The sequence below is a fragment of the Salmo salar genome, chromosome ssa19, assembly GCF_905237065.1.
Source record: "Salmo salar chromosome ssa19, Ssal_v3.1, whole genome shotgun sequence".
Taxonomy (NCBI): Eukaryota; Metazoa; Chordata; class Actinopteri; order Salmoniformes; family Salmonidae; genus Salmo; species Salmo salar.
In genome coordinates, this window is record NC_059460.1 from 41,429,231 (window position 1) to 41,573,409 (window position 144,179).

The window sequence follows — 144,179 nt, forward strand, 5'->3', positions numbered from 1 at the left end:
GTGATGGTTTGTTGTGTAGTGATGGTTTGTTGTGTAGTGTAGTGATGGTTTGTTGCGTAGTGATTTAGTGATGGTTTGTAGTGTAGTGATGGTAGTGATGGTTTGTTGCGTAGTGATGGTTTGTTGCGTAGTGATGGTTTGTTGTGTAGTGTAGTGCTGGTTTGTTGTGTAGTGATGGTTTGTTGTGTAATGTTGGTAGGGATGGTTTATTGTGTAGTGAAGATAGTGATGGTTTGTAGTGTAGTGATGGTAGTGATGGTTTGTTATGTAGTGTAGTGATGGTTTGTTGTGTAGTGTAGTCGTGGTTTGTAGTGATGGTTTGTTGTGTAGTGTAATGTTGGTAGTGATAGTTTGTTATGTAGTGTAGTGATGGATGTGAACTAGGCCTCTCATACATGTTTACAACAAGTCCTTGACCCGTTCCTCCGGTTCTCTCTGACCCCCAGTTCTTCCTGTATCCTACTCAGATAGTCCTGACATCTCCCTGTCTGCCTCCTGGAAAAGACCATTTACACTCCCAGTAACCCATTTTGGGATTGATCCCTCTGTTGACCTTTGTATGTGTCAATGAAAGTTGTGTGCCTCTGTAGAATACTGTATTATGATGGCAGTCTGGGTTCCACACCTATTGTAATGGGGGTTTCATTGACCACTCCAGAGAGAGCAGGATAGAGAGGAGATAGAAAGAGAGAAGGATACAGTAGAGAGAAAGATAGATGGAGGACGGAGGTGTGTCCATCCAGAAAAAGTAATGACATCAGAAGGCTGACAGACACATTTTATAACGTTCAATTTAATTTCTCCTAACAGCTCATTGATTAAAGAACCCAGTAATTTAATTAGAGAAAAAGCAGACTCTTCCTGAGTCAGGACAGCTTGGACCACCTTCTCCTCTGACACTGCAAAGACCATTAGGTTTTATAGGTGAGTGCAGTCAGAGATTTGTGCCCAAACATAGATTCAGAGGAAGACATGCTCACTTTAGTTAACACCCTGTAACCTGGGGTCTTATTCTCCACCCTCTGTATCGCTTCTACACTCATGGATTTAAGGGAATGGACTGGGGTAAGGACAATGGACTGGGGTAAGGACAATGGACTGGGGTAAGGACAATGGACTGGGGTAAGGACAACGGACTGGGGTAAAGGACAACGGACTGGGGGTAAAGGACAACGGACTGGGGTAAAGGACAACGGACTGGGGGTAAAGGACAACGGACTGGGGGTAAAGGACAACGGACTGGGGGTAAAGGACAACGGACTGGAGGTAAAGGACAACGGACTGGAGGTAAAGGACAACGGACTGGGGGTAAAGGACAACGGACTGGGGGTAAAGGACAACGGACTGGGGGTAAAGGACAACGGACTGGGGGTAAAGGACAACGGACTGGGGGTAAAGGACAACGGACTGGGGGTAAAGGACAACGGACTGGGGGTAAAGGACAACGGACTGGGGGTAAAGGACAACGGACTGGGGGTAAAGTACAACGGACTGGGGGTAAAGTACAACGGACTGGGGTAAAGTACAACGGACTGGGGTAAAGTACAACGGACTGGGGGTAAAGTACAACGGACTGGGGGTAAAGTACAACGGACTGGGGGTAAAGTACAACGGACTGGGGGTAAAGTACAACGGACTGGGGGTAAAGTACAACGGACTGGGGGTAAAGTACAACGGACTGGGGGTAAAGTACAACGGACTGGGGGTAAAGTACATTGGATTGGGGGTAAAGTACAACGGACTGGGGGTAAAGTACATTGGATTGGGGGTAAAGTACAATGGACTGGAGGTAAGGACAATGGACTGGAGGTAAGGACAATGGACTGGAGGTAAGGACAATGGACTGGAGGTAAGGACAATGGACTGGAGGTAAGGACAATGGACTGGAGGTAAGGACAATGGACTGGGCGTAAAGGACAGTGGACTGGTCGTAAAAGGACAGTGGACTGGTCGTAAAGGACAGTGGACTGGTCGTAAAGGACAGTGGACTGGTCGTAAAGGACAGTGGACTGGTCGTAAAGGACAGTGGACTGGAGGTAAGGACAATGGACTGGTCGTAAAAGGACAATGGACTGGTCGTAAAGGACAATGGACTGGGCGTAAAGGACAATGGACTGGTCGTAAAGGACAATGGACTGGTCGTAAAGGACAATGGACTGGGCGTAAAGGACAACGGACTGGGGTAAGGACAACGGACTGGGGGTAAGGACAACGGACTGGGGGTAAAGGACAACGGACTGGGGGTAAAGGACAACGGACTGGGGGTAAAGGACAACGGACTGGGGTAAAGGACAACGGACTGGGGGTAAAGGACAACGGACTGGGGGTAAAGGACAACGGACTGGAGGTAAAGGACAACGGACTGGAGGTAAAGGACAACGGACTGGAGGTAAAGGACAACGGACTGGAGGTAAAGGACAACGGACTGGGGTAAAGCACATTGGACTGGGGGTAAAGTACATTGGATTGGGGGTAAAGCACATTGGATTGGGGTAAGGACAATGGACTGGAGGTAAGGACAATGGACTGGGCGTAAAGGACAATGGACTGGGCGTAAAGGACAATGGACTGGGGGTAAAGGACAATGGACTGGGCGTAAAGGACATTGGAATGGGCGTAAAGGACAATGGACTGGGCGTAAAGGACAATGGACTGGGGGTAGAGGTACTCCCTACCTTTTTCCCTCAAGTGTGCCCTTGCTCTCTCCCCATGTTTCTTACACCTGTCCATTCCATGCGAGGGAGTCAAATGCACACTTCTAGGGTAGTAGGGTAGAGGATTGGGACCCTTTAATAGGCCTACTGTAATATGTAGGATCAGCCTGCTCTGGTCTGTCTGTCTGTTTGTCCAATGGGAAGAGAAAGACATGGTTCAGAGACAGATACATCACACTGTCTCACGTATTGCTGTTACTGATTACGTCATTGTTCTGTCTTTCCGGACTTTTCTAAAAATGGAAGGATAAGAATGGAAGGACTTCAAGGAAAATAAATGATTGCTAGGAGAATGATAGGGATGAGAGAGAGTATAATCATTGATAATTCCACATTATGAAGGCAGGTAGACAGTAAATTGGTCAGCCAGAACCTAATCAGGCAATGTTCTGTCATCAGAGATAGACAGAGTATTCTGGTTCCATTTCAACAGCACATGAACTGTATTTCTTGTGGAGAGAGAGAAGAAATGAAGGAGCGAGGACAAGAAGAAGTCCTGACGAGAGAGAGCGAGAGAATGAAGAAGGGTTGAGAGGTGAGATGGAGGGAGGATGAGTGATGGAAAAGAGGGTGTGTGTGTGTGTGTGTGTGTGTGTGTAATCTAGGGCTGGGCTGGTTCTGTGGATAAGATGAGCCTGTGGAACAATGGGAGGATGGTGCTGTCACTGAACCCATCAGGTCAAGGTGAGAGTAATGTACTCTGACACACACCAAACTCGTACCCCCTGGCCAAGCCCCCATTTATGTACGTAGATACACAGATAAGCTGTCTATTAAAGGCCCTGTTTTGTTTTTCAAGAAACCTCACACACTCAGAGACCGATACACAGACGGACACACAGAGGCAGACATACACAGACTGAGCTTGGATTCCTATTATCTGAGGCATAGTCTCGTTTAACAGTCTGATTCTAGGTGCTGAGATTACCTGAGGAGTTGGTAACTGGGGAAAGTGTTCGTCGTAATGATAGTGTTACTGTTGACCGTGCTACTACAGCACACAGCCACTGCAGAAGCCATCGGTGAGTACCACCACATATACCGTCTCGAGGTTTCCTTTACGCGGCCATAACACAGACAGCGGGGAATCAACGTGTCACTGTTACAGCATACTATGGTGACATTGTAAAATACTTCTGTTACTTCCCGTTCTTTCAGTAGAATAATTGCAGGACAACAGTGGACAGGCAGTTCTATATGGCTCGGAACCTAGTCGGTCCTCCATCGGTCTTCCTCTGTAACATAGATGTTGTGTGTACTGTATAGTAAGACTGATGAAGTGTAGACTGTGTGTGTTTTTTGCTTTAGAAACGTGTGCATGACTCACACTAGAAAACTTTTGCATATCAAGACTTGTTGTTAAACATAACACTAATTTGTCTTGACAGTCATTTTATTATTTTTCTGCTGACGATGGATCTTAGGTCTAAAACACTTTCTCCCTGTCTCTCTCTGTGAGCATGTTTGGATGAGTGCGCATAACCTGGGTAATCAAGGCTATGTCACAAATGGCACCCTATTCCCTATATAGTGCACTACTTTAGACCATGAACCTTAGTCCACAGACCATTAGGCTGTGAGAGATTGGTACTGCTCAGATTTAGTACGCTTCTGTTCTGCAGCCAGGACCCACGGTTCTTTAATGACCATAGTCATTAACTCAGCTCTGTTCTGGAGCCAGGACCCACAGTCATTTAAGAGTCTTTCACTCTAAAGCTGCTATTAGAATACGCACTTTGAAAAAAGGGTTCCAAAAGGGTTTTTTGCGGAGGGGGATAGGGTTCTACCAAGAACCGTTTTCATCAAAATAATATTATGGGGAAAACAAGGGTTCTTTGAAAGGCAAACGGTTCTACCCAGCACCAAAAATGGTTCTCCTATGGAGACAAACCCAAAACACCCTGTATGGATCTACTTTGCACATTTTCTTGTACAGCCACCTGAGCCAGCCACCTGAGCCCTTGGCTCTTCTCTGGTCACTGTCTGGCGCTCAGTAGTGTTGGATCTTAAACTATCCATTCACACCTCCTCCAGCTTGCTGTACAACATTAAAACCCATTCAGTCTGTCTACAAACAGGCTCTCAAAGTGCTTGATAGGAAGCCCAATAGCCATCATCACTGTTACATAATAATCCCTAGCTGTGTATTGCCGCTTTCCATGTTGTCTGTTATCTGTAGCTTTTTGTCCTATGTTTCTCTGTCTGCATGCTACGTCTTGCTAGTCCCATGTTTCTCTGTCTGCATGCTACGTCTTGCTAGTCCCATGTTTCTCTGTCTGCATGCTACGTCTTGCTAGTCCCATGTTTCTCTGTCTGCATGCTATGTCTTGCTAGTCCCATATTTCTCTGTCTGCATGCTATGTCTTGCTAGTCCCATGTTCTCTGTCTGCATGCTATGTCTTGCTAGTCCTATGTTTCTCTGCGTGTGCTCACTGCTCATTGATTGTCTGTATTGTAATTGTTTTTAATAACCTGCCCAAGGACTGCGGTTGAAAATTAGTCGGCTGGCTAAAACTGGCACTTCTACTGAAAGGTTGATTAATGTGCACTGTCCCTGTAAAAATAAAAATAAACTATAACCCCTCACATCTCCTCCTATAACCATCACACCTCCTCCTACTATAACCATCACACCTCCTACTATAACCATCACACCTCCTCCTCCTATAACCATCACACCTCCTACTATAACCATCACACCTCCTACTATAACCATCACACCTCCTCCTATAACCATCACACCTCCTCCTACTATAACCATCACACCTCCTACTATAACCATCACACCTCCTCCTACTATAACCCATCACTCCTCCTCCTACTATAACCATCACACCTCCTCCTACTATAACCCATCACTCCTCCTCCTACTATAACCATCACACCTCCTCATATAACCATCACTCCCCCTCCTACTATAACCATCACACCTCCTACTATAACCATCACACCTCCTACTATAACCTTCACACCTCCTCCTATAACCATCACACCTCCTCCTATAACCATCACACCTCCTCCTACTATAACCATCACACCTCCTCCTACTATAACCCATCACTCCTCCTACTATAACCATCACACCTCCTCCTACTATAACCCATCACTCCTCCTCCTATAACCATCACACCTCCTACTACTATAACCCATCACTCCTCCTCCTACTATAACCATCACACCTCCTCCTATAACCATCACACCTCCTCCTACAATAACCATCACACCTCCTACTACTATAACCCATCACTCCTCCTCCTACTATAACCATCACACCTCCTACTATAACCATCACACCTCCTACTATAACCATCACACCACCTCCTACTATAACCATCACACCTCCTACTATAACCATCACACCTCCTCCTATAACCATCACACCTCCTCCTACTATAACCATCACACCTCCTCCTACTATAACCATCACACCTCCTCCTATAACCATCACCCCTCCTACTATAACCATCACACCTCCTCCTACTATAACCATCACACCTCCTCCTATAACCATCACTCCTCCTACTATAACCATCACACCTCCTCCTACTATAACCATCACACCTCCTACTATAACCATCACACCTCCTCCTACTATAACCATCACACCTCCTCCTACTATAACCATCACTCCTCCTACTATAACCATCACACCTCCTCCTACTATAACCATCACTCCTCCTCCTACTATAACCATCACTCCTCCTACTATAACCATCACACCTCCTCCTATAACCATCACGCCACCTCCTCCTATAACCATCACGCCTCCTCCTCCTATAACCATCACACCTCCTCCTATAACTATCACACCTCCTCCTATAACCATCACACCTCATCCTATAACCATCACACCTCCTCCTATAACCATCACACCTCCTACTATAACCATCACACCTCCTCCTATAACATCACACCTCCTCCTATAAGCATCACACCTCCTCCTACAATAACCATCACACCTCCTCCTACAATAACCATCACACCTCCTCCTACTATAACCATCACACCTCCTCCTACTATAACCATCACACCTCCTCCTATAACCCTTCACACCTCCTCCTATAACCCATCACACCTCCTACTACAACCCATCACACCTCCTGTAACCATCACACCTCCTACTATAACCATCACACCTCCTCTAACCAGTTCAATTTAAGGGCTTTTTTGGCATAGGAAACATATGTTAACATTGCCAAAGCAGGTGAAGTAGACAATATACAAAAGTGAAATAGACAGTAAAAATGAACAGTTAACATTACACTCATAGAAGCTCCAAAATAATAAAAACGTAACAGATGTCTTTATGTATATTTACAGTGTTGTAACGATGTGCAAATGGTTAAAGTACAACAGGGAAAATAAATAAACATAAATATGGGTTGTATTTACAATGGTGTTTGTTCTTCACTGGTTGACCTTTTCTTGCGGCAACAGGTCACAAATCTTGTTGCTGTGATGGCACACTGTGGTATTTTACCCAGTAGATTTGGGAGTTTATAAAAATTGGGTTTGTTTTCTAATTCTTTGTGGGTCTGTGTAATCTGAGGGAAATATGTGTCTCTAATATGGTCATACATTTGGCAGGAGGTTAGGAAGTGCAGCTCCGTTTCCACCTCATTTTGTGGGCAGTGTGCACATAGCCTGTCTTCTCTTGAGAGCCAGGTCTGCCTACAGTGGACTTTCTCAATAGCAAGGCTATGCTCTCTGAGTCTGTGCATAGTCAAAGCTTTCCTTAAGTTTGGGTCAGTCACAGTGGTCAGGTATTCTGCCACTGTGTACTCTCTGTTTAGGGCCAAATAGCATTCTAGTTTGCTCTGTTTTTTTTTGGTAATTCCTTCCAATGTGTCAAGTAATTATCTTTTTGTTTTCTCATGATTTGGTTGGGTCTAATTGTGTTGCTGTCCTGGGGCTCTGTGGGGTCTGTTTGTGTTTGTGAACAAAGCCCCTGGACCAGCTTGCTTAGGGGACTCTTTTCCAGGTTCATCTCTCTGTAGGCGATGGCTTTGTTATGGAAGGTTTGGGAATTTCTTACTTTTAGGTGGTTGTAGAATTTAACGGCTCTTTTCTGGACTTTGATAATTAGTGGGTATCGGCCTAATTCTGCTCTGCATGCATTATTTGGAGTTTTACATTGAGGATATTTTTGCAGAGTTCTGCATGCAGTCTCAATTTGGTGTTTGTCCCATTTTGTGAATTCTTTGTTGGTGAGCGGACCCCAGACCTCACAACTACAAAGGGCAATGGGTTCTATAACTGATTCAAGTATCTTTAGCCAGATCCTAATTGGTATGTCAAATTTTATGTTCCTTTTGATGGCACAGAAGGCCCTTCTTGCCTCGTCTCTAAGATCGTTCACAGCTTTGTGGAAGTTAACTGTGGCGCTGATGTTTAGACCGAGGTATGTGTCGTTTTTTTGTGTGATCTAGGGCAACAGTGTCTAGATGGAATTTGTATTTGTGGTCCTGGCGACTGGACCTTTTTTGGAACACCATTATTTTGGTCTTACTGAGATTTACTGTCAGGGACCAGGTCTGGCAGAATCTGTGCAGAAGATCTAGGTGCTGCTGTAGGCCCTCCTTGGTTGGTGACAGAAGCACCAGATCATCAGCAAACAGTAGACATTTGACTTCAGATTCTAGTAAGGTGAGGCCGGGTGCTGCAGACTGTTCTAGTGCCCTCGCCAATTCGATTATATATATGTTGAAGAGGGTGGGGCTTAAGCTCCATCCCTGTCTCACCCCACGGCCCTGTGGGAGAAATTTGTGGGTGTTTTTGCCAATTTTAACCGCACACTTGTTGTTTGTGTACATGGATTTCATAATGTTGTTTGTTTTCCCCCAACACCACTTTCCATCAATTTGTATAGCAAACCCTCATGCCAAATTGAGTCGAAGGCTTTTTTGAAATCAACAAAGCATGAGAAGACTTTGCCTTTGTTTTGGTTTGTTTGTTTATCAATTAGGGTGTGCAGGGTGAATACGTGGTCTGTCGTACGATAATTTGGTAAAAAGCCGATTTGACATTTGCTCAGTACATTGTTATCACTGAGGAAATGTACAAGTCTGCTGTTAATGATAATGCAGAGGATTTTCCCAAGGTTGCTGTTGACGCATATCCCACGGTAGTTATTGGGGTCAAATTTGTCTCCACTTTTGTGGATTGGGGTGATCAGTCCTTTTGTTCCAAATAATGGGGAAGATGCCAGAGCTAAGGATGATGTTAAAGAGTTTAAGTATAGCCAATTGGAATTTGTTGCCTGTATATTTTATCATTTCATTGAGGATACCATCAACACCACAGGCCTTTTTGGGTTGGAGAGTTTTTATTTTGTCCTGTAGTTCATTCAATGTAATTGGAGAATCCAGTGGGTTCTGGTAGTCTTTAATAGTTGATTCTAAGATATGTATTTGATCATGTATATGCTTTTGCTATTTGTTTTTTTTGTTACAGGGCCAAAAAGATTGGAGAAATGGTTTATCCATACATCTCCATTTTGGATAGATAGTTCTTTGTGTTGTTGTTTGTTTAGTGTTTTCCAATTTTCCCATAAGTGGTTAGATTCTATGGATTTTTCAATTACATTGAGCTGATTTCTGACGTGCTGTTCCTTCTTTTTCCGTAGTGTATTTCTGTATTGTTTTAGTGATTCACCACTGTGAAGGCGTAGACTCAGGTTTTCTGGGTCTCTATGTTTTTGGTTGGACAGGTTTCTCAATTTCTTTCTTAGGTTTTTGCATTCTTCATCAAATCATTTGTCATTGTTGTTCATTTTCTTTGGTTTTCTGTTTGACATTTTTAGATTTGATAGGGAAGCTGAGAGGTCAAATATACTGTTAAGATTTTCTCCTGCCAAGTTTACACCTTCGCTATTACAGTGGAACATTTTGTCCAGGAAGTTGTCTAAAAGGGATTTAATTTGTTGTTGCCTATTAGTTTTTTGGTTGGTTTCCACACTACTTTCCTTCCATCTATAGCATTTCTTAATATTATTCAGTTCCTTTGGCTATGATGCCTCATGATTGAGTATTGCTCTGTTCAAGTAGACTGTGATTTTGCTGTGATCTGATAGGGGTGTCAGTGGGCTGACTGTGAATGCTCTGAGAGACTCTGGGTTGAGGTCAGTGATAAAGTAGTCTATAGTACTACTGCCAAGAGATGAGCTATAGGTGTACCTACCATAGGAGTCCCCTCAAAGCCTAACATTGACTATGTACATACCCAGCGTGCGACAGAGCTGCAGCAGTTGTGACCCGTTTCTGTTGGTTATGTTGTCGTAGCTGTGCCTAGGGGGCATATGGGGGAGGGAATGCTGTCACCTCCAGGTAGGTGTTTGCCCCACTGTGTGCTGAGGATGTCAGGTTCTTGTCCGGTTCTGGCATTTAGGTCGCCACAGACTAGTACATATCCCTGGGCCTGGAAATGATTGATTTCCCCCTCCAGGATGGAGAAGCTGTATTCATGAAAATATGAGGATTCTAGTTGGGGGTTTAGGTAGCACACAGGAGGACATTTTTCTCTGTTAAGATCATTTCCTTATGAATTTCTAGTCAAATGTAAAATGTTTGTGTTTTGATTAATTTAATAGAGTTAGGTCTACTCTTTACCAAGATAGCATACCCCCTGAGTCCCTTCCCTGTAGTTTGGTGGATGGGACCAGCTCTCTGTAACCTAGAGGGCAACCAGTGCAACCTGTCTCCTCTATACCAGGTTTCTTATAGGATGACAGTTTCTGTATTTCCAGGTTCCTGCTCTTTCGGCCAAAGGCAGATGACCTCAGGCCTTGGATATTCCAGGATGAGATAGTGAATGCTTTGTGTTCCGTAAAGTGTCCAATGTTGTTGGTCGTGTGGTTTGGCCTCAGGCCAGTAAGTGTGAGCAGAGCCTGCTGAGCATCTGGTACCTGCCATTGGCTTGGGCTAGTGTAAGCGTGGGAGTTGGGCCTGTTTGCCCGCTCACGACCTGGGCTTATGTGTGACTTCCATGCTGAGGCCCTCTTTGCAGGAGTGGGGGGCATGGGGTGGGCAGGAGGGGCATAGGTCTAATCTGAGGGGGGCCTAAATGGGGTGTGGGCATGGTTGACTTGGGGGGATGTTGATTGGTTTGGGTGGGGGTGTGGATGTGGATGGCGGTGTTGCGGTCTGGATGTAGGTCCTCTATGTGTCGGTCCGTGGGGGGGGGGGGGGGGGTCTGTTGATCTGTTGCTCCTGGGTGAAGTGTTGGGGCTACGTTTGAGAGCGATGTCATTTAGAGTCCGGGCGAAGGTGGGCACTGCTGCCTTGTAGAGGTGGACCTGGTCATAGAAGATGTTCAAGTCCAGGGTGGAGTGGTGGGCCAGGAAAACATTTGGTTTTGAGGCACAGTTACGGGAAATAATTGCGTTTACCCGCTGTATGGTAGCAGGGTGGACGTCTTTTCGTGGTAGCAGGGTGGAGATCACCACTTGTGCGTTGGGGAAAGTGGAACTAGCTTTTTCAATCACTCCCTTGAGTGCTGTAGTCACCCTTTCCTGCTGTGTTCTCAGGTCGTTTGTGCCTGTGTGTATTATTATGTGGCTGGGTGAACCTAGTTGGTCCTCAGACAGCAGGTCTAGTGCATGCTGGGTGTTTTGACACCAGAGTTTAGACACTATGTCTTTGGGAACATGTTTTTCTTCTTGTATATATTCCCGTTTGAGTCCATAAGGAGTACAATCTGTGTCTTGTGTATGTACTCAGTGGGTGGGTGGGTGGGTGGGTGGGTGTGTGTGTGTGTGTGTGTGTGTGTGGGGGGGGGGGGGGTCAGGAGGGCTATCAGGTTGGCTGATAGGGGGGGGCTCAGAGTGTGTGGGATCCTCTGCTTGGGATTCTTCATTTGTCTGTCCCGCTGTGATTTTGACGCTACGGTCTGGGGTGGACTGCTCTGCTGTGGTGTTGAGACTTTTGTCGGGAGCTGAGGTGGGCTGTTCTGCTGGCTTCTCTGCAGGGGTGGCCACCTCTCTAGTAGGTTGTTCTCTGTCACACGCCATCCCCCTCACCCTCCTCCAGGAGTCTGAACCTCTCCTTCCATCCCCCTCACCCTCCTCCAGGAGTCTGAACCTCTCCTTCCATCCCCCTCACCCTCCTCCAGGAGTCTGAACCTCTCCTTCCATCCCCCTCACCCTCTCCTCCAGCAGTCTGATCCTCTCCTCCATCCCCCTCACCCTCTCCTCCAGCAGTCTGATCCTCTCCTCCATCCCCCTCACCCTCTCCTCCAGCAGTCTGATCCTCTCCTCCATCCCCCTCAACCTCTCCTCCAGCAGTCTGATCCTCTCTTCCATCCCCCTCACCCTCTCCTCCAGCAGTCTGATCCTCTCCTCCATCCCCTCACCCTCTCCTCCAGCAGTCTGATCCTCTCCTCCATCCCCCTCACCCTCTCCTCCAGCAGTCTGATCCTCTCCTCCATCCCCCTCACCCTCTCCTCCAGCAGTCTGATCCTCTCCTCCATCCCCTCACCCTCTCCTCCAGCAGTCTGATCCTCTCCTCCATCCCCCTCACCCTCTCCTCCAGCAGTCTGATCCTCTCCTCCATCCCCCTCACCCTCTCCTCCAGCAGTCTGATCCTCTCCTCTAGTGCTCTGTTTTTCTCTTGCTCTTTCTCCTGTTGATGTTGTCTCACTACAGTCCAGAGTGCAGATATGTCTCTCTCCACCTCCAGCTCTCTGGGTCTGGTTAAGGGGGTGTTGTTGTGCTGGACTGTTGTCTGGGTCTGTGCTGACTGGAGTGTAATCTCCTGCTGTTCCAGCTCCCCCTGCCTTACCTCCAGCTGGGTAAAAGTATCCTTCATTTCAATGAGAGGGTAGTACTCTGTGCTGGGAGGTTGACTTTCCGCTGGGGGTTGCTCGTCTGTGGGGTTATATAATGAAGAGGTCTGGTCTGACCCACTCGGGGTGGGGGTATCTTTCTCACAGGAGAGCTTCTCCTGCAGGGCTAATTCTTTGATTAGGTGAAAGTCCAGCTGAAACTGTTTGGGTTTGCCCTGTACCAATACTGTTCCAGACTTATAGAGATTTATATTAGCTGACTCGGAGTCCTCGTTGTCTAGTATCCTGAGTTTCCACCCCTCGTGAACGCCTCCTATAACCATCACACCTCCTCCTCCACCATGGAGCAAGGTGATCCCAGGATGTGGTCCAGTTCAGTAAAGACGGACGAGAAAGAGTGATGGACGTGTGTCTGTATATACTCTGTATACAGCAGGGCTGGAGTCAAATTGAATTGAGGGCAGTTAATTCAGGAAGTTAACTTAAATAAGTGTGGAGTGGGGGGCTGTGTGTGTGTGTGTGTGTGTGTGTGTGTGTGTGTGTGTGTGTGTGTGTGTGTGTGTGTGTGTGTGTGTGAGTGGGGGGCTGTGTGTGTGGAATGGAGGGCTGTGTGTGTGTGGAGTGGGGGGCTGTGTGTGTGTGGAGTGGGGGGCTGTGTGTGTGTGTGTGGAGTGGGGGGCTGTGTGTGTGGAATGGGGGGCTGTGTGTGTGGAATGGGGGCTGTGTGTGGAGTGGGGGCTGTGTGTGTGTGTGTGTGTGTGTGTGTGGAGTGGGGGGCTGTGTGTGTGTGGAGTGGGGGGTTGTGTGTGTGTGTGAAGTGGGGGCTGTGTGTGTGTGTGTGTGTGTGTGTGTGTGTGTGTGTGTGTGTGTGTGTGTGTGTGTGTGTGTGTGTGTGTGTACTTTCATGTTGGTATCCTTGACTTGGTCCTCTACTTCCAGCCAGCTGTGGCCTCCAGTTCTTCCTGTTTGTCTGTTTTGACATCAATCATTCCTGTGTGAAGGAGTTAACTGTTCTTCTATCTCCTAGCCCTTAGCTCCTAGATCCTATCTCCTCGTTGCTTCCATCCCTGTCTCTCACTGGGTTCGAACCAGGGACCTGACCCTACGAGGTCTGGAGTCTGCTGGTTTTCTGTTCTACCTGATCATTCATTTCACCCACTTGGTGTCCCAGTTCTAAATCAGTCCCTGATCAGAGGAGAACTATGGGGGAAAGCAGTGGAACTGGCATCTAGGTCCAGAGTTGAGTTTGTCTAGCTCCTGTCCCCTAGCTCCCATACATTATAGTTCCTAGATCCTAGCTCCTATCCACTTGCTCCTAGCTCCTATATCCTATTCTCTAGCTCCTTGTTCCTATCCCCTATCTCCTATCTCCTTCATATCCTGTATCCTATCCCCTAGCTCCTATCCCCTTGCTCATAGTTTCTAGCTCCTATCCCCTAGCTCCTTTATATCCTGTCTCCTATCCCCTAGCTCCTATTTGCTAGCTCCTATTTTCTAGCTCCTAGTTCCTATCTCCTTTATATCCTATATCCTATCGCCTAGCTCTTATTCCCTAGCTCATAGTTCCTAGCTCCTATTCCCTAGCTCATAGTTCCTAGCTCCTATTCCCTAGTTCATAGTTCCTAGCTCCTATCCCCTTGCTCATAGTTCCTAGCTCCTGTCCCCTTGCTCATAGTTCCTAGCTCCTGTCCCCTTGCTCATAGTTCCTAGCTCCTGTCCCCTTGCTCATAGTTCCTAGCTCCTATCCCCTAGTTCCTAGCTCCTATCCCTTAGCTCCTATCTCCTTTATATCCTATATCCTATCCCCTAGCTCTTATTCCCTAGCTCATAGTTCCTTGCTCCTATCCACTTGCTCATAGTTTCTAGCTCCTAGATCCTATTTTCTAGCTCCTAGTTCTTAGCTCCTATCCCCTAGCTCCTGTCACCTTTATATCGGATCTCCTGTCCCCTAGCTCCTATTCTCTAGCTCATAGTTCCTAGCGCCTATCCCCTTGTTCATAGTTTCTAGTTCCTAGCTCCCATCTCCTTTATATCCTATATCCTATCCCCTACCTCCTATTCCCTAGCTCATAGTTCCTAGCTCCTATCCCCTAGTTCCTAGCTCCTAACTCCTATACATCCTCGCTCCTACAGTGGTTCTTCCTTTAAAAGTTGCGACGTACTGCAGCAGAGCTTGTAGGGCGCTGCAGAATTCTATGGCACGTTATTTAAGTGTCAACCATTGTTGCCAGAGCTCAACACTTTTAAAGTAAGAACCACTGTAGTCCCTAACTCTTATACAAAAGTTTTGAGAATGACACAAATATACATTTTCACAAAGTCTGCTGCCTCAGTGTCTTTAGATATTTTTGTTAGATGTTACTATGGAATACTGAAGTATAATTACAAGCATTTCATAAGTGTCAAAGGCTTTTATTGACAATTACATGAAGTTGATGCAGAGTCAATATTTGCAGTGTTGAGCCTTCTTTTTCAAGACCTCTGCAATCCGCCCTGGCATGCTGTCAATTAACTTCTGGGCCACATCCTGACTGATGGCAGCCCATTCTTGCATAATCAATGCTTGGAGTTTGTCAGAATTTGTGGGTTTGTCCACACGCCTCTTGAGGATTGACCACAGGTTCTCAATGGGATTAAGGTCTGGGGAGTTTCCTGGCCATGGACCCAAAATATCAATGTTTTGTTCCTGAGCCACTTAGTTATCACTTATGCCTTATGGCAAGGTTCTCCATCATGCTGGAAAAGGCATTGTTCGTCACCAAACTGTTCCTGGATGGTTGGGAAAGTTGCTCTCGGAGGATGTGTTGGTACCATTCTTTATTCATGGCTGTGTTCTTAGGCAAAATTGTGAGTGAGCCCACTCCCTTGGCTGAGAAGCAACCCCACACATGAATGGTCTCAGGATGCTTTACTGTTGGCATGATTCAGGACTGATGGTAGCGCTCACCTTGTCTTCTCCGGACAAGCTTTTTTTCCAGATGCCCCAAATAATCGGAAAGGGGATTCATCAGAGAAAAGGACTTTACCCCAGTCCTCAGCAGTCCAATCCCTGTAACTTTTGCAGAATATCAGTCTGTCCCTGATGTTTTTCCTGGAGAGAAGTGGCTTCTTTGCTGCCCTTCTTGACACCAGGTCATCCTCCAAAGGTCTTCGCCTCACTGTGCATGCAGATGCACTCACACCTGCCTGCTGCCATTCCTGAGCAAGCTCTGTACTGGTGGTGCCCCGATCCCGCAGCTGAATCAACTTTAGGAGACGGCCCTGGCGCTTGCTGGACTTTCTTGGGAGCCCTGAAGCCTTCTTCACAACAATTGAACCGCTCTCCTTGATGTTCTTGATGATCCAATAAATTATTGATTTAGGTGCAATCTTACAGGCACCAATATCCTTGCCTGTGAAGCCCTTTTTGTGCAAAGCAATGATGATGGCACGTGTTTCCTTGCAGGTAACCATGGTTGACAGAGGAAGAACAATGATTCCAAGCACCACCCACCTTTTGAAGCTTCCAGTCTGTTATCCGAACTCAATCAGCATGACAGAGTGATCTCCAGCCTTGTCCTCGTTAACACTCACACCTGTGTTAACGAGATAATCACTGACATGATGTCAGCTGGTCCTTTTGTGGCAGGGCTGAAATGCAGTGGAAGTGTTTTTTGGGGATTCAGTTCATTTGCATGGCAAAGAGGGACTTTGCAATTAATTACAATTCATCTGATCACTCTTCATAACATTCTGGAGTATATGCAAATTGCCATCATACAAACTGAGGCAGCAGACTTTGTGAAAATGAATATTTGTGTCATTCTCAAAACTTTTGGCCATGACTGTACATCCTAACTCCTAGCTCTTATACATCCCAGCTGGCTCCTGGTCGTGTTGTTTCTCTCTGTCTCTCTATGCTGCCAATAGAGGTGGTTTACAGCTGAAGGGAATTACTCTACAGTCGTTTGTTCCCCTGTGGACAGCCATTGATTAACTTGTTCTCTCTCTCTCTCGCTCTTAATCTATCTATCTATCTATCTATCTATCTATCTATCTATCTATCTATCTATCTATCTATCTATCTATCTATCTATCTATCTATCTATCTATCTATCTATCTATCTATCTATCTATCTATCTATCTATCTATCTATCTATCTATCTATCTATCTATCTATCTATCTATCTATCTATCTATCTATCTATCTATCTATCTATCTATCTATCTATCTATCTATCTATCTATCTATCTATCTATCTATCTATCTATCTATATGGTGACTACTCTTGACCAGAGCCCTTTGGCCTGTCCCCATAGAGATAAGCTGACATGTGGGACTCATGTTGTTTCTCCTGATTCTGCACAACATGCCGAAGTGAAAAGGTCCAACATTGACCGATCGTGTTGTTAACAGACAGACCCTTCTCCCTCTCACTCCCCCCTCCCCAGCTCTGGACCCGTGCTCAACCTACATCTCTCTGAATGAACCCTGGTGTAATACAGAGTACCATCTGAAACACTCCTCTGTCTAAACCACTCTCCTCTTCTCTCCTCTCTTCTCTCCCCTTCTCCCCTCCTTCTCCCCTCTTCCTCTCTCTTCTTCTCCCCCCCCTCTTCTTCTCGCCTCTCTTCCCCCCTCCTCTCTATGCCCTCTCCTCTTCTCTCCTCTCGCCCCCTCTTCTCTCCTCTCTCCGTCCCTCTCCTGTTCTCTCCTCTATCCCCCTCTCCTCTTCTCTCCTCTATTCCCCCTCTCCTCCTCTCTCCTCTTCTCTCCTCCTCCTTCTCCTGTTCTCTCCTCTATCCCCCTCTCCCCTTCTCTCCTCTCCTCTTCTCTCCTCCCCCGCTCCTCTCCTCTTCTCTCTCCCCCCTCCTCTTCTCTCCTCTCTCCCTCCCTCTCCTCTATCCCCCTCTCCTCTTCTCTCCTCTCTCCCCCTCCTCTTCTCTCCTCTCTCCCCCTCCTCTTCTCTCCTCTCTCCCCACTCCTCTTCTCTCCTCTCTCCCCCCTCTCCTCTTTTCGCCCCCTCTCCTCTTCTCTCCCCATCTCCTCTTCTCTCCTCTCTCCCCCTCTCCTCTTCTCTCCTCTTTTGCCCCCTCTCCTCTTCTCTCCCCTCTCTCCTCTCCTCTCTCCCCATCTCCTCTCCTCTCTCCCCTCTCCTCTCTCCCCTCTCCTCTCTCCCCTCTCCTCTTCTCTCCTCTCCCCTTCTCTCCTCTCCCCCCTTTCTCCTCCAGCTCTGGACCCGTGTTCTGCCTACATCTCTCTGAATGAGCCTTGGCGTAATACAGAGTACCATGTAAACCACTCATCTGGCAGTGTGCCCCTGTGTGACAGCCGTGTGTCAGGGGAGTGGTACCGCTTCACAGGGATGGCTGGAGACGCCATGCCTACTTTCTGCATCGAAGAGAACCACTGTGGAACCCACGCCCCCATCTGGCTCAATGGGAGCCACCCACAGGTTAGTAGACTAGAGGTTAGAGAGGCGGACCAGCAGCCAGAAGGTTGCTGGTTCAAACCCTGTGTGCCGGACGATACAGAAAAATGGGAAACTAAACTGCCAGCCTACCTGCCGTTGTGGCACTTTATGTTCTCTTGATCTAGTTGCTCCACGTGCAAGGAAGTTCCAACCAAATGAACAGTAACGTATTCCCCTCTCCCCTAGCCCCAGGATGGTATCATGACCCTTCCTGTGTGTGCCAGCTTCAATAATAACTGTTGCCAGTGGAATGCCAGTGTTGATGTGAAGGCCTGTACAGGAGGATACTACGTCTACCGTCTGCCCAGACCTTCTGTCTGCTTCCATGTCTACTGCGGACGTACGTCTGTCTGTCTGGTCTGGTCTGGTCTGGTCTGGTCTGGTCTGGTCTGGTCTGTCTGGTCTGTCTGTCTGTCTGTCTGTCTGTCTGTCTGTCTGTCTGTCTGTCTGTCTGTCTGTCTGTCTGTCTGTCTGTCTGTCTGTCTGTCTGTCTGTCTGTCTGTCTGTCTGTCTGTCTGTCTGTCTGTCTGTGTGATTAATTATGAATGTGGTATGAAATGTATGGTTTATAAATGTGGTATGAAATGTATGGTTTATGAATGTGGTATGAAATGTATGGTTTATGAATGTGGTATGAAATGTATGGTTTATGAATGTGGTATGAAATGTATGGTTTATGAATGTGGTATGAAATGTATGGTTTATGAATGTGGTATGAAATGTATGGTTTATGAATGTGGTATAAAGTTCCCATGAAGGGAATGGAAGTAGCCAACCATGTTTACTTGTTTCTCTGTGTAGATGTGGTAGACCTTACCTACCTTTACATGTTCTGTATGTCCTGTAGATTTCTATGACATATGTGATGAGGTGGAGTGCAGTGGACCTCAGTGTCCAGAGTCGGACTGTCGCTGTGCTACTGGAACGACCCTGGGACCAGATAGACAGACATGTCTCGGTGAGAGCGGGAGAGAGGGGGAAGAGAGAGAGCGGGGTAGGTGGGTGGGGGGAGAGAGGGGTAGGTGGGTGGGTGGGTGGGGGGGAGAGAGGGGGGTAGGTGGGTGGGGGGAGAGGGGGAAGAGTGAGAGAGAGAGAGAGGGGTGGTGGGTGGGGAGAGAGAGGGGTAGATGGGTGGGAGGGAGAGAGAGGGGTAGGTGGGTGGGGGGAGTGGGGAGAGAGGTGTGGTGGGGGAGAGAGAGAGGGGGATGGGGAGAGAGAGAGGGGTAGATGGGTGGGGGGAGGGGGGAGGGGGAGAGAGAGAGGTGTGGTGGGGGGAGAGAGAGTGGGGTGGTGGGGGGAGAGAAAGAGGGGTAGATGGGTGGGGGAAGGGGGGAGAGAGAGAGGTGTGGTGGGGGAGAGAGAGAGGGGTAGATGGGTGGGGGAGAGAGATTGACTGAATGTGTTGAGTCATTAATTCACGAGGAGAGGAGGAGACGTGTGCCAGCCAGCCAGAGATGGGTGGGTGGAGGGAGGGAGGGAGGGAGGGAAGGAGCCTTCACTACAACCTAGTCTAATGGTGGGTGACAAGCGTGCTATGAAAACCCTGAAAGCTTGAGAACTGTTATTATCATTCGATCCACCTATCAACCAAATCACTCTCTCTACTACACTGAGAAATGATCTCTCTCCTCTCGCTCCTCTTCTCAATTGATCTTTCCACCTCCCCTATCAAATCTCCTCCTTTATTTTATGTGACCTCTCCTCACTGCTGTGTCTGTCTGTGTGTGTCTGCTCACTGACTCCTCTCCAGATGTGAATGAGTGTGAGCAGGGGAACGGGGGTTGTAAGGAGGTATGTGTGAACACCAAGGGGTCCAGACAGTGTGAGTGTGGACCAGGCAGGGTACTGGAGGAGGATGGACGCAACTGCAAAGGTAGAGTCAGACCACCGTGGGGGTGTAAAGTTACAGTAGCATAATGTACTACAGTACCCATAATGCTCTGTGTGTAATATCTGGAACACAGTAACTGGGTGTCAGACTTGGGTTCAAATAGCATTTGTTATCTTTCACTATATTGAGATTGCCTGACACAATGGAACCAATGGAATAGTTCCAAAAGTGCAAACTCCGTCCAAAGTGTTATCCCCCCTCCCCCCTTCCTATCCTTTATACCTCCTTCTCCCCTCCTCTTCCCCCACTTCCTCTCCCTCTTCTTCCCCCTCCTTTCTCCTCTTTCTCCCCTCCCCTTATTCTTCCCTCTCCTCCTCCTCTCCCTTTCCTCCTCTCCCTCCTCTGCCTCCTCTCCTCTCCTCTTTCTGTAGAGATAGCAGGGTGCTATAACAACAACGGAGGCTGTAGCCATGGCTGCTCTGTACTACAGGACTCCTATCACTGTCACTGTCCCCGAGGACTGGAGCTGGGGGACGACAAACGCACATGCCAGGGTGAGACCAGAGAGTGTGTGTGTGTGATGTGGCAGGGTGTGTGTGTGTTTGGTCGTATCCTCCAGTCCCTGTGCAGTTAACTGTATCATGAAACTCTTCACCTAGGACCTAGTAAGGGACCTGGAACTCATCCTGTCCAACCCATGTTTAACCCCTTCCACTGTGTGTGTGTGTGTGTGTGTGTGTGTGTGTGTGTGTGTGTGTGTGTGTGTGTGTGTGTGTGTGTGTGTGTGTGTGTGTGTGTGTGTGTGTGTGTGTGTGTGTGTGTGTGTGTGTGTGTGTGTGTGTGTGTGTGTCCAGTCCCGGTGCAGTGTAGCAGCAGCTCCATTAGGGTGTCGGTTCTAAGGGACCTGGTGGGGGGCCTGGAACTCTCCCTGTCCAACTCATCATGTCGCGGCGTCTCCAATGGAACACACATCAATCTCAGCTTCAGCCTCAAGACCTGTGGAACAGTAGTGGAGGTAGGACTAGACCCTAGAATCTAGCCCTTACCCTAGCCTTGACACTAGCCCCTAGACCCTACACCATAGCCCCTAGACCCTACACCATAGACCCTAGACCCTACACCCTAGACCCTACACCGTAGCCCCTAGCCCATACACCCTAGCCCATATTTATTTATTTCACCTTTATTTAACCAGGTAGGCTAGTTGAGAACAAGTTCTCATTTACAACTGCGACCTGGCCAAGATAAAGCAAAGCAGTGAGACAGAAACAACAACACAGAGCTACACATGGAAAACAAGCGTACAGTCAATAATACAATAGAAAAAAAATAAAGTCTATATACAGTGTGTGCAAATGGAATGAGGAGGTATGGCAATAAATAGGCCATAGTAGCAAAGTAATTACAATTTAGCAGATTAACACTGGAGTGATAGATGAGCAGATGATGATGAATAGATGATGGTGTGTAAGTAGTGATACTGGTGTGCAAAAGAGCAGCAAAGTAAATAAGAACAATATGGGGATGAGGTAGGTAGATTGGGTGGGCTATTTACAGATGGACTATGTACAGCTGCAGCGATCGGTTAGCTGCTCAGATAGCTGATGTTTAAAGTTAGTGAGGGAAATGTAAGTCTCCAGCTTCAGCGATTTTTGCAATTCGTTCCAGTCACTGGCAGCAAAGAACTGGAAGGAAAGGCGGCCAAAGGAGGTGTTGGCTTTGGGGATGACCAGTGAGATATACCTGCTGGAGCGCGTGCTACGGGTGGGTGTTGTTATCGTGACCAGTGAGCTGAGATAAGGCGGAGCTTTACCTAGCATAGACTTATAGATGACCTGGAGCCAGTGGGTCTGGCGACGAATATATAGCGAGGGCCAGTCAACGAGAGCATACAGGTCGCAGTGGTGGGTGATATAAGGCGCTTTGGTAACAAAACGGATGGCACTGTGATAGACTACATCCAATTTGCTGAGTAGAGTATTGGAAGCTATTTTGTAGATGTAACGGCTGTCGTCGGAAGAAGACCAAGGTGCAGCGGAGTTAGTGTTCATCATTGAAATATTTAATAATAGAAAGAACACTATACAAAACAAAACAAGAAAACCGACAGCCAAACAGTCCTGTCAGGTGCAAACACTAAACAGAAACAATTACCCACAAAACCCAAAGGAAAAACATGCTCCTTATGTGTGACTCCCAATCAGAAACAACGAGCTTCAGCTGTGCCTGATTGGGAGCCACACACGGCCCAAAACAAAGAAATACAAAAACATAGAGAAAGGAACATAGAATGCCCACCCAATGTAACACCCTGGCCTAACCAAAATAAAGAACAAAAAACCCCTCTCTATGGCCAGGGCGTTACAGTAGATGACATTGCCGAAGTCGAGGATTGGTAGGATAGTCAGTTTTACTAGGGTAGTTTGGCGGCATGATTGAAGGAGGCTTTGTTGCGAAATAGAAAGTCGATTCTAGATTTGATTTTGGATTGGAGATGTTTGATATGAGTCTGGAAGGAGAGTTTACAGTCTAGCCAGACACCTAGGTATTTGTAGTTATCCACGTATTCTAGGTCAGAACCGTCCAGAGTAGTGATGCTAGTCGGGCGGGCGGGTGCGGGCAGTGAACGGTTGAAAAGCATGCATTTGGTTTTGCTAGCGTTTAAGAGCAGTTGGAGGTCACAGAAGGAGTGTTGTATGCCATTGAAGCTTGTTTGGAGATTAGTTAACAGACGTTCCGCTAGCGGAACACCACTCCAATATCCACTGATTGGGCATAGCGCAAAATACAAACTCCTCGAAAATCCGAAAACTTCAATTTTTCAAACATATGACTATTTTACACCATTTTAAAGACAAGACTCTCCTTTATCTAACCACACTGTCCGATTTCAAAAAGGCTTTACAATGAAAGCAAAACATTAGATTATGTCAGCAGAGTACCCAGCCAGAAATAATCAGACACCCATTTTTCAAGCTAGCATATAATGTCACAAAAACCAAAACCACAGCTAAATGCAGCACTAACCTTTGATGATCTTCATCAGATGACACTCCTAGGACATTATGTTATACAATACATGCATGTTTTGTTCAATCAAGTTCATATTTATATCAAAAACCAGCTTTTTACATTAGCATGTGACGTTCAGAACTAGCATTCCCACCGAACACTTCCGGTGAATTTACTAAATTACTCACGATAAACGTTCACAAAAAACATAACAATTATTTTAAGAATTATAGATACAGAACTCCTTTATGCAATCGCGGTGTCCGATTTTAAAATAGCTTTTCGGTGAAAGCACATTTTGCAATATTCTGAGTAGATAGCTCGCCATCACGGGCTAGCTATTTTGACACCCACCAAGTTTGGTACTCACCAAACTCAGATTTACTATAAGAAAAATTGGATTACCTTTGCTGTTCTTCGTCAGAATGCACTCCCAGGACTTCTACTTCAACAACAAATGTTGGTTTGGTTCCAAATAATCCATAGTTATATCCAAATAGCGGCGTTTTGTTCGTGCGTTCAAGACACTATCCGAAGGGCAACGAAGGGTGACGCGCGGACGCGTATCGTGACAAAAAAGTTCAAAATATTCCATTACCGTACTTCGAAGCATGTCAAACGCTGTTTAAAATCAATTTTTATGCAATTTTTCTCGTAAAATAGCGATAATATTCCGACCGGGAGAAGTTGTTTTCGTTCAAAGACTCAAAATCTAAAATGGACTCTTCACGTGCACGCGTGCGCCCGTCTCATTGTTCTCAGATCGACCACTTACCAAATGCGCTACTGTTTTTCAGCCACGGGCTGCAAAGACATCATTCAACGTTCTGGCGCCTTCTGAGAGCCTATGGGAGCCTTAGAAAATGTCAAGTTACAGCAGAGATCCTTTGTTTTGGATAGAGATGACAAAGAAGGCCAAGAAATGGTCAGACAGGGTACTTCCTGTACAGAATCTTCTCAGGTTTTGGCCTGCCATTTGAGTTCTGTTAAACTCACAGACACCATTCAAACAGTTTTAGAAACTTTGGAGTGTTTTCTATCCAAAGCTACTAATTATATGCATATTCTAGTTTCTGGGCAGGAGTAATAACCAGATTAAATCGGGTACGTTTTTTATCCGGCCGTGAAAATACTGCCCCCTATCCATAACAAGTTAACACAGTGTCCAAAGAAGGGCCAGATGTATACAGAATGGTGTCATCTGCGTAGAGGTGGATCAGGGAATCACCCGCAGCAAAAGCGACATCGTTGATATATTCAAAGAAAAGAGTCGGCCCGAGAATTGAACCCTGTGGTACCCCCATAGAGACTGCCAGAGATCCAGACAACAGGCCCTCCGATTTTACACACTGAACTCTGAGATGTAGTTGGTGAACCAGGCGAGGCAGTCATTTGAGAAACCAAGGCTACTGAGTCTGCCGCTAAGAATACGGTGATTGACAGAGTCGAAAACCTTGGCCAGGTCGATGAATACGGCTGCACAGTACTGTCTTTTATCGATGGCGGTTATGATATCGTTTAGTACCTTGAGCGTGGCTGAGGTGCAACCATGACCAGCTCGGAAACCAGAGTGCACAGTGGAGAAGGTACGGTGGGATTCGAAATGGTCAGTGATCTGTTTAACTTGGCTTTCAAAGACTTTAGAAAGGCAGGGCAGGATGGATATAGGTCTGTAACAGTTTGGGTCTAGAGTGTCACCCCCTTTGAAGAGGGGCATGACCGCGGCAGCTTTCCAATCTTTAGGGATCTCGGATGAAATGAGAGAGAGGTTGAACAGACTGGTAATAGGGGTTGCAACAATGGCGGTGGATAATTTTAGAAAGAGAGGGTCCAGATTTTCTAGCCCAGCTGATTTGTACGGGTCCAGGTTTTGCAGCTCTTTCAGAACATAGACCCTAGCCTTGACCCTAGTCCCTACACCCTATCCCTTACACCCTATCCCTTACACCCGATCCCTTACACCCTAGCCCCTACACCCTTTCCTAGACCCTGGTCCCTAGCCCCTAATCCTTACACCCTAGTCCCTAAACCCTAGCCTAGACCCTAGCCCCTACACACTAGCCTCTATACACTAAACTAGACCCTAGCCCCTACACCCTAGCCTCTAGCCCCTAGCCTTTACACCCTAGCCCCTACACAATAGCCTAGCCCCTATCCCTTACACCCTAGCCCCTAAACCCTAGCCTAGATACTAGCACTACACCGTAGCCTAGACCCTACCCCCTAGGCATTACACCCTAGCCCCTACAGCCTAATCTACACCATTGCCTAGACCCTACACCTTAGTCCCTACAGCCTAGTCTACACCCTAGCCTAGACCCTAGCCCCTACACCCTAGCCCTTATACCCTATCCTACAGCCTAGTCTACACCCTAGCCCTTACACCTTAGCCTCAATACCCTAGCCCCTACACCCTATCCTATATCCTAGCCCCTACAGCCTTGTCTACACCCTAACCCCTATCTTAGAACCTAGCACTTACACCTTAGCCTCAATACCCTAGCCCTTAGACCCTAACCGCTACACCCTAGCTCAGACCCTAGCCCATACACCCTAGCCTAGCCCCTAGTCCTTACACCCTAGCCCCTAGCCTTTACACCCTAGCTTAGACCCTAACCGCTACACCCTAGCCCTTACACCCTAGCTCAGACCCTAGCCCTTACACCCTAGCTTAGACCCTAGCCAATACACCCTAGCCTAGACCCTAGCCTAGCCCCTAGTCCTTACACCCTAGCCCCTAGCCTTTACACCCAACTTAGACCCTAGACCTTACACCCTAGCTTAGACCCTAGTCTTTACACCCTTGCCTAGACCCTAGTCCTTACACCCTAGCCCCTAGCCTATACACCCTAGCCCATACACCTTAGCCTAGACCCTAGCCCTTACACCCTAGCCTTGACCCTAGTCCCTACACCCTATCCCTTACACCCTAGCCCCTACACCCTAGCCTAGCCCCTATCCCTTACACCTTAGCCCCTACAGCCTAGTCTAGACCCTAGCCCTTATACCCTAGCCCTTACACCACTAGCTTACACCCTAGTCCTTACACCCTTGCCTAGACCCTAGCCCTTACATCCTAGCCTTGACCCTAGCCCCTACACCCTAACCTAGACCTTATACCCTAGCCCCTTCACCCTAGCTTAGACACTAGCCCTAGCCCCTACACCCTAGCCCCATGCCTAGGCCCTAGCCCCTAGACCTTACATCCTACACCCTAGCCCTTACACACCAGACCAGACCCTAGCCCTTACACACCAGACCAGACCCTAGCCCTTACACACTAGACCAGACCCTAGCCCTTACACACTAGACCAGACCCTAGCCCTTACACACTAGACCAGACCCTAGCCCTTACACACTAGACCAGACCCTAGCCCTTACACACTAGACCAGACCCTAGCCCTTACACACTAGACCAGACCCTAGCCCTTACACACTAGACCAGACCCTAGCCCTTACACACTAGACCAGACCCTAGCCCTTACACACTAGACCAGACCCTATCCCTTACACAGGTTCAGCTTCAGCCTCAGGACCTGCGGCACTCTAGTGGAGAACCTACCTTCTTTGTGTCACCTTCGACTCTGGATGAATTAGTCTTGACTGATTCCACAGGCCAGTACCCGGAGGTTGGCAGTCGAATTTCAGGGCTGACAGGGGACTGGAACCAATGGACCACAGACAGAGTTACTTTTATTGTTTTCATGACATCATGTAGTGTAATTGGGAAACAACACTACTGAAGTGAAATACAAGCAGTAAGAGGGGTAAATCCGGAATTGATTTACGGCCTTAAAATGTTGGATGTTGATTCCATCCCATTGATTCCATCACATGTATTTTATAAAGCCCTTTTTACATCAACAGTTGTCACAAAGTGCTTTACAGAAACCCAGCCTAAAACACCAGGGAGCAAGCAATGCAGATGTAGAAGCACGGTGGCTAGGAAAAACTCCCTAGAAAGGCAGGGAACCTAGGAAGAAACTTGGAGAGGAGCCAGGCTCTGAGGGATGGCCAGTCCTCTTCTGGCTGTGCCGGTGGAAATTAAGAGTACAGGCATTTAGGCCAGATCGTTCTTCAAAATGTTCAAATGTTCATAGATGACCAGCACTTGGCCATCTAAGGCCAGATCATTCTTCAAGACTTTCAAACGTTCATAGATGAATAGCAGGGTCAAATTAGTAATCACATTGGTTATACATGTATAGGGTGCAATAGTTCACCTCCTCAGGAGTAAATGATTGGTTGATTGATTGATTCCCATCCCAGGTGACAGATGACAAGATAGTGGGTACCAATTTAGTGACAGGTCTTCCTAAGTCCAGCCCAGGACCATGGTCCGGTAGTAACTGGGATATGATTGTCAGAACCTCCAAACTGCTGTTACCTGTCACCTGTGAATTCCCACGACACTACGAGGTCTCCGACGGTTACCAGGTAAGAGGGTGATTGAATGCTTCTTTTTAGCACTTCCTCTTTTACTCATTTATTTCAAAATAAAAGTCCAACATTCAAAATAAAAGTCCAACATACAAAATGCTATGGAATAAAACAATTGGTTTTCCTTCAGCCCAAAATGTAAATAATGTTTGGAAACCCACCTTTTAGCTTGCTATTTTAATCAGCGATTTTATTATCATTATCCCTTTTTGATTATACGTTTTATTTCTTTTATTTGTTTGATTTTATCTATTTCGTTCTGTTTTTTTTTTATAAAGGTTGCTTGAGCGACTTTAAATTGCATTTTTAAAATAAGTTGGTGTAATTTAATTTCTCTCTCTCTCTCATCCCAGGCCAGTCTCCGTAGCTCCGCCCTAGAGCTAGCAGGCCACTCCCAGGGCCTGTTCCCCTTCTCTCTGGAGCTGTTTAAGAGTGCTGAATTCTCTGAGCCCTACCGAGCTCCACCCCAACTACGCCTACATGACTCACTGTTCTTCGGGGTGGAACCCAGGGAGAAGGTACTGTACTGAATCCCAAATGGCACCCTATTCCCTATATAGTGCCCTACTGTTAACCAAAGCATACACTCTTAGAAAAATAGGTTCTATCTAGAACCTAAAAGGGTTCATCGGATGTCCCCATTTTTGATTCCAGATAGAACCCTTTTGGGTTCCATGTTGGAGCCTTTAGGACCCCTTTTGGAAATTGTTTTTTTTCTTCTAAGAGTGTATATAGTGCACTATACAGGGAATAGGGTACCATAGTGCCCTGGTTTAAAGTAGTGCACTATGTAGGGAATAGGGTGCCATTTGGGACACAACCAGTGTGACCACATCTCTGTTGTCTCCATATCACGGATCAATAAAGATCTTCTGTTTTTGTTAGTCTAGTTAACTTGTGGATCATACTTTATTGACTGATACTTTTATTTGACAATTTAAGATTTCCATTCGGGTGAGGCTTTTGATAAGCTATTTTATGTGTCACATTTGTGCGTTGTACTTTACTTTAAGTTTACTCACTTTACAAATTTGTACGTTGTACTCTACTTTAAGTTTACTCACTTTACAAATTTGTATGTTGTACTTTACTTTACGTTTACTCACTTTACAAATTTGTATGTTGTACTTTACTTTAAGTTTACTCACTTTACAAATTTGTATGTTGTACTTTACTTTAGGTTGCTCACTTTACAAATTTGTATGTTGTACTTTACTTTAAGTTTACTCACTTTACAAATTTGTATGTAGTACTTTACTTTAAGTTTACTCACTACAAATTTGACTTGTACTTTACTTTAAGTTTACTCACTTTACACATTTGACTTGTACTTGACTTGCTATAGGTGGAGGGTTTGTCAGCTCTGGTGGAGAGCTGCTTTGCTACCCCCAGCGCCAAGGCAGACCAGGCTCTCAAATACTACCTCATCAAAGATGGGTGGGTACTAGACCTCCATTTACATTATATACTCTATCAGTATGACGGGAGGATGAGAGTGGGGACAGTGGTGTTTACTCCAAAGACAGACAGACAGACAGACAGACAGACAGACAGACAGACAGACAGACAGACAGACAGACAGACAGACAGACAGACAGACAGACAGACAGACAGACAGACAGACAGACAGACAGACAGACAGACAGACAGACAGACAGACAGACACCCTGCTCTATCAGGACTATCTATAAAATGTTTCCAACAAAACACTTCTCCTCCATACTTTACAGAGACAAGTCTGCATCCCAAATGGCACCCTATTCCCTATATAGTGCACTACTTTAGACTAGGGCCCATAGGGAATAGGGTGCCATTTGGGCTGTTAAGAGAAGATCATGATTGGCTGACAAAGTGAGGTCACTCACTAGCATCCCAAATGGCTTCCTATTCCTTCTATAGTGCACTACTATTGACCAGGGCCCATAGGGAATAGGGTGCCATTTGGGAGCCTAAAGCCTAAAGGCAGCTATAGCTAACAGTGATGGAGTAGCTTGTTAAAACAGTGTATGGATCAGTGGGTATTGTGTTAAGATGGAGTAGCTTGTTAAAACAGTGTATGGATCAGTGGGTATTGTGTTAAGATGGAGTAGCTTGTTAAAACAGTGTATGGATCAGTGGGTATTGTGTTAAGATGGAGTAGCTTGTTAAAACAGTGTATGGATCAGTGGGTATTGTGTTAAGATGGAGTAGCTTGTTAAAACAGTGTATGGGTTGTCAGCATAACTATCATCTCCTCCTATAATATCCTGCCCTCATTGTGCCCCTCTCCTCCTCTCTCCCTCCTCCCCTTCTCCTATTCTCTCCCCACTTCCCCTCCTTCTTCCTCCTCCCCTCCTCTCCCTCATCCCCTCCTCCTCCTCTTCTCCCCTCTCCTATCCCTCCTCCCCTTCTCCCCTCCTCTCTCCCTCCTCCCCTTCCCCTCTTCTCTCACCTCCTCTCCCCCTCCTCCCCTTACCCTCCTCTCCCCCTCCTCCCCTTCTCCTCTCCCTCCTCCTCTTCTCCCCTCCCTCCTCCCCTTCCCCTCCTCTCTCCCTCCTCTCTTCTCCTCTCCCTCCTCTCTTCTCCTCTCCCTCCTCCCCTCCTCTCTCCCTCCTCACCACCTCCTCTTCTCACCTCCCCTCCTCATCCCCTCCTCCTCTTCTCCCCCCTCCTATCCCTCCTCCCCTTCTCTTCTCCTCTTCTCTCCCTCCTCCCCTCCCCTTCCCCTCCTCCTCCCCTTCCCCTCCTCCTCCCCTTCCCCTCCTCTCTCCCTCCTCCCTCCTCTCTCCCTCCTCCCTTCTCCTCTCCCTCCTCCCCTTCCCCTTCTCCTCTTCTCTCTCCCTCCTCCCCTTCTCCCCTTCCCCTCCTCTCTCCCTCCTCCCCTTCTCCTCTCCCTCCTCCCCTTCCCCTCCTCTCTCCCTCCTCCCCTTCTCCTCTCCCTCCTCCCCTTCCCCTTCTCCTCTCCCTCCTCCCCTTCTCCTCTCCTCTCTCCCTCCTCCCCTCCTCTCTCCCTCCTCCCCTTCTCCTCCCCTTCTCCTTTCCCTCCTCCCATCCTCCCCTTCTCCTCCCCTCCCCTTCCTCTCTCCCTCCTCCCCTTCTCCTCCTCTTTCCCTCCTCCCCTTCCCCTGCTCTCTCCCTCCTCCCCTTCTCCTCTCCCTCCCCCCTTCTCCTATTCTCTCCCCACTTCCCCTCCTCTCTCCCTCCTCCCCTCTCTCCCCTATTTCCTCCTCTCTCCTCCTATAATGTGTGTTTAGGTGTATCTCAGATGAAATGGTGCGTCAGTACTCTGCTAAGGACCAGCTATCCAAACACTTCCAGGTTCCTGTCTTCAAGTTTGTAGGCAAGGACAACAAGGTCAGTTAGAACAGACACCCTGGGAGCCAGCTGGCCAGTTCAGTATGTGTGTGTGTCTGATGTGTGTGCGTATCTATGTTCGCATCTACGTGTGTATCCATGTGTCTATCTGTGTGTGTGTCAACAGGAGGTGTTCCTGCACTGTCGTGTGTTGGTGTGTGGGGCAGGAGACTCCCGTTGTTCTCAGGGCTGTAGAGGGCGTCTGCGTCGGGAACTGTGGAGGACTGAGGAGGAACAGGAGGACTGGGACCAGCATCACGTGCTGAGTGGAGGACCCATACGCATCATGCCAGACTGAGACATTAGACCACCATGGCACCCCCATACCACCTTCAGGCCATCTCACCGCTGCACCACTGCAAACATAGAAATAGATACAATAGATATAGATACAATAGATATAGAGATGGATACAATAGATATAGAGATAGATACAATAGATATTGTAGGAGCATGACCAGCATTGTCTCCTGAGTGGAGGACCCATACACATTCTGCCAGACTGAGACATCAGACCACCACCACCACCAGGCCACCACCAGAACACCACCACCAGGCCACCACCAGAACACCACCACCAGGCCACCACCACCACCACCACCACCACCACCACCAGGCCACCACCAGACCACCACCACCAGGCCACCACCACCACCACCACCAGGCCACCACCACCACCAGGCCACCACCAGACCACCACCACCACCACCAGACCACCACCACCACCAGACCACCACCACCACCAGGCCACCACCACCACCAGACCACCACCACCACCAGACCACCACCACCACCAGGCCACCACCACCACCAGACCACCACCACCACCAGACCACCACCACCACCAGACCACCACCACCACCAGACCACCACCACCACCACCACCACCACCGCCAGGCCACCACCACCACCGCCAGGCCACCACCACCACCACCACCAGGCCACCACCAGGCCACCACCACCACCAGACCATAGCGTGAAGGACTGCAGAATCAATAATGCTATGTGTGAGGACCCATTCAGCCCCCGAGTCTGCTGGTTTTCTGTTCTACCTGATCATTCATCTCACCCACTTGGTGTCCCAGGTCTAAATCAGTCCCTGATTAGAGGGGAACTATGGGGGAAAGCAGTGGAACTGGCATCTAGGTCCAGAGTTGAGTTTGAGGGGCCTAGTGGTTCAGTCTGAAAGGACATGATGACATCCACCACAGTCTTTCTCTCTGTCACTAATTTACCATGACCACTCACACAACTCAAAAGGTCAAGAGAACTTTCAGAGATTCTCCTGGTTAAACCAAATCAAATAGTCAAATCAAGTATAGACTTTCAAGTCATTGATGTAGGCCAGGCCACACATCCCTCAGTAATACACTGTATCCTCTAACTCTCTTATGTCAGTCTCCCTGTCACACTGCAGTCTGGTAAATACAGTACACCCATGTTTATGTATGCTTACGTTCCAAATCGTACCCTATTTCCTATATAGTGCACTACATTTGATCAGGGCCCATAGGGGAATAGGTGCCATTTGAAACGCATTCCTATATCTTAGCCACTTGGCCCTCTAGCACAATCTCCTCACATTAAAGTGATTGGCAGTTCTATAAGACATCGTTTGAAGGGCTTGAGGAGCTGGGGTATTGCAATGTGTCAGTCGTGCTACAAGATGACAGATCCTTAACTAGGTCAGTGAGTTTTGCAAGATGCCTTTCTCAAGCCTGATGACTTGTTTACAGGCCATGCCTGTATGTAGATGCCTGACTTGCCTAGTTAAATATAAAGGTTAGAAAATGTAGATTTATTTCATGCCAATATACTGGTTTATCCAGTGTCTTTGACTTTTTCCACATTTTGTTTACGTTACAGCCTTATTCTAAAATGTATTAAATTCCCCTTTTTTTCATCAATCTACCCTATAATGACAAAACAAAAACAGGTTTTTAGACATTTTTGCTAATGTATTAATAATGAAAACAGAAATACCTTATTTTCATAAATACCTTATTTACATAAATAACTAATTTACATCAATATTCAGACCCTTTGCTATGAGACTGGACATTGAGGTCAGGTGAATTCTGTTTCCATTGATCATCCTTAAGATTTTTCTACAACTTGGAGTCCACCTGTGGTAAATGATTTGGAAAGGCACACACCTGTCTATATAAGGTCCCACAGTTGGAGAAAGGTACCAAAACATTTCTGCAGAATTGAAGGTCCCCAAGAACACAGTGGCCTCCATTATTATTAAATGTAAAAAGTTTGGAACCACCAAGACTCTTCCTAGAGCTGGCCACCCGGCCAAACTGAGCAATCGGGGGAGAAGGGCTTTGGTCAGGGAGGTGACCAAGAACCTGATGGTCACTCTGACAGAGCTCCAGAGTTCCTCTGTGGAGATGGGAGAATCTTCCACTGCAGTACTCCACCAATCAGACCTTTATGATAGCGGCCAGATGGAAGCCCCTCCTCAGTAAAAGGCACATGACAGCCCACTTGAAGTTTGCCAAAAGGCACCTAAAGACTCTCAGAAGAAGAGAAACAAGGTTCTCTGGTCTGATGAAACCAAGATTGAACTCTTTGGCCTGAATGCCAAGCGTCACATCTGGAGGAAACCTGGCACCATCCCTACGTTGAAGCATGGTGATGGCAGCATCATACTGTGGGGATGTTTTTCAGTGGCAGGGACTGGGAGACTAGTCAGGATCGAGGGAAAGATGAACGGAGCAAAGTACAGAGAGATCCTTGACGAAAACCTGCTCCAGAGGACTCAGAACCTCAGACTGGGGTGAAGGTTCACCTTCCAACAGAAAAACGAACCTAAGCACACAGCCAAGACAACGCAGGAGTGGCTTCGGAACAAGTCTCTGAATGTCCTTGATTAGCCCAGCCAGAGCCTGGACTTGAACCCGATCGAACATCTCTGGAGAGATCTGAAAATAGCTGTGCAGCGACGCTCCCCATCCAACCTGACAGAGCTTGAGAGGATCTGTGGAGAAGAATGGTAGAAACTCCCCAAATAAAGGTGTGCCAAGCTTGTAGCGTCATACCCAAGAAGACTCGAATCTGTAATCACTGCCAAAGGTGCTTCAACAAAGTGCTGAGTAAAGGGTCTGAATACTTATGTAAATCTGATATTTCTGTGTACAAAAATAAAATTAAAATACATTCTAAACCTGTTTTTGCTTTTTTTATGGGGTATTGTGTATAAATTGATGAGGGGGAAAAAACAATTGAATCCATTTTAGAATAAGGCTGTAACATGGAAAAAGTCAAGGGGTCTGAATACCTTACGAATGCACTGTAAGTGTAGTAAAAACATATGTAATATCCATAGATAAACATAGTCTAATTTACAGTATATAACCGATGTATGGAGAGCTAGCCTGACTGCCAGTCTGTTTATGCTCTCTTGCCAACTTCTTATAGAGTTGTCTTGTTTGGCTTGACAAGACAGCAGAACAACTGGCACCCAGGTTAATAAAGAGAGCAGAACGACTGGCACCCAGGTTAATAAAGAGAGCAGAACAACTGGCACCCAGGTTAATAAAGAGAGCAGAACGACTGGCACCCAGGTTAATAAAGAGAGCAGAACTGGCACCCAGGTTAATAAAGAGAGCAGAACTGGCACCCAGGTTAATAAAGAGAGCAGAACAACTGGCACCCAGGTTAATAAAGAGAGCAGAACGACTGGCACCCAGGTTAATAAAGAGAGCAGAACTGGCACCCAGGTTAATAAAGAGAGCAGAACGACTGGCACCCAGGTTAATAAAGAGAGCAGAACTGGCACCCAGGTTAATAAAGAGAGCAGAACAACTGGCACCCAGGTTAATAAAGAGAGCAGAACAACTGGCACCCAGGTTAATAAAGAGAGCAGAACTGGCACCCAGGTTAATAAAGAGAGCAGAACTGGCACCCAGGTTAATAAAGAGAGCAGAACGACTGGCACCCAGGTTAATAAAGAGAGCAGAACGACTGGCACCCAGGTTAATAAAGAGAGCAGAACTGGCACCCAGGTTAATAAAGAGAGCAGAACTGGCACCCAGGTTAATAAAGACAGCAGAACGACTGGCACCCAGGTTAATAAAGAGAGCAGAACTGGCACCCAGGTTAATAAAGAGAGCAGAACGACTGGCACCCAGGTTAATAAAGAGAGCAGAACTGGCACCCAGGTTAATAAAGAGAGCAGAACGACTGGCACCCAGGTTAATAAAGAGAGCAGAACTGGCACCCAGGTTAATAAAGAGAGCAGAACGACTGGCACCCAGGTTAATAAAGAGAGCAGAACTGGCACCCAGGTTAATAAAGAGAGCAGAACTGGCACCCAGGTTAATAAAGAGAGCAGAATGACTGGCACCCAGGTTAATAAAGAGAGCAGAAAGACTGGCACCCAGGTTAATAAAGAACATGGAGCTAAATGAAAAACCCTGAAGAGTATTAACTGAAAACATGTGTAGTGTATCGTGACTAGAAATCACCACTCTATACCACTACAGTATACCACCACTCTATACCACTACTGTATATCACCACTGTATACCACCACTCTATACCACTACTGTATACTACCACTATATATCACTACAGTATACCACTACTGTATATCACCACTGTATACCACCACTGTATACCACTACAGTATACCACCACTCTATACCACTACTGTATACCACCACTCTATACCACTACTGTATACTACCACTATATATCACTACAGTATACCACTACTGTATATCACCACTGTATACCACTACTGTATACCACTACTCTATACCACTACTGTATACCACTACTGTATATCACCACTGTATACCACCACTCTATACCACTACAGTATACCACATACTGTATACCACCACTCTATACCACTACTGTATAACACCACTGTATACCACCACTTTATACCACTACAGTATATCACCACTCTATACCACTACTGTATACCACTACTGTATACTACCACTATATATCACTACAGTATACCACTACTGTATACCACTACTGTATATCACTACAGTATACCACCACTGTATATCACCACTGTATACCACCACTCTATACCACTACAGTATACCACTACTCTATACCACTACAGTATACCACCACTCTATACCACTACTGTATACCACCACTCTATACCACTATTGAACCTACAGTACCTTAAGTGAACTTAACACATCAAAATTGTATAATTAGTTATTCATTTATTCATAGAAAAGTAACAAAAAAGCCTGATAACCCCAACAGTCAATGGACAGCAACACACATAATAACATACATCAAAACATAACACACTTATTTCAGCGCTGTAGAAGTAGCCTGTCAGTAACAGCACAGGTCCAACTAACTGATGTTTGTGTTGTGTTAGACTAGGTTATTTTGGGTGTGTGACACCCTATTCCCCACATAGTGCACTATTTTCGACCAGAGCCTCATGGGCCGTGGTCAAAAGTAGTGCACTTTGTAGGGAATAGGTTGCCGTTTGTGGACATCAGCTTGTTTTCGTGCAACGTGCGCATCAAATTGCCCCATTAGCAGGTACATTTGTATTCTTATGTGGGATATGATACTGACTGAAAGGTCTTCTCTCTATCAGGATTTTTTGGTTTGAGGTATGTTAATAAAATAATAACACAGTAATATGCTAACGGAGTCATAGTCTTTTCCTGAAAATATATTTGAAATATAAATATGAGTATTTATCCGCTGTCAGTTTGAGAAAAAGAAATAGGTAGAAGTGGAGATACATAATGTTCATATTTTATTCTACATACAGTAATAACCACTATTAACTGGTTGGTAAAGTCTGGTTAGGGATTTCCTCATCAAGCGTAAAGCCTCTGTCTGTTTTCATGTTGTCATAGAAAAGTGTTATATTTTCTATGTTAATAATAAAGTCATATTTTCATTTGTGCGGTGTGAAGTCCCACTGTATGAATCCATGTTGAGTTCCAAGCACCCTTTCCAATGATGATCCATGCAAGAGGATATTGTCCTGTATGTTCTCTACAGCTCGTCCCTCTCCTCCCAGCTTTCTCTCGTGTTGAGTAGTGTTGTGTCCCAGCTGGGCTTCTCTACAGCTCGTCCCTCTCCTCACCCTCACAGTAGCATGCTTCCCTCTGGCTGTTCATGAAGGATCTGCAGCCCAGCGTCCACACTGTGTTGTACAGAGCATCTGCTACAGTCTCACAGGCTGGGCGGGGGAGAGATACAGAAGGTTAGGATTGAGAGAGATTATTTTCCCTTTTGTACTTTAACTATTTGCACATTGTTACAACACTGTATATAGACATAATATGACATTTGAAATGTCTTTATTCTTTTGGAACTTATGTGAGTGTAATGTTTACTATGAATTGTTATTGTATATTTCACTTTTGTTTATCTACTTCACTTGCTTTGGCAATGTTAACATGCGTTTCCAATGCCAATAAAGCCCTTGAACTGAATTGAGAGCGAGCGAGAGGGGTTATGATGAGAGAGAGATTTGTATTTGATCATGTCTATGTTTTTGCTGTTTGTTCTTTGTTACAGGGCCAAAAAGATTGTAGAAGTGGTTTATCCATATATTTCCATTTTGGATAGATCACTCTTTGTGTTGTTGTTCGTTAAGTGTTTTCCAATTTTCTCAGAAGTGGTTAGATTCTATGGATTTTTCAATTACATTGAGCTGATGTCTGATGTGCTGTTCCTTCATTATCTGTAGTGTATTTCTGTATTGTTTTAGTGATTCACAATAGTGAAGGTGTAGACTCAGGTTTTCTGGGTCTCTATGTTTCTGGTTAGATAGGTCTCAATTACTTTCTTAGGTTTTTGCGTTCTTCATCAAACCATTTGTCATTGTTGTTCATTTTCTTAGGTTGTCTGACATTTTTTTATTTTATAGAGAAGCTGAGAGGTCAAATATACTGTTTAATTTTTCTACTGCCAAGTTTACACCTTCACTAATACAGTGAAACGCTTTGTCCAGGAAGTTGTCTAGAGGGGATTAAGTTTGTTGTTGCCTAATAGTTTTTCTCCATTGCTTTCTACTCTAATATTTTATACCCCTTGATCTTCAAGAATAGGACTTAGAAATATAGATTAGCCAAACTGTTTTACCTGAACATAACCCCAAATATAAGGATTTATTAGCTTACTCTGTTTATGATTTTGTTATCACGGACTGATTGGGCTCATTGCTTCGAGTTGAAACAACCTGGACTCAGGGGTAGACGTAACATAGTAAATATAACTCCGAGACACTCCAATTAGTATGATATGGTATGTATTAATTTGTGGCTGTTCATCATACATTTCGGATGATATGTTACAAATTACAATTCATATGATATGTTACGAATTGCAATTTGTACAATATGTTACAAATTGCAATTCGTACATTATGTCACGTATTTGCTAAACGTATGAAATGTTACGAATTCCAATTTGTTGTGGCTAACATTAGCTAGGTGGCTATTGCTAACATTAGCTAAGTGGCTAGGCTAGTGGTTAGGGGTTACGGGTTAGGGTTGAGACGGGCTTAAAACAAAATTCTCAAAAACATCTTTCTGTCGCTGGATTCGAACATGCAACCTTTGGCACCAGAGGCAGATGCTTACCCAAACCTACTTGAAGGTAACAGCGCTCACTATTGCCTCTAGTGGCCGGTTTCCCCCTCATCTCCCGACGTCCACAGACATGGATGGACGTTTAATACTGACTTGTATCATGGGTGACCTGGCTGCACTTAGGGGGGAACAAACTTCAACTTGCACTTTTTTTTATCCTGAATTGGATCTCATTAAGAAAACAGAAAGGCGTGATAAAGGATTTTTCGCCAACATCCTTTCTAAATGGAAAATAATCCTATAAGTAATAATTTTGTTTTTAAGAAGTATCTGTAATCTGATTACAATATTTTTGTTGGTAACAACGGATTACAGTTTAAATATTTTTTTTCATCAGTTATATGTACTGTAACATATTTCATGGGGAATAACCCTACTGACTGACTGACTGACTGGCTGACTGACTGACTGGCTGATTGAGGGAGAAGAAGGGGTAGGGGAAACCTTCTGGATGAAGGTTGAACAACTGAATGAATTCAACTGAAATGTGTCTTCTGCATTTAACCCAACCCTTCTGAATCAGAGGTGCGGGGGGCTGCCTTAATCGACGTCCATGTCATCGGCGCCCGGGTAGCATTTGTTGTTGGGGGTCAACTGCCTTGCTCAAGGGCAGAACGGCAGAGAACGGCTCAAGAGAGTGAGTGAGTGCGTACGTCAGTGAGCGAAGGAGAGTATATACTCCTGTGGCTACAGTAACTCACCTTTGACCTTTGACACGAACCCCAAGCTCTTCTTTAGGTCAGAGCAGATAGCGTGGAGACACCAGCGGTACTTGGAGTCACAGCGGTACTTGTTGGAGCCACAGGTGTCGTAACAACTGTCCAGCTGGTTACAGCACTGAGTCATGGCTGGGATGCCAATGTCAAACTGTATGGGATAATACATAGGATTTAAATAGAGATGTATACATTCTATATAGGGATTTATACATTCTATATAGGGATTATACATTCTATATATAGAGATTTATACATTCTATATAGGGATTTATACATTCTATATAGGGATTTATACACTATATAGGGATTTATACATTCTATATAGGGATTTATACCTTTAAATAGGGATTTATACCTTCTAAATAGGGATTTATACATTCTATATAGGGATTTATACCTTCTATATAGGGATTTATACATTCTATATAGGGATTTATACACTATATAGGGATTTATACATTCTATATATAGGGATTTATACATTCTATATAGGGATTTATACCTTTAAATAGGGATTTATACCTTCTAAATAGGGATTTATACATTCTATATAGGGATTTATACCTTCTATATAGGGATTTATACATTCTATATATAGGGATTTATACATTCTATATAGGGATTTATACATTCTATATATAGGGGTTTATACATTCTATATAGGGATTTATACATTCTATACTTTATTTAACCTTTATTTAACCAGGAAAAGCCCATTGAGACCCAGAGTCTCTTTTTCAAGGGAGACCTGGCCAAGAAGGCAGCAACAATCAATACATTACATAATTATAACATACAACAATACAATACAACATGATCCAGCCTAAAAAAAAGCATTTACACTTCTCAGTAACAGTCTCCCATCAATATTTTAAATTCATTCAGTGGCACTAACATATCTAGATGAAGCATGGATTGTAGACTATTCCATGCGTCTGGTGCACAAGAAGAGAAGGCAGTCTTGCCTAATACCGTGAATGTCCTGGGGACTTTAAGTAGCTACCACCTAGCAGACCAGGTATGGTAACTGCTGGTGGTGAAGGAGAGTTTACCCAAAAGGGCTTTCTAGATGAACACATACAAATGTATCTTTCTGTGCATATAAAGTGAGGGCCAACCTACCATTTGGTACAATGTGCAATGGTGGGTGAGTGACTTGGCATTTGTAATAAAGAGCAAGGATAAACAGAGTCCAGTCTCTGTAAAACAAAGGAGGTTAGGGATTTATACACTCTATATAGGGATTAATACAGTATATAGGGATTTATACATTCTATATAGGGATTTATACACTATATAGGGATTTATACTCTACATAGGGATTTATACATTCTATATAGGGATTTATACACTATGTAGGGATGTATACTCTACATAGGGATTTATACACTCTATATAGGGATTTACACACTATATATAGGGATGTATACACTATATAGGGATTTACACTACATAGGGATGTATACACTATATAGGGCTGTATACACTACATAGGGATTTATACACTACATTGGGATGTATACTCTACATAGGGATTTATACACTATATAGGGATGTATACTCTACATAGGGATTTATACACTATACATAGGGATTTACACACTATGTAGGGATGTATACTCGACATAGGAACGTATACTCTACATATGGATTTATACACTAGATAGGGATGTATACTCTACATAAGGATTTACACACTATATATAGGGATGTATACTCTACATAGGGATTTATACTCTACATAGGGATTTATACACTCTACATAGGGATTTATACACTATATATAGGGATTTATACACTATATATAGGGATTTATACACATACATAGGGATTTATACACTACACATAGGGATTTATACTCTATAGGGATGTATACTCTACATAGGGATTTATACACTCTATATAGGGATTTACACTACATAGGGATTTATACACTATACATAGGGATTTATTCACTACGTAGAGATGTATACTCTACATAGGGATTTATACACTATATAGGGATGTATACTCTACATAGGGATTTATATACTATTTAAGGGATGTATACTCTACATAGGGATTTATACACTATATAGGGATTTACACACAATGTAGGGATGTATACTCTACATAGGGATTTATACACTACGTAGGAATGTATACTCTACATTAGGGATTTATACACTATATAGGGATGTATACTCTACATAGGAATTTATACACTATGTAGGGATGTATACTCTACATAGGAATGTATACACTATGTAGGGATGTATACTCTACATAGGGATTTATACACTATATAGGGATGTAAACATTTATACACTATATAGGGATGTAAACTCTACATAGGAATGTATACACTATATAGGGATGTATACTCTACATAGGGATTTATACACTATATAGGGATGTATACTCTACATAGGGATTTATACACTATATAGGGATGTATACTCTACATAGGAATTTATACTCTAGATAGGGATTTACACACTATGTAGGGATGTATACTCTACATAGGGATTTATACACTCTACATAGGGATTTACACACTATGTAGGGATGTATACTCTACATAGGGATTTATACACTATGTAGGGATGTATAATCTACATAGGGATTTATACACTCTACATAGGGATTTACACAGTATGTAGGGATGTATACTCTACATAGGGATTTACACACTATATAGGGATGTATACTCTACATAGGGATGTATACTCTACATAGGGATGTACACACTATATAGGGATGTATACTCTACATAGGGATTTACACAGTATATAGGGATGTATACTCTACATAGGGATTTACACACTATATAGGGATGTATACTCTACATAGGGATGTATACTCTACATAGGGATTTACACACTATATAGGGATGTATACTCTACATAGGGATTTACACACTATATAGGGATGTATACTCTACATAGGGATGTATACTCTACATAGGGATTTACACACTATATAGGGATGTATACTCTACATAGGGATTTACACACTATATAGGGATGTATACTCTACATAGGGATTTACACACTATATAGGGATGTATACTCTACATAGGGATGTATACTCTACATAGGGATTTACACACTATATAGGGATGTATACTCTACATAGGGATTTACACACTATATAGGGATGTATACTCTACATAGGGATTTACACACTATATAGGGATGTATACTCTACATAGGGATTTACACACTATATAGGGATGTATACTCTACATAGGGATGTATACTCTACATAGGGATTTACACACTATATAGGGATGTATACTCTACATAGGAAGTGCTATCTAGAATTTAAAAGGCTTCAGCTGTCACCATAGGAGAACCCTTTTGACTCCAGGTAGAACCCTTTTGGGTTCCATGTAGAACCCTTTCCACAGAGGGTTCTATATACAGCCCTAAAAGTCTAATATATATTGTATGAATAAACAGCAGGCTCCAGTTTACGTATTAGTACAGTATAATAAACAGCCTGTGGTTAGTGACAGGAAACACACTATCAGGTACCTGGAATCCTAGGAGGTTGGAGCTGCAACCGTTGGGCTCTGGGGTCACGTAACCATAGCGATGCACAGGTGTTTTACCTGATAAGGAAATATAAACAACTTTTAATCCAACCCTTGTACAGATGATTCAAATATTAATTAAGAGAGGTTGTTATCAGTAATCACAAATTGAACGTTCTGCACTCTATGGTGACATTTATTGATGGGACCTTTTAAAAGTACTTCGGCAAAATATCTATTTTACAGTTCTATTAGTTATCCCAATTCCATTGTCCATACTAGTTTATGGTACTACTCTACTGATATCCATAATAGCCTTAACTTTAGGATATGGAGAAATGTATTAGGCTAGTGTGGATATTGGAATTGAACCTGTAGGTCATGCTGTACTAACTATGGTCTGATGTGTTCTATACCTCTGTCATCTGGTCAATCTATATCACTGAGACTCACTGAAGTGATCTATTATTCATGTAAAGTTAACATGTAATGTAAACATGTTAACACTGACCTCAACTATTCCTCTCTCATCAATATCACAGATAGATAATATAAGAATATACATCTATTGACGAATGGGCCTCATGTTGGTAAACAGCCAAACAGTTCAATCAATTACTATTGACCATAAGTATGATAAACAGATGAACACAGAGGGGAGACAGAGAGAAGCCTAACCGGCGGTCTTTATTTGTAATAGCCTGAATGGCTACAATGTGATCTGTTATTTAGGAAATCAAGTTTGACTCTATACTGGATCAAGGATAGCAGTCAGCATCAAGATTTCGTTACATTCAGCATCTAGGTTTTAGTTACATTCAGGGCTTGAATTCATCGCGGAAGTTCAGCGCTATAGCGCAATTGACGTTTAAAGGCAATGTTACCGCATTTGCGGAGACTGCATTCACACGGTAAACGCTGGTAAAGACAGCATATGTCGGCTCAATCTGAAATGACCTTTAAATTTTGATTGTGCTATAGCGCCTGAACATCTGCGATACGGATTGAATCGCGTCCTAGGTGTATATAGCCAGGCTTGACATGGCAACAGCAGGGTGGCAGACTGAGATGTTACTGTAATCACTCATAGACACACACAACCACTGTCTCATCCTTACCGTATTTGCACTTGTATTGACACACTCCATTGCGTCCCCCCATCAGTTCCACAAGAGAGTCAAAGTATCCGTTGGCTGCCTGGAGGCTCTCTCTGACGGAAGCCAAACCCCATCCAGAGTCCTCTTCCTGGGCTTCAAAGACAGGTATCACAGAGCTGCCTGGGTCCTCCGCAGGAGCATCTGCGTCTGCTGCCTCTTCAGTGGGCTCCACTGCCTTCCCAAGGGTCTCCTGGTCAGCCAACTCTTTCAAGATGGCGTCTTGAATCTCTGTCTCTTCAGCGAGGTCTTCCTTCTCCACCTGTGCAGACAACTCTTTAATCATTGCTTCTGTTATCAGGGCCTCTTTTTCTTCTTCTGTTCTGATAAGGGCGTCTACAGGGGCATCTGCTACCAGAGCATCAGCAACTGGGGTGTCCTCAACCGGCTCCTCGGCTACACCCTCGTCAGCTACAGCGGCATCTGCAACAGGCTCATGTGTCACCAGGGCTTCTGCCACAGCCTCAGCCTCAGCAGTATCAACGACCGGGCCACCTGCCGGCACGGTATCAACTTCCGACGGAACACCTACAACAGCAGAGGTGTTAACCCTGAACGTGGTAGGAACAGGAGGGCCGTCCTCTTCACGGCTTGTCCTCCTGACCAGAGAAGCAGACATCCCAGAGGAGAGGCAGATGAAGAGCAGGAGGAAGGATAGGGTACAGGGAAGCATGGTGGCCTGGTAGACAGAGAAAGTCACTGCACAGGTTAGTCTGAGAGGAAGACGTCCACATTTAAACAGACTCTGAGAGTACTGACTGTGTCTGTGTGAGAGGCAGAGAGGACTTTGGCCACTGATTAGGTCAGGGAGACAGCAAGGCATAAACAATCAACGCTGGGTTCAAAGGTCAATAATCCTTTCCCACTGGGCACACCACGTCATTTCAACGTAGAAAATGGGGTAATATTTAATGAAGACGTTGATCCATGGGATTGAAACCTTTTTTCACCCAGTCAAAAAGACAGCCAGAAGTGTGTTGAAATCCTAAATCACTATGTTTTCAACCATCTAAAAGCACAACCAAATAACAATGGAAAAACAATGTCAGGTATTTTGTACTTATGCAACAACTTAATGTGTTATCACTGTGCTTAATCTAATAGCAGAACCAAATGACCTGGATTACAGTTGAGATTACATTAAATGTACATTGTGCAAGTGATCAATGCTGTTGGAGATTCTGTACAGATTACATTATAGAAATTGTGAAGATTTACATAGACCTGCAACCTTTGCACGCCATCTTGAACATGAACGCTTTCTATGATTACATAAAACAACATTTATAGTTACAATAGGCTAACCTCAAAATGTGGTCATAGATGATGCTCATTTTTAAGGTTGAATAAATAATATTACATTCGTTTGTAAGATAACTTTAGTCTATTTTCTGTTTTACAAAAGTAATATTGGATTGTGTTTGGTTTACAATGCAACCAAATATCAAGGATATCTAAGACTTGGATAGTTTAATCTGAGCCACTTGCTTAATCCTATTCTTGAATTTGTATTTTTTGGTTTAGTTGGAGACATAAATCCAACATATAATTTGTTAACAAGTTAATAGTCTATGTACTGTCTTGCGAAAGTGATATTGAATTGTGTTTGGTTGTCAATGCAACATAATATCAATATTTGAAGGAGCTGTATCTTTTGTGCCACTGACTGGCTTTAATTCCAGTTTGTCTACAAATGAATAATTTATATGTTGGCTTCACGTCTCCGTCTCAAGTGCATTTAAAGTTTGATTTGATTTTGTCCAAGCAGAAGATACATCTAATTCAAATGTAGTTATGTGGTTGTGTTGACAACCAAACACAATTCAATATTGGGGGCTCCCGAGTGGCGCAGCGGTCGAAGGCACTGCATCTCAGTGCTAGAGGTGTCGTTACAGACTTTGGTTCAATTCCAGGCTGTGTCACATCCGGCCGTGATTGGGAGTCCCATAGGGCAGCGCACAATTGGCCCAACGTCGTCCGTGTTTGGCCGTCGTAAATAAGAATTTGTTCTTAACTGACTTGCCTATGTTTAAAAAAAAAAACATGTAAATGAAATATCCAGGTTGTCTTCAAAATAGTAATTGATAACTTGGATTCATGTCTCCATCTCAACCAAAGTTAAATGACTTCTATGGCAACAAAAGGTTGGTTTCCATCCAATTGGTGACAGATTTTCAGGCAAATATTCAACATTTCCGATTAAAGAATTAGATGTTCATGTACCGAATAAAAATCGAATGTTCAATGTGTTTCCATCACATTTTCAACTCTACCGATAGTTTTTGTCACAAACTGTTGCGTTAAATAACATATGTGCCTACTCTGGTCTTGGCATGTGCGCTCTTGCTAACACTTTGCAGATACAGTGTAGGTAGGCTAGTCTACTGCATAATGACATTATTATGGATAAGAGCGAGAATATTTGTTTGTCAAGCATCGATCATCGTCACCAGAATATGACCCTCGATCTCTATTGGAAAGTAGCATCCCCTTGCACTTTCACCACCCTGTAAAGTTTTTCATAATTTATTTAATTTGTAGCCTAACTGAAAGCTTTCCCGAGTCGTAGTGGGAGGACCACACACCGTATCATCGCCTGATTCCAAGTTTACCCGGATATAAAGGTTATTTTATCAATATTTGCGCATGAAGTCGTTTCCACCGCCATTTCACTCGTAATTAATATAGACAGAGGATGGAAATCTGGTTGCACACAGTGTAATGATGTGTGTGTGCTGAGGTATAGTGGACTGGCCAAAAGGACTGACGAGAAGCGTTGGTGATTGGTTACCATGGTTATCCCAAATCTTTATATTATTTTGCTTCGGTATATTTATTTGCCCAGAAAGTTTAGGATGTGCATATCACCTTTGTTTGTTGATCCCGTTATCTCCTGTTGAGTTCATGCTACCCTATAGTTTGTTTTAAGTCATCTCATCACTTACATTTAATCAGTGTGAACTAATTAAGATCACGTTGACTCCAATGTGTAGCTTTATAAGTGACAAAATCACATTTGTGATAAGGTGATCTCAGAATCACGTCCCTTATTAGCCAATCATATATAACGTCTTTGAGACATAGAGGTAGAATGACTAGATTGTATTTCTATATTTGAGACAGAGGTAGAATGAACAGATTATATTTCTATATTTGAGACAGAGGTAGAATGAACAGATTATATTTCTATATTTGAGACATAGAGGTAGAATGACTAGATTAAATTTCTATATTTCAGACATAGAGGTAGAATGACTAGATTACATTTCTATATTTCAGACATAGAGGTAGAATGACTAGATTACATTTCTATATTTGCGACATAGAGGTAGAATGAACAGATTACATTTCTATATTTGAGACATAGAGGTAGAATGATTAGATTGTATTTCTATATTTTATTGGTTTCAGGCATTCCGTAAAGTTGTCTTTTATTCCATATGTACTATTTCAATCAATTATTTGTATTCATATTGGAAATTAATATTATATGCAGGGATGGAAAATAAGATAGCCCTTTTCAAACATCGCAAGGCACAGATTTTTTTGGGCGAATTTTACCCGGGCTAGTAGAAGCCTGGGTAAGCCTTCCCTGTGGCTCAGCTGGTAGAGCATGGTGTTTGCAACGCCAGCATGGTGTGTGCAACGCCAGGGTTGTGGGTTTGATTCCCATGGGGGGCCAGTACAATTTTTTTTTTTTAAATGCATGAAATGAAATGTATGCATTCACTACTGTAAGTCGCTCTGGATAAGAGCGTCTGCTAAATAACTGAAATGTAAATGTAGAAATCACAGTCTACTAGCCCAGCAGTCCAGTGCCCAAAATCCTTACATTCCATCCCTGATGACATGTAACACAATATCTCAAACGAGCAAATGACTGAAATGAGTCTTATTAGCCCCCATGGGGAAATGAGTTTGTCAACATGTTTATAAAATCCAATATTAACCCATTCCACCATTGTGATAGATCACGTCTCTCTGCTGCCCTCTGGTGTTTGTTGAGAGTTATGCTCATGTTCCTGCTGATACAGCACCCCATTACCGCTACTCTCTGCTGCGTAACAAAGGGTACCCTATTCCCTACATAGTGCACTAATTTTGACCAGAGCCCTATGCGCCCCGATGAAAAGTAGTGCACTATATCTATCACCCTTGTTTGCAGTACAGACCTCATTGTGGAATAGGGAGATACGGATATAATGAGTTACTCTGAGTGAGTGTAGTCATTAGTATCACTGCCAACGAGCACCTCATTTGGTCTAGATAAAGCCCACTGGGCACAGATGTTACTTCAACGTCTAGTTTAGATAAAACATTTGCTTGAGTTTGTCATCTAATGTGAATTCAATTTGAAATCAACAAACAATCTCACCATGTCATTGCATTTAGGTCAAAAGTTGGGTGAAAAAAATACAAAGTTTCCCACATTGATTCAACGTCATCACATCACATTTTATTATTTTGTTAAAATGACATGGAGTGAAATCCTACAGGAGGGTATCTCTCCAGGAACAGGGTTGGAGTTAAAACCTACAGGAGGGTATCTCTCCAGGAACAGGGTTGGAGTTAAAACCTACAGGAGGGTTCTCTCCAGGAACAGGGTTGGAGTTAAAACCTACAGGAGGGTTTCTCTCCAGGAACAGGGTTGGAGTTAAAATCTACAGGAGGGTTTCTCTCCAGGAACAGGGTTGGAGTTAAAATCTACAGGAGGGTTTCTCTCCAGGAACATGTTTGGAGTTAAAACCTACAGGAGGGTATCTCTCCAGGAACAGGGTTGGAGTTAAAACCTACAGGAGGGTATCTCTCCAGGAACAGGGTTGGAGTTAAAACCTACAGGACAGGTGCCGGAGTGCCCTGGTCTAGAATCTACAATCTTTTGTGACAGAATATCAGATAGCAGACCTTTAGCAACAGAACAGTATGTCAAAATACTGCCTATGTGGAGAAGATGGATCTGTGTGTGTGTTTGTGTACAGCAGTAGGCTGCAGGTGATGATAGTTGTGATGATGTGGACAGGTCTGGACTGGAAGGACAGACTATGGTGGGAACCAAGGGAGTGGACTCACATTTATATAGTAAAACGATAAACAGTCAAATAAAATCACGTCACTATTTATTTGGACCGGCGGTTGTATGGTTTGCTAGTATGACATCACAGCCATATTTACTATAATCATCACCACATTTAACAAAAGCCTCAATTATATCTTTATTGTTAAAACACTATTAAATAGTCTGATAAGTCAAATAAGATATTTCAATGGCGTCATTACAGCACCATTGACTCTGGTAAGGACTCCATTTCAATGTGTGGTCATTGCTGTTGTAACTAATGCCATTGTACTTCTGTTACCATCGGAGATATTTTAATGTCAGCTTGAATAACAATTATGAAAAGTGATGTGAAGCTTGGCGAATGAGTAAATATCCCGTCTTCCAGAATGTCTAGTAATGGTCTTCAGATCAGCTTGTTAAAGACTACCCCCTAGTGGACAGAATGAGGTACTGTTCCAAACGCTACTAATTTACTAGTGGTTGCGTTGTAGCTTCCTCGTGTAGCAGGGCGGTCCATATTTTGTCCCACACCTCCCTGTGAATAGAACCAGATCACAGAGCCAACGGTGAGAGAAAGAATTTCTCTGCTAATAATTTAGCTTGTTTTTATTTGACCTGTATTTTGTCATATATTTTGCCCAAGAGAGACCAGGGCCCGTATCCACAACGCATCATCGATTAGGAGTGCTGATCTAGCATCAGTTTCGACTTCTAGATCATAATGGAAAAATATTGTATGGGCAGATCCTAGATCTGCACTTCTACTATGAGACGCTTTGTGGCTACAAGCCCTGGACCAAACCAGCAACAGGTATGTGTACTGTATATTCAGGGCAGATCTAACAGTAAGGTTAGGGGTTAGGGGTTAAGGGTAAGGGGTTAGGGGCTAAGGGTTAGGGGCTAAGGATTAAGGGTTAGGGGCTAAGGGTTAAGGTTTAGGGGTTAAGGGTTATGGGTTAAGGTTTAGGGGTTAAGGGTTAGGGGTTAAGGGTTAGGGGTTAAGGTTTAGGGGTTAGCGGCTAAGGGTTAGGGGTTAAGGTTTAGGGGTTAAGGTTTAAGGGTTCTGGGTTAGGGGTTAAGGTTTAGGGGTTAAGGTTTAGGGGTTCTGGGTTAGGGGTTAAGGGTTAGGGGTTCTGGGTTAAGGGTTAGGGATTAAGGGTTAGGAGTTCTGGGTTAGGGGTTCTGGTTTAGGGGTTCTGGGTTAGGGGTTAAGGTTTAGGGGTTCTGGGTTAGGGGTTCTGGGTTAGGGGTTAAGGTTTAGGGGTTCTGGGTTAGGGGTTCTGAGTTAGGGGTTCCGGGTTAGGGGTTCTGGGTTAGGGGTTCTGGGTTAGGGATTAAGGTTTAGGGGTTCTGGTTTAGGGGTTAAGGTTTAGGGTTCTGGTTTAGGGGTTAAGGGTTAGGGATTAAGGGTTAGGAGTTCTGGGTTAGGGGTTAGGGGTTAAGGTTTAGGGTTCTGGTTTAGGGGTTAGGGGTTCTGGTTTAGGGGTTAAGGTTTAGGGTTCTGGTTTAGGGGTTAAGGGTTAAGGTTTAGGGTTCTGGTTTAGGGGTTAAGGTTTAGGGTTCTGGTTTAGGGGTTAAGGTTTAGGGTTCTGGTTTAGGGGTTAAGGGTTAAGGTTTAGGGTTCTGGTTTAGGGGTTAAGGTTTAGGGTTCCGGTTTAGGGGTTAAGGTTTAGGGTTCTGGTTTAGGGGTTAAGGTTTAGGGTTCTGGTTTAGGGGTTAAAGCTTAAGGTTTAGGGTTCTGGTTTAGGGGTTAAGGATTAGGGGTTAAGGGTTAGGTTTCTACAGGCTGAATCCAACGCATTAACATTTCTGAATCAATGTGTAATTGGGATGATGAGGAGGATGAGGAACAATCAATCAATATCTTAACTGTCCCAACTGGGACATGTTGTTGTCAACCATACAACAGATATACACAGAAGATACATAGTGAGATTGGTTACAGTCTTAAAATGAGGATGATACGTACGCTTTCACATCCTTGCTTGCTTTCACTCTGTTCAGGATCATATTGAGGTTGCTTTCCAGATCCTTCAAGACACAGAGAGACCAATGAGTATAGAAAATGCATTGTATATTAAATAAAATGTAAATCAAATGTATTTTATTTACAGATACCCATCCTAAAATCTCAAAGAGTTTTACAGATACCCATCCTAAAATCCCAAAGAGTTTTACAGATACCCATCCTAAAATCCCAAAGAGCTTTACAGATACCCATCCTAAAATCTCAGAGTTTTACAGATACCCATCCTAAAATCCCAAAGAGTTTTACAGATACCCATCCTAAAATCCCAAAGAGTTTTACAGATACCCATCCTAAAATCTCAAAGAGTTTTACAGATACCCATCCTAAAATCTCAAAGAGTTTTACAGATACCCATCCTAAAATCCCAAAGAGTTTTACAGATACCCATCCTAAAATCTCAAAGAGTTTTACAGATACCCATCCTAAAATCCCAAAGAGCTTTACAGATACCCATCCTCAAACCCCAAAGAGCAAGCAATGCAGAGGCAGAAGCACAGTGGCTAGGAACAACTCCCTAGAAACCTAAAGAGGAACCAGGCCTGAGGGGTGGAACCAGGCCTGAGGGGTGGAACCAGGCCTGAAGGGGAGGAACCAGGCCTGAAGGGGTGGAACCAGGCCTGAGGGGTGGAACCAGGCCTGAAGGGGTGGAACCAGGCCTGAATTGGTGGAACCAGACCTGAATTGTTGGAACCAGACCTGAGGGGTGGAACCAGGCCTGAGGGGAGGAACCAGGCCTGAAGGGGTGGAACCAGGCCTGAAGGGGAGGAACCAGGCCTGAAGGGGTGGAACCAGACCTGAAGTAGTGTAGTGTAGTATATTGTATTGTAGTGTATTGTAGTGTATTGTATTGTAGTGTAGTGTAGTGTAGTGTAGTGCAGTGTATTGTAGTGCAGTGTATTGTAGTGTAGTGTAGTGTAGTGTATTGTAGTGTATTGTAGTGTAGTGCAGTGTATTGTAGTGTTAGTAGTGTAGTGCAGTGTATTGTAGTGTATTGTAGTGTAGTGTAGTGTATTGTAGTGTAGTGTATTGTAGTGTAGTGTAGTGTAGTGTATTGTAGTCTATTGTAGTGTCATCTCTGACTATTGGTCCACCTACAAAGAGTACAGACAGCACATACAGCACAGACAGCACATACAGCACAGTACATACAGCACAGTACAGCACAGCACATACAGCACAGTACATACAGCACAGCACAGTACATACAGCACATACAGCACAGCACACTGAAACATACAGCACAGTACATACAGCACAGCACAGTACAGCACACACAGCACAGTACATACAGCACATGCAGCACAGTACATACAGCACATACAGCACAGTACAGCACAGCACAGCACATACAGCACAGTACATACAGCACAGCACAGTACATACAGCACATACAGCACAGCACACTGCACATACAGCACAGTACATACAGCACAGCACAGTACAGCACACACAGCACAGTACATACAACACATACAGCACAGTACATACAGCACAGCACAGTACAGCACACACAGCACAGTACATACAGCACAAACAGTACAGTACATTCAGCACATACAGTACAGTACAGACAGCACACACAGCACAGTACATACAGCACATACAGCACAGTACATACAGCACACACAGCATAGTACATACAGCACACACAGCACAGTACATACAGTACAGTACAGTACATTACATTACATACATACATACATACATACATACATACAGTACAGTACATACAGCACATACATCACATACAGTACAGTACATACAGCACATACATACATTACAGTACATACAGTACATACATTACATACATACAGCACAGTACATACAAAACAGTACATACAGCACACACAGCACAGTACATTCAGCACATACAGTACAGTACATACAGCACATACAGTACATACATACAGCACAATACATACAGTACAGTACATACAGTACAGTACATACAGAACAGTACATACATACAGCACATACAGTGCAGTACACACAGTACATACAGCACATACAGTACATACATACAGCACAGTACATACATACAGCACAGTACATACATACAGTACATACATACATACATACAGTACATACAGTCATGTAAAAATATGATAATATTTCAACTGGGTCAAAGTACTAAATGACTTGCCTTGTTGGTGTTTCTGAAGCGTTCATTTGAGGCCAGTAGTCTCATGATCTCTCCCTGCAGGAGATAACAGACACACACACACACACACACACACACACACACACACACACACACACACACACACACACACACACACACACACACACACACACACACACACACAGTACTCCAGTGAACTGCCCTACGATAAAGGGAGTCAGTCTGTACATTACCGATGATAAGCTGTTTGTAAAGGGCATGCAGGTCATAACATACGTGGAGAGCAAAGCAGGACATAAGTCTATCCAACGTGTGTTTGTGAATGTGAGTCATAGAGATATGTCATTCTACTGTGTGAGTAAACGTGTCTGCTGCTTTTACTGGGCAGGGAGGGCTGACTGGAAAAGAGATGTCAATCTCTGAAGGGCACATTAAATAACTTTGAAAATACGTTGACAGTAGTATTTTACCCACTTCATCCAACATAGAACTATAACAGCCATACGCCTATGTTAAGCCACAAGGTGCTCCCCAGTAGGATATCCCTATTGGAGCTGTGGTTAATACCTCATCTGGTGCTCCCCCAGTAGGATATCCCTATTGGAGCTGTGGTTAATACCTCATCTGGAGCTCCCCCAGTAGGATATCCCTATTGGAGCTGTGGTTAATACCTCATCTGGTGCTCCCCCAGTAGGATATCCCTATTGGAGCTGTGGTTAATACCTCATCTGGTGCTCCCCCAGTAGGATATCCCTATTGGAGCTGTGGTTAATACCTCATCTGGTGCTCCCCCAGTAGGATATCCCTATTGGAGCTGTGGTTAATACCTCATCTGGAGCTCCCCCAGTAGGATATCCCTATTGGAGCTGTGGTTAATACCTCATCTGGAGCTCCCCCAGTAGGATATCCCTATTGGAGCTGTGGTTAATACCTCATCTGGTGCTCCCCCAGTAGGATATCCCTATTGGAGCTGTGGTTAATACCTCATCTGGTGCTCCCCCAGTAGGATATCCCTATTGGAGCTGTGGTTAATACCTCATCTGGTGCTCCCCAGTAGGATATCCCTATTGGAGCTGTGGTTAATACCTCATCTGGAGCTCCCCCAGTAGGATATCCCTATTGGAGCTGTGGTTAATACCTCATCTGGTGCTCCCCCAGTAGGATATCCCTATTGGAGCTGTGGTTAATACCTCATCTGGTGCTCCCCCAGTAGGATATCCCTATTGGAGCTGTGGTTAATACCTCATCTGGTGCTCCCCCAGTAGGATATCCCTATTGGAGTTGTGGTTAAATACCTGGTCTGGGCCTGGACTTTGCTGCATATCTCTTAAGACTCGTCTCTGATTTGTGTATGTACCTTAGAGTCTCTGATGCATCTCTCTGTAGCTCCCGTGGTGATGATGGACACCATCTTCTCCTTGAGTTCCTTCTGTAGCAGCTGGACCTCCTCCCACATGATCCACACCTGATAATACATACATACAGTACATAGTACATACAGTATATATTTATTTCAACTTTATTTAACCAGGTAGGCTAGTTGAGAACAAGTTCTCATACATACAGTACTTAGTACATACAGCACAGTACCTACAGTACATAGTACATACAGTACATACATACAGAACAGTACATACAGTACGTACACACAAAGTACATACATACAGTACATACAGTATGTACACTACACACAGTACATACAGTACAGTACATACAGTACAGTACATGCAGTACGTACAGTACATACAGTACATGCACTACATACAGAACAGTACATACAGTGATCCACACCTGATAATACAGTACATACAGTACAGTACATACAGCACAGTACATACAGTGATCCACACCTGATAATACAGTACATACAGAACAGTACATACAGAAGAGTACATACAGTACAGTACATACAGTACAGTACATACAGTGATCCACACCTGATAATACAGTACATACAGAACAGTACATACAATACAATACATACAGTACAGTACATACAGTGATCCACACCTGATAATACGGTACATACAGTACAGTACAGTACAGTACATACAGAAGAGTACATACAGTACAGTACATACAGTACACTACATACAGTGATCCACACCTGATAATACAGTACATACAGTACAGTACATACAGTGATCCACACCTGATAATACAGTACATACAGTACAGTACATAAAGTACAGTACATACAGTGATCCACACCTGAGACCACTACAGCCCTGTGTGTAGACTGAGCTACAGAGGACCACTACAGCCCTGTGTGTAGACTGAGCTACAGAGGCCCACTACAGCCCTGTGTGTAGACTGAGCTACAGAGGACCACTACAGTCCTGTGTGTAGACAGGACCACTACAGCCCTGTGTGTAGACTGAGCTACAGAGGACCACTACAGCCCTGTGTATAGACTGAGCTACAGAGGACCACTACAGCCCTGTGTGTAGACTGAGCTACAGAGGACCACTACAGCCCTGTGTATAGACTGAGCTACAGAGGACCACTACAGCCCTGTGTGTAGACTGAGCTACAGAGGACCACTACAGCCCTGTGTGTAGACTGAGCTACAGAGGACCACTACAACCCTGTGTGTAGACTGAGCTACAGAGGACCACTACAGCCCTGTGTGTAGACTGAGCTACAGAGGACCACTACAGCCCTGTGTGTAGACTGAGCTACAGAGGACCACTACAGCCCTGTGTGTAGACTGAGCTACAGAGGACCACTACAACCCTGTGTGTAGACTGAGCTACAGAGGACCACTACAGCCCTGTGTGTAGACTGAGCTACAGAGGACCACTACAGCCCTGTGTGTAGACTGAGCTACAGAGGACCACTACAGCCCTGTGTGTAGACTGAGCTACAGAGTACCACTACAGCCCTGTGTGTAGACTGAGCTACAGAGGACCACTACAGTCCTGTGTGTAGACTGAGCTACAGAGGACCACTACAGCCCTGTGTGTAGACTGAGCTACAGAGGACCACTACAGCCCTGTGTGTAGACTGAGCTACAGAGTACCACTACAGCCCTGTGTGTAGACTGAGCTACAGAGGACCTGATAGTTAACAGAACCGTGGCTTAGTGGTAACGCTCCCCACTCTCAACACACATGCAACTCCCCACCGTCTCTCCATCTCTGAATCCCCACCTGCCATTTGTTATCTGTCAAAATTGAGCTTAAAATGTATTTAAAAAAATAAGATATATATATATATATATATATATATATATATATATACTGCTCAAAAAAATAAAGGGAACACTTAAACAACACAATGTAACTCCAAGTCAATCACACTTCTGTGAAATCAAACTGTCCACTTAGGAAGCAACACTGATTGACAATAAATTTCACATGCTGTTGTGCAAATGGAATAGACAACAGGTGGAAATTATAGGCAATTAGCAAGACACCCCCAATAAAGGAGTGGTGGGGACCACAGACCACTTCTCTGTTCCTATGCTTCCTGGCTGATGTTTTGGTCACTTTTGAATGCTGGCGGTGCTTTCACTCTAGTGGTAGCATGAGACGGAGTCTACAACCCACACAAGTGGCTCAGGTAGTGCAGCTCATCCAGGATGGCACATCAATGCGAGCTGTGGCAAGAAGGTTTGCTGTGTCTGTCAGCGTAGTGTCCAGAGCATGGAGGCACTACCAGGAGACAGGCCAGTACATCAGGAGATGTGGAGGAGGCCGTAGGAGGGCAACAACCCAGCAGCAGGACCGCTACCTCCGCCTTTGTGCAAGGAGGAGCAGGAGAAGCACTGCCAGAGCCCTGCAAAATGACCTCCAGCAGGCCACAAATGTGCATGTGTCTGCTCAAACGGTCAGAAACAGACTCCATGAGGGTGGTATGAGGGCCCGACGTCCACAGGTGGGGGTTGTGCTTACAGCCCAACACCGTGCAGGACGTTTGGCATTTGCCAGAGAACACCAAGATTGGCAAATTCGCCACTGGCGCCCTGTGCTCTTCACAGATGAAAGCATGTTCACACTGAGCAGATGTGACAGACGTGACAGAGTCTGGAGACGCCGTGGAGAACGTTCTGCTGCCTGCAACATCCTCCAGCATGACCGGTTTGGCGGTGGGTCAGTCATGGTGTGGGGTGGCATTTCTTTGGGGGCCGCACAGCCCTCCATGTGCTCGCCAGAGGTAGCCTGACTGCCATTAGGTACCGAGATGAGATCCTCAGACCCCTCGTGAGACCATATGCTGGTGCGGATGGCCCTGGGTTCCTCCTAATGCAAGACAATGCTAGACCTCATGTGGCTGGAGTGTGTCAGCAGTTCCTGCAAGAGGAAGGCATTGATGCTATGGACTGGCCCGCCCGTTCCCCAGACCTGAATCCAATTGAGAACATCTTGGACATCATGTCTCGCTCCATCCACCAACGCCACGTTGCACCACAGACTGTCCAGGAGTTGGCGGATGCTTTAGTCCAGGTCTGGGAGGAGATCCCTCAGGAGACCATCCGCCACCTCATCAGGAGCATGCCCAGGCGTTGTAGGGAGGTCATACAGGCACGTGGAGGCCACACACACACTACTGAGCCTCATTTTGACTTGTTTTAAGGACATTACATCAAAGTTGGATCAGCCTGTAGTGTGGTTTTCCACTTTAATTTTGAGTGTGACTCCAAATCCAGACCTCCATGGGTTGATAAATTGGATTTCCATTGATTATTTTTGTGTGATTTTGTTGTCAGCACATTCAACTATGTAAAGAAAAAAGTATTTAATAAGATTATTTCATTCATTCAGATCTAGGATGTGTTATTTTAGTGTTCCCTTTATTTTTTTGAGCAGTGTATATATATATTAATAAATATATATATATAAATAAAAAAAAGATATATTATGTATGTTATGTATGTTATGTTCCATACCTGACGTCTCTTAGGCTGGACACGATCTATAAAGGAGACAGCCTCTTCACCTGGCCTCATCAGACCTGGCAGGGTGGCCTCCTTACGGGTGGCCTCCTTACGGATCCCTGGCATCAATCAATCAACCAATCAATCAATTCCAATACATCAAACAATCAAGCCAATTCATTATTAATCAAGCAAGCCATTCAATCAATCAATCAACAATCAAAAAAACACAGCAATACATCAACTAAACAATCAATCAATCAACCTTTATCCTCTGGGATTTCCATGACTCTGTCACGTGCGTTCTGAAACTGATTCCTGACTCTGGGGAAACAGAGAATAGGAAACAGAGAATACAATCAAATCAAAAATAAGTCAAGTCAAATTTTTGTCAAAGTGCATTATCACACAAGCTCTCTAAATACTTTACAAAGGAAATCAATACATTTCAAAACTATGAATTCAATACAAGTTTTTGGAATAAAAGTTTTTGTATTCTATGTTTTGAACAAAAGCAAAGTATTTGTATAACATCAACTACAGGAGCTAGATTCAATCCACAGCGCGGACGATCCGCGTTCTAGAGGGATAGATATTTAAAAGCAATTTTCACGCATTCAAGTAGACTGGGGAAAAAGGGGAAATCTGATAGTTGAGTGAAGTTCAATCTAGTGGTTCTCTGCACGGGCTGATATTTCTTCTGCACGGCAGTACCGTGGGAGCTGCACGCCTGCGCACGCCGTTTAGAAGGACCATTGGTAGGAAGCATTAGTTTTTACTGACCAAAGTAACAACACAGTGTGGTCAAAGACTTAGTAACTTAGTTGTATTCACTATCTGATTACCTATAACTACAAACAGTTACAGTATGTTTCGTTTTTTTACATATTTATTAACTTATTTCCGGAAATGTCTAAACTACCCACAATCCACTATTTCTCAAAGTCATATGGACAATCTACTCTGCGTTAATTTTCTCAAGCTGGCTAACGTTAGCCACTAGCCATGCAGACCGAATGTTGGCAGTGGTAAACTACAACTATCAATCACAAGGAGGTATGACGTAAACAACCAATCAGATTCCCCACACATGGGGGCCGCATGATCTCCATGAAGTAGGCTGCCAGAGTTTTCAACCTTGTCTCAGCACTAGTGCGCAACAGTAGCTGACTCACTGTGCCGTTGTGATCATTTCCATCTGCCTGGAGCCTTCCTCCAATCACCCTCTTATTGTTGACTCTTCTCCTCGTCTCCTCCTATACCCTGAACCCCCTCTGTCTTATTGTTGACTCTTCTCCTCGTCTCCTCCTATACCCTGAACCCCCTCTGTCTTATTGTTAACTCTTTCCCGTCGTCTCCTCCTATACCCTGAACCCCCTCTGTCTTATCGTTAACTCTTTCCCGTCATCTCCTGACCCAATGTGCCTCTGGAATATATCTACTCTATTGCTATTGGATTTGCTTACTCTCCCCTGGCCGGTGCCTCTGAAGCTTCTCTCTCCTTGGCCCTTCTTTGGTAGCTAACTCAGCCGTCAATCGGTAAGTCTCCGCTCTCTCTACTTTATATCTGTTGTCTTTGTGTTGTTGTTATGTTCTGTGGGTTCCTGCCTGTGCTAGACTAGTTGGTGTTGTTCTCTGGCTTACTACTTAGCCATGTCGACCGTAGTGGTTGGCTAGCTGGGCTAGCTGGGCTAGTTGGCTAGCTGGCTAAACTTACTAACTTTAGCTGGCTGGCTTGCTGGCTAAGATAACTGCATATACCAGTAACATTATTTGATAACTGGTTAGATGGTGTTATGTATTTCCAAAACGTTGGTTTACTTTAATTGAGCTGTGAGCTAGGTGTTGATAGCAACTGGCTGACTCATGCAGAGCTAACCTAACCTTAGCAGGCTGGTATGGCTAACTTTAGCAGGCTAGTTGGCTAGCAACCTTGCAAGCAGATTTGCAAGAATAAATTCATAAAGTATTAGCTTGTACATTGTCTAAAAATGTTATTGAAACCAGTAGTCATGAGTGCAAAGATTTGGTTTAATTTGAAGTTGTATATTTGAAGTTATTTCTGTTGGAGTTTACATTATAGGGAATAGGCTGACTTTGCAGGTCCTCCATATTACGCCACACCCCGCAAAGACATTTTCCGGCATGACTTTGGCATTCTGATTGGTTTTATGCAATAACTCGAAAAATAGAGATGTGAAGTGTAACTTTGCATTGGGACTTTTTATGTGTATACTAATGCAAATCCATGATGTTACATGTGGTTACGTTTATGCTACCTACCCTTTAAATTTTAATTGTGCTACAATGACGATCTTCTGCGCTATGGATTGAATTTAGACGCTAGTACAATGTATTCCAGTATATATATATCCATTCCCTCAGAGACCCATCCCTACCTGTCATTCTCCTCCAGGGCCCTCTGCGCCTCCTCTCCCAGCCGGGACACCTCCTTCCCAGCTTCCTCCAGATCCTCTGCCCCTACGAGGGCCAGACCACCCAGCGGAGCCAGCTCAGACTGACCACACCACAGAGAGGAGGAGGGATAGAATACTCAATGAAGATCAGTACAATATAGTGCACTGCTGGTTTCCTATTCCACCGGATAATTAATTGTACCCACCTGCTGTCCCAGGTCTAAATCAGTCCCTGATTAGAGGTGAATCACCCACCTGGTGTCCCAGGTCTAAATCAGTCCCCGATAAGAGGGGAGGAATGACAAAAAGCAGTGGAACTGGCTTCGAGGTCCAGATTGGAATTTGAGGATATAGAGGACTTAAATAAGGGTTACAGTACTCAATCAAAAGCTCAATTAGTGTCAGTACAGACCTCCATATGCAGTGAAAGCACAATAATTGAGTAAGATTTCCATATAATTAGGCTACAAATAAACTTGAAAAAAATCTGAATGTGTTTGTAATATTTACCAAGTCCTCGAGAGATGTCTGGGAGTCCAGAATAGAGTTGAGGTACAGATCATAGTCTGTCTGGAAAGCAGAAGGGAGAAACACAGATTGAAGAATAATAATAACAATAACAACAACAACAAAATAATAATAATAACAATAATAACAACAACAATAATAGTAATAATAATAATAACAATAGTAACAATAACAATAATAACAATAACAATAATAATTATACCAACAACAATAATAACAATAGTAATAATAATAACAATAGTAACAATAATAACAATATCAATAATAATAACAACAACAATAATAATAATAACAAGAATAAGAACAATAATAATAACAATAATAATAATTTTGGATTGGATTTTTAGAGCGCCTTTCTACCAACTGAAGTACTCAAAGTGCTTTACATGGGAAGAGGGAAACCATCCTCTAATTCAGGAGACTGTCAGTCTCTCAGTCTCCCAGTCCCTATTCTCTAATTCAGGGGACTGTCAGTCTCTCAGTCTCCCAGTCCCTATCCTCTAATTCAGGGGACTGTCAGTCTCTCAGTCTCCCAGTCCCTATTCTCTAATTCAGGGGACTGTCAGTCTCTCAGGCTCCCAGTCCCTATTCTCTAATTCAGGGGACTGTCAGTCTCTCAGGCTCCCAGTCCCTATTCTCTAATTCAGGGGACTGTCAGTCTCTCAGGCTCCCAGTCCCTATTCTCTAATTCAGGGGACTGTCAGTCTCTCAGGCTCCCAGTCCCTATCCTCTAATTCAGGGGACTGTCAGTCTCTCAGTCTCCCAGTCCCTATCCTCTAATTCAGGGGACTGTCAGTCTCTCAGGCTCCCAGTCCCTATCCTCTAATTCAGGGGACTGTCAGTCTCTCAGTCTCCCAGTCCCTATCCTCTAATTCAGGGGACTGTCAGTCTCTCAGGCTCCCAGTCCCTATCCTCTAATTCAGGGGACTGTCAGTCTCTCAGGCTTCCAGTCCCTATCCTCTAATTCAGGGGACTGTCAGTCTCTCAGGCTCCCAGCCTCCCGTGGAGCGAGAGAGGTAAGGGAGAGGAGAGGGAGATGTAAGGGAGAGGAGAGGTAAGGGAGAGGAGAGGGAGAGAGGTAAGGGAGAGGAGAGGGAGAGGAGGAGAGGGAGAGAGGAGAGGGAGGGAGGTAAGGTAGAGGAGGAGAGGGAGGGAGGTAAGGTAGAGGAGAGGGAGAGAGGTAAGGTAGAGGAGAGGGAGAGAGGGGGAGAGGAGAGGGAAGGAGGTAAGGTAGAGGAGAGGGAGAGAGGTAAGGTAGAGGAGAGGGAGAGAGGTAAGGGAGAGGAGGAGAGGGAGAGAGGTAAGGGAAAGGAGGAGAGGGAGAGAGGTAAGGGAGAGGAGAGGGAGAGAGGTAAGGGAGAGGAGGAGAGGGAGAGAGGTAAGGGAGAGGAGAGGGAGAGAGGTAAGGGAGAGGAGGAGAGGGAGAGAGGTAAGGGAAAGGAGGAGAGGGAGAGAGGTAAGGGAGAGGAGAGGAAATGGAAAAACCTTGATTTCCCTGAGGATGTCTCTGAATACTGGCGAGCCTTCACAGACATTGTTGAAGACGTCACTGAACACCCCCAGGCGGTCTCTACTGGGCCAGCTCTGGTCTGACAGCCTCCTCAGCTCCTGGGGAAGGAGACACACATCATATTGTACGGTAATAACTCAGTCACAGCTGCACCTGTGTGAAGTGAAGAGGAAGATGGGGAGAAACGCTATCTGGAGTGTTATGATGAACTCAACACCTCTAGGGGACTGAAGAATACTGGTGAACTCAACACCTCTAGGGGACTGAAGAATACTGCTGAACTCAACACCTCTAGGGGACTGAAGAATACTGCTGAACTCAACACCTCTAGGGGACTGAAGAATACTGATGAACTCAGCACCTCTAGGGGACTGAAGAATACTGCTGAACTCAACACCTCTAGGGGACTGAAGAATACTGATGAACTCAACACCTCTAGGGGACTGAAGAATACTGCTGAACTCAGCACCTCTAGGGGACTGAAGAATACTGATGAACTCAACACCTCTAGGGGACTGAAGAATACTGCTGAACTCAACACCTCTAGGGGACTGAAGAATACTGCTGAACTCAACACCTCTAGGGGACTGAAGAATACTGATGAACTCAACACCTCTAGGGGACTGAAGAATACTGCTGAACTCAACACCTCTAGGGGACTGAAGAATACTGCTGAACTCAACACCTCTAGGGGACTGAAGAATACTGCTGAACTCAACACCTCTAGGGGACTGAAGAATACTGCTGAACTCAACACCTCTAGGGGACTGAAGAATACTGCTGAACTCAACACCTCTAGGGACTGAAGAATACTGCTGAACTCAACACCTCTAGGGGACTGAAGAATACTGCTGAACTCAACACCTCTAGGGGACTGAAGAATACTGCTGAACTCAACACCTCTAGGGACTGAAGAATACTGCTGAACTCAACACCTCTAGGGGACTGAAGAATACTGCTGAACTCAACACCTCTAGGGGACTGAAGAATACTGCTGAACTCAACACCTCTAGGGGACTGAAGAATACTGATGAACTCAACACCTCTAGGGGACTGAAGAATACTGATGAACTCAACACCTCTAGGGGACTGAAGAATACTGCTGAACTCAACACCTCTAGGGACTGAAGAATACTGCTGAACTCAACACCTCTAGGGGACTGAAGAATACTGCTGAACTCAACACCTCTAGGGGACTGAAGAATACTGGTGAACTCAACACCTCTAGGGGACTGAAGAATACTGCTGAACTCAACACCTCTAGGGGACTGAAGAATACTGCTGAACTCAACACCTCTAGGGGACTGAAGAATACTGATGAACTCAGCACCTCTAGGGGACTGAAGAATACTGGTGAACTCAACACCTCTAGGGGACTGAAGAATACTGCTGAACTCAACACCTCTAGGGGACTGAAGAATACTGATGAACTCAGCACCTCTAGGGGACTGAAGAATACTGCTGAACTCAACACCTCTAGGGGACTGAAGAATACTGATGAACTCAACACCTCTAGGGGACTGAAGAATACTGCTGAACTCAACACCTCTAGGGGACTGAAGAATACTGATGAACTCAACACCTCTAGGGACTGAAGAATACTGCTGAACTCAACACCTCTAGGGGACTGAAGAATACTGCTGAACTCAACACCTCTAGGGGACTGAAGAATACTGCTGAACTCAACACCTCTAGGGGACTGAAGAATACTGCTGAACTCAACACCTCTAGGGGACTGAAGAATACTGCTGAACTCAACACCTCTAGGGACTGAAGAATACTGCTGAACTCAACACCTCTAGGGGACTGAAGAATACTGCTGAACTCAACACCTCTAGGGGACTGAAGAATACTGCTGAACTCAACACCTCTAGGGACTGAAGAATACTGCTGAACTCAACACCTCTAGGGGACTGAAGAATACTGCTGAACTCAACACCTCTAGGGGACTGAAGAATACTGCTGAACTCAACACCTCTAGGGGACTGAAGAATACTGATGAACTCAACACCTCTAGGGGACTGAAGAATACTGATGAACTCAACACCTCTAGGGGACTGAAGAATACTGCTGAACTCAACACCTCTAGGGACTGAAGAATACTGCTGAACTCAACACCTCTAGGGGACTGAAGAATACTGCTGAACTCAACACCTCTAGGGGACTGAAGAATACTGGTGAACTCAGCACCTCTAGGGGACTGAAGAATACTGGTGAACTCAACACCTCTAGGGGACTGAAGAATACTGCTGAAGTCAACACCTCTAGGGGACTGAAGAATACTGATGAACTCAACACCTCTAGGGGACTGAAGAATACTGCTGAACTCAACACCTCTAGGGGACTGAAGAATACTGCTGAACTCAACACCTCTAGGGGACTGAAGAATACTGCTGAACTCAACACCTCTAGGGGACTGAAGAATACTGATGAACTCAACACCTCTAGGGGACTGAAGAATACTGATGAACTCAACACCTCTAGGGGACTGAAGAATACTGCTGAACTCAACACCTCTAGGGACTGAAGAATACTGCTGAACTCAACACCTCTAGGGGACTGAAGAATACTGCTGAACTCAACACCTCTAGGGGACTGAAGAATACTGGTGAACTCAGCACCTCTAGGGGACTGAAGAATACTGGTGAACTCAACACCTCTAGGGGACTGAAGAATACTGCTGAAGTCAACACCTCTAGGGGACTGAAGAATACTGATGAACTCAACACCTCTAGGGGACTGAAGAATACTGCTGAACTCAACACCTCTAGGGGACTGAAGAATACTGCTGAACTCAACACCTCTAGGGGACTGAAGAATACTGATGAACTCAACACTTCTAGGGGACTGAATAATACTGCTGAACTCAGCACCTCTAGGGGACTGAAGAATACTGCTGAACTCAACACCTCTAGGGGACTGAAGAATACTGCTGAACTCAACACCTCTAGGGACTGAAGAATACTGCTGAACTCAACACCTCTAGGGGACTGAAGAATACTGCTGAACTCAACACCTCTAGGGGACTGAAGAATACTGCTGAACTCAACACCTCTAGCCTCTCTGGGCTAGGTGGCACCAAATCGTCCCACCTACGTAACAGCCAGTTGAATCCTGTGGCGCGATTTTCAAATACCTTAGAAATGCTATTACTTCAATTTCTCAAACATATGACTATTTTACAGCTATTTAAAGACAAGACTCTCGTTAATCTAACCACACTGTCCGATTTCAAAAAGGCTTTACAACAAAAGCAAAACATTAGATTATGTCAGCAGAGTACCCAGCCAGAAATAATCAGACACCCATTTTTCAAGCTAGCATATAATGTCACATAAACCCAAACCACAGCTAAATGTAGCACTAACCTTTGATGATCTTCATCAGATGACAACCCTAGGACATTATGTTATACAATACATGCATGTTTTGTTCAATCAAGTTCATATTTATATCAAAAACCAGCTTTTTACATTAGCATGTGACGTTCAGAACTAGCATACGCCCCGCAAACTTCCGGGGAATTTACTAACAATTTACTAAATTACTCACGATAAACGTTCACAAAAAGCATAACAATTATTTTAAGAATTATAGATACAGAACTCCTCTATGCACTCGATATGTCCGATTTTAAAATAGCTTTTTGGTGAAAGCACATTTTGCAATATTCTAAGTACATAGCCCAGCCATCACGGGCTAGCTATTTAGACACCCAGCAAGTTTAGCCTTCACCAAAATCAGATTTACTATTACAAAAGTTTGATTACCTTTGATGTTCTTCGTCAGAATGCACTCCCAGGACTTCTACTTCAATAACAAATGTTGGTTTGGTCCCAAATAATCCATCGTTATATCCAAACAGCGGCGTTTTGTTCGTATGCGTTCAAGAAACTATCCGAAATGGTAAATCAGGGTTACGAGCATGGCGCATTTCGTGACAAAAAATTCTAAATATTCCATTACTGTACTTCGAAGCATGTCAACCGCTGTTTAAAATCAATTTTTATGCAATTTATCTCGTAAAAAGCGATAATATTCCGACCGGGAATCTGCGTTTCGGTAAATAGAGGAAAAAAAGAAAGACGGGGCGACCAGTGCACGCGCCTAAGCCCACTGTCTCCTGATCGGCCACTTGACAAAGGCGATAATGTGTTTCAGCCTGGGGCTGGAATGACGACATTCAGCTTTTTCCCGGGCTCTGAGAGCCTATGGGAGCCGTGGGAAGTGTCACGTTACCGCAGAGATCCTTTGTTTTGGAAAGAGATGTCAAAGAAAGCCAGTAAATGGTCAGACAGGCCACTTCCTGTAAAGGAATCTCTCAGGTTTTTGCCTGCCATATGAGTTCTGTTATACTCACAGACACCATTCAAACAGTTTTAGAAACTTTAGGGTGTTTTCTATCCATATCTAATAAGTATATGCATATTCTAGTTACTGGGTAGGAGTAGTAACCAGATTAAATCGGGTACGTTTTTTATCCGGCCGTGTAAATACTGCCCCCGAGCCCTAAGAGGCTAGGGGACTGAAGAATACTGCTGAACTCAACACCTCTAGGGGACTGAAAAAAACAGCCCTATAATTTACAGCATACTATTCCCTCTCGTAGGCCTATTATTACCTATGGAGGATATGTACCACTTGTTTCAAATAATGAATCCCAAAGAAACATAGAAGTAAACCATGGGTTATTACGGTTTAATTAGTATGTTATGGTATCACGTGATGTTTATACTGTACCGGGTCAAATTTGTACAACCAAAGACAAACACATTAGTCTTCCTCACCTTCTCTAGCTTCCACTCGTAGACCTCAGCAGCCTTGTTCCCGCTGATCCAGTTCCTGTCCCTGAGGTCCTGCTTCCTCAACACCTGTCTGTCAAAGTGTCTCATCATCCTCATCTGGTCCTTCTTGGTCAGGCCCCCCAGGTGAGACTGAGTGAACCAGTACCTGTGGATGAACCAGGTGAGACTAAGTGAACCAGTACCTGTGGATGAACCAGGTGAGACTGAGTGAACCAGTACCTGTGGATGAACCAGGTGAGACTGAGTGAACCAGTACCTGTGGATGAACCAGGTGAGACTGAGTGAACCAGTACCTGTAGATGGACCAGGTGAGACTGACTGAACCAGTACCTGTGGATGAACCAGGTGAGACTGAGTGAACCAGTACCTGTAGATGGACCAGGTGAGACTGACTGAACCAGTACCTGTAGATCATGGACCAGGTGAGACTGAGTGAACCAGTACCTGTAGATGGACCAGGTGAGACTGACTGAACCAGTACCTGTAGATGGACCAGGTGAGACTGACTGAACCAGTACCTGTAGATCATGGACCAGGTGAGACTGAGTGAACCAGTACCTGTGGATGAACCAGGTGAGACTAAGTGAACCAGTACCTGTGGATGAACCAGGTGAGACTGAGTGAACCAGTACCTGTAGATGGACCAGGTGAGACTGACTGAACCAGTACCTGTAGATGGACCAGGTGAGACTGACTGAACCAGTACCTGTAGATCATGGACCAGGTGAGACTGAGTGAACCAGTACCTGTAGATGGACCAGGTGAGACTGACTGAACCAGTACCTGTAGATCATGGACCAGGTGAGACTGAGTGAACCAGTACCTGTAGAGGGACCAGGTGAGACTGACTGAACCAGTACCTGTAGATCATGGACCAAAGAATGATGTGTAAGAGGGTCCTGTGATGTGTTAGAGGGTCCTGTGATGTGTTAGAGGGTCCTGTGATGTGTTAGAGGATTCTGTGATGTGTAAGAGGGTCCTGTGATGTGTTAGAGGGTCCTGTGATGTGTTAGAGGGTTCTGTGATGTGTTAGAGGGTCCTGTGATGTGTTAGAGGGTCCTGTGATGTGTAAGAGGGTCCTGTGATGTGTTAGAGGGTCCTGTGATGTGTAAGAGGGTCCTGTGATGTGTTAGAGGGTTCTGTGATGTGTAAGAGGGTCCTGTGATGTGTTAGAGGGTTCTGTGATGTGTTAGAGGGTTCTGTGATGTGTTAGAGGGTCCTGTGATGTGTTAGAGGGTCCTGTGATGTGTTAGAGGGTTCTGTGATGTGTTAGAGGGTCCTGTGATGTGTTAGAGGGTTCTGTGATGTGTTAGAGGGTTCTGTGATGTGTAAGAGGGTCCTGTGATGTGTTAGAGGGTCCTGTGATGTGTTAGAGGGTCCTGTGATGTGTAAGAGGGTTCTGTGATGTGTTAGAGGGTCCTGTGATGTGTTAGAGGGTTCTGTGATGTGTTAGAGGGTCCTGTGATGTGTTAGAGGGTCCTGTGATGTGTTAGAGGGTCCTGTGATGTGTTAGAGGGTCCTGTGATGTGTTAGAGGGTTCTGTGATGTGTTAGAGGGTCCTGTGATGTGTTAGAGGGTCCTGTGATGTGTTAGAGGGTCCTGTGATGTGTTAGAGGGTCCTGTGATGTGTAAGAGGGTCCTGTGATGTGTAAGAGGGTCCTGTGATGTGTAAGAGGGTCCTGTGATGTGTTAGAGGGTCCTGTGTGGCTCAGTCAGTAGAGCATAGCGCTTGCGACGCCAAAGGTCAAGGGTTAAATTCCCGCTGGGGCCACCCATACGTAAAATGCATGCATGACTGTCTGTAAATCGCTTTAGATAGACGTGTTTGCTAAATGGAATATACTATACTAGTAAGACAAGGGCAACATGTGCAATTTATAACAAAACATATAATTGCATCCATTGTTCCTGAGCAGGTGCCGGTCTGACCTGATGAAGAGAATAGGATGCAGTGTGCACTCTCTTTTTCGCCTTTTATTTAATGTCCAATGAATGTGACCGGTAGGCCTATGTCACAATAAAACATGGAGGACTCCTCAACGGTTCTTTGGGAAGGGTTCTATGTGGAACCACACTGACCCAAAGAACCCTTGAGCCCTTCAATTGTTATTTGCAGTAAAAAAATATACACTGCTCAAAAATATAAAGGGAACACTTAAACAACACAATGTAACTCCAAGTCAATCACACTTCTGTGAAATCAAACTGTCCACTTAGGAAGCAACACTGATTAACAATAAATTTCACATGCTGTTGTGCAAATGGAATAGACAACAGGTGGAAATTATAGGCAATTAGCAAGACACCCCCAATAAAGGAGTGGTTCTGTAGGTGGTGACCACAGACCACTGCTCAGTTCCTATGCTTCCTGGCTGATGTTTTGGTCACTTTTGAATGCTGGCGGTGCTTTCACTCTAGTGGAAGCATGAGACGGAGTCTACAACCCACACAAGTGGCTCAGGTAGTGCAGCTCATCCAGGATGGCACATCAATGCGAGCTGTGGCAAGAAGGTTTGCTGTGTCTGTCAGCGTAGTGTCCAGAGCATGGAGGTGCTACCAGGAGACAGGCCAGTACATCAGGAGACGTGGAGGAGGCCATAGGAGGGCAACAACCCAGCAGCAGGCCCGCTACCTCCGCCTTTGTGCAAGGAGGAGCAGGAGGAGCACTGCCAGAGCCCTGCAAAATGACCTCCAGCAGGCCACAAATGTGCATGTGTCTGCTCAAACGGTCAGAAACAGACTCCATGAGGGTGGTATGAGGGCCCGACGTCCACAGGTGGGGGTTGTGCTTACAGCCCAACACCGTGCAGGACGTTTGGCATTTGCCAGAGAACACCAAGATTGGCAAATTCGCCACTGGCGCCCTGTACTCTTCACAGATGAAAGCAGGTTCACACTGAGCACATGTGACAGACGTGACAGAGTCTGGAGACGCCGTGGAGAACGTTCTGCTGCCTGCAACATCCTCCAGCATGACCGGTTTGGCGGTGGGTCAGTCATGGTGTGGGGTGGCATTTCTTTGGGGGGCCGCACGTGAGGTAGCCTGACTGCCATTAGGTACCGAGATGAGATCCTCAGACCCCTTGTGAGACCATATGCTGGTGCGGTTGGCCCTGGGTTCCTCCTAATGCAAGACAATGCTAGACCTCATGTGGCTGGAGTGTGTCAGCAGTTCCTGCAACAGGAAGGCATTGATGCTATGGACTGGTCCGCCCGTTCCCCAGACCTGAATCCAATTGAGCACATCTGGGACATCATGTCTCGCTCCATCCACCAACGCCACGTTGCACCACAGACTGTCCAGGAGTTGGCGGATGCTTTAGTCCAGGTCTGGGAGGAGATCCCTCAGGAGACCATCCGCCACCTCATCAGGAGCATGCCCAGGCATTGTAGGGAGGTCATACAGGCACGTGGAGGCCACACACACTACTGAGCCTCATTTTGACTTGTTTTAAGGACATGACATCAAAGTTGGATCAGCCTGTAGTGTGGTTTTCCACTTTAATTTTGAGTGTGACTCCAAATCCAGACCTCCATGGGTTGATAAATTGGATTTCCATTGATTATTTTTGTGTGATTTTGTTGTCAGCACATTCAACTATGTAAAGAAAAAAGTATTTAATAAGATTATTTCATTCATTCAGATCTAGGATGTGTTATTTTAGTGTTCCTTTATTTTTTTGAGCAGTGTATAGTGATCATTTTAGTGATGGGTCCAATGTGGCTCAGTTGGTAGAGCTTAGCGCTTGCAATGCCAGGGTTGTGGGGTTTCATTCTCATGGGGGACCAGTACCAATATGTATGAACTCACTTGGATAAGAGCGTGTGATAAATGACAAAAATGTTACTAGAATAGAATAGTCTAGAATATTTAGGGCCGTGGCTTACTCACAGCTCTTTTTGCGCAACTGTGAGTGAAAGTGTCATTCAACCGTGAGTGAGAGTGTCATTCAACTGTGAGTAAATGAGTCATTCCAGTTCATCTAATCTGTTGTGTTATGCTGTTACATGTTATATATGACTACGGCTAGTGACGGTGTCTTGTGAAAGACTTGTGGATGGCCTTGTGTCAACTGAGAATGGTTGACTAAGTCAGTAGTTCTCAATTGTCTCCTCAGGGACCCCCAGCGGTTCCAGAGGTAGCACACCTGATTCAACTTGTTAATAAACACAATAATAAAACGTACGGAAATGTAACAACATAATATGGCTGTTAAAACAGAATAAAACAAACCTGGGTGGTTCTCCAAAGAACCTTAGAGATTGAGAAATGTTCTTTATAGAACCATTCTCCATGAAAGTTCTATAAAGAACCATAAAAAAGGGTTCTATATAGCCCCAAAAAGGGTTGTAACCATAGCGGAACCCTTTTTTGGTGCTATATAGAACCTTTTTTAATGGTTCTCTATAGAACCTTTATACCACCCTACATGTTCCATTTAGAACCTTATGAGCACAGTACTTTATAGAACCTTCAAAAAAAGGTTCTATATAGCACCAAAAAGGGTTCCGCTATGGTTACAAGCCAAACAACCCTTATTTGGCTCTATATAGAACCATTCGTTTTTAGTGTGTATGTGTTGAGTGTGTAATGTGCAGTTTATTTTTTATACATCAGTACCGTGGGCGTTAGAATTCCGTGGCATTTGGGCTCCCGGTCTAAGGCACTGCATCTCAGTGCAAGAGGCGTCACTACAGTCCTTGGTTTGAATCCAAGCTGTATCACATCCGGCCGTGATTGGGAGTCCCATAGGGCGGCGCACAATTGGCCCAGCGTCGTCCGGGTTTAGCCGGGGTAGGCCGTCATTGTAAATAAGATTTTGTTCTTAACTGACTTGCCTAGTTAAATAAAGTAAAAAATGAATATATATATTTATTAGTATGAAGAATATAATTGAACATAGCTGAATAAAATAGAAAGTATATTTTCTCCAAACGATTTGAGGGAGTGCGCACATGCGGCTATTCGGTGTTGAGCGGTTAACAAAGAAACAGGTCCTCCTATATGCTTAATTTAGATTTATGAATGTAACTTTAGTTGTTCTACAAATGTTGCGCTATATGTTTTGATTTTTAATACATTGTAAGGCTGCATGATGAGACTCTAATGATGATTTGAAAAAAGCTGCATGAAAGACATGAGCTCTGCTTTGTTTTTTTGAGCAGGCTTTACACACTTCATCAGTCTCTCATTCACAATTCGACAAGCACTTGATAATGCCTCAAATTTCCTGGCGGCATCCCCTTTGTGTGGCCGTAATGCCCACTAAAATATTCCATGCCTTTTACGGCCATTGGGTCTTTCTCACATTGGGTCTTTCGCACTGGCTACAAGTGAAGACAGACACATCGGGGACGCGACTGCGCGTGTCCGTATCCAATTCCGAGGCGCATATTGAAGATACTGGAAGAAATGTCCACATTTACTTTTCTTCAGCCAACAAAATGAGCACTAGCCTATGTCAATCTACTGTCCCCCATAAAACAACATTTGACCTATTCTATTCTGTGGAGAAATAAATATGTGACTCGTTTCAGGAAATTAGGCGTATGTCGCACGTCACAGGAGCAGCATTTGAACGTATACATTTAAAAAAAAAAAAAATATATATATATATATATATATATATATATATGCATTTTCTTGGCAGAAATGCCTTCTGGAACGTGAACTTTCATGTGCCTTAATAACAAACTCGTATTCCATCCATAAATATGAATACAATTGTTAAATTACGAGCCTAGTTGGTTTAGCCATGGAAAAACTGAGGAAACTTCCCACTAGCCATGATTGGCTGAGATAATGTATAGGCTGGACATGCCGGGAGATGAGTTTGGATTGGTCTGCCATGTAGCACGCTTCTGTCTATAATGTCAGCTGATCAGTATGTGTTGACAGTCCTATCTACCACACCGTTTTTGAAAGATATAACATTAGCCATCGAGAACTACAAAAGTTTTGCTACTTTTCTCAACAACATTGATGCCCTGAATTTAACAGACGCTATCGAGAGATCAGTTGGAAAAAGTGATGGGCTACTTTCTGCACACGCCACAATCAGTGTGAACTGTAGTGACTTGACACAAAGCTGGCCAAATAAGATGTAGCTACGAACAAAACGGAGTTAAATGGTTCCAGTCTGCCGTGACGCGTTCATGCATGTATACGGGTAAGAGTCTAGCTACATTTTCTAGACATAATTTTGTCAGAAAGTCATTTTTATTGCAAAGCATACTGCTAGTTAGCTAGCAAACATTAGTGATAGGCTAATATTGTCACCCATCAGACTATTCTTGATTTAATCTTGTCTTTACATATACTAAATAATATATGTGTGAAATTTGTTTTGATTTAGAATGGACCATTATCATATAAAAAAATACATGTTATCTATGCACTTAAATAGCGAATGGAGGATGCTATTCCCGTGGTTCATTTTCATGCCAGAGAAGTAATATGTTTAATATTAGGAAAGTAGGCCTAGCCTATAGAAAGCTTATGGGAGCCTCCTCTTTTTAATAGAGGCCATCACTCTGTTTTCTCTAGCCTATAGAAATATTGCACAACATTAGCTCATGGGCTCTCATGAAGTGTTTGATTAGATTTTAAATAAAATTTGCATTGATGTCAGAGTGATTACAGGGATAATAGAGTGCTGAGTACCAGGCAGTTGGCAAGTTTGGTAGGCTACTAATGACCATCAGCAGCATCAGAGCTTGGAGAAGCCTAGTTACCGTGACAAAACAGTCACGTGGAATTTTACTGCGGTCATGACCCGTGACCGCCGGAGTGCCGGTAATACGTTCACCCTAACAGCCCTAGTAATGCTTTCACTGATTACACATAAATGAAGATAGTTCCTACATGATAGATTGTTTGCGTTATTATCAAACTGATCTTGTGTCCTTTCTGTCATCCTGTGAACCCCGTTCATTGCTGCTCGCCGCTATATTTATTATTATTGTCCTTACCTATCCTGATTCCCCTCCTCAACACCTCCAGGAGGTTAGGTCTGTGATACTACAGTTTTATTATCATTATTACCTGTTCTGGTTCCCCTCAACACCTCCAGGAGGTTTGGTCCGTGATGCTATGCTGGGTTTGACCAGGAAGAGCTCAGAGGTGTCCAGAACCATCTTGAGACTTGTTTTCCTCCTCTCTCTTTCTTCTCCCTCCTCTCCCTTCGTTCCTCTCTGTGTGTCAGTAAGGCTCTCATGCTGCCCAGGCTTCAAGACTGTAGGTTTTAGCCCCTTGGCGACAGTGAAGTCAAACATGGCTTCCGTCATCTTCTCGATGTTGGCGGCCATCTTGGTTTCTCTCTGGAGGCGTTGCGTAAAAGGACTGGGACTCAGGCCTTCCTCCTCATCCTTCTCCCTGTCCTGGAGATAATGAATATGTTCATGTTAGGCTTTGTTGTTGTGTCATTGTAAGCAGTGATGTAATGGTAAAACAAATTGGTGGGTAAATGCAGCTCGCCCGTGAAAAAATGTAATGCTCTCTATACTTTCAATGCATTTTTCTGCAAAATGGTACTGAATATAGAAAGAAAACAGTGGGGGAAAGACCTCAGACATCTCCCAGATTGGTTCCTCTGTCCTCCTCCGGTGGGGCTGGGTCTGGCTCAGGGCATAAGGGCTCAGGTGGCCACAGCTGTATGTTTGGATGTCAGCCTTGTGGGCCATCTCTGCTCCCAGGAGAAGGCTCTGGAGCTCCCGGCGTAAGTCAGAAACCCTCAGCATCCGAGGCTTGTTAGGGGTGGTAGCCTTGGTAGACATGGCTGGCTGAGAGGAAGGCGGGAAGGAACTTGCATGTGGTATTGGAAAGATGTGTGCTTTTTTTTGGTCATTGAAGGCTAAATATTACGCCTTTTTAAATGAAAGCACTAACAGCAAGTCACTCTTTCTGTTTATGGACTAGCACGTTAAATGTAGCAAAGTATTGCCGAGTGTGCTCCTGAGTGGCGCAGCAGTCTAAGGCACTGCATCTCAGTGAGTCCCATTTGTTCTTAACTGACTTGCCTTGTTAAATAAAGGTTAAATATATATTTTTGAATTGTCTACTCAGAATATCTATAGCCTATAACTTGCACATATTCTATTCATTGACCTAATTGAAAGCTCTACCAAGAAACATGGTTAGCATTTTGCTCTGTTAATAATTACACTGTATTTCACGGTAGATGTGCATCATGTGCACATTATTTGTCTAGCAAGCACCGTAATTTGGTAATGTCAAATCCATGAGTTTAGGTAGACATTCTGCCATGTGGGTGCTGTGCGATCGGCGCAACGCACGGACGTACGCAAATAAGTAAACTATAGCTAAACGTTTCTATGAGACGATATAAACACTGTAATTCGCAGGAAATAACTACACCAACTTCATATTGCCGAAGCATAATGTACTGTACTCACCCGCGTCTGTCTGCCCAGAGGTGAAGAGTAAAGTTCAGAGAAAATATCCCTGTTTTCTCCAGACGGTTGTCAGGGGATACCGCGCGTCAACACACGGTGGCGGAAGTTTATATTATTTAACCTTTTATTTTAACAGGGAGTCATACTGAGACCAAGGTCTCTTTTACAGATGAGCCCTGAATTATATAGATTACAAAAAATGCACACATCAAAATAAAAATACAAAATGCAAGCAGAAAGAAAGAAAAACACATTCATAAAAAACAAACACATTTATTAGTAAAAAGGTCATCAATCAGCGTTCTGAATTACCCTAGAGGCATCAGAACATCAAATTTCTGAAAATGTTGAAGATTTTCCCACAAATAAGGTGCAACAAAAACTAAAAGCTGATTTACCTAACTCAGTAGAGACCAAAGGAATTTCCTGAGTTAGCCATCCCTGTACAGGATGTTGTAACTAATGGAATTAGAAACTGTCTGGTTCTAGCCCTGAATGCTGATTGGCTTACAGCCATGGTATATCAGACCATATACCACGGGTATGACAAAGCATTTATTTTTACTGCTCTAATTACGTTGGTAACCAGTTGATAATAACAATAAGAGACCTCTGGGATTTGTGGTAAATGGCTAATATACCACGGCTAAGGGCTGTATCCAGGCACTCCGAGTTGTGTCGCGTAAGAACAGCGCTTAGCCGTGGTATATTGGCCATATACCACACCCCCTCGGGCCTTATTGCTTAAGTAACCCACGCGTGCCATTTCAACAAAGAAGCCAACACCTTCACACTTTTAGGTTTACAGAACTATAGCGTTTGGCAGATGATAAACTATTTTATCATCAAGAAGTCAAAGAATTAAAATGGAGCGTATGATATCTTTCTGTATTCCTTGCTGGCAACATAAAAATATTCCCAGACCTAAAAGTAGCTTCACCATGATAAGCAAATCTGAAATGATAGCTGGATCCGACGGAGAGTGAGTGAACCCCCTCTACCATCAGTCCTATTAGCCAACGTGCAATCATTGGATAACAAAATGGATGAGCTCCGATCAACATTATCCTACCAACGGGACATTCAAAACTGTAATATCTTATGTTTCACCGAGTCGTGGCTGAACGACGACATGGATAACATACAGCTGGCTGGGTTTTCGGTCAATCGGCAAGATAGAACAGCTGCCTCCGGTAAGACGAGGGGTTGGCACTATACATATTTCCTCAATAATCTCGACTAACCGGTGCCCCTGCACATTGACTCTGTACCGGTACATAGCCTCGCTACTATTATTATATTGTTGCTCCTTGATTATTTGTTATTTTTCCTTTTCTTTTATCTTTTATCTTTTATTTATTTATGTTTTACTTGAGTTTATTTTAGTAAATATTTTCTAAACACGTATTTTTCTTAAAACTGCATTGTTGGTTAAGGGCTTGTAAGTAAGCATTTCACTGTAAGGTCTACACCTGTTGTATTCGGTGCATGTGACAAATACGATTTGATTTGATTTATCCTAGTTTGCAATGAGCAATTCGGAGTGCGGCGTCCCTCCAGAATGGTTGCGCGCCGTGCGACAGTTTTTCAGCCTCATTCTAGGCTTTTAGTAGCTAAAACAGACATTACAGGTTTGAAGCACTGTGAAACAGTCATGAAAGCTCACACAGGAAAGGACATTGAGTGTTTTCAAGATATTTCTTTTATAAAACTCATCATTACTGCTCTCTTACATTTACAGTGGAGACATTCCTCAGTTATACCATGTCTAGACAATTATTATAATAGTTATTATAACATGTATAAACCATTCTTATAACAGTTGTAACACATCTAGACCATTCTTATAACAGTTATAACACATCTAGACAATTCTTATAACAGTTCCAACATGTATAGACAATTCTTATAACAGTTATTATAACATGTCTAGACCATTCATATAACAGCTATAACATGTATTAGACCATTCTTATAACAGTTATTATAACACGCCTAAGACCGTTCTTATAACAGTTATAACACGTTGAGAACATTGTTATAACAGTTACATCATATCTAGACCATTCGTATAACAGTTATTATAATAAGATGTCTTAGACATTCATATAACAGTTATAACATGTATTGTTACCATTCTTATAACAATTAATAAAACATGTCTAAATCATTCTGTTTCTCTTCATGTTCACTTTGTACAAAACAAAAAGGCCAACATCTTTTTTCTTTGTATAAAAAAATATAAGTTAATTTAAACTCCAATTAAGAAAATAACAATAGTCATAATAATAGCATTAATAATATAATAATCATTGATAATAATAATGATTATTAAAAAAAGCTAAACATAGTGCAGAAATAGTATGCATCCTAAATGGTACCCTAAACCCTATATAGTTCACTACCTTTAACCAGACTAGAGCCCTATGGTGAAAATGTCAGCGCTTTATATAGGATAGGGTGTCATTTGGGAGACAGGCAGGAATAGATGACTGGTGCTGGGAAGTAAAGAGGGACAGTGCAGTGAGGCCTCCCTGACTTACAAGTGGGGGTGGAGGGAGGAAGTGAAGGGGGGGGGGTAGTCAAAAGCTCAAACACACACACACACGTACACACACGTACACACAGACAAGGTCAGAAAGTGCATGACTGCCATTGTAAGTTAGCACCATATAAAGCATACAGCGTGCTTTGTCCCAATTAAATTCTAGCATGTATGCATGATCACCCAAGTCATAGACTATTCTCTCTGCTACTGCATTACCCCCAAGTCATAGACTGTTCTCTCTTCTACCACACAGCAAGCAGCACCGATGCACCAAGTCTGGAACCAACAGGACCCTGAACAGATTCTACCCCCAAGCCATAAGACAGATAAATAGTTAGTTAAATAGTTCACCAAATAGCTACCCGGACTATCTGCATTGACCCTTTTTGCTCAAACTTTTTTTGACTAATCACATACAATGCTGCTACTGTTTATCATCTGTCACTTTATTCCTAGTTATATGTACATATCTACCTCAATTACCTCGTACCCCTGCACATTGACTGGTACTGGTACTCCTTGTATGTAGCCAAGTTATTACCTCGTACCCCTGCACATTGACTGGTACCCCTTGTATATAGCCAAGTTATTACCTCGTACCCCTGCACATTGACTGGTACCCCTTGTATATAGCCAAGTTATTACCTCATACCCCTGCACATTGACTGGTACTGGTACCCCTTGTATGTAGCCAAGTTATTACCTCGTACCCCTGCACATTGACTGGTACTGGTACCCCTTGTATGTAGCCAAGTTATTATCTCGTACCCCTGCACATTGACTGGTACTGGTACCCCTTGTATGTAGCCAAGTTATTACCTCGTACCCCTGCACATTGACTGGTACCCCTTGTATATAGCCAAGTTATTACCTCGTACCCCTGCACATTGACTGGTACTGGTACCCCTTGTATATAGCCAAGTTATTACCTCGTACCCCTGCACATTGACTGGTCCCTTGTATATAGCCTATTCCTCGTACCCCTGCACATTGACTGGTACTGGTACCCCTTGTATATAGCCAAGTTATTACCTCGTACCCCTGCACATTGACTGGTACTGGTACCCCTTGTATATAGCCAAGTTATCGTTACTCATTGTGTATCTATTGTTAGTTGTATTATTACGTTTTGTTGCTTTTCTATTCTAATTCTATTTTGTTTCTCTCTGTGTTGTTGGGAAGGGCCCGTCACTAAGCATTTCACTGTGAGTCCACACCTGTTGTTTACCAAGCATGTGATGAATAAAATGCGATTGATTTGATCATTACACACCTAATACTGTATATATGTAAAATCAGATAAACAGCAGGGTTGGGGTCCAGTACCTGTCAGATAAACAGCAGGGTTGGGGTCCAGTACCTGTCAGATAAACAGCAGGGTTGGGGTCCAGTACCTGTCAGATAAACAGCAGGGTTGGGGTCCAGTACCTGTGAGATAAACAGCAGGGTTGGGGTCCAGTACCTGTCAGATAAACAGCAGGGTTGGGGTCCAGTACCTGTCAGATAAACAGCAGGGTTGGGGTCCAGTACCTGTCAGATAAACAGCAGGGTTGGGGTCCAGTACCTGTCAGATAAACAGCAGGGTTGGGGTCCAGTACCTCTCAGATAAACAGCAGGGTTGGGGTCCAGTACCTGTCAACAAAGAAGATTCACACCAATAGAATGAATACAGCTAAAACTTAACGGTACTGTTTGTCAGGGTTGGGGTCAATTCCATTTCAATTTAAGGCAATTCAAAACAGAACCCAAATTCCAATTCCATATTTTCCTCATTGAATAACATTGAAGATAAATGGAATTGGAATTTCAGTGTGCTTCCTGAATTGACAGCAGTTCTGAAAAGTAACGCAGGTCCCAGATATGTTTGTTCTCTTGCCAACTCTATTGCTCATTGTCACATGACAATGAGTGACAAGGAGCTGGCATGATAGCATAAAAAGACTGGCACTCAGGCTATAACGCAGCAGGTTATAGGTATCTGATGGTGTCAACCCCCTAGCCAGGTCCCAGATCTGTTTGTGCCGGTGTGACAAAGGGTGCATAGGACCATAGGAATAAGCAAGACAGCATACCTGTAAACAGATCTGGGATCAGGCTATATTGCATATTACAACTACTGCACCTAGGGCTCGATTCAATCCATATCACGGAAATTCAGCACTAAAGCACGATTGAAATGTAAATGTCATTCCCGATGGAGCCGACATAAAGTATGCAGCGTTAACCGTAAATGCAGTCTCCACGAACGCAGGAACATTGTCTTTAAATTTAAAATTGGGAGCATAAAACTATTGGAGCAGGTAAGACTGAATACCGGTAAACAGATCTGGGATCAGGCTATATAAACCACCAGGAACCAGCAACCATACAGTGCATTCGGGAAATATTCAGACCCCTTGACTTTTTCCACATTTTGTTACATTACAGCTTATTCTAAAACGGATTTTAAAAAAAGAAGCAATCTACAGTCGTGGCCAAAAGTTTTGAGAATGACACAAATATTAATTTTCACAAAGTCTGCTGCCTCAGTTTGTATGATGTTAATTTGCATATACTCCAGAATGTTATGAAAAGTGATGAGTCCCTCTTCGCCATGCAAATGAACTGAATCACCAAAAAACATTTCCACGGCATTTCAGCCCTGCCACAAAAGGACCAGCTGGCATCATGTCAGTGATTCTCTCGTTAACACAGGTGTGAGTGTTGATGAGGACAAGCTGGAAATCACTCTGTCATGCTGATTGAGTTCGAATAACAGACTGGAAGCTTCAAAAGGAGGGTGGTGCTTGGAATCATTGTTCTTCCTCTGTCAACCATGGTTACCTGGAAGAAAACACGTGCCGTCATCATTGCTTTGCGTAAAAGGGCTTCACAGGCAAGGATATTGCTGCCAGTAAGATTGCATCTAATCAACCATTTATCGGATCATCAAGAACATCAAGGAGAGCGGTTCAATTGCTGTGAAGAAGGCTTCAGGACACCCAAGAAAGTCCAGCAAGCGTCAGGACCGTCTCCTAAAGTTGATTCAGCTGCGGGATCGGGGAACCACCAGTACAGAGCTTGCTCAGGAATGGCAGCAGGCAAGTGTGAGTGCATCTGCACGCACAGTGAGGCGAAGACTTTTGGAGGATGGCCTGGTGTCAAGAAGGGCAGCAAAGAAGCCACTTCTCTCCAGGAAAAACATCAGGGACAGACTGATATTCTGGTCAACACTGCAAATATTGACTCTTTGCATCAACTTCATGTAATTGTCAATAAAAGCCTTTGACACTTATGAAATGCTTATAATTGTCACGTCCTGACCATAGAAAGCTGTTATTTTCTATGGTAGAGTAGGTCAGGGCTTGACAGGTTTTATTTTCTAGTTTAGATTTTCTATGTTGTTATGTTCTAGTTTTGTATTTCTATGTTGGGTTTTGTTTGGGATGATCTCCAATTAGAGGCAGCTAGTCATTGTTGTCTCTAATTGGAGATCATACTTAAGTAGGTGTTTTTCCCACCTGGGTTTGTGGGAGATTGATTTTGAGTAAGTGTATGTTAACTCTTCGTCACGGTTTGTTGTTTTTGTTCATTCAGTTTATTTTGTATGTATTACATAGTTTCACAGTTCAATAAAATAAGTGGAACGATAATCACGCTGCACTTTGGTCCGCTTCATCCTACGACAACCGTGACAGTAATTATACTTCAGTATTCTATAGTAACATCTGACAAAATATCTAGACACTGAAGCAGCAAACTTTGTGGAAATTAATATTTGTGTCATTCTCAAAACTTTTAGCCTCGACTGTACACACTATACCGCATAAAGGCAAAGCAAAAACCGGTTATTTGAACATTTTGCAAATGTATAAAAACAAAAAATGGAAATATCATATTTACGTAAGTATTCAGACCCTTTACTCAGCACTTTTTTGAAGCACCTTTGGCAGAGAATACTGCATTGAGTCTTCTTGGGTATGATGCTACAAGCTTGGCACACCTGTATTTGTTGAGTTTCTCCTATTCATCTATTCAGCTATTTTCAGGTCTCTCCAGAGATGTTCAATCGGGTTCAAGTCCGGGCTCTGGCTTGGCCACTCAAGGACATTCAGAGACTTGTCCCGAAGCAACACCTGCGTTGTCTAGGCTGTGTGCTTAGGGTCGTTGTCCTGTTGGAAGGTAAACCTTCACCCCAGTTTGAGGTTCTGAGCGCTCTGGAGCAGGTTTTCATCAAGGATCTCTCTGTACTTTGCTCTGTTCATCTTTCCCTCGATCCTGACTAGTGTGCCAGTTACTGCCACTGAAAAACATCCCCACAGCATGATGCTGCCACCACCATGCTTCACCGTAGGGATGGTGCCAGGTTTCCTCCAGACGTCACACTTGCCATTCAGGCCAAAGAGTTCAATCCTGGTTTCATCAGACCCGAGAATCTTGTTTCTCATGGTCTGAAAGTCTTTCGGTGCCTTTTGGCAAACTCCAAGTGGGCTGTCATATGTATTTTACTGAGGAGTGGCTTCCGTCTGGTGTGTGGATGGTAGTGTGGGGGTGATGGTGTGTGTGGGTGGTAGTGTGGGGGTGATGGTGTGTGGGTGGTAGTGAGGGGATGATGGTGTGTGGGTGGTAGTGTGGTGGTGAGTGTGGGGGTGATGGTGTGGGGTGGTAGTGTGTGGGTGATTGTGTGGGGTGGTAGTGTGGGGTGGTGGTGTGGGGGTGATGGTTTGGGGTGGTGGTCTGGAGGGGATGGTGTGGGGTGGTAGTGTGGGGGTGGAGGTGATGGTGTGGGGGTGATGGTGTAGGGTGGTAGTGTGGGGTGGAGGTGATGGTGTGGGGTGGTAGTGTGGAGGTGATGGTGTGGGGTGGTAGTGTGGAGGTGATGGTGTGGGGGTGATGGTGTGTGGGGGTGGTAGTGTGGGGTGGTGGTCTGGAGGGGATGGTGTGGGGTGGTAGTGTGGGGGTGTAGGGGTGATGGTGTGGTAGTGTGGGGTGATGGTGTGGGGGGATGGTGTGGGGGTGATGGTGTGGGGTGGTGGTGTGGGGTGATGGTGTGGGGTGGTGGTGTGGGGGTGATGGTGTGGGGTGGTGGTGTGGGGGTGATGGTGTGGGATGTTGGTCTGGAGGTGATAGTGTGGGGATGGTGTGGGGTGGTAGTGTGGGGGTGGTGGTGTGGGGTGGTGGTCTGGAAGGGGTGGGGTGGGGTGGTAGTGTGGGGGTGATGGTGTGGGTTGGTGGTGTGGGGTTGATGGTGTGGGGTGGTGGTGATGATGTGGGGTGGTGGTCTGGGGGGTGGTGTGGGGTGGTGGTCTGGGGGATGGTGTGGGGTGGTGGTGTGGGGGTAATGGTGTGGGGTGGTGGTCTGGAGGGGATAGTGTGGGGATGGTGTGGTGTGTTAGTGTGGGGGTGGTGGTGTGGGGTGGTGGTCTGGAAGGGGTGGGGTGGGGTGGTAGTGTGCGGGTGGTGGTGATGGTGTGGGGTGGTAGTGTGGGGGTGGTGGTGTGGGGTGGGTGGTAGTGTGGGGTGATGGTGTGTGGGTGGTAGTGTGGGGGTGATGGTGTGTGGTGGTGTGGAGGGGATGGTGTGGGGGTGGTAGTGTGGGGGTGGTGGTGTGGGGGTGATGTTGTGGGGTGGTAATGTGGGGTGATGGTGTGTGGGTGGTAGTGTGGGGGTGATGGTGTGGGGTGGTGGTCTGGAGGGATGGTGTGGGGTGGTGGTCTGGGGGGATGGTGTGGGGTGGTGGTGTGGGGGTGGTGGTGTGGGGTGGTGGTCTGGAAGGGGTGGGGTGGTAGTGTGGGGGTGATGGTGTGGGGTGGTGGTGTGGGGTTGATGGTGTGGGGTGGTGGTGTGGGGTGGTGGTCTGGAGGGGGTGGTTGTCTGGAGGGGATAGTGTGGGGATGGTGTGGTGTGGTAGTGTGGGGGTGGTGGTGTGGGGTGGTGGTCTGGGGTGGTGGTCTGGAAGGGGTGGGGTGGGGTGGTTGTGTGGGGTGGTGGTGATGGTGTGGGGGTGGTGGTGTGGGGGTGGTGGTGTGGGGTGGTAGTGTGGGGTGATGGTGTGTGGGTGGTAGTGTGGGGGTGATGGTGTGTGGTGGTGTGGAGGGGATGGTGTGGGGATGGTGTGGGGTGGTAGTGTGGGGTGATGGTGTGTGGGTGGTAGTGTGGGGGTGATGGTGTGGGGTGGTGGTCTGGAGGGATGGTGTGGGGTGGTGGTCTGGGGGGGATGGTGTGGGGTGGTGGTGTGGGGTGGTGGTCTGGGGGGATGGTGTGGGGTGGTGGTGTGGGGGTGATGGTGTGGGGTGGTGGTCTGGGGGGTGGTGTGGGGTGGTGGTGTGGGGGTGATGGTGTGGGGTGGTAGTGTGGGGTGATGGTGTGGGGTGGTGGTCTGGAGGTGATGGTGTGGGGATGGTGGTGTGGGGTGATGGTGGGGGGATGGTGTGGGGGTGATGGTGTGGGGATGGTGGTGTGGGGGTGATGGTGTGGGGGTGATGGTGTGGGGATGGTGGTGGGGATGGTGGTGTGGGGGTGATGGTGTGGGAATGAACTGTAGCAGTAGTACATACATCCTGGCCTCAAATCATCACCTCAATATTCAAATTAAATGGTAAATTACCATTTGTGATGAAGTACCAATTATATGTTTTAGCAATACAACCGCCGAGGCAGTCATTTGGACTGCTCATTACTTTACCCTTTTTATTACTTTTTTAAAGTCATGCCCCCCTCTATCCTTGACTTGTCCTAAATCAGTCTATATAACACACTGCTGGTGTTAAATCATATCAGAAACACAGCTGGAGTATAACCAGTAATACACTCTTACAAAAAAAGGTGCTATCTAGAACCTAAAATAATTATTTGGATATCCCCATAGGAGAACCCTTTGAAAACAAAACATTTTTTGGTTCCAGATAGAACCCATTTGGGTTCCCTGTAGAACCCTTTGCACAGATGATTCTACATGGAACCCAAAAGGGTTCTTCCTGGAACCAAAAAGGAGTAGAGGGGTGTGGATGAATTACTAAATAAACTTCAGTTAGTGCTAAACACGGCTGCTAGAATCTTGACTAGAACCAACACATTTGAACATATTACTCCAGTGCTAACCTCTCTACATTGGCTTCCTGTTAAGGCTAGGGCTGATTTAAAAGCTTTACTGCTAACCTACAAAGCATTACATGGGCTTGCTCCTAACTATCTCTCCAATTTGGTCCTGCCGTACATACCTACACGTACTCTACGGTTACAAGACGCAGGCCTCCTTACTGTCCCTAGAATTTCTAAGCAAACAGCTGGAGCCAGGGCTTTTTCCTAGAGCTCAATTTTTATGGAATGATCTGCCTATCCATGTGAGAGACGCAGACTCTGTCTCAACCTTTAAGTCTTTATTGAAGACTCATCTCTTCACGGCAAGGCACTGGAGCGACGGACTGCCCTTGCTGTCTCTGCCTGGCCGGGGTTCCCCTCTCTCCACTGGGATTCTCTGCCTCTGACCCCGTTATGGGGGCCGAGTCACTCACTGGCTTACTGGTGCTCTTCCATGCCGTCCCTAGGAGGGGTGCGTCACTTGAGTGGGTTGAGTCACAGACGTGATCTTCCTGTCCGGTTTTGTGCCCCCTTGTGCTCCTACGGTGGATGAGATCTCCGTGGGCTATACTCAGCCTTGTCTCAGGGTGGTAGGTTGGTGGTCTGTTGATATCCCTCTAGTCGTGTGGAGGCTATACTCAGCCTTGTCTCAGGGTAGTAATTTGGTGGTCTGTTGATATCCCTCTAGTGGTCTGGAGGCTGTGCTTTGGCAAAGTGGGCGGGGTTATAACCTGCCTGGTTGGCCCTGTCCGGGTGTATCGTCCGGGGTCCGGGGCCACAGTGTCCACCGACCCACCCGTCTCAGTCTCCAGTATCTATGCTGCAATTGTCTATGTGCCGGGGGGCCAGGGTCAGTCTGTTATATCTGGTGTATTTCTCCTGTCTTATCTTGTGTCCTGTGTGAATTTAAGTATGCTCCCTCTAATTCTCTGTCTCCCTTTCTCCTTCCCCTCCCGGAGGATCTGAGCCCTAGGATCCTGCCTCAGGACTACCTGGCCTGATGACTCCTGGCTGTCCCCACTTCACCTGGTTGTGCTGCTGCTCCAGTTTCAACTGTTCTGCCTGCGACTAGAGATCCTGACCTGTTCGCCGGATGTGCTACCTTGTCCCAGACCTGCTGTTTTCGTCTCTCTCTCTCTCTCTCTCTCTACCGCAACTGCTGTCTCAACCTCTGAATGCTCGGCTATGAAAAGCCAACTGACATTTACTCCTGAGGTGCTGACCTGTTGCACCCTCTACAACCACTGTTATTATTATCTGACCCTGCTGGTCATCTATGAACGTTTGAACATCTTGAAGAACATCTGGCTTTAAATGGCCATGTACTGTTATAATCTCCACCCGGCACACCCCTAAGAGCCTGGTTCCTCTCTAGGTTTCTTCCTACGTTTCTGCCTTTCTAGGGAGCTTTTCCTAGCCACTTCTACATCTGCATTGCTTTCTGTTTGGGGTTTTAGGCTGGGTTTCTGTATAGCACTTTGTGACATGGTGGTCTGGTGATGTAAAAAGGGCTTTATAAATACATTTGATTGATTGATTGATTAATACATTCTGAAGGCACTTAGGGTCAGTTTAGGTTCAGTGGGGGTGCTGAAAATATATGTTTATATTCCGGGTTCTGATATTGCTTGTGGTAATATTTCTATATGTCGTTATTTAACTTTGTGTGTATTGTTATGTATTGTCAGGTATTACTGCACTGTTGGAGCTAGGAACATATGCATTTCGCAACACCCGTGATAACATCTGCTAAATATGTGTATGCAACCAATTAAATTTGACTTGTTTTGACTTGACCTGGAACCATAGCTGTGGGAAGATGTTTGGGGGTGCTGAACATTTTTGGTCGGCGCAGAATATATATTTTAGGCCCGCACTACAGACGGCTATGTCGGTCTGCTAATACAGGACTAGTAAAGGTCCAGTGCACTACTTTTGTAACAAAAAAACAGTGATTAAGTAATAATATATTTGATTAAATTCAGAATTTTCAGCACCTCTACTTCCCATTGGTATACCTGGAACCAAAAATGATTTTTCTATGGGGACAGCCAAATAACCCTTTGGGAACCCTTTTTTCTAAGTGTAGGAAGGCATATACTTTAAGGAATGGTTTCTCCCATTGCCCCTCCTTCTCCCTACAGTAGGGCCTGCTCCCCTCCTTCTCGCAACAGTAGGGCCTGCTCCCCTCCTTCTCCCTACAGTAGGGCCTGCTCCACTCCTTCTCCCTACAGTAGGGCCTGCTCCCCTCCTTCTCCCTACAGTAGGGCCTGCTCCACTCCTTCTCCCGACAGTAGGGCCTGCTCCCCTCCTTCTCCCTACAGTAGGGCCTGCTCCGCTCCTTCTCCCGACAGTAGGGCCTGCTCCCCTCCGTCTCCCTACAGTAGGGCCTGCTCCACTCCTTCTCCCTACAGTAGGGCCTGCTCCACTCCTTCTCCCTTCAGTAGGGCCTGCTCCCCTCCTTCTCCCTACAGTAGGGCCTGCTCCCCTCCTTCTCCCTATAGTAGGCCCTGCTCCGTCCACAGTAGGGCCTGCTCCCCTCCTTCTCCCGACAGTAGGGCCTGCTCCCCTCCTTCTCCCTACAGTAGGGCCTGCTCTATCCTTCCCCCTACAGTAGGGCATGCTCCCCTCCTTCTCCCTACAGTAGGGCCTGCTCCCTCCTTCTCCCTACAATAGGGCCTGCCCTCCTCCTTCTCCCAACAGTAGTGCCTGCTCCGCTCCTTCTCCCAACAGTAGGGCCTTCTCCCCTCCTTCTCCCTACAGTAGGGCCTGCTCCCCTCCTTCTCCCTATAGTAGGCCCTGCTCCCCTCCTTCTCCCTACAGTAGGGCCTGCTCCCCTCCTTCTCCCAACAGTAAGGCCTGCTCCCCTCCTTCTCCCTACATTAAGGCCTGCTCCGCTCCATATCCCAACAGTAGGGCCTGCTCCCCTCCTTCTCCCGACAGTAGGGACTGCTCCCCTCCTTCTCCCTACAGTAGGGCCTGCTCTATCCTTCCCCCTACAGTAGGGCCTGCTCCCCTCCTTCTCCCTACACTAGGGCCTGCTCCCTCCTTCTCCCTACAATAGCGCCTGCCCTCCTCCTTCTCCCAACAGTAGTGCCTGCTCCGCTCCTTCTCCCAAAAGTAGGGCCTGCTCCCCTCCATCTTGCAACAGTTGGGCCTGCTCCCCTCCTTCTCCCTACAGTTGGGCCTGCTCCCCTCCTTCTCCCTACAGTAGGGCCTGCTCCGCTCCTTCTCCCAACAGTAGGGCCTGCTCCCCTCCTTCTCCCTACAGTAGGGCCTGCTCCCCTCCTTCTCCATACAGTAGGGCCTGCTCCCGTCCTTCTCCCAACAGTAGGGCCTGCTCCCTCCTCCTTACAGTAAGGCCTGCTCCCCTCCTTCTCCCTACAGTAGGGCCTGCTCCCCTCCTTCTCCCTACAGTAGGGCCTGCTCCGCTCCTTCTCCCAACAGTAGGGCCTGCTCCCCTCCTTCTCCCTACAGTAGGGCCTGCTCCCCTCCTTCTCCATACAGTAGGGCCTGCTCCCGTCCTTCTCCCAACAGTAGTGCCTGCTCCCTCCTCCTTACAGTAGGGCCTGCTCCGCTCCTTCTCCCTACAGTAGGGCCTGCTCCCTTCCTTCTCCCTACAGTAGTGCCTGCTCCCTCCTCCCTACAGTAGGGCCTGCTCCCCTGCTTCTCCCTACAGTAGGGCCTGCTCCGCTCCTTCTCCCTACAGTAGGGCCTGTTCCCTCCTCCCTACAGTAGGGCCTGCTACCCTCCTTCTCCCTACAGTAGGGCCTGCTCCCCTCCTTCTCCCTACAGTAGGGCCTGCTCCCCTCCTTCTCCCTACAGTAGGGCCTGCTCCCCTCCTTCTCCCAACAGTAGGGCCTGCTCCCCTCCTTCTCGCAACAGTAGGGCCTGCTCCCCTCCTTCTCCCTACAGTAGGGCCTGCTCCCCTCCTTCTCCCTACAGTAGGGCCTGCTCCCCTCCTTCTCCCTACAGTAGGGCCTGCTCCCTCCTTCTCCATACAGTAGGGCCTTCTCCCGTCCTTCTCCCAACAGTAGTGCCTGCTCCCTCCTCCTTACAGTAGGGCCTGCTCCGCTCCTTCTCCCTACAGTAGGGCCTAGTCCCTTCCTTCTCCCTACAGTAGTGCCTGCTCCCCTCCTTCCCCCTACATTAAGGGCTGCTCCGCTCCATATCCCAACAGTAGGGCCTGCTCCCCTCCTTCTCCCTACAGTAGGGCCTGCTCCCCTCCTTCTCCCTACAGTAGGGCCTGCTCTATCCTTCCCCTACAGTAGGGCATACTCACCTCCTTCTCCCTACAGTAGGGCCTGCTCCCTCCTTCTCCCTACAATAGGGCCTGCCCTCCTCCTTCTCCCAACAGTAGTGCCTGCTCCGCTCCTTCTCCCAACAGTAGGGCCTTCTCCCCTCCTTCTCCCTACAGTAGGGCCTGCTCCCCTCCTTCTCCCTACAGTAGGCCCTGCTCCCCTCCTTCTCCCTACAGTAGGGCCTGCTCCCCTCCTTCTCCCAACAGTAAGGCCTGCTCCCCTCCTTCTCCCTACATTAAGGCCTGCTCCGCTCCATATCCCAACAGTAGGCCCTGCTCCCCTCCTTCTCCCGACAGTAGGGCCTGCTCCCCTCCTTCTCCCTACAGTAGTGCCTGCTCCATCCTTCCCCCTACAGTAGGGCCTGCTCCCCCTCCTTCTCCCTACAGTAGGGCCTGCTCCCTCCTTCTCCCTACAATAGGGCCTGCCCTCCTCCTTCTCCCAACAGTAGTGCCTGCTCCGCTCCTTCTCCCAAAAGTAGGGCCTGCTCCCCTCCATCTTGCAACAGTAGTGCCTGCTCCCTCCTCCCTACAGTAGGGCCTGCTCCCCTCCTTCTCCCTACAGTAGGGCCTGCTCCGCTCCTTCTCCCTACAGTAGGGCCTGTTCCCTCCTCCCTACAGTAGGGCCTGCTACCCTCCTTCTCCCTACAGTAGGGCCTGCTCCCCTCCTTCTCCCTACAGTAGGGCCTGTTCCCCTCCTTCTCCCGACAGTAGGGCCTGCTCCCCTCCTTCTCCCAACAGTAGGGCCTGCTCCCCTCCTTCTCGCAACAGTTGGGCCTGCTCCCTCCTTCTCCCTACAGTAGGGCCTGCTCCCCTCCTTCTCCCTACAGTAGGGCCTGCTCCCCTCCTTCTCCCTACAGTAGGGCCTGCTCCCCTCCTTCTCCATACAGTAGGGCCTTCTCCCGTCCTTCTCCCAACAGTAGTGCCTGCTCCCTCCTCCTTACAGTAGGGCCTGCTCCGCTCCTTCTCCCTACAGTAGGGCCTAGTCCCTTCCTTCTCCCTACAGTAGTGCCTGCTCCCCTCCTTCCCCCTACATTAAGGGCTGCTCCGCTCCATATCCCAACAGTAGGGCCTGCTCCCCTCCTTCTCCCGACAGTAGGGCCTGCTCCCCTCCTTCTCCCTACAGTAGGGCCTGCTCTATCCTTCCCCCTACAGTAGGGCATACTCACCTCCTTCTCCCTACAGTAGGGCCTGCTCCCTCCTTCTCCCTACAATAGGGCCTGCCCTCCTCCTTCTCCCAACAGTAGTGCCTGCTCCGCTCCTTCTCCCAACAGTAGGGCCTTCTCCCCTCCTTCTCCCTACAGTAGGGCCTGCTCCCCTCCTTCTCCCTACAGTAGGCCCTGCTCCCCTCCTTCTCCCTACAGTAGGGCCTGCTCCCCTCCTTCTCCCAACAGTAAGGCCTGCTCCCCTCCTTCTCCCTACATTAAGGCCTGCTCCGCTCCATATCCCAACAGTAGGCCCTGCTCCCCTCCTTCTCCCGACAGTAGGGCCTGCTCCCCTCCTTCTCCCTACAGTAGGGCCTGCTCTATCCTTCCCCCTACAGTAGGGCCTGCTCCCCCCTCCTTCTCCCTACAGTAGGGCCTGCTCCCTCCTTCTCCCTACAATAGGGCCTGCCCTCCTCCTTCTCCCAACAGTAGTGCCTGCTCCGCTCCTTCTCCCAAAAGTAGGGCCTGCTCCCCTCCATCTTGCAACAGTTGGGCCTGCTCCCCTCCTTCTCCCTACAGTTGGGCCTGCTCCCCTCCTTCTCCCTACAGTAGGGCCTGCTCCGCTCCTTCTCCCAACAGTAGGGCCTGCTCCCCTCCTTCTCCCTACAGTAGGGCCTGCTCCCCTCCTTCTCCATACAGTAGGGCCTGCTCCCGTCCTTCTCCCAACAGTAGTGCCTGCTCCCTCCTACTTACAGTAAGGCCTGCTCCCCTCCTTCTCCCTACAGTAGGGCCTGCTCCCCTCCGTCTCCCTACAGTAGGGCCTGCTCCCTCCTTCCCCCTACAGTGGGGCCTGCTCCCCTCCTTCTCCCTACAGTAGGGCCTAATCCCCTCCTTCTCCCTACAGTAGGGCATGCTCCCTCCTTCCCCCTACAGTAGGGCCTGCTCCCCCTCCTTCTCCCTACAGTAGGGCCTGCTCCCTCCTTCCCCCTACAGTAGGGCCTGCTCCCCTCCTTCTCCCTACAGTAGGGCCTAATCCCCTCCTTCTCCCTACAGTAGGGCATGCTCCCTCCTTCCCCCTACAGTAGGGCCTGCTCCCCTCCTTCTCCCTACAGTAGGGCCTGCTCCACTCCTTCTCCCTACAGTAGGGCCTGCTCCACTCCTTCTCCCTACAGTAGGGCCTGCTCCCCTCCTTCTCCCTACAGTAGGGCCTGCTCCACTCCTTCTCCCTACAGTAGGGCCTGCTCCACTCCTTCTCCCTACAGTAGGGCCTGCTCCGCTCCTTCTCCCTTCAGTAGGGCCTGCTCCCCTCCTTCTCCCTACAGTAGGGCCTGCTCCCCTCCTTCTCCCTATAGTAGGCCCTGCTCCGCTCCATATCCCAACAGTAGGGCCTGCTCCCCTCCTTCTCCCGACAGTAGGGCCTGCTCCCCTCCTTCTCCCTACAGTAGGGCCTGCTCTATCCTTCCCCCTACAGTAGGGCATGCTCCCCTCCTTCTCCCTACAGTAGGGCCTGCTCCCTCCTTCTCCCTACAATAGGGCCTGCCCTCCTCCTTCTCCCAACAGTAGTGCCTGCTCCGCTCCTTCTCCCAAAAGTAGGGCTTTCTCCCCTCCTTCTCCCTACAGTAGGGCCTGCTCCCCTCCTTCTCCCTATAGTAGGCCCTGCTCCCCTCCTTCTCCCTACAGTAGGGCCTGCTCCCCTCCTTCTCCCAACAGTAAGGCCTGCTCCCCTCCTTCTCCCTACATTAAGGCCTGCTCCGCTCCATATCCCAACAGTAGGGCCTGCTCCCCTCCTTCTCCCGACAGTAGGGCCTGCTCCCCTCCTTCTCCCGACAGTAGGGCCTGCTCTATCCTTCCCCCTACAGTAGGGCCTGCTCCCCTCCTTCTCCCTACACTAGGGCCTGCTCCCTCCTTCTCCCTACAATAGCGCCTGCCCTCCTCCTTCTCCCAACAGTAGTGCCTGCTCCGCTCCTTCTCCCAAAAGTAGGGCCTGCTCCCCTCCATCTTGCAACAGTAGGGCCTGCTCCCCTCCTTCTCCCTACAGTAGGGCCTGCTCTATCCTTCCCCCTACAGTAGGGCCTGCTCCCCTCCTTCTCCCTACAGTAGGGCCTGCTCCCTCCTTCTCCCTACAATAGGGCCTGCCCTCCTCCTTCTCCCAACAGTAGTGCCTGCTCCGCTCCTTCTCCCAAAAGTAGGGCCTGCTCCCCTCCATCTTGCAACAGTAGTGCCTGCTCCCTCCTCCCTACAGTAGGGCCTGCTCCCCTCCTTCTCCCTACAGTAGGGCCTGCTCCGCTCCTTCTCCCTACAGTAGGGCCTGTTCCCTCCTCCCTACAGTAGGGCCTGCTACCCTCCTTCTCCCTACAGTAGGGCCTGCTCCCCTCCTTCTCCCTACAGTAGGGCCTGTTCCCCTCCTTCTCCCGACAGTAGGGCCTGCTCCCCTCCTTCTCCCAACAGTAGGGCCTGCTCCCCTCCTTCTCGCAACAGTTGGGCCTGCTCCCCTCCTTCTCCCTACAGTAGGGCCTGCTCCCCTCCTTCTCCCTACAGTAGGGCCTGCTCCCCTCCTTCTCCCTACAGTAGGGCCTGCTCCCCCTCCTTCTCCATACAGTAGGGCCTTCTCCCGTCCTTCTCCCAACAGTAGTGCCTGCTCCCTCCTCCTTACAGTAGGGCCTGCTCCGCTCCTTCTCCCTACAGTAGGGCCTAGTCCCTTCCTTCTCCCTACAGTAGTGCCTGCTCCCCTCCTTCCCCCCTACATTAAGGGCTGCTCCGCTCCATATCCCAACAGTAGGGCCTGCTCCCCTCCTTCTCCCGACAGTAGGGCCTGCTCCCCTCCTTCTCCCTACAGTAGGGCCTGCTCTATCCTTCCCCCCTACAGTAGGGCATACTCACCTCCTTCTCCCTACAGTAGGGCCTGCTCCCTCCTTCTCCCTACAATAGGGCCTGCCCTCCTCCTTCTCCCAACAGTAGTGCCTGCTCCGCTCCTTCTCCCAACAGTAGGGCCTTCTCCCTCCTTCTCCCTACAGTAGGGCCTGCTCCCCTCCTTCTCCCTACAGTAGGCCCTGCTCCCCTCCTTCTCCCTACAGTAGGGCCTGCTCCCTCCTTCTCCCAACAGTAAGGCCTGCTCCCCTCCTTCTCCCTACATTAAGGCCTGCTCCGCTCCATATCCCAACAGTAGGCCCTGCTCCCCTCCTTCTCCCGACAGTAGGGCCTGCTCCCCTCCTTCTCCCTACAGTAGGGCCTGCTCTATCCTTCCCCCTACAGTAGGGCCTGCTCCCCTCCTTCTCCCTACAGTAGGGCCTGCTCCCTCCTTCTCCCTACAATAGGGCCTGCCCTCCTCCTTCTCCCAACAGTAGTGCCTGCTCCGCTCCTTCTCCCAAAAGTAGGGCCTGCTCCCCTCCATCTTGCAACAGTTGGGCCTGCTCCCCTCCTTCTCCCTACAGTTGGGCCTGCTCCCCTCCTTCTCCCTACAGTAGGGCCTGCTCCGCTCCTTCTCCCAACAGTAGGGCCTGCTCCCCTCCTTCTCCCTACAGTAGGGCCTGCTCCCCTCCTTCTCCATACAGTAGGGCCTGCTCCCGTCCTTCTCCCAACAGTAGTGCCTGCTCCCTCCTACTTACAGTAAGGCCTGCTCCCCTCGTTCTCCATACAGTAGGGCCTGCTCCCCTCCTTCTCCCTACAGTAGGACTGCTCCCCTCCTTCTCCCTACAGTAGGGCCTGCTCCCCTCCGTCTCCCTACAGTAGGGCCTGCTCCCTCCTTCCCCCTACAGTAGGGCCTGCTCCCCTCCTTCTCCCTACAGTAGGGCCTAATCCCCTCCTTCTCCCTACAGTAGGGCATGCTCCCTCCTTCCCCCTACAGTAGGGCCTGCTCCCCTCCTTCTCCCTACAGTAGGGCCTGCTCCCTCCTTCCCCTACAGTAGGGCCTGCTCCCCTCCTTCTCCCTACAGTAGGGCCTAATCCCCTCCTTCTCCCTACAGTAGGGCATGCTCCCTCCTTCCCCCTACAGTAGGGCCTGCTCCCCTCCTTCTCCCTACAGTAGGGCCTGCTCCACTCCTTCTCCCTACAGTAGGGCCTGCTCCACTCCTTCTCCCTACAGTAGGGCCTGCTCCCCTCCTTCTCCCTACAGTAGGGCCTGCTCCACTCCTTCTCCCTACAGTAGGGCCTGCTCCACTCCTTCTCCCTACAGTAGGGCCTGCTCCGCTCCTTCTCCCCTTCAGTAGGGCCTGCTCCCCTCCTTCTCCCTACAGTAGGGCCTGCTCCCCTCCTTCTCCCTATAGTAGGCCCTGCTCCGCTCCATATCCCAACAGTAGGGCCTGCTCCCCTCCTTCTCCCGACAGTAGGGCCTGCTCCCCTCCTTCTCCCTACAGTAGGGCCTGCTCTATCCTTCCCCCTACAGTAGGGCATGCTCCCCTCCTTCTCCCTACAGTAGGGCCTGCTCCCTCCTTCTCCCTACAATAGGGCCTGCCCTCCTCCTTCTCCCAACAGTAGTGCCTGCTCCGCTCCTTCTCCCAAAAGTAGGGCTTTCTCCCCTCCTTCTCCCTACAGTAGGGCCTGCTCCCCTCCTTCTCCCTATAGTAGGCCCTGCTCCCCTCCTTCTCCCTACAGTAGGGCCTGCTCCCCTCCTTCTCCCAACAGTAAGGCCTGCTCCCTCCTTCTCCCTACATTAAGGCCTGCTCCGCTCCATATCCCAACAGTAGGGCCTGCTCCCCTCCTTCTCCCGACAGTAGGGCCTGCTCCCCTCCTTCTCCCGACAGTAGGGCCTGCTCTATCCTTCCCCCTACAGTAGGGCCTGCTCCCCTCCTTCTCCCTACACTAGGGCCTGCTCCCTCCTTCTCCCTACAATAGCGCCTGCCCTCCTCCTTCTCCCAACAGTAGTGCCTGCTCCGCTCCTTCTCCCAAAAGTAGGGCCTGCTCCCCTCCATCTTGCAACAGTTGGGCCTGCTCCCCTCCTTCTCCCTACAGTTGGGCCTGCTCCCCTCCTTCTCCCTACAGTAGGGCCTGCTCCGCTCCTTCTCCCAACAGTAGGGCCTGCTCCCCTCCTTCTCCCTACAGTAGGGCCTGCTCCCCTCCTTCTCCATACAGTAGGGCCTGCTCCCGTCCTTCTCCCAACAGTAGTGCCTGCTCCCTCCTCCTTACAGTAAGGCCTGCTCCCCTCCTTCTCCCTACAGTAGGGCCTGCTCCCCTCCTTCTCCCTACAGTAGGGCCTGCTCCGCTCCTTCTCCCAACAGTAGGGCCTGCTCCCCTCCTTCTCCCTACAGTAGGGCCTGCTCCCCTCCTTCTCCATACAGTAGGGCCTGCTCCCGTCCTTCTCCCAACAGTAGTGCCTGCTCCCTCCTCCTTACAGTAGGGCCTGCTCCGCTCCTTCTCCCTACAGTAGGGCCTGCTCCCTTCCTTCTCCCTACAGTAGTGCCTGCTCCCTCCTCCCTACAGTAGGGCCTGCTCCCCTGCTTCTCCCTACAGTAGGGCCTGCTCCGCTCCTTCTCCCTACAGTAGGGCCTGTTCCCTCCTCCCTACAGTAGGGCCTGCTACCCCTCCTTCTCCCTACAGTAGGGCCTGCTCCCCTCCTTCTCCCTACAGTAGGGCCTGTTCCCCTCCTTCTCCCGACAGTAGGGCCTGCTCCCCTCCTTCTCCCAACAGTAGGGCCTGCTCCCCTCCTTCTCGCAACAGTTGGGCCTGCTCCCCTCCTTCTCCCTACAGTAGGGCCTGCTCCCCTCCTTCTCCCTACAGTAGGGCCTGCTCCCCTCCTTCTCCCTACAGTAGGGCCTGCTCCCCTCCTTCTCCATACAGTAGGGCCTTCTCCCGTCCTTCTCCCAACAGTAGTGCCTGCTCCCTCCTCCTTACAGTAGGGCCTGCTCCGCTCCTTCTCCCTACAGTAGGGCCTAGTCCCTTCCTTCTCCCTACAGTAGTGCCTGCTCCCCTCCTTCCCCCTACATTAAGGGCTGCTCCGCTCCATATCCCAACAGTAGGGCCTGCTCCCCTCCTTCTCCCGACAGTAGGGCCTGCTCCCCTCCTTCTCCCTACAGTAGGGCCTGCTCTATCCTTCCCCCTACAGTAGGGCATACTCACCTCCTTCTCCCTACAGTAGGGCCTGCTCCCTCCTTCTCCCTACAATAGGGCCTGCCCTCCTCCTTCTCCCAACAGTAGTGCCTGCTCCGCTCCTTCTCCCAACAGTAGGGCCTTCTCCCCTCCTTCTCCCTACAGTAGGGCCTGCTCCCCCTCCTTCTCCCTACAGTAGGCCCTGCTCCCCTCCTTCTCCCTACAGTAGGGCCTGCTCCCCTCCTTCTCCCAACAGTAAGGCCTGCTCCCCTCCTTCTCCCTACATTAAGGCCTGCTCCGCTCCATATCCCAACAGTAGGCCCTGCTCCCCTCCTTCTCCCGACAGTAGGGCCTGCTCCCCTCCTTCTCCCTACAGTAGGGCCTGCTCTATCCTTCCCCCTACAGTAGGGCCTGCTCCCCTCCTTCTCCCTACAGTAGGGCCTGCTCCCTCCTTCTCCCTACAATAGGGCCTGCCCTCCTCCTTCTCCCAACAGTAGTGCCTGCTCCGCTCCTTCTCCCAAAAGTAGGGCCTGCTCCCCTCCATCTTGCAACAGTAGTGCCTGCTCCCTCCTCCCTACAGTAGGGCCTGCTCCCCTCCTTCTCCCTACAGTAGGGCCTGCTCCGCTCCTTCTCCCTACAGTAGGGCCTGTTCCCTCCTCCCTACAGTAGGGCCTGCTACCCTCCTTCTCCCTACAGTAGGGCCTGCTCCCCTCCTTCTCCCTACAGTAGGGCCTGTTCCCCTCCTTCTCCCGACAGTAGGGCCTGCTCCCCTCCTTCTCCCAACAGTAGGGCCTGCTCCCCTCCTTCTCGCAACAGTAGGGCCTGCTCCCCTCCTTCTCCCTACAGTAGGGCCTGCTCCCCTCCTTCTCCCTACAGTAGGGCCTGCTCCCCTCCTTCTCCCTACAGTAGGGCCTGCTCCCCTCCTTCTCCCTACAGTAGGGCCTGCTCCCGTCCTTCTCCCAACAGTAGTGCCTGCTCCCTCCTCCCTACAGTATGGACTGCTCCGCTCCTTCTCCCTACAGTAGGGCCTACTCCCTTCCTTCTCCCTACAGTAGGGCCTGCTCCCCTCCTTCCCCCTACATTAAGGGCTGCTCCGCTCCATATCCCAACAGTAGGGCCTGCTCCCCTCCTTCTCCCGACAGTAGGGCCTGCTCCCCTCCTTCTCCCTACAGTAGGGCCTGCTCTATCCTTCCCCCTACAGTAGGGCATACTCACCTCCTTCTCCCTACAGTAGGGCCTGCTCCCTCCTTCTCCCTACAATAGGGCCTGCCCTCCTCCTTCTCCCAACAGTAGTGCCTGCTCCGCTCCTTCTCCCAACAGTAGGGCCTTCTCCCCTCCTTCTCCCTACAGTAGGGCCTGCTCCCCTCCTTCTCCCTACAGTAGGCCCTGCTCCCCTCCTTCTCCCTACAGTAGGGCCTGCTCCCCTCCTTCTCCCAACAGTAAGGCCTGCTCCCCTCCTTCTCCCTACATTAAGGCCTGCTCCGCTCCATATCCCAACAGTAGGGCCTGCTCCCCTCCTTCTCCCGACAGTGGGGCCTGCTCCCGTCCTTCTCCCAACAGTAGGGCCTGCTCTATCCTTCCCCCTACAGTAGGGCCTGCTCCCCTCCTTCTCCCTACAGTAGGGCCTGCTCCCTCCTTCTCCCTACAATAGGGCCTGCCCTCCTCCTTCTCCCAACAGTAGTGCCTGCTCCGCTCCTTCTCCCAAAAGTAGGGCCTGCTCCCCTCCATCTTGCAACAGTTGGGCCTGCTCCCCTCCTTCTCCCTACAGTAGGGCCTGCTCCCCTCCTTCTCCCTACAGTAGGGCCTGCTCCGCTCCTTCTCCCAACAGTAGGGCCTGCTCCCCTCCTTCTCCCTACAGTAGGGCCTGCTCCCCTCCTTCTCCATACAGTAGGGCCTGCTCCCGTCCTTCTCCCAACAGTAGTGCCTGCTCCCTCCTACTTACAGTAAGGCCTGCTCCCCTCGTTCTCCATACAGTAGGGCCTGCTCCCCTCCTTCTCCCTACAGTAGGACTGCTCCCCTCCTTCTCCCTACAGTAGGGCCTGCTCCCCTCCTTCTCCCTACAGTAGGGCCTGCTCCCCTCCTTCCCCCTACAGTAGGGCCTGCTCCCCTCCTTCTCCCTACAGTAGGGCCTAATCCCCTCCTTCTCCCTACAGTAGGGCATGCTCCCTCCTTCCCCCTACAGTAGGGCCTGCTCCCCCTCCTTCTCCCTACAGTAGGGCCTGCTCCCCTCCTTCTCCCTACAGTAGGGCCTACTCCCCTCCTTCTCCCTACAGTAGGGCCTGCTCCCTCCTCTCTACAGTAGGGCCTGCTCCCCTCCTTCTCCCTACAGTAGTGCCTGCTCCATCCTCCCTACAGTAGGTCCTGCTCCCCTCCTTCTCCCTAAAGTAGGGCCTGCTCCCTCCTCCCTACAGTAGGGCCTGCTCCCCTCCTTCTCCCTACAGTAGGGCCTGCTCCCCTCCTTCTCCCTACAGTAGGGCCTGCTCCCTCCTCCCTACAGTAGGGCCTGCTCCCCTCCTTCTCCCTACAGTAGGGCCTGCTCCCCTCCTCCCTACAGTAGGGCCTGCTCCCCTCCTTCTCCCTACAGTAGGGCCTGCTCCCCTCCTTCTCCCTACAGTAGGACCTGCTTCCCTCCTTCTCCCTACAGTAGGGCCTGCTCCCTCCTCCCTACAATAGGGCCTGCTCCACTCCAGTAAGGCCTGCTCCCCTCCTTCTCCCTACAGTAGGACCTGCTCCCCTCCTTCTCCCTACAGTAGGGCCTGCTCCCTCCTCCCTACAATAGGGCCTGCTCCACTCCAGTAAGGCCTGCTCCCCTCCTTCTCCCTACAGTAGGGCCTGCTCCCCTCCTTCTCCCTACAGTAGGGCCTGCTCCCCTCCTTCTCCCTACAGTAGTGCCTGCTCCCCTCCTTCTCCCTACAGTAGGGCCTGCTCCCTCCTCCCTACAATAGGGCCTACTCCCCTCCTTCTCCCTACAGTAGGGCCTGCTCCCCTCCTTCTCCCTACAGTAGGGCCTGCTCCCCTCATTCTCCCTACAGTAGGGCCTGCTCTGCTACTTCAGTGGAAGGTGCCGTGCCCAGTTGATAATCACACCGATAATTGCCTCAAAACTTAACCTAAACAGTACCAAATCTAACTTCACACATACAGTTGAAGTCGGAAGTTTACCTACACTTAGGTTGGAGTCATTAAAACTAGTTTTTCAACCACTCCACAAATTTCTTGTTAACAAACTATAGCTTGGGAAGTCAGTTAGGACATCTACTTTGTGCATGACACAAGTCATTTTTCCAACAATTGTTTACAGACAGATTATTTCACTTATAATTGACTGTATCACAATTCCAGTGGGTCAGAAGTTTACATACACTAAGTTGACTGTACTTTTAAACAGCTTGGAAAATTCCAGAAAATGATGTCATGGCTTTAGAAGCTTCTGGTAGGCTAATTGACATAATTTCAGTCAATTGGAGGTGTACCTGTGGATGTATTTCAAGGCCTATCTTCAAACTCCGTGCTTCTTTGCTTGACATAATGGGAAAATCAAAAGAAATCAAGACCTCAGAAAAAATAATTGTCGACCTCCACAAGTCTGGTTCATCCTTGGGAGCAATTTCCAAACGCCTGAAGGTGCCACGTTCATCTGTACAAACAATAATACGCAAGTATAAACACCATGGGACCACGCAGCCGTCATACTGCTCAGGATTGAGACGCGTTCTGTCTCCTAGATGTGAACGTACTTTGGTGCGAAAAGTGCAAATCAATCCCAGAAGAACAGCAAAGGACCTTGTGAAGATGCTGGAGGAAACCGGTACAAAAGTATCAATATTCACAGTAAAACGATTCCTATATCGACATAACCTGAAAGGCCGCTCAGCAAGGAAGAAGCCACTGCTTGCAAGCCGAAGAACACCATCCCAACCGTTAAGCACGAGGGTGGCAGCATCATGTTGTGGGGGTGCTTTGCTGCAGGAGGGACTGGAGTACTTCACAAAATAGATGGCATTATGAGGTTGGAAAATGATGTGGATATATTGAAGCAACATCTCAAGACATCAGTCAGGAAGTTAAAGCTTGGTCGCAAATGGGTCTTCCAAATGGACAATGACCCCAAGCATACTTCCAAAGTTGTGGCAAAATGGCATAAGGACAACAAAGTCAAGGTACTGGAGTGGCCATCACAAAGCCCTGACCTCAACCATATACAAAATTTGTGGGCAGAACTGAAAAAGCGTGTGCGAGCAAGGAGGCCTACAAACCTGACCCAGTTACACCAGCTCTGTCAGGAGGAATGGGCCAAAATTCCCCCAACTTATTATGGGAAGCTTGTGAAAGGCTACCCGACACGTTTAACCCAAGTTAAACAATTTAAAGGCAATGCTACCAAATACTAATTGAGTGTATGTAAACTTCTGACCCACTGGGAACGTGATGAAAGAAATAAAAGCTCAAATTAAATCATTCTCTCTACTATTATTCTGACATTTCACATTCTTAAAATAAAGTGGTGATCCTAACTGACCTAAGACAGGGAATTTTTACTAGGATTAAATGTCTGGAATTGTGAAAAACTGAGTTTAAATGTATTTGGCTAAGGTGTACGTAAACTTCTGACTTCAACTGTATAACAACAGATGAAATAAATGAAGTAAAGTATGATAGGGGAAAATGGGTGAGTTGGTGCGCGAGGGGAAGTGAACCGAACCATGCATAATTATCTCATAACCAATGGTGAATGAAGAACAGGGCCATTCTATTGTACTGCTTTATATGTATGTACCTTCTATCAGTCCACCAAATCCAAGCAGTCTTATCAGTCTAGTCTGGCCTACATGGAGTACACAGTGAGAGTGTGACCAAGACCAATGGATGTACACGATGCGTTAGCTCTGCTACAAGATCTGAATGAAAACGACTCAGATGGAAGAAATGAATCATGACATCTCTGATGATTATTCTTCTGATTCTGAGCCTCAGCCTGAACCCACACCTCCGAGGACTAAGCCTCATCCTGAACCTACACCTCTGAGGACTAAGCCTCATCCTGAACCTACACCTCCGAGGACTAAGCCTCATCCTAAACCTACACCTCCGAGGACTAAGCCTCATCCTGAACCTACACCTCCAAGGACTAAGCCTCATCCTGAACCTACACCCCCGAGGACTAAGCCTCATCCTGAACCTACACCCCCGAGGACTAAGCCTCTTACTGAACCTACACCCCCGAGGACTAAGCCTCATCCTGAACCTACACCTCCAAGGACTAAGCCTCATCCTGAACCTACACCCCCGAGGACTAAGCCTCATCCTGAACCTACACCCCCGAGGACTAAGCCTCATCCTGAACCTACACCTCAGAGGACTAAGCCTCATCCTGAACCTACACCCCCGAGGACTAAGCCTCATCCTGAACCTACACCCCCGAGGGCTAACTGCAAAAAAGCCAGAACGGTGCGCACTGAGCAGGTGCCTGTGCCACCACCAAATGAAACGGTGAGACAGTGGAGAGGAAGGGACGGCACCGTTTGGATGCTACGGGCCGATTATCAGCACAAAATGTAATCACTGAGAGAGCAGGCCCTACATCTCAGAAATGCACTCACCAGCTTTTGTTGTTTATGTGACATGGACATGCTCCAGCACATCAGGGGCTCCAGCACATCAGGGGCTCCAGCACATGTGGCGGAGGCGCACAGGGAGCAAGGAGACCGTTTGGATAGAACAAGCAAGTGACAATGCTACGGGCCGATTATCATACATATATCTCAAACGTTTTATGAGTACAACTGGAAATGGTAAGGAAAATATCAAAGACAATTTACTGTCAATATTAGATTAATTGAGGTATATAGTATTATTCACAAAATCATTGTTTTCAAATGTATGAATCATGTTAACTTTCCCCAAATTCCCCGGTTTTCCAGAAATCCTGGTTGAAGGATTCCTGGATTTCCTTCTTATTCCCTCGTTATTCCAAGAGTCTTTCAACCAGGATTTCTGGAAAACCGGGAATTTGGGGAAAGTTAAGGAAAACGTGCAACCCTATAGAGAGTATTCCTTATGCCTGCTGTCTTGACATAATGTTCTGGCTATCAATCAATATCTATTCATTTTAAATCAACGTTGTAGCAATGTGCGTGTCTGTCCTGCGCCTTGGTGTGCTATGAAAGCAGTACAGAGAATAGATGTACCATTGGACTTGACTTAGGAGCTGTTCTACTTGGTAAGACAGCACAAACAGATCTGGGACCAGTCTACAACTAGAGCTCAAAAACAGACTGATTGCCCAAGTTTCTGGGTTCTAGAACCTAAAAGACTGATTGCCCAAGATTCTGGGTTCTAGAACCTAAAAGACTGATTGCCCAAGGTTCTGGGTTCTAGAACCTAAAAGACTGTTTGCTCAAAGTTCTGGGTTCTGTTAACCAGGCAGTCAAAAGGCTGGCTTGTAGTCAGAAGACTGTTTCTCTAAGCCAAGGCAACACCAGGGGCAAGTAGTGGGGTGGCGAGATGCAGACCTGGTAGGTTTAAATACTATTGGAAATCTTTCAAATACTTTTAGCAATTGCTTAAGCCTGCATATATTGCCAGATGGGCAGGATTTACAGTTGCAACTCTTCGATTTGTTTTATTGTGCCAGGCAAACTCAATCAAGCCCAGATGAAGTATTTGAAATTATTTCAAAAAATATTTGAACTCAGGTCTGCCTGAGTGTTGGGTGCTATTTCTGCATAGAACATTCTGACCCTCGTGTGACACGACTAGCTAAATGTTGACATGATCTAACTCAGCCCTGTTGGTCACACTAACTTTGTCTGTCTGTGCTTTACCCAAGACGCTGTCTCTGAGTAGAATAGACTAGGATGTATGTTTTTTCGATGTCTTCATTCAAGTACTGCAAAAACACTTTTTTTGTTGTTGCTCAAAGTGACAGAAAACATTCTAGAAATATTTGTTGCGACATGCTAAACATTCTTTCTGTCTCTCTTAGAGAGACAACCACCTCCTCCCATGTAGTTTTGCTTGCGATAAGTCAGTCAGCCTACTACTGCAGGCAAACAAACAGTACCAATACAGTGCACTACTTTTGAACAGGGCCCATATTGCTCCGGTCAAAAGTTGTGCACTATGTAGTGGATTAGGGTGCCATTTCAGCACTAGCGGTTCTGGGGGGGGGGCCGTTCCCCTGTGACAACAATTTTGGACCCCCTTGTGCCCCCCTAAATGTGGAGTATGAAATAATTTTTACATAACTAATTTTTGCTATCGTTCTTTTTTTTACATCCGTTATTAGACAGTGGCAACGATGATGATTATGAACATGGTCTGTTGCCTGCTAATGCCTGCAATGCAGTGAAGAAAACGATATGACAACAATAACGTCTAATGTAACTGGCCCCTCTAACAGTAAAACTGGCCCCAGCTTGGCCCCCCCAGTTAAATGGTCTAGAACCGCCACTGCATTTCAGACACATTCATAAAGTCTGAAACTACAAAAAAAACAGTCAAGATTTCACAACCCTCCTGACCTTTATAAAGGATTAGAGTGTAAAGACTAAGGCCTCTGCAAATTACAAGACCGGAACATAAAACAAACCAAACAACACCACAGACATACTGATCCGTTTGGACAGGTATGAATTGGTTCCCAAGCAGTGGAGTTGATCAGGTGAGTCCCCACCTCAAGGACAAGTCCAGGTAGTTCCTCCCTGTTTCGGCTCGTTAGTTTCCGTTTCGTGCCCTAATTGATCGAGACCCCGCTGTCCTCCAGCCGTCCATCCGTGTGTCTACGGAGCAATGAAGACTGTCAGGGTTACCTCCTCACCTCCCTCACCCAATGAGGTAACTGTGTGGTCCTGAAAAGAATCCCCTTGTTTGTAAATCCACCAATCACCTTCCCTAGTCCCTACGCATGTGTCCCCCTCCTTCCTGTTTCAGCATGAAGTGAGGCTCTAACAGTTCAGACAGGAAGTAGTCCCTGTTAATGGCAGGGGATGTGTTGAGGGCATATTGACTTGTAAAGTAGTGAGGGCGAGCAGTGGCTTCACCGTCAGTCAGTTGTCCACCTTCACAGGGCCTGAGTCGGGGTTAGATGGTTCCTCAGTGCTGGGCTCTACCCTGGGATCAACAGGCTCTGGTGGAGCCCACACTCCTCTCACTCCACTGTCCTCCTCCTCTCCATTTACTATCTTCTCCCACTGGCCAAGGTTCTCCCTGTGGAAACAATCAGAATACCAAAAGGCTTTTTACTACTAGCTCTGACTTTGCTGTTGCTTGATTGTCCCTAGCTATCTGAAGATGAATGGACTAAATGTGACTGTTATACGTGGTTGTCTGACCTAGCTATCTGAATGCTGTATGCCACTCTGGATAAAAGCAGCTGTTAAATGACTACAATAGAAATGTAAAGGGAAGTAGATTGTGTCTATCTCTCTGTGTGTGTATCTGTTTGTGTGTGTGTGTGTGTTTATCTGTGTTTGTGTAAATATATCTCTGTGTGTGTGTGTGTGTATGTGTGTGTGTGTGTATATATCTGTTTGTGTGTGTGTGTATCTCTCTGAGTGTGTGCGAGTGTGTATCTGTTTGTGTGTGTGTGTGTGTGTATCTCTCTGAGTGTGTGCGTGTGTGTGTATATATCTGTTTGTGTGTGTGTGTGTGTATATCTGTTTGTGTGTGTGTATCTGTTTGTGTGTGTATCTCTCAGTGTGTGCGTGTGTGTGTATATATCTGTTTGTGCGTGTGTGTTTATGTTTGTGTGTGTGTGTATCTCTGTGTGTGTGTGTGTGTGTGTGTGTGTGTGTGTGTGTGTGTGTGTGTGTGTGTGTGTGTGTATATATACAGTTGAAGTCAGAAGTTTACATACACCTTAGCCAAATACATTTAAACTCAGTTTTTCACAATTCCTGACATTTAATCGTAGTAAAAATTCCCTGTCTTAGGTCAGTTAGGATCACCACTTTATTTTAAGAATGTGAAATGTCAGAATAATAGCAGAGAAAAATATATTTCAGCTTTTATTTCTTTCATCACATTCCCAGTGGGTCAGAAGTTTACATACACTCAGTTAGTATTTGATAGCATTGCCTTTAAATTGTTTAACTTGGGTCAAACGTTTTGGGTAGCCTTCCACAAGCTTCCCATAATAAGTTGGGTGAATTTTGGCCCATTCCTCCTGACAGAGCTGGTGTAACTGTGTCAGGTTTGTAGGCCTCCTTGCTCGCACACGCTTTTCAGTTCTGCCCACATATTTTCTATAGGATTGAGGTCAGGGCTTTGTGATGGCCACTCCAATACCTTGACTTTGCTGTCCTTAAGCCATTTTGCCAAAACTTTGGAAGTATGCTTGGGGTCATTGTCCATTTGGAAGACCCATTTGCGACCAAGCTTTAACTTCCTGACTGATGTCTTGAGATGTTGCTTCAATATATCCACATAATTTTCCAACCTCATGATGCCATCTATTTTGTGAAGTGCACCAGTCCCTCCTGCAGCAAAGCTCCCCCACAACATGATGCTGCCACCCCCATGCCTTATGGTTGGGATGGTGTTCTTCGGCTTGCAAGCCTCCCCCTTTATCCTCCAAACATAATGATGGTTATTATGGCCAAACAGTTCTATTTTTGTTTCATCAGTCCAGAGGACATTTCTCCAAAAAGTACAATCTCTGTCCCCATGTGCAGTTGCAAAACGCAGTCTGGCTTTTATTTGGCAGTTTTGGAGCAGTGACTTCTTCCTTGCTGAGCGGCCTTTCAGGTTATGTCGATATAGGACTTGTTTTACTGTGGATATAGATACTTTTGTACCCGTTTCCTCCAGCATCTTCACAAGGTCCTTTGCTGTTGTTCTGGGATTGATTTGCACTTTTCGCACCAAAGTACGTTCATCTCTAGGAGACAGAACGCGTCTCAATCCTGAGCGGTATGACGGCTGCGTGGTCCCATGGTGTTTATACTTGGTACTATTGTTTGTACAGATGAACGTGGTACCTTCAGGTGTTTGGAAATTGCTCCCAAGGATGAACCACATTTGTGGAGGTCGACAATTTTTTTTTCTGAGGTCTTGGCTGATTTCTTTTGATTTTCCCATGATGTCAAGCAAAGAGGCGCTGAGTTTGAAGGTAGGCCTTGAAATACATCCACAGGTACACCACCAATTGACTCAAATGACATCAATTAGCCTATCAGAAGCTTCTAAAGCCATGGCATCATTTTCTGGAATTTTCCAAGCTGTTTAAAGGCACAGTCAACTTAGTGTATGTAAACTTCTGACCCACTGGAATTGTGATACAGTCAATTATAAGTGAAATAATCTGTCTGTAAACAATTGTTGGAAAAATGACTTGTGTTTATGCACAAAGTAGATGTCCTAACCGACTTGCCAAAACTATAGTTTGTTAACAAGAAATTTGTGGAGTGGTTGAAAAACGAGTTTTAATGACTCCAACCTAAGTGTAGGTAAACTTCTGACTTCAACTGTATATGATGTGTGTGTAGTCCATGTAATATATGATGTGTGTAGTCCATGTAATATACGGTGTGTGTAGTCCATGTAATATATGGTGTGTGTAGTCCATGTAATATATGGTGTGTGTAGTCCATGTAATATATGATGTGTGTAGTCCATGTAATATACGGTGTGTGTAGTCCATGTAATATATGGTGTGTAGTCCATGTAATATACGGTGTGTGTAGTCCATGTAATATATGGTGTGTGTAGTCCATGTAATATATGGTGTGTGTAGTCCATGTAATATACGGTGTGTGTAGTCCATGTAATATATGGTGTGTAGTCCATGTAATATATGGTGTGTGTAGTCCATGTAATATACGGTGTGTGTAGTCCATGTAATATATGGTGTGTGTAGTCCATGTAATATATGGTGTGTGTAGTCCATATAATATATGGTGTGTGTAGTCCTTGTAATATACGGTGTGTGTAGTCCATGTAATATATGGTGTGTGTAGTCCATGTAATATAATGTGTGTGTAGTCCATGTAATATATGGTGTGTGTAGTCCATGTAATATATGGTGTGTGTAGTCCATGTAATATATGATGTGTGTAGTCCATGTAATATACGGTGTGTGTAGTCCATGTAATATATGGTGTGTAGTCCATGTAATATACGGTGTGTGTAGTCCATGTAATATACGGTGTGTGTAGTCCATGTAATATATGGTGTGTGTAGTCCATGTAATATATGGTGTGTGTAGTCCATGTAATATATGATGTGTGTAGTCCATGTAATATACGGTGTGTGTAGTCCATGTAATATATGGTGTGTAGTCCATGTAATATACGGTGTGTGTAGTCCATGTAATATATGGTGTGTGTAGTCCATGTAATATATGGTGTGTGTAGTCCATGTAATATACGGTGTGTGTAGTCCATGTAATATATGGTGTGTAGTCCATGTAATATATGGTGTGTGTAGTCCATGTAATATACGGTGTGTGTAGTCCATGTAATATATGGTGTGTGTAGTCCATGTAATATATGGTGTGTGTAGTCCATATAATATATGGTGTGTGTAGTCCTTGTAATATATACGGTGTGTGTAGTCCATGTAATATATGGTGTGTGTAGTCCATGTAATATAATGTGTGCGTAGTCCATGTAATATATGGTGTGTAGTCCATGTAATATATGATGTGTGTAGTCCATGTAATATATGGTGTGTGTAGTCCATGTAATATATGGTGTGTAGTCCATGTAATATATGGTGCGTAGTCCATGTAATATACGGTGTGTGTAGTCCATGTAATATACGGTGTGTGTAGTCCATGTAATATATGGTGTGTGTAGTCCATGTAATATATGGTGTGGAGTCCATGTAATATATGGTGCGTAGTCCATGTAATATATGGTGTGTAGTCCATGTAATATATGGTGCGTAGTCCATGTAATATATGGTGCGTAGTCCATGTAATATATGGTGTGTGTAGTCCATGTAATATATGGTGTGGAGTCCATGTAATATATGGTGCGTAGTCCATGTAATATATGGTGTGTGTAGTCCATGTAATATATGGTGTGTGTAGTCCATGTAATATATGGTGCGTAGTCCATGTAATATATGGTGTGTAGTCCATGTAATATATGGTGTGTGTAGTCCATGTAATATATGGTGCGTAGTCCATGTAATATATGGTGTGTGTAGTCCATGTAATATATGGTGTGTGTAGTCCATGTAATATATGGTGTGTGTAGTCCATGTAATATATGGTGCGTAGTCCATGTAATATATGGTGCGTAGTCCATGTAATATACGGTGTGTGTAGTCCATGTAATATATGGTGCGTAGTCCATGTAATATATGGTGCGTAGTTCATGTAATATACGGTGTGTGTAGTCCATGTAATATACGGTGTGTGTAGTCCATGTAATATATGGTGTGTGTAGTCCATGTAATATATGGTGCGTAGTCCATGTAATATACGGTGTGTGTAGTCCATGTAATATATGGTGCGTAGTTCATGTAATATACGGTGTGTGTAGTCCATGTAATATACGGTGTGTGTAGTCCATGTAATATATGGTGTGTGTATTGTACAGTATGTAACTCACTTGCAGGCTTCTAGAAGAGGGCTGGAAGGGGGGAAGAGCTCAGATAAGGTAGTATAACATGGGAGCGCAACAGCATTGTAGAACCCCACCTAGAAAAACAGAGAAGGAGAATCCAGTAGAGAGGAGGGAACAAGGGCAGAGGGAAGGGAACAAGGGCAGAGGGAAGGGAACATCTTGCCAGAATGAGACACAGACCAGGTAATGTTCTTCTTAGTGTGTGTGTGTGTGTGTGTGTGTGTGTGTGTGTGTGTGTGTGTGTGTGTGTGTGTGTGTGTGTGTATGTGTGTGTGTGTAGTTCTTACCTGCCCCTGAGGAACCTCTTTCTTCTTATCTCTGTCCATCATAGGGATGGGCTGTATACCTATCTTCTTCATCTCATCCCCCTGTAGAGGAGAGGAGGAGAGGAAGAGGAGAGGAGATAAAGGAGGGAGAGAGGAGAGGAGATAAAGGAGGGAGAGAGAGGGGAGGAAGATGGAAGAAAGAGATGAGGTAGAATGGAGGAGGTTATTGAGATTAAAGGACAAAAGAAAGTGACACCTGATGATCTTTTGAGTACTATGATCATTCCTTTGTCATAATCTATTCAGAATCATATAGAATGAAGGAATTGATTAACTCTATAAAGCAGTAGTATACTCTTAGAGAGAAAGCTGCTCTCTAGAACCTAAAAGGGTTCTTCGGCTGAAAATAACTATTTTTTTTTGTTTCAAGTGGAACCCTTTTACTAATACAAGGTTCTACGTGGAACCCTTTCACCACTAAAAGGTTCTAAGTAGAACCCTTTCACCACTAAAAGGTTCTAAGTAGAACTCTTTCACCACTAAAATGTTCTAAGTAGAACCCTTTCACCACTAAAAGGTTCTAAGTAGAACCCTTTCACCAATAAAAGGTTCTAAGTAGAACCCTTTCACCACTAAAAGGTTCTAAATAGAACTCTTTCACCACTAAAATGTTCTAAGTAGAACCCTTTCACAACTAAAAGGTTCTAAATAGAACTCTTTCACCACTAAAAGGTTCTAAGTAGAACTATTTCACCACTAAAAGGTTCTAAGTAGAACCCTTTCACCACTAAAAGGTTCTAAGTAGAACCCTTTCACAACTAAAAGGTTCTAAATAGAACTCTTTCACCACTAAAAGGTTCTAAGTAGAACCCTTTCACCACTAAAAGGTTCTAAGTAGAACCCTTTCACCACTAAAAGGTTCTAAGTAGAACCCTTTCACCACTAAAAGGTTCTAAGTAGAACTCTTTCACCACTAAAAGGTTCTAAGTAGAACTCTTTCACCACTAAAAGGTTCTTATTGATGAGCACTATGAACCATATGACGAATGAACTCCTTACAACAATTTTTTTTAATATATATTTTTTTACCTTTATTTAACTAGGCAAGTCAGTTAAAAACAAATTCTTATTTTCAATGACGGACTAGGATCAGTGGGTTAACTGCCTTGTTCAGGGACAGAATGACAGATTTTTACCTTGTCACCTCGGGGATTCAATCTAGCAACCTTTCTGTTACCAGCCCAACGCTCTAACCACTAGTCTACCTGCCGTCCCTACACTCTAACCACTAGTCTACCTGCCGTCCCTACACTCTAACCACTAGGCTACCTGCCGTCCCTACACTCTAACCACTAGTCTACCTGCCGTCCCTACACTCTAACCACTAGGCTGCCTGCCGCCCTCTACACTCTAACCACTAGTCTACCTGCCGTCCCTACACTCTAACCACTAGGCTACCTGCCGTCCCTACACTCTAACCACTAGGCTGCCTGCCGCCCTCTACACTCTAACCACTAGGCTGCCTGCCGCCCTCTACACTCTAACCACTAGGCTACCTGCCGTCCATACACTCTAACCACTAGGCTGCCTGCCGCCCTCTACACTCTAACCACTAGGCTGCCTGCCGCCCTCTACACTCTAACCACTAGGCTGCCTGCCACCCTCTACACTCTAACCACTAGCCTACCTGCCGTCCCTACACTCTAACCACTAGTATACCTGCCGTCCCTACACTCTAACCACTAGCCTACCTGCCGTCCCTACACTCTAACCACTAGGCTACCTGCCGTCCCCCCGCTCTAACCACTAGGTTACCTGCCGTCCCTACACTCTAACCACTAGTCTACCCGCCGTCCCTACACTCTAACCACTAGGTTACCCGCCATCTCTACACTCTAACCACTAGGCTACCTGCCGTCCCTACACTCTAACCACTAGTCTACCTGCCGCCCCTACACTCTAACCACCAGTCTACCTGCCCCCCTACACTCTAACCACTAGGCTACCTGCCGCCCCTACACTCTAACCACTAGGCTACCTGCCGTCCCTACACTCTAACCACTAGTCTACCTGCCATCCCTACACTCTAACCACTAGGCTACCTGCCGCCCCTACACTCTAACCACTAGGCTACCTGCCGTCCCTACACTCTAACCACTAGGCTACCTGCCGCCCCCACACTCTAACCACTAGGCTACCTGCCACCCCTACACTCTAACCACTAGGCTGCCTGCCGTCCCTACACTCTAACCACTAGGCTACCTGCCGTCCCTACACTCTAACCACTAGGCTACCTGCCACCCCTACACTCTAACCACTAGGCTGCCTGCCGCCCCTACACTCTAACCACTAGGCTACCTGCCGTCCCTACACTCTAACCACTAGGCTGCCTGCCGTCCCTACACTCTAACCACTAGGCTACCTGCCGTCCCTTCACTCTAACCACTAGGTTACCTGCCGCCCCTACACTCTAACCACTAGGCTACCTGCCGTCCCTACACTCTAACCACTAGGCTACCTGCCGTCCCTACACTCTAACCACTAGTCTACCTGCCATCCCTACACTCTAACCACTAGGCTACCTGCCGCCCCTACACTCTAACCACTAGGCTACCTGCCGTCCCTACACTCTAACCACTAGGCTACCTGCCGCCCCCACACTCTAACCACTAGGCTACCTGCCGCCCCTACACTCTAACCACTAGGCTACCTGCCGTCCCTACACTCTAACCACTAGGCTACCTGCCGCCCCCACACTCTAACCACTAGGCTACCTGCCACCCCTACACTCTAACCACTAGGCTACCTGCCGTCCCTACACTCTAACCACTAGTCTACCTGCCGCCCCTACACTCTAACCACTAGGCTACCTGCCGTCCCTACACTCTAACCACTAGGCTACCTGCCGTCCCTACACTCTAACCACTAGGCTACCTGCCGCCCTACACTCTAACCACTAGGCTACCTGCCGTCCCTACACTCTAACCACTAGTCTACCTGCCGTCCCTACACTCTAACCACTAGGCTACCTGCCGTCCCTACACTCTAACCACTAGACTACCTGCCGTCCCTACACTCTAACCACTAGGCTACCTGCCGTCCCTACACTCTAACCACTAGGCTACCTGCCGTCCCTACACTCTAACCACTAGGCTACCTGCCGTCCCTACACTCTAACCACTAGGCTACCTGCCGTCCCTACACTCTAACCACTAGGCTACCTGCCTCCTCTACACTCTAACCACTAGTCTACCTGCCGTCCCTACACTCTAACCACTAGGCTACCTGCCTCCTCTACACTCTAACCACTAGGCTACCTGCCGTCCCTACACTCTAACCACTAGGCTACCTGCCGTCCCTACACTCTAACCACTAGGCTACCTGCCGTCCCTACACTCTAACCACTAGTCTACCTGCCGTCCCTACACTCTAACCACTAGGCTACCTGCCGTCCCTACACTCTAACCACTAGGCTACCTGCCGTCCCTACACTCTAACCACTAGGCTACCTGCCTCCTCTACACTCTAACCACTAGTCTACCTGCCGTCCCTACACTCTAACCACTAGGCTACCTGCCTCCTCTACACTCTAACCACTAGGCTACCTGCCGTCCCTACACTCTAACCACTAGGCTACCTGCCGTCCCTACACTCTAACCACTAGGCTACCTGCCGTCCCTACACTCTAACCACTAGGCTACCTGCCGTCCCTACACTCTAACCACTAGGCTACCTGCCGCCCCTACACTGTAACCACTAGGCTACCTGCCCCCCTATACTCTAACCACTAGTCTACCTGCCCCCCTACACTCTAACCACTAGTCTACCTGCCCCCTATACTCTAACCACTAGTCTACCTGCCCCCCTATACTCTAACCACTAGTCTACCTGCCCCCCTACACTCTAACCACTAGTCTACCTGCCCCCTATACTCTAACCACTAGGCTACCTGCCCCCTATACTCTAACCACTAGTCTACCTGCCCCCCTACACTCTAACCACTAGTCTACCTGCCCCCTATACTCTAACCACTAGGCTACCTGCCCCCCTATACTCTAACCACTAGTCTACCTGCCCCCTACACTCTAACCACTAGGCTACCTACCGTCCCTACACTCTAACCACTAGTCTACCTGCCCCCTACACTCTAACCACTAGTCTACCTGCCCCCCTATACTCTAACCACTAGGCTACCTGCCCCCCTATACTCTAACCACTAGTCTACCTGCCCCCTACACTCTAACCACTAGGCTACCTACCGTCCCTACACTCTAACCACTAGTCTACCTGCCCCCTACACTCTAACCACTAGTCTACCTGCCCCCTACACTCTAACCACTAGTCTACCTGCCCCCCTATACTCTAACCACTAGGCTACCTGCCCCCCTATACTCTAACCACTAGTCTACCTGCCCCCCTACACTCTAACCACTAGGCTACCTACCGTCCCTACACTCTAACCACTAGTCTACCTGCCCCCTACACTCTAACCACTAGTCTACCTGCCCCCTATACTCTAACCACTAGGCTACCTGCCCCCTATACTCTAACCACTAGTCTACCTGCCCCCCTACACTCTAACCACTAGTCTACCTGCCCCCCTATACTCTAACCACTAGGCTACCTGCCCCCTATACTCTAACCACTAGTCTACCTGCCCCCCTACACTCTAACCACTAGGCTACCTACCGCCCTACACTCTAACCACTAGTCTACCTGCCGTCCCTACACTCTAACCACTAGGCTACCTGCCGTCCCTACACTCTAACCACTAGTCTACCTACCGTCCCTACACTCTAACCACTAGGCTACCTGCCGCCCCTACACTCTAACCACTAGGCTACCTACCGCCCCTACACTCTAACCACTAGACTACCTGCCGTCCCTACACTCTAACCACTAGGTTACCTGCCGTCCCTACACTCTAACCACTAGGCTACCTGCCGTCCCTACACTCTAACCACTAGGCTACCTGCCGCCCCTACACTGTAACCACTAGGCTACCACTTTACAAGAGTAGAGATGTAGTCGTGAATTTTACAATTGTACCTCGGCCCAGAACTCAGCGTAGATGTCATTAGCCGTGAGTCGCGTGATTGGCCACAGCTTGGTAACGGAACACAGGTCACATGCTGTCATCATCAGACCAATCACACGGTCCCTGGGGAAAGAAAAGTATATTTCTATATATTTATTTTAATGATCTATTTCCAGATGTATCAGAGAAGATGTCCAGTGTGTGTGTGTGTGTGTGTGTGTGTGTGTGTGTGTGTGTGTGTACGACCCCTGACCTCTGACCTGTGTTGGTGGTTGTTGAGGTCCAGTGCTTCCGTGGTCAGTAGCTCAGCTAGCTGTTTGCGGTTGCCGAAGTAGAGCGCCAGGTCTGTAGCGATGATGGCCTTGCGGATGATCTCTAACACCTGCTCGTACTCACTGGAAGTCAGGTTGGAGAAAACATTGTGCCCTTCCAGCTATGGGAAACAAAGAGATCAATAAAAAGCAAAAGCTCCGCTTATGAGGAGTTCGGCTCAGCTTAGGTGGGATAGCCAGAGGGTACATCCTGGGAGTACCAGCTTAGGTGGGATAGCCAGAGGGTACATCCTGGGAGTACCAGCTTAGGTGGGATAGCCAGAGGGTACATCCTGGGAGTACCAGCTTAGGTGGGATAGCCAGAGGGTACATCCTGGGAGTACCAGCTTAGGTGGGATAGCCAGAGGGTACATCCTGGGAGTACAGCTTAGGTGGGATAGCCAGAGGGTACATCCTGGGAGTACCAGCTTAGGTGGGATAGCCAGAGGGTACATCCTGGGAGTACCAGCTCAGGTGGGATAGCCAGAGGGTACATCCTGGGAGTACCAGCTCAGGTGGGATAGCCAGAGGGTACATCCTGGGAGTACCAGCTTAGGTGGGATAGCCAGATGGTACTTCCTGGGAGTACAGCTTAGGCGGGATAGCCAGAGGGTACATCCTGGGAGTACCAGCTTAGGTGGGATAGCCAGAGGGTACATCCTGGGAGTACCAGCTTAGGTGGGATAGCCAGAGGGTACATCCTGGGAGTACCAGCTCAGGTGGGATAGCCAGAGGGTACATCCTGGGAGTACCAGCTCAGGTGGGATAGCCAGAGGGTACATCCTGGGAGTACCAGCTTAGGTGGGATAGCCAGAGGGTACATCCTGGGAGTACAGCTTAGGTGGGATAGCCAGAGGGTACATCCTGGGAGTACCAGCTTAGGTGGGATAGCCAGAGGGTACATCCTGGGAGTACCAGCTTAGGCGGGATAGCCAGAGGGTACATCCTGTGAGTACAGCTTAGGTGGGATAGCCAGAGGGTACATCCTGGGAGTACCAGCTCAGGTGGGATAGCCAGAGGGTACATCCTGGGAGTACCAGCTTAGGTGGGATAGCCAGAGGGTACATCCTGGGAGTACCAGCTTAGGTGGGATAGCCAGAGGGTACATCCTGGGAGTACCAGCTTAGGTGGGATAGCCAGAGGGTACATCCTGCGAGTACAGCTTAGGTGAGATAGCCAAAGGGTACATCCTGTGAGTACAGTAGGCCCTGGAACGTTCAGGGTAGTTTGGATACTTTGCAGGTTTTTGGGGTCAATTTGAAATTGATGGTAGTCAATTCAGGAAGTAAATTGAAATTCAATAATTGAAAAAGGCCATCTATTTTCAATGACATCTCAATAAATGTCAAAGTAAAAGCTATTTATTTGAACGTTTTTTCCACTTTTGAAGTTTTAAATTCAAATAGCTTTTCTGAATTAAATAGCTTCAATTAGAATTGACCCCAACCCAGGATACCTGATCATCACCCACCGAAGATGAGGAATTTCAATTGGGAGGGGACAACGTTTAATAACAGAGCAACTGTTAGGGGGAAATGTCTGAGGTGTTAAGATCCTCCTGGGGGAACACTTAGAGGAGAGCTGAGTAAGCGTGTGAGTACAGGGTGTGTGTGTGTGGTAGTCCTACCTGCAGGATGGATACAGTCTGGGAGAAGTGGTGCTGCTCCATTGTAGACGTGCTGTACAGGGCAGCTAGAGGATGGTCAAACTTCTGCAGGTAGGTGTTACTGTATCCTCGATGGTCCAGATCATGACATAGACAGGCTATCAGCAGACCCTTCTTCTGTTGATGGGGGAGGATGGGGGGAGAGAGAGGGGATGGGGGAGAAAGAGGGGATGGGAGAGAGAAAGAATGGGGAGAGAGAGAGTGGATGGGGAGAGAGAGAGGGGATGGGGAGAGAGAGGGGATGGGGAGAGAGAGAGGGGATGGGAGAGAGAGGATGGGGAGAGAGAGGGGATGGGGAGAGAGAGAGGGGATGGGGAGAGAGAGGATGGGGAGAGAGAGAGGGGATGGGGAGAGAGAGGATGGGGAGAGAGAGGGGATGGGGAGAGAGAGGATGGGGAGCGAGAGGATGGGGAGAGAGAGAGGGATGGGGAGAGAGAGGATGGGGAGAGAGAGAGGGGATGGGGAGAGAGAGGGGATGGGGAGAGAGAGGATGGGGAGAGAGAGAGGGGATGGGGAGAGAGGATGGGGAGAGAGAGAGGGGATGGGGAGAGAGAGGATGGGGAGAGAGAGGATGGGGAGAGAGAGAGGGGATGGGGAGAGAGAGAGGGGATGGGGAGAGCGGGAGAGGGGATGGGGAGAGAGAGGGGATGGGGAGAGAGAGGATGGGGAGAGCGAGAGAGAATGGGGAGAGAGAGAGGGGATGGGGAGAGAGAGGATGGGGAGAGAGAGGGGATGGGGAGAGAGAGGATGGGGAGAGAGAGGGGATGGGGAGAGAGAGAGAGGATGGGGAGAGAGAGAGGGGATGGGGAGAGAGAGGATGGAGAGAGAGAGGGGATGGGGAGAGAGAGAGAGGATGGGGAGAGAGAGAGGGGATGGGGAGAGAGGGGATGGGGAGAGAGAGGATGGGGAGAGAGAGAGGGGATGGGGAGAGAGAGGGGGATGGGAGAGAGAGGGGGATGGGGAGAGAGAAGGGATGGGGAGAGGGGATGGGGAGAGCGAGAGGATGGGAGAGAGAAGATGGACAAGTACACGTGGAAGTCAGCTACTAACAGAATTGACCCTGTTTAGAATCTCCTCATTCTATTCAGGAATCAGGAAGTAAATGACTGAATTAGAATGCAGTTGACCACACCCCTGTTTCTGAACCTCTTGACTGTGTTATTGACAAACTGACAGACGGACAGACAGACAGGCAGACCTCTATCTCAGTGAAGATGCCGGTGGTCTTCTGCAGTATGGCGTACATACAGTGAGCCACGTTCACCGCGTGTTTCCAGTTGTGGTAGGGAACACGCCGATAATTCTTCCTCACAGACATTGTGAACCTGCACAACTTCTCCAGCTCAAAACTAGAGGGAGGGAGAGAGAGAGAGGACGGAGAGGGAGAGAGGACGGAGAGAGAGACAGGATGGAGAGGGAGAGGACGGAGAGGGAGAGGACGGAGAGGGATAGGACAGAGAGGGAGAGAGGACGGAGAGAGAGAGAGGACAGAGAGAGAGAGAGGACGGAGAGGGAGAGGACGGAGAGAGAGACAGGACGGAGAGAGAGAGGACGGAGAGAGGACGGAGAGAGAGAGGACGGAGAGGGAGAGAGGACGGAGAGGGAGAGAGGACGGAGAGGGAGACAGGACGGAGAGGGAGAGAGGACGGAGAGGGAGAGGACAGAGAGGGAGAGAGGACGGAGAGGGAGAGAGGGACGGAGAGGGAGAGAGGGACGGAGAGGGAGAGAGGACGGAGAGGGAGAGAGGACGGAGAGGGAGAGGGACGGAGAGGGAGAGAGGACGGAGAGGGAGAGAGGACGGAGAGGGAGAGGACGGAGAGGGAGAGAGGACGGAGAGGGAGACAGGACGGAGAGGACGGAGAGGGCGAGAGGACGGAGAGGACGGAGAGGGAGACAGGACGGAGAGAGGACGGAGAGGGAGAGAGGACGGAGAGGGAGAGAGGACGGAGAGAGGACGGAAAGGGAGAGGACGTAGAGGGAGAGGACAGAGAGGGAGAGAGGACGGAGAGGGAGAGAGGACAGAGAGGACGGAGAGAGGACGGAGAGGGAGAGGACGGAGAGGGAGACAGGACGGAGAGGACGGAGAGGGAGAGAGGACGGAGAGGGAGAGGACGGAGAGGGAGATGACGGAGAGGGAGAGAGGACGGAGAGGGAGAGGAGGGAGAGGGAGAGAGAAAGGCAAAGTATTTAACAGGTATAATAGTATTTATTCTGTCCTCAGATTAAGATCAAAGCATTTATAAGTAATATTCTTAAAGAATCGATGTGTATATATGACAACTTCATTTATCTTGTAGAATCTACGTGTTTATATGACTAAATTCATTTATCTTGTAGAATCTATGGGTACAGTATATATGACTAAATTAATTTATCTTGTAGAATCCATGTGTTTATATGACCAAGTTAACTGAGCCACATGGGAAACGTCTGGCTCAGTTGGTAGAGCATGATGTTTGCAACGTCAGGGTTGTGGGTTCGATTCCCACGGGGGACCAGTACGAAAAAAAAAATAATAATGTATGCGCTCACTACTGTAAGTCGCTCTGGATAAGAGCATCTGCTAAATTACTAAAATGTAATGTAAATGTAAGTTAATTTATCTTGTAGAATCTATGTGTTTATATGACTAAATTCATTTATCTCGTAGAATCTATGGGTACAGTATATATGACTAAATGAATTTATCTTATAGAATCTATGTGTTTATATGACTAAATTCATTTATCTCGTAGAATCTATGGGTACAGTATATATGACTAAATTAATTTATCTTATAGAATCTATGGGTATACAGTGGGGGAAAAAAGTATTTGATCCCCTGCTGATTTTGTACGTTTGCCCACTGACAAAGAAAGGATCAGTCTATAATTTTAATGGTAGGTTTATTTGAACAGTGAGAGACAGAATAACAACAACAAAATCCAGAAAAACACATGTCAAAAATGTTATAAATTGATTTGCATTTTAATGAGGGAAATAAGTATTTGACCCCCTCTCAATCAGAAAGATTTCTGGCTCCCAGGTGTCTTTTATACAGGTAACGAGCTGAGATTGGGAGCACACTCTTAAAGGGAGTGCTCCTAATCTCAGCTTGTTACCTGTATAAAAGACACCTGTCCACAGAAGCAATCAATCAATCAGATTCCAAACTCTCCACCATGGCCAAGACTAAAGAGCTCTCCAAGGATGTCAAGGACAAGATTGTAGACCTACACAAGGCTGGAATGGGCTACAAGACCATCGCCAAGCAGCTTGGTGAGAAGGTGACAACATTTGGTGCGATTATTCGCAAATGGAAGAAACACAAAAGAACTGTCAATATCCCTCGGCCTGGGGCTCCATGCAAGATCTCACCTCGTGGAGTTGCAATGATCATGAGAATGGTGAGGAATCATCCCAGAACTACACGGGAGGATCTTGTCAATGATTTTAAGGCAGCTGGGACCATAGTCACCAAGAAAACAATTGGTAACACACTACGCCATGAAGGACTGAAATCCTGCAGCGCCCGCAAGGTCCCCCTGCTCAAGAAAGCACATATACATACCCGTCTGAAGTTTGCCAATGAACATCTGAATGACTCAGAGGACAACTGGTGAAAGTGTTGTGGTCAGGTGAGACCAAAATGGAGCTCTTTGACATCAACTCAACTCGCCGTGTTTGGAGGAGGAGGAATGCTGCCTATGACCCCAAGAACACCATCTCCACCGTCAAACATGGAGGTGGAAACATTATGCTTTGGGGGTGTTTTTCTGCTAAGGGGACAGGACAACTTCACCGCATCAAAGGGACGATGGACGGGGCCATGTACCGTCAAATCTTGAGTGAGAACCTCCTTCCCTCAGCCAGGGCATTGAAAATGGGTCGTGGATGGGTATTCCAGCATGGCAATGACCCAAAACACATGGCCAAGGCAACAAAGGAGTGGCTCAAGAAGAAGCACATTAAGGTCCTGGAGTGGCTTAGCCAGTCTCCAGACCTTAATCCCATAGAAAATCTGTGGAGGGAGCTGAAGGTTCGGGTTGCCAAACGTCAGCCTCGAAACCTTAATGCAAAGAGGAGTGGGACAAAATCCCTCCTGAGATGTGTGCAAACCTGGTGGCCAACTACAAGAAACGTCTGACCTCTGTGATTGCCAACAAGGGTTTTGCCACCAAGTACTAAGTCATGTTTTGCAGAGGGGTCAAATACTTATTTCCCTCATTAAAATGCTAATCATTTTCATAACATTTTTGACACACGTTTTTCTGGATTTTTTTGTTGTTATTCTGTCTCTCACTGTTCAAATAAACCTACCATTAAAATTATAGACTGACCATTTCTTTGTCAGTGGGCAAACGTACAAAATCAGCAGGGGATCAAATACTTTTTTCCCCCACTGTATATGACTAACTTAAATTTGTCCCGTAGAATCTATGGGTTTATTTGACTAAGTTAATTCCCTGATGACAAGCAGCTGTAAATGTCCCAGAGGACCTATACGTACCTGGTCTCTCCACATGAGTTGTGGACCATGTAAACAAAGACAGCTGGCCACAGCTCCTCAAACTGACTAATGTCAAAATGAAACCTGAAGGAGGGAGGGAGAGAGAGAGGGAGCCTCTTAGATTATGATGGCCCTGCAGTGTGTGTGTGTGTGTGTGTGTGTGTGTGTGTGTGTGTGTGTGTGTGTGTGTGTGTGTGTGTTTTTTGTGAAAAAGAGAGAAAGGCAGACTAGCTGTAGATCTATCAGGGCTGAAACACGCACACACACAGGGTCCGGCCCCCTTCCTTCCTGCTCTGGGCATTCTCTCCTGTCTGTCTGCGTCAGGACCGTCTCTCTCCTGTCTGTCTGCGTCAGGACCGTCTCTCTCCTGTCTGTCTGCGTCAGGACCGTCTCTCTCCTGTCTGTCTGCGTCAGGACCGTCTCTCTCCTGTCTGTCTGAGTCAGGACCGTCTCTCTCCTGTCTGTCTGCGTCAGGACCGTCTCTCTCCTGTCTGTCTGCATCGGGGCCGTCTCTCTCCTGTCTGTCTGCGTCAGGACCGTCTCTCTCCTGTCTGTCTGCGTCAGGACCGTCTCTCTCCTGTCTGTCTGCGTCAGGACCGTCTCTCTCCTGTCTGTCTGCGTCGGGACCGTCTCTCTCTTGTCTGTCTGCGTCAGGACCGTCTCTCTCCTGTCTGTCTGCGTCGGGACCGTCTCTCTCCTGTCTGTCTGCGTCAGGACCGTCTCTCTCCTGTCTGTCTGCGTCGGGACCGTCTCTCTCCTGTCTGTCTGGGTCGGGGCCGTCTCTCTCCTGTCTGTCTGCGTCAGGACCGTCTCTCTCCTGTCTGTCTGCGTCAGGACCGTCTCTCTCCTGTCTGTCTGCGTCGGGGCCGTCTCTCTCCTGTCTGTCTGCGTCAGGACCGTCTCTCTCCTGTCTGTCTGCGTCAGGACCGTCTCTCTCCTGTCTGTCTGCGTCAGGACCGTCTCTCTCCTGTCTGTCTGCGTCAGGACCGTCTCTCTCCTGTCTGTCTGCGTCAGGACCGTCTCTCTCCTGTCTGTCTGCGTCGGGACCGTCTCTCTCCTGTCTGTCTGGGTCGGGACCGTCTCTCTCCTGTCTGTCTGCGTCAGGACCGTCTCTCTCCTGTCTGTCTGCGTCAGGACCGTCTATCTCCTGTCTGTCTGCGTCAGGACCGTCTCTCTCCTGTCTGTCTGCGTCAGGACCGTCTCTCTCCTGTCTGTCTGGGTCGGGGCCGTCTATCTCCTGTCTGTCTGCGTCAGGACCGTCTCTCTCCTGTCTGTCTGGGTCGGGGCCGTCTCTCTCCTGTCTGTCTGCGTCAGGACCGTCTCTCTCCTGTCTGTCTGCGTCGGGACCGTCTCTCTCCTGTCTGTCTGCGTCAGGACCGTCTCTCTCCTGTCTGTCTGCGTCAGGACCGTCTCTCTCCTGTCTGTCTGCGTCAGGACCGTCTCTCTCCTGTCTGTCTGCGTCAGGACCGTCTCTCTCCTGTCTGTCTGCGTCAGGACCGTCTCTCTCCTGTCTGTCTGCGTCGGGACCGTCTCTCTCCTGTCTGTCTGCGTCAGGACCGTCTCTCTCCTGTCTGTCTGCGTCAGGACCGTCTCTCTCCTGTCTGTCTGCGTCAGGACCGTCTCTCTCCTGTCTGTCTGCATCGGGGCCGTCTCTCTCCTGTCTGTCTGCGTCAGGACCGTCTCTCTCCTGTCTTTCTGCGTCAGGACCGTCTCTCTCCTGTCTGTCTGCATCGGGGCCGTCTCTCTCCTGTCTTTCTGCGTCAGGACCGTCTCTCTCCTGTCTGTCTGCATCGGGGCCTTCTCTCTCCTGTCTGTCTGCGTCAGGACCGTCTCTCTCCTGTCTGTCTGCGTCAGGACCGTCTCTCTCCTGTCTGTCTGCGTCAGGACCGTCTCTCTCCTGTCTGTCTGCGTCGGGACCGTCTCTCTCCTGTCTGTCTGGGTCGGGGCCGTCTCTCTCCTGTCTGTCTGCGTCAGGACCGTCTCTCTCCTGTCTGTCTGCGTCAGGACCGTCTCTCTCCTGTCTGTCTGCGTCAGGACCGTCTCTCTCCTGTCTGTCTGCGTCGGGACCGTCTCTCTCCTGTCTGTCTGCGTCAGGACCGTCTCTCTCCTGTCTGTCTGCGTCAGGACCGTCTCTCTTCTGTCTGTCTGCGTCAGGACCGTCTCTCTCCTGTCTGTCTGCGTCAGGACCGTCTCTCTCCTGTCTGTCTGGGTCGGGACCGTCTCTCTTCTGTCTGTCTGGGTAGGGGCCGTCTCTCTCCTGTCTGTCTGCGTCAGGACCGTCTCTCTCCTGTCTGTCTGCGTCGGGACCGTCTCTCTCCTGTCTGTCTGGGTCGGGGCCGTCTCTCTCCTGTCTGTCTGCGTCAGGACCGTCTCTCTCCTGTCTGTCTGCGTCAGGACCGTCTCTCTCCTGTCTGTCTGCGTCAGGACCGTCTCTCTCCTGTCTGTCTGCGTCAGGACCGTCTCTCTCCTGTCTGTCTGCGTCAGGACCGTCTCTCTCCTGTCTGTCTGCGTCAGGACCGTCTCTCTCCTGTCTGTCTGCGTCAAGGACCGTCTCTCTCCTGTCTGTCTGCGTCAGGACTGTCTCTCTCCTGTCTGTCTGCGTCGGGACCGTCTCTCTCCTGTCTCTCTGCGTCAGGACCGTTTCTCTCCTGTCTGTCTGTCCTTCAGAAGAGAGCTGGGTGTCACTCGGGTCTGGACTGTGTCTGCGTCAAGGCCGTCTCTCTCTCTTAAGAGACAGAAATGGGTTTAAAGAAAACAAATCCTATTTGAACCCCTGTCTGCTCCAAGAAACATGGCTGATGATGAGAATACCAGAACAGGCAGGTTATGGTGTATGAACATTGGGAGATAAGAGGCAGGTTATGGTGTATGAACATTGGGAGGTAAGAGGCAGGTTATGATGAATGAACATTGGGAGATAAGAGGCAGGTTATGGTGTATGAACATTGGGTGATAAGAGGCAGGTTATGGTGTATGAACATTGGGAGATAAGAGGCAGGTTATGGTGTATGAACATTGGGAGATAAGAGGCAGGTTATGGTGTATGAACATTGGGAGATAAGAGGCAGGTTATGGTGTATGAACATTGGGAGATAAGAGGCAGGTTATGGTGTATGAACATTGGGAGATAAGAGGCAGGTTATGGTGTCAAAACATTGAGTGTATGAACATTGGGAGATCAATGGATTGGGTAGGTCAGAGGACATTATCTCTTTGTATAGGGGTGTTAGGGTTAGACACTCACAGTTCTATCTCTTTGTATAGGGGTGTTAGGGTTAGACACTCACAGTTCTATCTCTTTGTATAGGGGTGTTAGGGTTAGACACTCACAGTTCTATCTCTTTGTATAGGGGTGTTAGGGTTAGACACTCACAGTTCTATCTCTTTGTATAGGGGTGTTAGGGTTAGACATTCACAGTTCTATCTCTTTGTATAGGGGTGTTAGGGTTAGACACTCACAGTTCTATCTCTTTGTATAGGGGTGTTAGGGTTAGACACTCACAGTTCTATCTCTTTGTATAGGGGTGTTAGGGTTAGACACTCACAGTTCTATCTCTTTGTATAGGGGTGTTAGGGTTAGACACTCACAGTTCTATCTCTTTGTATAGGGGTGTTAGGGTTAGACACTCACAGTTCTATCTCTTTGTATAGGGGTGTTAGGGTTAGACACTCACAGTTCCATCTCTTTGTATAGGGGTGTTAGGGTTAGACACTCACAGTTCTATCTCTTTGTATAGGGGTGTTAGGGTTAGACACTCACAGTTCTATCTCTTTGTATAGGGGTGTAGGCAGGTCCAGCTTCGTGAGGGTCTTCCACTCTTCTGAAGTACAGATACTGTGGTAGGACAACTTCTCCATGGTTACCCTGTAGATACACTCAGAGTGCCTGATCCGGTGGTACATCTGGACAGACAGACACACACACACACACAGACAGACAGACACACAGACAAAGAGAGACAGACAGTCTTTCAAACTCTTGGCGTTGCCGTTGAGAGTCGTGTTGATCCCCCGTCCTTGGCACCAAAGCTTCTTTCTCCCCTCTTTCCCCTCTCTCCTCTTCCCTCTCCTCTCTCCTCTTCCCTCTCCTCTCTCTCCCCTCTCTCCTATTCCCTCTCCTCTCTCTTCCCCTCACTCCTCTTCCCTCTCTTCTCTCCTCTTCCCTATCCCCTTTCTCCTCTTCCCTCTCCTCTCTCTCCCCTCTCTCCTCTTCCCTCTCCTCTCTCTTCCCCTCACTCCTCTTCCCTCTCTTCTCTCCTCTTCCCTATCCTCTCTCCCCTCTCTCCTCTTCCCTATCCTCTCTCCCCTCTCTCCTCTTCCCTCTCCTCTCTCTCCCCTCTCTCCTCTTCCCTCTCTTCCCCTCACTCCTCTTCCCTCTCTTCTCTCCTCTTCCCTATCCTCTCTCCCCTCTCTCCTCTTCCCTCTCCTCTCTCTCCCCTCTCTCCTCTTCCCTCTCTTCCCCTCACTCCTCTTCCCTCTCTTCTCTCCTCTTCCCTATCCCCTTTCTCCTCTTCCCTCTCCTCTCTCCCCTCTCTCCTCTTCCCTCTCCTCTCTCCCTCTTCCCTCTCTTCTCTCCTCTTCCCTCTCCTCTCTCCCTCTTCCCTCTCTTCTCTCCTCTTCCCTCTCTCCTCTTCCCTCTCCCTCTTTCTCCTCTTCCCTCTCCTCTCTCTTCCCCCTTCTCCCTCTCTCTCTCTCCTCTTCCCTCTCTTCTCTCCTCTTCCCTCTCCTCTCTCTTCCCCTCTCTCTCCTCTTCCCTCTCCTCTCTTTCCCCTCTCTCCTATTCCCTCTCCTCTCTCCTCTTCCCTCTGCTTTCTCTCCTCTTCCCTCTCCTCTCTCCTCTCCTCTCTCTCCCCTTCTCTAGTGGCGAACTGCAGTTTAGCGAGGCCCTCCTGCAAGGTCAAAGCTAAACATTTTTTTGATTTTTTGTTGTTGTTGAAAACAACTAACTTGCAGTTCTACACATCTTGCCATGAGGGTGAGAGAAAATTGCATCGTTTTAAAGCAAATTTCCTGTAATTCTAAATGTTTTGACTTGGCTTATGGCATGTTCATAATTATGCTATCTGGAGAAGGCCCTCCAGAGCTCGTGGACCACCCTGCACTGTGTGGGCTGCAGTACTAGTGCCCAGCTGCCTCCTCTTCTCTGCTCTCCTCTCCTAACTCCTCCCATCTCTCATCTCTCCCATTTGGACCCCCCCCTTCTTGTGCGACACACTTGCGCAGGAGCCTGCGTCACCATGGTGATGAGCCACGTTAATATTTTACCCACCCAAGCCGCTCCACTGTCACCCGTCATCATCCTCCCAGCCGGAGGATTTATGTTGAGCAGTATCTCATGCCTCCTGCCTCTAGATGTGTGTGTGTGTGTGTGTGTGTGTGTGTGTGTGTGTGTGTGTGTGTGTGTGTGTGTGTGTGTGTGTGTGTGTGTGTGTTACACCTTTAGGTAAGTCATTTTGCCTGGCTGGAGATGCATCTGTTGTGGTGGAGGGAAGGGAAGGTGTGGGGGTTTGGGGTCTGCATGTGTACAGCCTTGCTGTCCTACTCCAGATGCTTCACAACGTCTTGGGGAGACACAGCTCAAAGATATGTCAGTGTTCAGTCCCAATAGGCCTTTGGGGCGAGACACAGCTAAACAGTCAAGCCTTTAGTCATTCTGATTCATGATTTTACTGTGTCTAATATTGGCCCTTGATACATGGTGTCTGCACATTGTACAGTTCAGAGTTATTGTCAATTCATAACTGAATTGAGATTCGCTGATTTGAATTGAAAGAAAAACTCACATTTTTTCCTGGAGTATATCCTGAATGTAATGTATGTGGCTTGTTTTGTCTAACACAAAATAATATATATTTAGATAAAAATATAAATTTGACACAAAACACTCACGTTGGCACAGTGCAAGGCTAGAGCACAGAAGACGGCGAACATCTTGAAGTTGTTCTCGTCTGTTTTGGTGAAGGCACTTCCACTCAGCTTGTTAACCATCTGTACGACCCCTATTACGGTCCCCCTGGAAACGATGGGCATGCATAGGATGTTCCGCGTGGTATAGCCCGTATAGAGGTCTACCTCTCTGTGAAGTGGGGGGGGGTAAAATGTAACACGGAATTCATCTTGACATAATGCCATAATAGTGTTTAATCATTAGACTTATATTCCACTAAACTACATCAAGGCTCAGGCTGACGTTGTGTATTACAACGAGCTAGACGTGAAAAGCCTTGTTCCACTTCTGTTGGTGCCACCTCCTAAGAAAATATTGGGCATGACAATGACATTAGGACTTGGCAAGACGCCATAATTAGAGCTGGGATAATGGCTAGCATCGGACTACTCTGAGGGTTACTTAAACCACGTTCACAAATAAAGTAGACAAGGGGAGGGTCTTAAATGGCACCCTATCTATATGGATCTGGTCAAAAGTAGTGCACTATATAGGGAATAGGGTGCCGTGGTAAAATGGGAGTTTTACCTATTAAAGCGTGGGTCTGCATAGGCATCTGGGATGTTAAGGACCTCCCCGGTCCGTGCCACTTGGCCCGCTATACCTTTCTCTATAGAAAACCTGGGAGAGTACAAGACAGAAGAGCGCTGGTGGTTACAACCATACACATAGATTTGGGGAACGGACGTTATACTTCCCTGTTCTAAAGATTCTAGTTTCCTTGTTCTAGAGATTCTAGTTTCCTTGTTCTAGGGATTCTAGTTTCCTTGTTCTAGAGATTCTAGTTTCCTTGTTCTAGGGATTCTAGTTTCCTTGTTCTAGAGATTCTAGTTTCCTTGTTCTAGAAATTCTAGTTTTCCCGTTCTAGAGATTCTAGTTTCCCTGTTCTAAAGATTCTAGTTTCCCTGTTTTAGGGATTCTAGTTTTCCCGTTCTAGAGATTCTAGTTTCCCTGTTCTAGGGATTCTAGTTTCCTTGTTCTAGGGATTCTAGTTTCCTCGTTCTAGAGATTCTAGTTTTCCCGTTCTAGAGATTCTAGTTTCCCTGTTCTATGGATTCTCGTTTCCTGTTCTATGGATTCTAGATTCTCTGTTCTAGGGATTCTAGTTTCCCTGTTCTAGGGATTCTAGTTTCCTGTTCTAGGGATTCTAGTTTCTCTGTTCTAGGGATTCTAGTTTCCCTGTTCTATGGATTCTAGTTTCCTGTTCTATGGATTCTAGTTTCCTGTTCTAGGGATTCTAGTTTCTCTGTTCTAGAGATTCTAGTTTCCCTGTTCTAGAGATTCTAGTTTCCCTGTTCTAGGGATTCTAGTTTCTCTGTTCTAGGGATTCTAGTTTCCTGTTCTACCGATTCTAGTTTCCCTGTTCTATGGATTCTAGTTTCCTGTTCTAGGGATTCTAGTTTCTCTATTCTAGGGATTCTAGTTTCCTTGTTCTATGGATTCTAGTTTCCTTGTTCTAGGGATTCTAGTTTCCTGTTCTAGGGATTCTAGTTTCCCTGTTCTATGGATTCTCGTTTCCCTGTTCTATGGATTCTAGTTTCCTTGTTCTAGGATTTTAGTTTCCCTGTTCTAGGGATTCTAGTTTCCTTGTTCTATGGATTCTAGTTTCCTTGTTCTAGGGATTCTAGTTTCCTGTTCTAGGGATTCTAGTTTCCCTGTTCTATGGATTCTCGTTTCCCTGTTCTATGGATTCTAGTTTCCTTGTTCTAGGATTTTAGTTTCCCTGTTCTAGGGATTCTAGTTTCCTTGTTCTATGGATTCTAGTTTCCTGTTCTAGGGATTCTAGTTTTCCTGTTCTATGGATTCTAGTTTCCCTGTTCTATGGATTCTAGTTTCCTGTTCTAGGGATTCAAGTTTCCCTGTTCTATGGATTCTAGTTTCCCTGTTCTATGGATTCTAGTTTCCCTGTTCTATGGATCTAGTTTCCTTGTTCTAGGATTTTAGTTTCCCTGTTCTAGGGATTCTAGTTTCCCTGTTCTAGGGATTCTAGTTTCCTTGTTCTAGGATTTTAGTTTCCCTGTTCTAGGATTTTAGTTTCCCTGTTCTATGGATTCTAGTTTCCCTGTTCTAGGATTCTAGTTTCCCTGTTCTATGGATTCTAGTTTCCTGTTCTAGGGATTCTAGTTTCCCTGTTCTAGGGATTCTAGTTTTCCCATTCTAGGGATTCTAGTTTCTTTGTTCTAGGGATTCTAGTTTACCCATTCTAGGGATTCTAGTTTTCCCTTTCTAGAGATCCTAGTTTCCCTGTTCTAGGGATTCTAGTTTCCTTGTTCTAGGATTTTAGTTTCCCTGTTCTAGGGATTCTAGTTTCCTTGTTCTATGGATTCTAGTTTCCTTGTTCTAGGGATTCTAGTTTCCTGTTCTAGGGATTCTAGTTTCCCTGTTCTATGGATTCTCGTTTCCCTGTTCTATGGATTCTAGTTTCCTTGTTCTAGGATTTTAGTTTCCCTGTTCTAGGGATTCTAGTTTCCTTGTTCTATGGATTCTAGTTTCCTGTTCTAGGGATTCTAGTTTTCCTGTTCTATGGATTCTAGTTTCCCTGTTCTATGGATTCTAGTTTCCTGTTCTAGGGATTCAAGTTTCCCTGTTCTATGGATTCTAGTTTCCCTGTTCTATGGATTCTAGTTTCCCTGTTCTATGGATTCTAGTTTCCTTGTTCTAGGATTTTAGTTTCCCTGTTCTAGGGATTCTAGTTTCCCTGTTCTAGGGATTCTAGTTTCCTTGTTCTAGGATTTTAGTTTCCCTGTTCTAGGATTTTAGTTTCCCTGTTCTATGGATTCTAGTTTCCCTGTTCTAGGATTCTAGTTTCCCTGTTCTATGGATTCTAGTTTCCTGTTCTAGGGATTCTAGTTTCCCTGTTCTAGGGATTCTAGTTTTCCCATTCTAGGGATTCTAGTTTCTTTGTTCTAGGGATTCTAGTTTACCCATTCTAGGGATTCTAGTTTTCCCTTTCTAGAGATCCTAGTTTCCCTGTTCTAGGGATTCTAGTTTCCTTGTTCTAGGATTTTAGTTTCCCTGTTCTAGGGATTCTAGTTTCCTTGTTCTAGGATTCTAGTTTCCTTGTTCTAGGATTCTAGTTTCCTTGTTCTAGGATTCTAGTTTCTCTGTTCTAGGGATTCTAGTTTCCTTGTTCTAGGATTTTAGTTTCCCTGTTCTATGGATTCTAGTTTCCCCGTTCTAGGATTTTAGTTTCCCCGTTCTATGGATTCTAGTTTCCCTGTTCTAGGGATTTTAGTTTCCCTGTTCTAGGATTTTAGTTTCCCTGTTCTAGGGATTCTAGTTTCCCTGTTCTAGGGATTCTAGTTTCCCTGTTCTAGGGATTCTAGTTTCCCTGTTCTAGGGATTCTAGTTTTCCCATTCTAGGGATTCTAGTTTCCTTGTTCTAGGGATTCTAGTTTTCCCCGTTCTAGGGATTCTACTTCCTTGTTCTAATGGTTCTAGTTTCCCCGTTCTAGGGATTCTAGTTTTCCCGTTCTAGAGATTCTAGTTTCCCTGTTCTAGGGATTCTAGTTTCCCGTTCTAGGGATTCTAGTTTCCTTGTTCTAGAGATTCTAGTTTCCCTGTTCTAGGGATTCTAGTTTCCCGTTCTAGAGATTCTAGTTTCCCTGTTCTAGGGATTCTAGTTTCCCGTTCTAGGGATTCTACTTCCTTGTTCTAATGGTTCTAGTTTCCCTGTTCTAGGGATTCTAGTTTTCCCGTTCTAGAGATTCTAGTTTCCCTGTTCTAGGGATTCTAGTTTCCCGTTCTAGGGATTCTAGTTTCCTTGTTCTAGGGATTCTAGTTTTCCCGTTCTAGGGATTCTAGTTTCCCGTTCTATGGATTCTAGTTTTCCCGTTCTAGGGATTCTAGTTTCCCGTTCTATGGATTCTAGTTTTCCCGTTCTAGAGATTCTAGTTTTCCCGTTCTAGGGATTCTAGTTTTCCCGTTCTAGAGATTCTAGTTTTCCCATTCTAGGGATTCTACTTCCTTGTTCTAATGGTTCTAGTTTCCCTGTTCTAGGGATTTTAGTTTCCCTGCTCTGGGGATTCTAGTTTCCCTGTCAGAGAATCGTTCACATGATCACTAGTCAATTCAACATAACCCGTCAGAGAATCATTCACATGATCACAAGTCAATTCAACATAAGCGTCAGAGAATCGTTCACATGATCACAAGTCAATTCAACACAACCCGTCAGAGAATCGTTCACATGATCACTAGTCAATTCAACATAAGCCGTCAGAGAATCGTTCACATGATCACTAGTCAATTCAACACAACCCACCAGTGAATCGTTCACATGATCACTAGTCAATTCAACATAACACGTCCGAGAATCATTCAGATGATCACAAGTCAATTCAACACAACCCGCCAGAGTCGTTCAGATGATCACAAGTCAATTCAACATAAACCGTCAGAGAATCGTTCAGATGATCACAAGTCAATTCAACATAACCTGTCAGAGAATCGTTCACTTGATCACAAGTCAATTCAACATAACCTGCCAGAGAATCGTTCACATGATCACAAGTCAATTCAACACAACCATAGAGCTCAGTCATGCAACAATAGAGCAGTAAAAGTATCGATCATGACCCTTACCTAATCTCTTTGGTTTTCCTGAAGACAGGTTTGCCCTCGTTCTCCTCCCCGATGTCAAACAGGTCTGAGTACAGTTCTTTGTTATTGTGGTCCACCTGGAACAGTGCACATCTATCCGCATTCACCAGGTTTTTTGCATATATCTGAAACACAACACCACGATAAACATAGTACACAGAAAGACATACGGTACACAGAAAAACATACGGTACACAGAAAGACATACGGTACACAGAAAAAGATACGGAACACAGAAAATCATACGATACACAGACACAGAAAAACATACGATACACAGAAAGACATACGGTACACAGAAAGACATACGGTACACAGAAAGACATACACAGACACAGAAAGACATACGGTACACAGAAAGACATACGGTACACAGAAAGACATACGGTACACAGAAAGACATACACAGACACAGAAAGACATATGGTACACAGAAAGACATACACAGACACAGAAAGACATACGGTACACAGAAAGACATACGGTACACAGAAAGACATACGGTACACAGAAAGACATACGGTACACAGAAAGACATACGGTACACAGAAAGACATACACAGACACAGAAAGACATACGGTACACAGAAAGACATACACAGACACAGGGGCGAATTATAACTTCTATTTCCATTAATATTAATGCATGAGAAAATTAACATTTTACTTAGTCTTTAAAGTGGAAGTTAGGATTCACGTCGCGGTTAGTTTTAATCATAAACCAATACAGAATAACCTTTTATACTGTACACGTTAGTAAGACTATGCAAGTTAAAGTTACATAAGAGTCAGGCAAAACAAAACAAAACAGAACAGGAAATGGCTCAGTATTACCACACACTATATTAGCTGTGATGACACCAGTGGCTCGCGACAATACAATATACAAGAGGCTATGGTCCATTTCCTGCCTGACTACATTGTAGACGCACGCCGGATCTCACAACGCCTGGATAGGATTTTAACATATCAGGTAGTGCTGAGCGATTTGTGCTTTTTGAATTCGGTTTGGTTTTGTTTAGATTATAAAACAATAAATCACAGTTTTCGATTTTGGTTTTGATATTTTATTTACATTATATGCACTTTGTATTCTGTGGGTTGAATGCTGTAACAACACAGAATAAAACAATGAATAAAAGTCCCCATGATGGTAGTGACTGTCCATTACTGCTCATCACTTATTAACCATCATTTATTCACATTACTTTAATAAAATATTCCAGTTGTTGTGTATATTCCAGTTGCTGTGTATATTCCAGTTGTAGTCTATATTCCAGTTGTAGTGTATATTCCATGTGTTTTATTTGATGTCTTTATTATTTCATTCCAAGTCATCTCATCTCTATAGAACTGCTGTCTGACAAAAATCACTATTTTATTTGTTCTTCAAAGTAAAAAGGTATTATTTTATGACTGCTGAGTACCATCTATCAATCATTTAGATGATGTATTTCCAGGTAGAGATACCTCACTAATCTCTGTCCCTCCTGATCGCACGTCTCTTTTCTCTCTCTCTGTGTCTTCCCCACACTAACCTGACAACTAGGCGCGCAATGGATTATGGTCATTGTAGTCAATTACCATGTTTTCTGATTTAAACGATGTAGAATATTGACCAGTTGGAAACTACAACTCCCTACTACATTGCACAGTTTGGGCTTGATCTGATTAATCTCTAGAGAAACTGTAGTGCAATGTGCGCTTTGAGCTCACAAAAAAAAGAAGAAAGACATATGGTACACATTCAAATAATTGAACTGACTTTGGTCAATTAGTTGTTTAAAAACAGAAAATATTTAATAACGCAATCTGATGCCCGACTGCACAGTCGAGGACGTGTCACGCAACCATTGGTTGATGCAATGAAACGCCTGTGCATCTAGTTGGGCGGGAACCCGACCAATGTCACCACAACACAACACACCTCTCCTGACCTCACACACATTCTAGGCAACCATGATGGACTTGGGCCAGAAATTGTTGGAAGTTGAAGTCCCTTCTATGAAATAGCATGCAGCTCTACAAATAAAAACAGACACAAAATAAACTAAATAACTAAATAGACACACAAAATAGAAACATACCATTATATGTTCAAGTAGAGAATCTATTGCCACAATGTTGTCAAAGTACGTTCTGTTGGAGAAAGAGAGAGAATGATAATGGGTTAAAGAGCAGAGTTTCTTCATCCTGGTCCTGGGGAACTAAAGGGATGTATATTTTGGTATTTGCCCCGAGTATGAAACACACGATTCCATTAATCAACTCATTATCCAATCTTTGATTAGTGCGAACCAGGTGAGTAGTGCTAGGGAAAAACACTGGTGGAGATGACTGGATTGTATCCATTCACTTTATGATGTAATATTGTGTCTTTGAAACATCTGGTAGGAAGTCATTGAGACAGACTTACTTTGACACATCTAGCAGGAAGTCATTGAGTTCGGTCTGTTTGGCTAGGCCTCTGCACACCTGGCGATACAAAAACAACACGTCAGATATTCAGCTTTCAAACTAACGTCAACGATCTTACGCTAACAGTTAATTAGCACTTTTGTTTATGTGTCAATAGCAGGATTACAGAGAGCGAGACAGAGCGAGAGAGACAGGAAGAAGGGGGAGAGAAAGAAAGAAAGACAGTGGGCCTCTCATATTTCTGTCTGTGGACAGAGACTCCATTGTTTAATGTCAGTGCAGACAACTGTCTTGATATCTGATGTAACACAATGGTGTTCCTGTGGACAGACGTGAGATGCACTGGGACACTGTGATCCAGGATCTATTGGGACACTACGATCCAGGGATGCATTGGGACACTGTGATCCAGGATGCATTGGGACACTACGATCCAGGATGCATTGGGACACTGTGATCCAGGATGCATTGGGACACTGTGATCCAGGATGCATTGGGACACTGTGATCCAGGATGCATTGGGACACTGTGATCCAGGATGCATTGGGACACTACGATCCAGGATGCATTGGGACACTGTGATCCAGGATGCATTGGGACACTACGATCCAGGATGCATTGGGACACTACGATCCAGGATGCATTGGGACACTGTGATCCAGGATGCATTGGGACACTGCGATCCAGGATGCATTGGGACACTGTGATCCAGGATGCATTGGGACACTACGATCCAGGATGCATTGGGACACTGTGATCCAGGATACATTGGGACACTGCGATCCAGGATGCATTGGGACACTACGATCCAGGATGTATTGGGACACTGTGATCCAGGATGCATTGGGACACTACGATCCAGGATGCATTGGGACACTACGATCCAGGATGCATTGGGACACTGCGATCCAGGATGCATTGGGACACTGTGATCCAGGATGCATTGGGACACTGCGATCCAGGATGCATTGGGACACCGCGATCCAGGATGCATTGGGACACTGCGATCCAGGATGCATTGGGACACTACGATCCAGGATGCATTGGGACACTGTGATCCAGGATGCATTGGGACACTACGATCCAGGATGCATTGGGACACTGTGATCCAGGATGAATTGGGACACTACGATCCAGGATGCATTGGGACACTGTGATCCAGGATGCATTGGGTCACTGCGATCCAGGATGCATTGGGACACCGCGATCCAGGATGCATTGGGACACTGCGATCCAGGATGCATTGGGACACTACGATCCAGGATGCATTGGGACACTGTGATCCAGGATGAATTGGGACACTACGATCCAGGATGCATTGGGACACTGTGATCCAGGATGCATTGGGACACTGCGTGTGAGACGTTGTGCTATGTACTATAGCTCTCAGTAGCAACGGTTCATGTAGATACAAACAACAATGCTGAACAGGCCATAACGACGTCCCCTGGGAGGGCCAATGTGTTAAAGGCTGTAGGGTTGATTAGACTGAGGCTAACTGGTGGCCTAGTCACAGTAGAGTTCAGTTCACATAAACACCATCAGGGGACACAACCAGAACAAACACACGTATGAAAGTGTACAATGAGTGTTTTTAGAGCCAATTACGTATTTAAATACCCCAAAATATATATATAAAAAATATTAAATACCCTAAAATATATTTAAAAAATATATGTTTTATTGCCATATACATGTACACTGGATAGATGCAGTGTAATGTGTTGTTTTACAGGGTCAGCCATAGTAGTATGATAGGTGTTGTTTTACAGGGTCAGCCATAGTAGTATGATAGGTGTTGTTTTACAGGGTCAGCCATAGTAGTATGATAGGTGTTGTTTTACAGGGTCAGCCATAGTAGTATGATAGGTGTTGTTTTACAGGGTCAGCCATAGTAGTATGATAGGTGTTGTTTTACAGGGTCAGCCATAGTAGTATGATAGGTGTTGTTTTACAGGGTCAGCCATAGTAGTATGATAGGTGTTGTTTTACAGGGTCAGCCATAGTAGTAGTATGATAGGTGTTGTTTTACAGGGTCAGCCATAGTAGTATGATAGGTGTTGTTTTACAGGGTCAGCCATAGTAGTATGATAGGTGTTGTTTTACAGGGTCAGCCATAGTAGTATGATAGGTGTTGTTTTACAGGGTCAGCCATAGTAGTATGATAGGTGTTGTTTTACAGGGTCAGCCATAGTAGTATGATAGGTGTTGTTTTACAGGGTCAGCCATAGTAGTATGATAGGTGTTGTTTTACAGGGTCAGCCATAGTAGTATAATAGGTGTTGTTGTACAGGGTCAGTCATAGTAGTATGATAGGTGTTGTTTTACAGGGTCAGTCATAGTAGTATGATAGGTGTTGTTTTACAGGGTCAGCCATAGTAGTATAATAGGTGTTGTTTTACAGGGTCAGCCATAGTAGTATGATAGGTGCAGTGTAATGTGTTGTTTTACAGGGTCAGCCATAGTAGTATAATAGGTGTTGTTTTACAGGGTCAGCCATAGTAGTATGATAGGTGTTGTTTTACAGGGTCAGCCATAGTAGTATAATAGGTGTTGTTTTACAGGATCAGCCATAGTAGTATGATATGTGTTGTTTTACAGGGTCAGCCATAGTAGTATAATAGGTGTTGTTTTACAGGATCAGCCATAGTAGTATGATAGGTGCAGTGTAATGTGTTGTTTTACAGGGTCAGCCATAGTAGTATGATAGGTGCAGTGTAATGTGTTGTTTTACAGGGTCAGCCATAGTAGTATAATAGGTGTTGTTTTACAGGGTCAGCCATAGTAGTATGATAGGTGTTGTTTTACAGGGTCAGCCATAGTAGTATGATAGGTGCAGTGTAATGTGTTGTTTTACAGGGTCAGCCATAGTAGTATAATAGGTGTTGTTTTACAGGGTCAGCCATAGTAGTATGATAGGTGCAGTGTAATGTGTTGTTTTACAGGATCAGCCATAGTAGTATGATAGGTGCAGTGTAATGTGTTGTTTTACAGGGTCAGCCATAGTAGTATGATAGGTGTTGTTTTACAGGGTCAGCCATAGTAGTATGATAGGTGCAGTGTAATGTGTTGTTTTACAGGGTCAGCCATAGTAGTATGATAGGTGTTGTTTTACAGGGTCAGCCATAGTAGTATGATAGGTGTTGTTTTACAGGATCAGCCATAGTAGTATGATAGGTGCAGTGTAATGTGTTGTTTTACAGGGTCAGCCATAGTAGTATGATAGGTGTTGTTTTACAGGATCAGCCATAGTAGTATGATAGGTGCAGTGTAATGTGTTGTTTTACAGGGTCAGCCATAGTAGTATGATAGGTGCAGTGTAATGTGTTGTTTTACAGGGTCAGCCATAGTAGTACTTAGGGATAAGTGCCTTGCTCAAGGGCACATCAACAGATTTGTCACCTTTTCAGCTGGGGTATTCGAACCAGCAACCTTTCAGTTACTGGCCAAATACTCCAGGCTATTACTGTATGTTCACAGCAGACACAACCCTGTCCCAATGACCAGACACCACGCTGTCCCAATGACCACAGGCACAACCCTGTCCCAATGACCACAGACATTACCCTGTCCCAATGACCACAGACATTACCCTGTCCCAATGACCAGACACCACCCTGTCCCAATGACCAGACACAACCCTGTCCCAATGACCACAGACACAACCCTGTCCCAATGACCAGACACCAACCTGTCCCAATTACCAGACACCACCCTGTCCCAATGACCAGACACCAACATGTCCCAATGACCAGACACCACCCTGTCCCAATGACCAGACACCAACATGTCCCAATTACCAGACACCAATCTGTCCCAATGACCAGACACCACCCTGTCCCAATGACCAGACACCAACCTGTCCCAATTACCAGACACCACCCTGTCCCAATGACCACAGACATTACCCTGTCCCAATGACCAGACACCACCCTGTCCCAATGACCAGACACAACCCTGTCCCAATGACCACAGACACAACCCTGTCCCAATGACCAGACACCAACCTGTCCCAATTACCAGACACCACCCTGTCCCAATGACCAGACACCAACATGTCCCAATGACCAGACACCACCCTGTCCCAATGACCAGACACCAACATGTCCCAATTACCAGACACCAATCTGTCCCAATGACCAGACACCACCCTGTCCCAATGACCAGACACCAACCTGTCCCAATTACCAGACACCACCCTGTCCCAATGACCACAGGCACCACCCTGTCCCAATGACCAGACACCACCCTGTCCCAATGACCAGACACCACCCTGTCCCAATGACCAGACACCACCCTGTCCCAATGACCACAGACACCAACCTGTCCCAATGACCACAGACACCACCCTGTCCCAATGACCAGACACCACCCTGTCCCAATGACCAGACACCAACCTGTCCCAATGACCACAGACACCAACCTGTCCCAATGACCACAGACACCAACCTGTCCCAATGACCACAGACACCACCCTGTCCCAATGACCACAGACACCACCCTGTCCCAATGACCAGACACCACCCTGTCCCAATGACCAGACACCACCCTGTCCCAATGACCAGACACCACCCTGTCCCAATGACCAGACACCACCCTGTCCCAATGACCAGACACCACCCTGTCCCAATGACCAGACACCACCCTGTCCCAATTACCAGACACCACCCTGCTCCTTATCAAGCATGCATCAGAAGTGTGTTATCGAGCTTTTGTAACCAAATACACCTGACACATCACATACAGGAAACATTTCTTATGAATGAAAAAAAGTATATATATGTCAAATAATCCAATGCTCACCTGTACTTGGTGAATAGCTACAGATGCCCATGCTAAATTCGCCGTTGCAACCTTTAAGAACATTGTTATTATTTATATATTTATTTCACAGGAACAACGCACATAAATGAACATTTCTGTAAATGTGCCATATTTAGCCAGCTGGCTAGTTTTCTTCTGTATTTCCTGGGCAGATAAAATTTTTATTTTTTTGCATCACAAACATTTTGCATTAAGAATAAATACAAATATACAACAAAAAAAATAACAGTCCCAAAATGGCCTTTAAAATAACAGAAGCTAAAAAATTATTATAATTTAAAAAAAATGTAGCCTATATGTATTTATATTTGACAGTAGGGATATTTATTAATAGACATATAAACTGAACTATCATATGGATATGAGTAAGATCCACCATAAGCAGTATTCCTGGTATTCCAATTTCACATTCCCATGTGTGTCCTCATCATGTGTGTTTATCCAACCTAATGCCCTCTCCAATAATGACTGGTACATAATATCCCAGTAGGCAAAACGGGTTGAAAAGACGTCATTACAACACAATTATGGTGACGTTCTTACAACGCTATTGCGAACATCTTTTCCCGCTGGGTAGTCATATAATTAACCCCTCAGTGCCTGTCACCTAAACGTGTCTATCTGTCCTCTGATGGGCTCATTAGGAGCTAATAGCAGAGTTGCAAAACCTTGGTCTGGTCGTCAAGGACTCACTGGCCGCTGCTCTCCTTACGAACTAATGGAGTTATAACAGGAAGTCATTGTCTAGTCCTTATAAACTAATGGAGTTATAACAGGAAGTCACTGTCTAGTCCTTACGAACTAATGGAGCTATAACAGGAAGTCACTGTCTAGTCCTTATAAACTAATGGAGCTATAACAGGAAGTCATTGTCTAGTCCTTACAAACTAATGGAGCTATAACAGGAAGTCATTGTCTAGTCCTTACGAACTAATGGAGCTATAACAGGAAGTCATTGTCTAGTCCTTACGAACTAATGGAGCTATAACAGGAAGTCATTGTCTAGTCCTTACGAACTAATGGAGCTATAACAGGAAGTCATTGTCTAGTCCTTACGAACTAATGGAGCTATAACAGGAAGTCATTGTCTAGCCCTTATGAACTAATGGAGCTATAACAGGAAACCATTGTCTAGCCCTTATGAACTAATGGAGCTATAACAGGAAGTCATTGTCTAGCCCGTATGAACGAATGGAGCTATAACAGGAAGTCCTTGCCTAGCTCTTATAAACTAATGGAGCTATAACAGGAAGTCATTGTCTAGCCCTTATGAACTAATGGAGCTATAACAGGAAGTCCTTGCCTAGCCCTTATAAACTAATGGAGCTATAACAGGAAGTCATTGTCTAGCCCTTATGAACTAATGGAGCTATAACAGGAAGTCATTGTCTAGCCCTTATGAACTAATGGAGCAAAAACAGGAAGTCATTGCCTAGCTCTTATAAACTAATGGAGCTATAACAGGAAGTCATTGCCTAGCTCTTAGCCTCTGCTGAGTCCCCAACAACTGGATGTTGTGGTTTTCAGGGGAAATGGAAAGAGAGCATGTGACAAAACCTCAGCTTTTGGACAATATCAAAGTAACACTCCATCTTAACTCCTCCACATTTACTGGATTGGTCGAACACTGCAGAAGAGAACCTCCCCCGACAGGATCTGGTTTCATGTGTTTATTTTACGTCTGCTCCATAGGTTAGCTAGATGTAGACAGTCAAATCACCTCTAAGGCTGTTTGTGTGTGTGTCTGTGCGTGGGTGCGTGCTTGTGTGCGTGTGTACCTCCTGGTTGCTGATATTGAAGGGCTCGTGGCCCCTGTGCCGATGCAGCTCCAGGATAGCTATGAGGTCACCGATGGCCGTGAGGATGGGTAGGCACAGGACAGAGTAAACATGAATCCCTGAGTCTGAGTCCTGCCCTGTGCCTTCAGGGAAACGCTCATCCTGGAGAGAGAGCGAGAAGAGGAAGAGCGAGAGAGAGGCGAGGAAGAGAGAGAAAGGAGAGGAAAGGAAGAGAGAGAGAGGACAAGCGAGGGAGAGAGAGAGAGAGAGAGAGAGAGAGCGAGAGAGAGGACGAGACAGAGAGAAAGAAAGAGACGGAACGAGAGAGAGAGAAAGAGAGAGAGGTTAGATTAGAGGTCAGAGGTTAGGTGGCACGTGTTAAGGGTGGTGAGGATGAGAAGGCACAGGACAATGTGAACACGAATCCCTGTGTCTGAATCCCTGAGTCTGAATTCCTGTGTCTGTATCCCTGAGTCTGAATCCCTGTGTCGTGCAGCACAGCACAAAGCATTTGAAATAAAACATATACAATCTGAACCAAATACTTTGGGAAGTTTGATTAATTATGCATTATGCATTAGGGTTAGGGTTAGTGTTTTGGGTTAGGATAAGGGTTAGTGTTTTGGGTTAGGGTAAGGGCTAGTGTTTTGGGTTAGGGTAAGGGTTAGTGTTTTGGGTTAGGGTAAGGGTAATGGTTAGTGTTTTGGTTTAGTGTTTTGGGTTAGTGTTTTGGTTTAGTGTTTTGGGTTAGGATAAGGGTTAGTGTTTTGGGTTAGGGTAAGGGTTAGAGTTTTGGGTTAGGGTAAGGGTTAGTGTTTTGGGTTAAGGTAAGAGTTAGTGTTTTGGTTTAGTGTTTTGGGTTAGGATAAGGGTTAGTGTTTTGGGTTAGGTAAGGGTTAGTGTTTTGGGTCAGAGTTAGTGTTTTGGGTTAGTGTTTTGGGTTAGGATAAGGGTTAGTGTTTTGGGTTAGGATAAGGTTTAGTGTTTTCATGTTTGGGTAAGAGTTAGTATTTTGGGTTAGGGTAAGGGTTAGTGTTTTGGGGTTAGGATAAGGGTTAGTGTTTTTACGTTAGGTTAGGGGTTAGTGTTTTAGGTTAGGGGTTAGTGTTTTGGCTTAGGGTAAGGGTTAGTGTTTTGGGTTAGGGTAAAGGTTAGTGTTTTGGGTTAGGTTAAGGGTTAATGTTTTGGGTTAGGATAAGGGTTACGGTTTTGGGCTAGGATAAGAGTTAGGGTTTTTGGGTTAGGGTTAGTGTTTTTAGTTTGGGTTAGGGTTTTGGGTTAGTGATTTGGGTTAGTGTTTTGGGTTAGGATACAGATTAGTGTTTTCAGGTTTGGGTAATGGTTATTGTTTTGGGTTAGAGTTAGTATTTTGGTTTAGGGTAAGAGTTAGTGTTTAGGGGTTAGGTTAAGGGTTAGTGTTTTTAGGTTAGGGTTAGTGTTTTGGGTTAGGGTAAGGGTTAGTGTTTTGGGTTAGAGTTAGGGTTAGTGTTTTGGTTTAGTGTTTTGGGTTAGGATAAGGGTTAGTGTTTTGGGTTAGGATAAGGGTTAGTGTTTTGGGTTAAGGTAAGGGTTAGTGTTTTGGTTTAGTGTTTTGGGTTAGAATAAGGGTTAGTGTTTTGGGTTAGGGTAAAGGTTAGTGTTTTGGGTCAGGGTTAGTGTTTTGGGTTAGGATAAGGGTTAGTGTTTTGGGTTAGGATAAGGTTTAGTGTTTTCATGTTTGGGTAAGGGTTAGTGTTTTGGGTTAGAGTTAGTATTTTGGGTTAGGGTAAGAGTTAGTGTTTAGGGGTTAGGTTAAGGGTTAGTGTTTTTAGGTTTGGGTTAGTGTTTTGGGTTAGGGTAAGGGTTATTGTTTTGGGTTAGAGTTAGGGTTAGTGTTTTGGGTTAGTGTTAGGGTTTTTGGTTAGGGTTAGGGTAAGGGTTCGTTTTTTGGGGTTAGGGTAAGGGTTAGTGTTTTGGGTTAGGGTAAGGATTACGGTTTTGGGTTAGGGTAAGGATTATGGATTTTGGGTTAGTGTTTTTCGTTAGGGTTAGGGTAAGGGTTAGTTTTTTAGGTTAGGGTTAGTGTTTTTGTTAGGGTTAGGGTTTTCGGTTAGTGTTTTGGGTTTGTGTTTTGGGGTTAGGATAAGGGTTAGTGTTTTTAGGTTAGGTTAGGGGTTAGTGTTTTGGGTTAGGCTTAGTGTTTAGGGTAAGGGTTAGTGTTATGGGTTAGAGTTAGGGTTAGTGTTTTGGGTTAAGGTTAAGGGTTAGTGTTTAGGGTAAGGGTTATTGTTTTGGGTTAGAGTTAGGGTTGTTGTGTTAGGGTTAGAATTTTGGGTTAGGGTAAGGATTAGGGTTGTTGGGTTAGGGTTAGTGTTTTTGGTTAGGGTTAGTGTTTTGGGTTAGGGTTAGTGTTTTGGGTTAGGGTAAGGATTAGGGTTGTTGGGTTAGGGTTAGTGTTTTGGGTTAGGGTTAGTGTTTTAGGTTAGGGTTAGTGTTTTGGGTTAAGGTAAGGATTAGGGTTGTTGGGTTAGGGTTAGTGTTTTGGGTTAGGGTTAGTGTTTTGGGTTAGGGTAAGGATTAGGGTTGTTGGGTTAGGGTTAGTGTTTTGGGTTAGGGTAAGGATTAGGGTTGTTGGGTTAGGGTTAGTGTTTTGGGTTAGGGTTAGTGTTTTGGGTTAGGGTTAGTGTTTTGAGTTAGGGAAAGGGTTAGGTGTATTTATAGTATGCTGAATCTCACCCCTGTGATGTCCTCTACTAGCAGTATTTTGCGTGTTGTGGCGACATGAGCGGCGATGGTGGTCCCAAACGTGATGGGACCAGCTGGGATGAGGGTGGGAGGACCGTCCTTAGCCCCCGCCGGTTTAAACAAACACAAGCTCTGAGGAAGGATCAGAGAGAGATGAACACGGATACACTCAATCAGGAAGGACCAGAGAGGAACACGGATACACTCAATCAGGAAGGACCAGAGAGGAACACGGATACAGTCAATCAGGAAGGACCAGAGAGAGATGAACACGGATACAGTCAATCAGGAAGGACCAGAGAGAGATGAACATGGATACAGTCAATCAGGAAGGACCAGAGAGGAACACGGATACACTCAATCAGTCACTTGCTATACCCTACATCACGTTAGTCATGTAGCAGACAATGTTACCCAGAGCCACGTAAAGTAGTACATTCATGTTAAAATAGCTAGGTGAGACGACCACCTATCCCAGTTACGTACAGTAGTACATTCCTGTTAAAATAGCTAGGTGAGACGACCACCTATCCCAGTTACGTACAGTAGTACATTCCTGTTAAAATAGCTAGGTGAGACGACCACCTATCCCAGTTACGTACAGTAGTACATTCATGTTAACCTGTTAGGGCTAGGGGGCAGTATTGACATGGCCGGATAAAAAACGTACCCGATTTAATCTGGTTACTACTCCTGCCCAGTAACTAGAATATGCATATAATTATTGGCTTTGGATAGAAAACACCCTAAAGTTTCTAAAACTGTTTGAATGGTGTCTGTGAGTATAACAGAACTCAAATGGCAGGCCAAAACCTGAGAAGATTCCATGCAGGAAGTGGCCTGTCTGATAAGTTGTGTTTCATCTTGGCTCTTTTTATTGAAGACTGAGGATCTTTGCTCTAACGTGACACTTCCTACGGCTCCCATAGGCTCTCAGAGCCTGGGAAAAAGCTGAACGATATCGAGGCAGGCTCTGGCTGAAACACATTATCGCTTTTGGCAAGTGGCCGATCAGAGTACTATGGGCTTAGGCGCGTGCCCGAGTCGACCGAATGCTTTATTTTCTTTCGTCTGTTTACCTAAACGCAGATTCCCGGTCGGAATATTATCGCTTTTTTACGAGAAAAATGGCATAAAAATTGATTT

General features: G+C 46.5%; 4 protein-coding genes across 10 annotated transcripts in view; 1 reads left to right on the plus strand and 3 right to left on the minus strand.

The window, feature by feature from the left end:
• Positions 1-3,470: 3,470 nt before the first annotated feature.
• oit3 (oncoprotein induced transcript 3) lies at positions 3,471-30,990 on the plus strand. The gene is made up of 12 exons (XM_045702321.1): positions 3,471-3,736; positions 17,707-17,930; positions 18,135-18,288; positions 18,796-18,906; positions 19,699-19,821; positions 20,211-20,333; positions 20,634-20,794; positions 27,061-27,228; positions 27,585-27,749; positions 28,577-28,668; positions 30,465-30,564; positions 30,692-30,990. The coding sequence occupies exons 1-12, from the start codon at positions 3,679-3,681 to the stop codon at positions 30,860-30,862; spliced, it is 1,650 nt and encodes a 549-aa protein (XP_045558277.1). The 5' UTR covers positions 3,471-3,678; the 3' UTR covers positions 30,863-30,990.
• Positions 30,991-36,309: 5,319 nt separating this feature from the next.
• Positions 36,310-44,363, minus strand: pla2g12b (phospholipase A2, group XIIB). The gene is made up of 4 exons (XM_014157957.2): positions 43,526-44,363; positions 42,409-42,485; positions 38,873-39,038; positions 36,310-36,754 (listed from the first exon to the last, which is right to left on the minus strand). The coding sequence occupies exons 1-4, from the start codon at positions 44,232-44,234 to the stop codon at positions 36,636-36,638; spliced, it is 1,071 nt and encodes a 356-aa protein (XP_014013432.1). The 5' UTR covers positions 44,235-44,363; the 3' UTR covers positions 36,310-36,635.
• Positions 44,364-48,661: 4,298 nt separating this feature from the next.
• On the minus strand, positions 48,662-75,435 carry LOC106578798 (uncharacterized protein C6orf118). Its single transcript, XM_014157960.2, has 13 exons — positions 75,326-75,435; positions 74,477-74,692; positions 73,956-74,290; positions 66,893-67,055; positions 62,081-62,203; positions 60,578-60,637; positions 60,050-60,168; positions 57,916-57,974; positions 57,663-57,769; positions 54,129-54,236; positions 52,793-52,846; positions 50,590-50,651; positions 48,662-49,155 (listed from the first exon to the last, which is right to left on the minus strand). The coding sequence occupies exons 2-13, from the start codon at positions 74,684-74,686 to the stop codon at positions 49,086-49,088; spliced, it is 1,470 nt and encodes a 489-aa protein (XP_014013435.1). The 5' UTR covers positions 74,687-74,692; positions 75,326-75,435; the 3' UTR covers positions 48,662-49,085.
• A 27,820-nt stretch (positions 75,436-103,255) lies between these two features.
• pde10a (phosphodiesterase 10A) overlaps positions 103,256-144,179 on the minus strand; it is a 158,252-nt gene continuing 117,328 nt past the window's right edge. For 4 of the 7 annotated variants that reach the window (XM_045702323.1, XM_045702322.1, XM_045702327.1 and 1 more), the window contains 17 exons: positions 143,025-143,165; positions 140,310-140,471; positions 138,511-138,561; positions 133,706-133,764; positions 133,377-133,428; positions 131,272-131,414; positions 127,216-127,308; positions 126,630-126,816; positions 124,501-124,643; positions 120,741-120,824; positions 117,450-117,600; positions 116,213-116,368; positions 114,535-114,707; positions 114,286-114,397; positions 109,258-109,338; positions 108,956-109,044; positions 103,256-104,603 (listed from right to left, as the gene is read on the minus strand). In XM_045702323.1, the coding sequence (XP_045558279.1) occupies positions 104,444-104,603; positions 108,956-109,044; positions 109,258-109,338; positions 114,286-114,397; positions 114,535-114,707; positions 116,213-116,368; positions 117,450-117,600; positions 120,741-120,824; positions 124,501-124,643; positions 126,630-126,816; positions 127,216-127,308; positions 131,272-131,414; positions 133,377-133,428; positions 133,706-133,764; positions 138,511-138,561; positions 140,310-140,471; positions 143,025-143,165 (2,037 nt within the window). In that variant the 3' untranslated portion in view covers positions 103,256-104,443. The remainder of the gene's footprint in view (positions 104,604-108,955; positions 109,045-109,257; positions 109,339-114,285; positions 114,398-114,534; positions 114,708-116,212; positions 116,369-117,449; positions 117,601-120,740; positions 120,825-124,500; positions 124,644-126,629; positions 126,817-127,215; positions 127,309-131,271; positions 131,415-133,376; positions 133,429-133,705; positions 133,765-138,510; positions 138,562-140,309; positions 140,472-143,024; positions 143,166-144,179) is intronic. The other 3 variants (XM_045702324.1, XM_045702326.1, XM_045702325.1) reach the window with 3 other exon arrangements.

Bases quoted from the DNA above. Each gene is read 5' to 3' on its own strand.
- oit3 (XM_045702321.1), top strand. From the start codon at position 3,679: ATGATAGTGTTACTGTTGACCGTGCTACTACAGCACACAGCCACTGCA. The intron at 20,334-20,633 runs GTGAGACCAGAG...GTGTGTGTCCAG, and splicing joins CGACAAACGCACATGCCAGG to TCCCGGTGCAGTGTAGCAGC. The intron at 27,750-28,576 runs GTACTGTACTGA...GACTTGCTATAG, and splicing joins GGGTGGAACCCAGGGAGAAG to GTGGAGGGTTTGTCAGCTCT.
- pla2g12b (XM_014157957.2), bottom strand. From the start codon at position 44,234: ATGCTTCCCTGTACCCTATCCTTCCTCCTGCTCTTCATCTGCCTCTCC. The intron at 39,039-42,408 runs GTACCTGATAGT...TATCCCATACAG, and splicing joins CCAACCTCCTAGGATTCCAG to TTTGACATTGGCATCCCAGC. The intron at 36,755-38,872 runs GTGAGTTACTGT...TCCCCCGCCCAG, and splicing joins GTTCGTGTCAAAGGTCAAAG to CCTGTGAGACTGTAGCAGAT.
- LOC106578798 (XM_014157960.2), bottom strand. From the start codon at position 74,686: ATGTCTACCAAGGCTACCACCCCTAACAAGCCTCGGATGCTGAGGGTT. The intron at 62,204-66,892 runs GTGAGGAAGACT...CTCCTTCCCCAG, and splicing joins ACGAGTGGAAGCTAGAGAAG to GAGCTGAGGAGGCTGTCAGA. The intron at 57,770-57,915 runs GTTGATTGATTG...GATTGATGCCAG, and splicing joins GGAAATCCCAGAGGATAAAG to GGATCCGTAAGGAGGCCACC.